The 144,179-nt window shown below is 38.5% G+C and overlaps 5 protein-coding genes, 1 long non-coding RNA gene and 1 pseudogene across 6 annotated transcripts; 4 read left to right on the top strand and 3 right to left on the bottom strand.

Moving 5' to 3' along the window:
• Nucleotides 1–27,820: 27,820 nt before the first annotated feature.
• Nucleotides 27,821–30,306, top strand: LOC145127383 (uncharacterized). The gene is made up of 2 exons (XM_079062596.1): nt 27,821–27,921; nt 29,682–30,306. Exons 1-2 carry the CDS (start codon nt 27,821–27,823, stop codon nt 30,304–30,306), a joined length of 726 nt encoding a protein of 241 aa, XP_078918722.1.
• A 1,530-nt stretch (nt 30,307–31,836) lies between these two features.
• Nucleotides 31,837–34,601, top strand: LOC145126602 (nudix hydrolase 2-like). Its single transcript, XM_079061936.1, has 9 exons — nt 31,837–32,468; nt 32,595–32,725; nt 32,914–33,236; nt 33,321–33,386; nt 33,478–33,615; nt 33,706–33,783; nt 33,869–33,919; nt 34,005–34,039; nt 34,119–34,601. Exons 1-9 carry the CDS (start codon nt 32,410–32,412, stop codon nt 34,408–34,410), a joined length of 1,173 nt encoding a protein of 390 aa, XP_078918062.1. The 5' UTR covers nt 31,837–32,409; the 3' UTR covers nt 34,411–34,601.
• A 10,849-nt stretch (nt 34,602–45,450) lies between these two features.
• Nucleotides 45,451–47,128, top strand: LOC145125223 (nudix hydrolase 2-like). Its single transcript, XM_079060716.1, has 5 exons — nt 45,451–45,669; nt 46,296–46,361; nt 46,505–46,642; nt 46,762–46,839; nt 47,006–47,128. The coding sequence occupies exons 1-5, from the start codon at nt 45,505–45,507 to the stop codon at nt 47,078–47,080; spliced, it is 522 nt and encodes a 173-aa protein (XP_078916842.1). The 5' UTR covers nt 45,451–45,504; the 3' UTR covers nt 47,081–47,128.
• A 5,064-nt stretch (nt 47,129–52,192) lies between these two features.
• LOC145125224 (uncharacterized) lies at nt 52,193–52,752 on the top strand. The gene is made up of 2 exons (XR_013715875.1): nt 52,193–52,257; nt 52,357–52,752. It is a non-coding gene; the product is annotated as an uncharacterized LOC145125224 (long non-coding RNA).
• Nucleotides 52,753–62,497: 9,745 nt separating this feature from the next.
• Nucleotides 62,498–64,024, bottom strand: LOC145125304 (fasciclin-like arabinogalactan protein 2 pseudogene; annotated as a pseudogene).
• A 10,043-nt stretch (nt 64,025–74,067) lies between these two features.
• On the bottom strand, nt 74,068–75,263 carry LOC145124656 (nuclear transcription factor Y subunit B-3-like). Its single transcript, XM_079060073.1, has one exon. The coding sequence runs from the start codon at nt 74,905–74,907 to the stop codon at nt 74,263–74,265; it is 645 nt and encodes a 214-aa protein (XP_078916199.1). The 5' UTR covers nt 74,908–75,263; the 3' UTR covers nt 74,068–74,262.
• Nucleotides 75,264–87,429: 12,166 nt separating this feature from the next.
• Nucleotides 87,430–88,155, bottom strand: LOC145124991 (uncharacterized). Its single transcript, XM_079060475.1, has 3 exons — nt 87,922–88,155; nt 87,749–87,818; nt 87,430–87,672 (listed from the first exon to the last, which is right to left on the bottom strand). The coding sequence occupies exons 1-3, from the start codon at nt 88,076–88,078 to the stop codon at nt 87,528–87,530; spliced, it is 372 nt and encodes a 123-aa protein (XP_078916601.1). The 5' UTR covers nt 88,079–88,155; the 3' UTR covers nt 87,430–87,527.
• Between the last annotated feature and the right edge of the window lie 56,024 nt (nt 88,156–144,179).

The following is a 144,179-nucleotide window of genomic DNA, read 5'->3' on the forward strand; positions in this document are numbered from 1 at the left end:
CCAGTTGGGAAGTAGCAGGTGGTGATGGAACTTGACTATGTAGCGGCGGCCGAAGATGGTCAAAGAGAGGGTGGCGGCTGATAAAGGCGGCTAGGGTTAGGGTTCCAGAATGGGTGACGGGTTTATATACCCGGTCCCCTTAGCTACTTTCCATAATACCATCTTTAGTCCCTCCATTCCCTTCTTCTTTCAAATACAATCCATTATTTACCCTTTCAACCCTGGCTCTGGAAACCCTTTACATTTTAAGTCCCATATTTTATTAAGTGGCCGCTCCCTCTACAATTGTTTTCAAATGAGGTCCATAAGTAACGCTTTAGCCCCTGATTTCATAAATCCTTATAAACGGGGTCCAGAACTTACATTTTTAACCCCCGACTTCTAAAATTGTGACAATTAGCTCTTGGAGACCATCCTTTTACATCTAATCATTTATTTTAGGGCTACTATTCGTTCATTAATTAATTTATTTATTAAATAAATAAACGGGGTGTTACAAGAGGAGTCTAACATGCAACATCCTATACATCATTACACATAAAACATTACAACAATAATGGCATAGCAGTCAATCATCAAAAGGGGCACATGCATCCTAGATAACTAGGTTCATCCCAATCCATCTAAGATATGAGATACTCCTAACAATGTACTTTTAAAACCACAAAGTTGACTCACCTTTGCCAAAGACGTGACCAACTCACACTTCAAGTCTTGTATTGGTTGAAGTGTCACCCTTGCCCCTATTACATTTCAAATAGCAAGGTTATTGGGGTTCTACAATACCAAAGATGACAAATTTATAACCCAAACACAAAAATCAACTAGTAAGCAAAATTCCTAGTTTTGGACCCAAAACAGCCACCTGTTTAGAGCTGTTTTAGCACACTTGAAACCTGTATAAATTCCGTTTTTATTTCATATTCCTGAATTTCAGACTTTTAGCTTTTCAGAATGTACTTTTTAAGGTCCAAACAATTTTTCTACAATTTTATATGATATTTACAAAACTGCCTATCAATGCAGCTAAATTCTGACTAGCTGGTGAAAAAGACGATTTTCACCTAAGTTAGAGGAAACAAAAGGTCCTGGAAAATTTCATGGATAAACTAGACTCAAAATTCAAACTTTTAGAGTTTACGGATAATTAATTCGACTCCTGGTGATTTTTATATATTTTTTCCAAAACAGGGACAGATTGGTAATTTTTGCTAAATTTTCCAGCTTTGGATTTTAAGGGCTTTTTAACCACTTAACACATTAAGCCATCACTAAGGACACCCATAAAGGTAAAAATTACCTCTTAACAGAAGTAACATGTCAAACAATAAAAATATCAATCCCACTCACAACCCACTCATCAAGGTACATAACATTTGGTTGAAAGCAAAATTAAGTTGCACAAATAGGAACTTGGATTTCTTCCACCACCAACTCTCATGTGAAGACTTTGAAGGATTGTTTTGAGGCTTATGGGGTGACTCAAAACATGATTTAATCACAGCAAAATATCTATTTGATTCATGGTGGAAGTTAACATAAGTTTTAGGAATCAACAACAAAGATTGAGACTCCAAACTTTGATCAAAATATAAACTTTGAACAATAAAGTTATTGAAGGTGTTCATAAGAGATTTTGACAGCAATTAAGCCTTCATAAACACCCAATGAAAGGGGGTGTGAATACCTTCCTTGTCATAACACGTTTTAAAGTCGTAAGGGCAGCATATCTCATAAGAACTCTGCAGTTAAGTGTGCTCGGGCGAGAGCAATCCAGGGATGGGTGACCCCCTGGGAAGTTTTCGCGCCAGGAGCCCAAAGCGAACAATATTATGATATGTGCCAGAGGGGATGGTACAAATGGTATCAGAGTTGGGGTACGGGTCGATGTGTTCGACGGGGACGTCGAACCCTATAATGGGGGGTGAAGGCGGGCAGGGTAGTTGCACCGGATCCCACATCGGTTGGGAAGGAGAACGAAACATTTCCTTATAAGGGGTGTGGATACCTTCCTTGTCACAACACGTTTTAAAGCCGCGAGGGCAACATATCCCATAAGAACTCTGCAGTTAAGCGTGCCCGTGCGAGAGCAATCCATGGATGGGTGACCCCTGGGAAGTTTTCGCGCCGGGAGCTCAAAGCGGACAATATTGTGATATGTGTGAGAGATGGATGTTACAGTGTCCAAACTGAAAAAGACTATTATACCTTTTTTTATTTTTAAGATTTTTTAAAATATTTAATAAACATTAAAAGAAAATCACATAGTTATAGATTTATATAAAATATATCAAGTTTTTATAAGAGTTATATCAACACCTAATAATAAAAGGTTAACAAAAATTCAATGGTGGCATTTCCGATATGTAAAACAAAAAAGAAAAAAAAAAGTGCCTTGAAAATAACTTCCACCATAACACACGCTTTGGCAAGCGCCACACATAACATTGCCGCCATGTAGGTTTTCATGATGACACAACCATGCATCGTGCCTTGGCGTACCTTTTAAAATCATGGTTAAAAGTAACACTAAATCAAAAATTATATTTAATTTCATTAATATGCAAGTCGTATGTAAAAGAAATGCGTTGAATAATGTGATTATAATAAATGTTTATCTTATCATATTATATATATATATATATATATATATATATATATATATATATATATATATTAAGAATTATTATTTCATAGTTAACTAACGTCGATGACATAATATTTTCAATGACTTATTTATTAAAATTTGAACTACATAATGTTAACTTGAGTAACATAGGGTCATGCGCCTAATTTATTATATAAACCATGTGTTTCACAAATATAAAAAAAAGGTAAATATATTATTATTCATAGTATTGGAAGTGAGTTTGAAATAATAAAGGCAGTACCATAACTCAATTAATCAACAAATACAAGAACACCTAACAGAGTTGGCAACCAAATGTTACACAAAAATGGCAAAAAGGAAACAAATACTTTTTCGTTGAATAAGACTTTCTACTAACAATTAAATCATGCATCCATGACAATTGATTTATTTAGTATACACTAGACAGCACTTTCGAACATTGTTAGGTATCATTACTATTGTCCTTTTATTTCTTTGATCTATTAGAGTAAAAATTACCAAACACATGAGTGCATGAGTTTCTCGTTGGCATTTATAATTTTAGAAAACGTGACGTTTTTTTGTCATTTTAAAAGCAAATTACATTTCTTATACAACATATAACTTGAAAACAGTCAAATTAAGTTTGATCAACAAGTTATTTTATTTTATTTCTTATTATAACCGGTTAACAATCTTACCAAAAGACTAATCAATAATAAAATATGAGAAATTAAAAATTCTCCTACATTTTATTCATAATATCCTCCTACCCACATTAAATGTTGACAAGTGGACTAAAATATTATAAATTTCATTAAATGTGTTATTAAATATGACACGTGTCAACATTTGATATGGTAGGAAGATAAATAGGAATAAAATGTAAGAGAATATTTAATTTCTCATAAAATATTTCTGTTAAACCATGTACAAGGTCTAAATTTGTATTTTATTTTTTTAGTATTAAAATTAAGAATTCTTATATTAGAGGGTTATTCATAACATAATTCATGTTTGTTGTAAGACCATTAATTATAAATATGGTCTCAAATTTAAATTGATAATCACATTATTTTGTTCTAAGAAAGTTGTCATTTACCTTTCACGCATGCCATAAATACGTTTGATGATACATCCAAAGTTGATGGTTACGACTCACATGGCGATCTCATGCGACATAGAATTAAAGCTTGTTTGGGAGCCAATTCTTTTTACTACCTAACATGTTCAAGAACATGTTTGTTTCACACTCTTGTTATATGAGTTTTGATGAGACAACTTATATAATTCATTATTTATTATACATTGTAAAAGATACATACATATACATATATACGTACACATACACACACAAAACCAACATAACCAAATTAGGGGAGGAACGAAAACTAAATAACTTTTTTCACACATACGATGTATGCACACATAATTTAAAAGAATCGTTCCATTAGAAAAAATATGAATTTTCTCATGTAAACATATGCACAACCAAAATTTCATAGCTTTTTTTTTTAATCCATACATATTATTACAAACATGAGTTCCATAGCATATATCAAATACCAAAAAACTAGATGAAAAATCTTTCATTTCTATCACAAAGAGCGGTAAGTATATACCTAAATTGTTGGATCACCCAACTTTACCGTATTTCAGCTTAGAGATGTATTTAGTGTTGGATCTTGGTGACAATTATAAACGACAAAAGTAAAATGAAAATAATAATAAGTTGTTCATCAAGATTGAGCCTAGGAAAACTAAGTTATCTTTTTCGCATCATGTCACAAAACAAATAGAAAAAAAAGCAAGCATGTTGTTATTTAGCGTGGAAAAAAGAACCTAACTTGTCTTTTTCACGTCAGGTGACAAAAAACACATTAATTTGAGATTTCAGTATACCGGAATACCCACCGCCAAAGAATATATAATGCTAGATGAACATTGGGTTGCAACAATATGTCCCAACTTAAATAGCTATCGTACATTTATGTATATACATAAATACATAATACATCTATAAACATAAGTTCCGATATGAATTCTTGAGGTCTGGACCACCAAAAGTTACTTAGGCCTTACACGGTTGCTCAGGCTCTTTGCCCATCCTTATGGGATGGGTCTGAAGGAAATGCTTCACCACTGAAGCCTAAGACTAAATGGTATGGGCAACGCCCACATCCGTTTTCGTGATGTGGCAAGCCCAAAACGCCGTGGTCACGGCTAAACACCCCCTCCCCCTATTTCGTTTTCGTTCGTTACCAGTCATTTCGTTGCCCTCCGTTGCCCACATAACGATTGATAACGCTGATGAACGATCATTTTTTTGACCGTTGGCGAACGGTCAATATCTAAAAAAAATTGACTTTTTTATTTTATTTTAAATATATATACACATACAAACATAATTTTAACCACACAATCTTCTTTCATCTTCATACTACTTTTAACTTTAAAAAAAACCACTTTTTCCTTTCAACCAAATATGGAGCAAAACCCGAACACCCCGTCTCAAAACACAAAAACATCCATCCCGATGGGATTCGCACAATACAGAAGTTATATGAACATACTCAACTCAAACCCACCCTAATGCAATTTCCTACATCCCCTTACATGCAGCAAAACCCAAATCTTCAACAAAACCTTTTCAGTGCTTTCACTTCCATGCAACAAACAACCACACAACCACCACCCACACAACCACCACCAGAAAAATGTTCCTAAAACACAAGCGGGAGGCAATCAGAAAGGAAGAGGGAAAGGAAAAGGTAAAAGGAAAGGGAAGACAGTCGCGAATACAAAAGAAGATCCTCCACTATGGTGGACACCGGAGGAGGAGTACGCGTTGGCGGTGACGTTGTGTGGGACTTCAAAGAGTTCAACCATCGGAAATGATATGCAAAGATGGTGGGATGTCAAGTCCACCAAGCAAATTACACCATTTGTTTGCAAATAAAACGTAATATAATGGTAAAAAGGGGTATCAATCCTCGGGAAAATGGTTGTATTCAATCACCAATGCAATCCAATAGAATTAGTGTAAATAAACTAACTAACTACAATTAAAATAGAAGGGGGTGTTGTGATTGCTTGAAAACTAAAAGACTCGAATAACTAAAAAGCTTGCAATTAAGCAAGATGGTGAGATGCTCAACTATTGGAGAGAATTGGTTAACCAAGGCAATTCAACACAATGAACATTTGTGTGTTTATTATTAGGATTCAATATGAAGCTTATCATTCATCCCAAATTGGTTATATGTCACACCCCCAAACCGAAATGGCGGAAACGTCCGGGGGCGGAGGACGTCATGTACAGTATCACAACAATTGAATAATAGTAATCAAAGCAACAACAACCATTGTATTAATAGTATAGTGTTTACATTACATTTGAATCATACACGATTGACTCCAAAAGTAAATACAAGTAAAGACTCGAAGCTACTATGCTCCATATTCCTGAATCTGGGCGTGTACCTGTCTACTAATGTCCTGAGAATACAAGTAGGTTTTGAAAGAGTATCAGCATAAAGCTGGTGAGTTCATAAGCGTTTAGTTTTGGAAAAACCGTTCTTTGATTCTTTTGAAAAGTGCGTTATCTTTCTCCAGAAAACCTTATATTTTCTGAGGTAATGAATGTATAAACCTTAAGTAAAAATGATTCTTATCAGTTCCTCCTGCGAGTACTTAGTGTATACAAATCATATACAATCCAGATCGAACAAGCAATCGATTTTGTGGGTCTGCCCCAAGTCCACAACCAAACAAGGAACAGGAAGTAAGGCGGAAGCCACACATTCCACTGATTGTCGGATCCTCTTGTACATAATCCTGAAGTATTCACTAGATACTTACAAAGCTAACTGTATTGATTCTTTGATATCTATTGAAAGTGTTCCTCAAGAAAATCCATTATTTTCTTATGAAAAGTATGATTAAACCCATTCCTTCTATGACTTCTTAGTTCATACTAGTTACGCATAAACCAATATCGAATAGACAATCAATTGTGTGGATCTGCCCTAAACCCTCAACTAAACAAGGAACAGGGAATGAGGCGGAAACCACACATTTCACAGTCTATCGGGTATTCTTCATACGTAACCCGGATGCATAAACTAAGGAGTCATGGAATTAATGTGAATATTCGTTAGTTGGATAATAAATCATCTGTTTATAAAATACTGATGTTTATTCTGGAAAATCCTATATTTTCCCTAAGTGTAAGTTATTGAATTATCCGTTCTAAATCGAGAAGTAAAAGTATCTACCATACTTATATTGTTTAAGCATTGTTCTTTTTGAAAACCCTGGCTACCTCTAGTAATGTATATTAGTCTTATTACATAAATAAAACTAGTTGAAAACATAGAGTCCTATATCCTGAAAGTGTTGTTAATACCCTCCTGTGATCACTTAGTACATACGAGTTATAGAAATCTAGATCGAACAAACAGTCGATTGGGTGATTCCGCCCTAAGCCCACAACCAAACAGGGAGTAGGAAATGAGGCGGAGTTCACACATCCCACTGCAAGTCGGATGTTAATTTCATATTACCGTAGTGTATATACTAAGTTATCACTTAGTTATTAACCCCGATGACTGATTTTTAAGTACATTATTATGTGGACGAGTCGTTGTTTAATAGTCAGGGTGCGGGATTGTCACTCCCGTATAGATCTATACACAAACTCACGCTCTCCCTCCAGGAGGCTCTGATTACAAGGCGTCTTGCACTGTAGTTCTCTCAACGAATCCACGAATAATACTATGAAAACTCTTTTTGTTATTAACCTGAATCCTTATAAAATAATATCTTTTATTTCATAATTCATAAGTTCATTTTCTTAGTTTTGAAAACTGCTTTTGCAAGGTTTGTATTCTAACACGTTTTGTAAAACTGATTTCTACATTCGATGTATATTAATGATGGAAATATATTAAACAAAATAATATTTTGAACACAAGATTACTTGTGCTTTTACTTGTATTCCCCCCTGAAAACATTAAAAACTCGGAAAATATAGGGGTATGAACTCACCTTATATATTTGATTCGATTGAAAGTTCGCGTAAGGATGGGGAGTTCCATGAATGAATTCCCGAGACACAACGAGTCCTAAATGACATATAATAGCATATATAGGCATGTAATTAGTGTTTTGGACAACTAACATGCAAGGAAACACCCTTGGGACTAGGAAACACTTGAAACTAAGTGTTACAATCACATTTGATTGACTAAGAGGGGTTTACGGCCATACAGGAGAGTGTACGGCCAGGGTGTACGGTCAAGTGAGTGTGTACGGTCATGAGTGTACGACCAATGAGTGTATGGCCGTACACCCATAGAAGGAACACGCAAAATAGGTAATTTGATCCATGGGGAAGCTAGTGGGTCTAATGTTCAACAAGAATATGACTAGGTTCTCACTTTGGAGGCCCTTTTGGGGTGTTTTGAGGTGTGTACGGCCATACAAGGGTGTACGGCCGTACACTCCTTTTGTTCCAGCTAAAAGGTCGATTCTAAGGTGTTAAACAAGATTTCTTAACGTGTACTAAGCATAGGGAAAGGATACTTACGTTTTGGAGGCTCAAATGAGGGTTCACGGCCGATGATAGTTGAGAGAGAATGGGAGTGATCTCGGTTGGGAGGAGGAGAAAATGAGAAGAAATGAGCACTAAATATATATATATATATATATATATATATATATATATATATATATATATATATATATATATAGAGAGAGAGAGAGAGAGAGAGAGAGAGGGTGGTGTATGGCCGTGGACCCTGTGCCTCACATGATTCAAATTTGGCCAATCATCTTCATGCTTTAAAATATGGATTGTCCAAGCCCAAAATAAGAATCCATGACCCATCTTCACAAGTCCACTTCATCCAAATCTTCAACTTTTTAAGCCCAAATCTCCGTTGATGGATCCGTAAAGCCCAATAATGCATCGAAAAGCCCAACAAGCCCAACTGCAGTCAAACCGCAACCGCAACGAGCTCCAAAACCCTGCAAAATATCTCATGCAAAATAGAAAGTACCCAACACGATCCACGATAAAGAAAATAAATAATATACAATGCAATACTAATAAAAAGAGCTAAAAATACTAAAATAAACTAATAAAAATAAGGAAATAAAATAATCTATAAGAAGAATTGGGTTTTGGGAAGTCGTGCTCGGCAAATTCCATGCGCTTATGAAGAAACAACCATATCACAATATTGATATGCTTAGTAGCAAGTGGACTCCGATCAGTCGTCATTGCACCAAGTTTAATGGGATTTTCATGAGACTAGAATCGCAAAAGCAAAGTGGTGCAAATGATTTTTATGTGTACAAAGCTGCGCGGGAACAATATCAAGTCGAAATGGGGCACACTTTCGAGTTTCAAAAAATATGGGAGATTGTCAGGCAAGATCCAAAATGGATTAAGGCGGTAACATCGTCAGAGGCACAATCAAAGAGGTCTCGTAATTCTAGTTCGTTTGACGTTTCCGAAGCACAAACTAACATCAACCTCAATGTCGACATGGATGACATCACCGACGACATCGAAGAGATATCCCCCACCACGCCGATCGATCGGACGCGACAAAGCGAAACGCGCTCAACGTCATGCAGACGAAACTGATAGAATGGCACAAGAGTTGGCGGAAATGAAAGCAAAGTTTCAACTGTAACATCCCAAAATTTAAGACCAAAAATTTTGTTTTAATTAAGTTATTATAAAACCAACAGTATAAGAAAACATCCATGATAACATATCACGTCAAAACCAGTATGTCAATAATCAAAACATGTCATCATAAAACAATATCATAGTATAATCCCAAAGATCTAATGTGCGAAAAACATAGTGTAATGCGCTGCGATCGAGCCAACTCCTTTTTTTTGAAAATGAAGTACCTGAAACCAAAACTGAAAACCGTAAGCACGAAGCTTAGTGAGTTCCCCCATCTTACCACATACCATACAAATCACGTACTGTCAGGCATATCTGGATGCCCGGCCTACCCTTTCAGGCATATCTAGGTGCCCGACCTACCTTGTCAAGCATATATGGGTGCTCGACCTACCCTGCTGAGCATACCGGGGTGCTCAACCTACCCCACTGTCAGGCATACCGGGGTGCTCGACCTACCCTATGTCAGGCATATCTGGGTGCCCGACCTACCCTCCGGTGTATCTCAACCGGTTATGGGGACTATTTCACCCGCTACCACTACCACATAATAACATAACATAACATAAACATATTGTCAGGCATACCGGGGTGCCTAACCTACCCCTTTGGTCCTTTCGACATGATACGGAGACTATTCCCCTACTACCACTATCACATAACATCATACCATACTAGTACATAAAACATAACAGATAGCGGCATACCAGACAATTATCACAAAGCAATTATCTAACAAACAACTCCTACTAGTGGGACGACATTGTGGCCTTAGACTCACTTCTACTGGAAGGTAAATCATCTCGCACTGCTGAAGTCCCGTAGACAAAACTCTAGCTGCTGGATGACAGGTTCTCGAACTGTCAATCATCAAAATAACACCCAATCAGTAATTGGGTTCCAATACATATCCATAAGTCCATGCTTGGGGTAAAAGACTACTTTACCCCCATCTTAGCTTGATTCAAACTCAAGGCCCTATCCAAAGGCCCAAAAGTCCAACTATGAATCAAAGCCAAACATATGGCCCGATTTTCCAAATTGGGCCCAAAACTTTGCTTGGTCTTACACTAAGGCCTAAACATTTATTCTAGTCCAAACATTTAGCATTCTAATGGCCCAATATCTCATAATCATAAAGGCCCAATTATGGCCCATCTATGGCCCAATTTTCCAAATTGGGCCCAAACCCTCACATGGGCCTTACCCAAAAGCCCATCCATAAATTCTTAGTCCATATTATTGTTCTAGGATGGCCCATCAATAGCCCAATCACCAAATCCCGATAGAAAGGCCCAACTCAAAGCCCAAGTGAAATTAGGGTTTTCACATAAAATGATGATTAGGGTTAAGTGTGACATCCCCATTTTCTTGGCCAGAAAAGACTGATTTCGTTTATGCTTTTTAAATTAAAATCAGAGTAATCTTTCAAAAGGTGTTGCAGAATTTGTCCCCAAAAAAAAATATGATAAAAATTTATCAAAGCATTTCTTAAAGAAATGTATTTTCATTGTATTATAAAACCTTGGGATGTCATGTTCCAATACATATCAAAAGCATAAACAGTACAGTATAGGCCTTACAACATTTATTTATATTTACTGGCCTATAATCCAAAATCCCTCGTCATCGTCCAACTATGCTCTTGTTCCACTACCTGTAATATAGAAAACTGAGTGGGTCAGGCTTGGGAGCCTGGTGAGTATATAGGGTTTTCAACCCACAATAAATAATTTATTAATTTTCATCAACTAACAATAAATTTATTAATTTCATCAACCAACAATAACCCTGATTACCCGTTCCCGTTATCCTCACTTTACGTCCCTAAACATCTATACAATGGACCTATCCTAAGGATTTTCATCGGGGTGACAACACTGCTTTTCCTCATCAATTTATGTCAAATAAGCACGAAGTACATCGTCACCATGGTTTATACAACAGACACTAAGTCCATAGCTGCCAGGGTTTATACAACATGTGCTAAGTCCATAACTCTCATTTATCGACAACATTATTCATGGGAATCCACCTGCAATGCATGTCAATGGGTTTTTAGAGTACATCTGATGAACATATAGTTCACAGCACCTACAGGTTGCGAGCCTGCTAGTGTTCCACAGACCGTCTAGAATAGTCCATGGTTGTCATCCATACTCTGCTGAATGACGGGGGCCGACGTTTGGGTAAAGGCTTTTCTCACTTTTCACCTCTCACCCTCATCTCATGATCTATATCACTTTTCTTCTCATCATTCAACTCATTTTTTCATCACACACCAACTATTTCATCTACCCATGTTTTACTCAACATATTTGTAGATATAAAATACATATACAGTTTAAAACCTGTACAAAATATTTATTCAACATCCATCTCAAATAAACAAACAACATATATACACATAACACGCATTTTATATAAAATACTTCATATCTATGTGTAAGATGAAAGTGACTATACACTCACATGATTTAACGATAATCAGGCAGCACTTCATTTCTTAAAACGATCGTTTCCGATGAAATAGGGAGCTTTAATGAAAACCGGGCCTTGCGAGGGTTGAGCTTCAAACCGAAAAGATAAATTTCTCGGGGTCTTTGGGCACTTCGGGACGTTCTTCGGGTGTTAGGTAGGTTCCCGAGGTTTCGAGGGGTTAAAAGGGGCTTAAAATAAAGTTTAGTGTGTAAAAGTGTGTAAAAATCCAACCAAAACCGGGAGATCTCGCACCTCCCTTTATATAGGGGAGGCTTCGGACCGAGGAGAGAAGGAGAAGAAACACGCGTCGCATGCGAGGGAGGGGGCAGGTGGCGAGTCCGAGACCGAGACATGGGTGCGACACGCGGCGCTTCGCGATTGGACCTCCGCTTCGGATGCGAGGAGGGTGTGACGCACGTTGGATGACTCACCGGTACCGGACACGGGGCAAGTTTGCGTGCGAGATGACGTGGCCGAACCCTAGCCATGCGAAATTTCTCAGTTCTCGTGATTTCTCGAATTTTGTGTCCCAAACTTCAAAAATCCATAACTTTCGCATACGAGCTCCATTTTCGACGTTCTTTATATGCACACGTAGGTGAAATTATGCTCTACAAATTTCGTTTAGACTCCGTCGGCTAATTTTGACTTTGTTTGTATTATTATATTTTTAACAGGCCGGACAGGAAAAGTCCGTTAAAAATTCATAACTTCTTCATCTGACGTCCGTTTTTGTTTGTCTTTTTACCGTTGTACTACTATTGACGAGACCTTCGATTCTCGTTTAGGTTCTATCGGCTAAAAATCACTAAATTCAAGTTTTTAGCTGTCTACTGCTAAGCTGAAACTTAGAAAAATCATAGCTTCTTCATACGAAGTCAGATTTGGGCATTCTTTTTATGCACGCTCTCGGTTTAACGAACACTACAACTTTCGTTTAGATTGCTAAGGCTAAAAAGCATTTTATCGTAAATTCACTTTTTACGTCACACAGCGTCATGTCGGTTCTGTCGCGAAACTTCGAGAGGTCATAACTTATTCGTTATAACTCGGATTTCGATATTCTTTATATCTCCGGAATCCTTATTTCAACCACTACAACTTTCTTTATAGATATCAGGTTTGTCTAACATTTATTTTCGACGCTTATTTTTATCCTTAATTCATTAAATTATAATAATTAAGCATAAAACACATAATAATGAATAATACATCTTATTATTTCAAAACAAGTTACAAAGGTTGGCCTAGACTATTACATAATCATTAGTGCCCAGCCTAGAAACACGGGCGTTACAATTCTCTCCCTCTTAGGATGATTCCGTCCCCGGAATCATACATTAGCAAACAAATGTGGATAGCGACTCATCATGTCATTCTCCGTTTCCCAGGTGAGAATTGGCCCATTCGTATGTTTCCATCGTACAAGAACTAAATCGACCATCTTGCGTCGTAACTTCTTAGTCTTACGGTCAACGATTGCTTCTGGTTCTTCGATTAACCTCTTGCTTTCATCCAACCTTAATTCAGAAATTAGAATTATATCGGGAACATCTCCTGTGAACTTCCTCAAAATAACACATATGGAAAGTGTTATGCATATCATCTAGTTCTTCTGGTAATTCTAACTTGTAAGCTTGGTTCCCAATCCTCTAAAGAACTTTAAACGGTCCAATAAACCTTGGACTCAACTTTCCCCTTTTACCAAATCTTATAAGTCCCTTCCATGACGAGATTTTAAGTAAAACCGAATCTCCAACTTCGAATGTTATCGGTTGTCTTTTCTTGTCAGCATAGCTCTTTTAACGATCCTGAGCTGCTAACATCTTTTCCCTAATCACTTTCAACTTTTTAGCAGTTTGATGAACTATCTCGGGTCCCATAAACTGCTTTTCCCCAGCTTCAAGCCAACATGACGGCGTTCGACACTTTTGTCCATACGAAGCTTGATAAGGTGTCGTCTTGATGCTCGAGTGAAAACTATTATTGTAGGAAATTTCTACTAGAGATAAATGTTCATCCCAGTTACCTTGGAATTCCAGGGTACATGCTCGTAGCATATCCTCCAATATTTGAATCGTTCGTTCATTCTAACCATCAGTTTGTGGATGGTAGGCTGTACTTAGACACAATTTCGTACCCAATTCCTCTTGTAGACTTCTCCAAAACCTCGACGTGAAACGACTATCACGATCTGATACAATCGTTAAAGGAACACCGTGAACTTTCACTATCTCTTTCGTACCCAATTCCTCATGTCGTGATTGCTTTTCGTTCTGGGCAGTTTAGTCACAAAATCCATGGTGATGTCTTCCTATTTACCCACGGGTATAGGTAAAGGTTCTAAACTCCCATACGGTTTCTGATGTTGTGCCTTAACCCTCGCACATATCACACATTCGGCCACATACTTTGCAACATCGAGCTTAATCGTCGGCCACAAGTAGTAGGGTTTCAGATCCCTATACATTTTCGTGCTGCCGGGATGAATCGAGTATATGGTCTTGTGAGCTTCCTCCATCAGAAGATTTATTATTCCTCTGGGTTAGAACACAAACCAACCCAGCTCCAGATGCGTCACTATAGACTACGAAGTCTTCAACTCCGTTTTCGGAAACACTAACAAGGCATGGCTTGTATAATGACTTCATACGTTATCTCTTCATCCTAGGTAATAGTCGTAACTATTATGTTTCCTTCGAATGAGTATCTACTTTTGGAATTCTTGTATGCAGGCGGTATTCGATCTTACACCCGCTCCCTATCCCATGTTGAACTTTCAACTGTGACCTTCAAGTCACAATATCGATCTTTATTGGAGACTCCTACAAACTTAAGATAAGTTCTTTCCTTTGATTACCATAGTAGACTGATGGGTCATGTTCTAATGACCTCTTATCGTATTATGTACTGCTTAGACTCAAGTCCTTTAGAGTCGAGTTTCTGAACATAATATATCTTCCTTCATTTTCCAATGTGATTACATTCTAACATGTAGTACTTCTAGCTACAAGCCTTTTACTTTAATAATGACCGGAATACTTCAATCTTCTCGTTTGAGTGAGATACTACATCGGACTTGGTTCTATGAACCACATGACTAACTCATCTTGGTCGGACTCGATTCGATATAACCTCTTGGGTCGGAATAACAATCGTCTTTCTCAGTCATTACCGAAACAATGGTAACGACAGACTAGAACAAAACGGAATCAACTACTAGCTCCTTGGTAACCTCGTGACTTTCCCTGATCCAAGTGTGAGTCCTGTGCTTCCGGTAGTATAGGCCTCTACTACCATTCACACCTACTCATACTCGTCCCAAGTATTGTCTCGCAGTTCTCCAAGTCACCATACATGGATTTCACATAGTCATTCAATACATCTGATAACAAAACCAGGGTTTATATTATTTCTTGAAACGATTACACAGAGGTTCAAGTTTACCCTATACTATGCCTCTAATAGGCTACACCACATATTAGTATTTACATTGCTACTTCATAAATTGATCTTCGGGTATCAAGTCTTTACTTCTAATTCCTAGCGTTGTTATTTGCTTCGTTTAGGATCATATGGATTGCCCTTGGCCTTGGTGGTGAATCTGGCTTTGCTGCCTCGCTTTTCTTTGGGCAGTCTCTGGCAATATGTCCTTCTTCCTTACATCCGTAACACACCCTCTTGGGAAACGTACACTCATCGGTATAATGCCCAGTCTCTCCACACTTGAAACAATTCACCTTTCTTCCAGAGTGTTTATTTTTGCACTTCCCGCACCATTTTTCTTTACATCCTCTTTTACCAGACTTTGAGAACATGTTGCTCTTGTTGGACCTCGAAGACCCCTCAAATTTCCTCTTCTTGCCTAAAATATGGTAGACACTCATCTCACGATCATCGCCTAGCATTCTAAGTTTAAGTCTTGAAATCCTACTAATTCCTAGTTCGCTTAAACTAATGCTCTGATACCAACTGTGACATCCCCATTTTCTCGGACAGAAAATACCGATTTCGTTTATGCTTTTTAAATTAAAATCAGAGTAATCTTTCAAAAGGTGTTGCGGAATTTGTCCCCAAAACAAAATATGATAAAAATTTATCAAAGCATTTCTTAAAGAAATGTATTTTCATTGTATTATAAAACCTTGGGATGTCATGTTCCGATACAGATCAAAAGCATAAACAGTACAATATAGGCCTTACAACATTCATTTATATCTACTGGCCTATAATCCAAAATCCCTCGTCATCGTCCAACTATGCTCTTGTTCCACTACCTGCAATATAGAAAACTGAGTGGGTCAGGCTTGGGAGCCTGGTGAGTATATAGGGTTTTCAACCCACAATAAATAATTTATTAATTTTTATCAACTAACAATAAATTTATTAATTTCATCAACCAACAATAACCCTGATTACCCGTTCCCGTTATCCTCACTTTACGTCCCTAAACATCTATACAATGGACCTAGCCTAAGGATTTTCATCGGGGTGACAACACTACTTTTCCTCATCAATTTATGTCAAATAAGCACGAAGTACATCGTCACCATGGTTTATACAACAGACACTAAGTCCATAGCTGCCAGGGTTTATACAACATGTGCTAAGTCCATAGCTCTCATTTATCGACAACATTATTCATGGGAATCCACCTGCAATGCATGTCAATGGGTTTTTAGAGTACATTTGATGAACATATAGTTCACAGCACCTACAGGTTGTGAGCCTGCTAGTGTTCCACAGACCGTCTAGAATAGTCCATGGTTGTCATCCATACTCTGCTGAATGACGGGGGCCAACGTTTGGGTAAAGGCTTTTCTCACTTTTCACCTCTCACCCTCATCTCATGATCTATATCACTTTTCTTCTCATCATTCAACTCATTTTTTCATCACACACCAACTATTTCATCTACCCATGTTTTACTCAACATATTTGTAGATATAAAATACATATACAGTTTAAAACCTGTACAAAACATTTATTCAACATCCATCTCAAATAAACAAACAACATATATACACATAACACGTATTTTATATAAAATACTTCATATCTATGTGTAAGATGAAAGTGACTATACACTCACATGATTTAACGATAATCGGGCAGCACTTCGTTTCTTAAAACGACCGTTTTCGGTGAAACCGGGAGCTTTAATGAAAATCGGGCCTTGCGAGGGTTGAGATTCAAACCGAAAAGATAAATTTCTCGGGGTCTTCGGGCACTTCGGGACGTTCTTCGGGTGTTAGGTAGGTTCCCGAGGCTTGGAGGGGTTAAAAGGGGCTTAAAATAAAGTTTAGTGTGTAAAAGTGTGTAAAAATCCAACCTAAACCGGGAGATCTCGCACCTCCCTTTATATAGGGGAGGCTTCGGACCGAGGAGAGAAGGAGAAGACACACGCGTCACATGCGGGGGGGGGGGGGGGGGGAGGTGGCGAGTCCGAGACCGAGACACGGGTGCGACACGCGGCGCTTCGCGATTGGACCTCTGCTTCAGATGCGAGGAGGGTGTGACGCGCGTTGGATGACTCACCGGTATCGGACACGGGGCAGGCTCGCGTGCGAGGTGACGTGGCCAAACCTTGGTTGTGACATCCCCATTTTCACGGCCAGAAAAGACCGATTTTGTTTATGCTTTATAAAAATCAGAGTACTTCTTTTAATAAAAATCTTGCGGAATTTGTTCACAGAAAAACATGATAAATACGTTATCAAAGCATTTCCGAAGAAATGTATTTTTATTCATTTTAAAAGATTTGGGATGTCATCGTTAATACAGAAACATAAGCATAAACAGAACTTACATTCATTTACACTAGTGATCTACATCTCTTTTAAATCTCTCAGTGTAATGTAACTTCATATCGACACCTGTGATACAAATAAACTGAATGGGTCAGGTTTGGAAACCTGGTGAGTACATAGGGTTTTCAACCCACAATAATATAATTATTATGTTTAAACATCAAACAATCAACCCAATTACTCATCCCCATTATCTTCTTTACTCTTAAGGATCTACCCTAAGAATCAATTATTCCTCGTTCATTCATTCCTAAGGATCATCCTAAGGAATCGGCACGAAGTCCATCGTTGTCAATGACACATCTGTCAAGCACAGCTGCTAGTTCTATCACTTAGGCGCAGCTGCCAGAATTGTGACATTCTATGTGAGGCGCAGCTACCAGTATTGTCCTTCGAGCACAGCTGCTAGGGTTATCTCGTTTATTGACAGTATCGTTTTTGAGAGTCCGCTCGCAATACATGTAAATGGGTTTTTAGAGTACACCGGTGAACACATCGTTCACAACACCTACAGGTTGCGAGCCTGCCAGTGTTCTACTGGACTGTCTAGAATAGTCTGTGGTTGTCATCCATACTCTGCTAGATGACGGGGCCATCATTTGGGAAAGGCTTCTCACATCGTCCACCTCTCACACTCACCTCGTGGTCTATAACACCTCTCAACTCATCATCCAACTCATATTCCATCTACCCATGTTTTACCCAACATATTCTCGTAGATATATATATATATATATATATATATATATATATATATATATATATATATATATATATATATATATATATATATATATACAGTTTAAATAATTTAAAACATGTATAAAATCGTTCATCCAGCATAGATAGCAAGTATACAGATAATATGCACACATAGCACGTAATTTATTTAAAATACTTCATATCTATGTGTAAGATGAAAGTAACTATGCACTCACTTGAAAAGGTGGTGATTCCGAACTCAGACAGCGCTTCGCTTCTTAAAAATAATTTCCTTCGACGAAACCTAGTATTATTACCACTAGAGTTTAGTCTATTATTCGCCGAGACTAATTAATAGTGTAGCTATTATTACTGTTATATAAGCGTTAAACAATACTTATATAACCCATAATAATAGCCCAAGTACTTATTATAAGTTCCTAATAACGCTACTATAATTAAATAAACGATATATTAAAAATAGCGTAGGCGTAGCTCACTTACAGCGGGTTTTATAGAAAACCGGGCTTTGCTTGGAGCAGTGTTCCCGAGCCGAAAAGCTCTTCTTCTCGGAGCCGTCGAGCACTCTGGGGCTTCCGCCTCGTGCTAGGGAGGTTCCCTAGGCTTTTCGGGGGGTTTCGGGGCTAGAGAGAGGTTCTAGAGAGAGACTAAAGAGAAGAAAGAATGAGAAATGTGTGAAGAAAATGAGGGTGAGAGAGGTTCTATTTATAGGGTGAAAAATGGCTGAACTTGGTGCCACATGTCACCATCTAGTAGCAAGACTTGGGGAGAAAGCAATGGCCAAGATTGTGCCACATCACCCATTTTCGCACAACACACTTCCGACTTCTAAAATCCGTAACTTTCACATACGACCTCCGTTTTTGATGTTCTTTATATCCACGCGTAGGTAAAAATAAGATCTACAACTTTCATTTTGACTCTGTCGGCTAATTCTCGACCAATCTTAAATTTAACAGTACGAGGAGATTATACTGTTAAATGTCCGCGTAAAATTCATAATTTCTACATACGGACTCCGTTTTCGTCTGTCTTTTTTACCGTTGAGTTCCTATTAATGATATCTTCAATTCTCCTTTAGGTCGCGTAGGCCAAAAACCGCTCGATCTAAAATTCGAGTTTCGGGTCGTCCACTGCTATGACAAATCTTAGAAAATTCATAACTTCCTCATATGAAGTCAGATTTGGGCGTACTTTTTTTGTATGTTCTCGGTTTAACGTTTTCTACGACTTTCGTTTAGATCGCTAAGGCTAAAAGTCGCTCTATCGTAAATTCACTATTTACGTCTCCCGGTGCCATGCCGGTTCTGCCGTAAAACTTCGACGGGTCATAACTTCTTCGTTATAACTCGGATTTCGGCGTTCTTTATATGTATGGAAACCTTGAGACGTATTCTACAACTTGGTTAAGAATATTTATTCTAAATAATCTTTTGTCGAAAAGTCGTTTTCGACCCCTATTATCTCTAAATTGACTTGCCCGGATCTACGGGCGTTACATTGGCCATGCGAAATTTCTCGGTTCTCGTGATTTCTCGAATTTTGTGTCCCGAACTTCAAAAATCCATAACTTTCGCATACGAGCTCCGTTTTCGACGTTCTTTATATGCACACGTAGGTGAAATTATGCTCTACAGCTTTCCTTTAGACTCCGTCGGCTAATTTTGACTTTATTTTTATTATTATATTTTTAACAGGCCGGGACAGGAAAAGCTTGTTAAAAATTCATAACTTCTTCATCCGACGTCCGTTTTTGTCTGTCTTTTTACCGTTGTACTACTGTTGACGAGACCTTCGATTCTCGTTTAGGTTCTATCGGCTAAAAATCACTCGATCTAAAATTCGAGTTTTTAGGTGTCTACTGTTAAGCTGAAACTTAGAAAAATCACAACTTTCTCATACGAAGTCAGATTTGGGCATTCTTTTTATGCACGCTCTCGGTTTAACGAACACTACAACTTTCGTTTTGATTGCTAAGGCTAAAAAGCATTTTGTCATAAATTCACTTTTTACGTCACACATCGTCATGCCGGTTCTGTCGCGAAACTTCGACAGGTCATAACTTCTTCGTTATAACTCGGATTTCGGTATTCTTTATATCTCCGGAATCCTTATTTCAACCACTACAACTTTCTTCATAGATATCAGGTTTGTCCAACATTTATTTTCGACGCTTATTTTTATCCTTAATTCATTAAATTATAATAATTAAGCATAAAACACATAATAATCAATAATACATCTTATTATTTCAAAACAAGTTACAAAGGTTGGCCTAGACTATTACATCATCATTAGTGCCTAGCCTAGAAACACGGGCGTTACATTAAGTGTTTCTTACTTAAACCATTAAGGACTTAATCCATTAAGTCCATCAATCTACTAGATAAATCATATGGTGTGATCGGATGTAATTCACAATTCCATTCCAATGGCCCAAAATGCGGGTCCCGATAAGTCCAAACCAATAATTCCAAAATTAGGGTTTTCTAAACCCTAATTAGGGTTTTCAACCCAATCACAACCCAATTAGGCCCAATAGCTAAGTCTTTGGATCAGTTAGGGTTTCATTAGGCCCACTAGGGTTTCATAAGTCGGACACTACAAACTACCACCTCGGGTAGTGGTGGTCAACGGCGGCTCACGGCGGCGGCCACCACCTCATGGTGGTGGTTATGGTTCTAGTCCATTTTTGTCCAAGCATCCCAAACAAAATCTAAACACAAACAAAGCACACTGCCACCCAACACGGCGGCTGGTGGCGGCAGCCACCACCTTACGGTGGTGGTTAAGAGTTTTCTTTTGATTATACTAGCACCGATTATAATTTACAACACAAATCCCAAAAACACACACACATACTAATATAAAAACACACACACACACAGCAAACCTTGTGGTGGCCGGCGATGGCACATGGTGGCAGCCACCACCTCACGGTGGTGGTGGTGGCTGTTCTCGGTTTTCTGGCCAAAGTAATACATACAACATAATAAATCAACACACACACCTAAGCACATGGTAAAACACGCACACGACCACCTTCCACGGTGGCTGGTGGCGACGGAAGGTGGCAGCACACAGCGGCCACCATGGCTGGCGGCCATGGTGGTTCTTTTCCTCGATCTCCGGCCATCAACAATCGCACAATACATCTCGGGTCCATCAACACACATATCCAAACACAACACGAGACCACGGCTCCCCAACTATCGACTAGGTGGCTGGAACAAATTGAAACGGCGACCAAAGGCCAGTTCCGGTGGCAACAACGGCACACATGAAGTCGAACACCTCGAGAAGGACGGAAATACGAGATGAGGTTGGTCTAACCGAGAGATTCTGGTCGTTCGCGACCTGCTCTTCTTCGTTCACAGCTCACACTTCGGTCTTGGCGGGGTTTCTCCGGCCATTCACGACATTACAGGCGGCATCAGGTGGCGGAACGACGACCTTCGTCGACGAGGCAGCAGGCGGAAACGGTGGCTGTCGGACTCGGTGATGCAAATGGAGACTGAGGAGGGCTCCTATGGTGGTGGCGGCGACCGAAGGTGAAGAAGGAGGGTGGCGGCCGGTGGTGGGAGGCATAAGGGTGGAAGTGGCGGCTGTAACATGGTCCCTAGGGTTAGGGTTTGCATTGTTTAAATACCCGGTGCCCTATCAAACTTCATTCCATAATGGCTGGAATGGTCCAACTCCATAAAAATCCTTTCCAACCAAGGCCCATAATTTGCTCTTCATACCCCTGCTCCCACAATTCTTTTCATATCAAATCCAACAGTTACCAAACAGCCCCTCCTTTACAAATTATTCTCTAATGAAGTCCATATGTTACCATTCAGCCCCTTAGCTTCCAAAATGTCTTCAAATTAAGTCCCAATAATTTACCAAGTAGTCCCTGCCTTCACAATTATTTACAAACCAATTCGGAACTTACACTTTTAGCCCCCAACTTCTAAATTATGACAGTTATTCCCTCGAAACAAACACCTTGCTATATAATTATTGATTTTAGGGCTACTATTCATTCATTATCTTGTCTATTTATTTATTTAATAAACGGGGTGTTACAACTCTCCCTCACTTAAATTAGATTTCGTCCTCGAAATCATTCCTTACCATCCCTTATACGCCAGACAACTTGAACGATATCGCCACAATCCCGAGCATAACCTAGCCTTTCCAAGGCAATCTAAATCATCCCTCGCAGGGTTCTAAAACCCAAAAATAAACGAGTCCCTTGCCACATGATCACATCTACTCAGTCTGAAACCTGCAGTCTCGAAGTGGTCTGACTCCCTGACAGACCGCTCATATTGAATCATTTTTGTTGAACCCAATCCACTTATCCTGTGAATGCTACGGCTACACCCGCAGACTTACAATACTCTCCATACTATCTGACTGCTAGTGAATGCTACAACTACCCCCTGCAGTCTTACAACACTTTCCACACTATATGACCGCTTGTGAATGGTACGGCTACCCTCGTAGTCTTACAACACTGTCCATACCGGGTTGAACAGGCACTCGACGTAACACTCAACTAAAATCGAATTCTAATTGGACCTCTAACCTGGTTACCTAAACATGTTATCCGATGCCAAGGAAAAACGTGAACCAATTGTTGGAACGTTTTTCTAAACTCCCAACTCACCCAATCCTCAATCAAGACGGCCACTCGGCTACCTTCCGTCCTGACGAGGATGCGAAACTCATCCTAGTTTCACACCTATTACTGCTCCTAAGTACCTGGTCAATTCTCCCCCATTTAGATTCGACTAAGTCTTCACGACACGTGAGAATTGAAGGATTCCTAATCCTTCTTGCTTTCTAATAATCCACTGATGACAACATATGCTTACCAATGCTAGCGATCACTTACCAGTTAAACCCTAAGATCGCCCATCCTCCGAAATCTTGAAGAGTACTCTTCAAATCGGGTCCAGTCTGACACCTCAATCCACCTCCCATGTTGACAACTGGAGGCCTTAATCTTCACTATGGATGACGAATCCTCGTTCCCACTTCCAATCTTGCAGCACAACTGAACTCTACCGATCACAACCCATGCGAAAATACAATGCCCCAATACCCATGCATCTAACACTTACAACTGACTCCACTATCTTCATGCTACCAGTCCTTTCCTAGCAACGGTAGTGCCTTGAACTCCAAAGTTCTTCCATAGACAATTATCGACCATACCTGAACAATGATAGAACAACTGAACTCTGAATTCACTGGAGAACTATCGTTCTAACCCTGGCCGATTATCATCTAAATAATACTCTTTCACAGATCCCGACAAAGATCTGGAATGATAACGGTACACGCGGAACCCACTCCGCAAGATGCGTCCCTCTGTGGGTTCATCAAGGACTTTTTGGCATGTAGAATGGCATATAACAATCCTTGATAACCCAGACAGTAGCAGAGAACCGACCCAAGATCTGGCTTATCCAAACTCACTCACAATTCCAAAGCGATACAAATTCTCGACATCCACATAGTGGCAGTAGAAGATGACATACACACAACATCTGGAGGAATCCTGATCACCTTCTCCAGAGATACTTGGTGTAAAGCTCCCTTCCAATCCCGATGACAAGAGATAACTATAGGATCCTCCTTCCGGAAGGATTCTAAGGATTCACAGGCTTTGGGCTTCAGATGAGCCCCTAACTGCCTCACGACAAATCTGGCCTGAAAGACCCCGAGACGACTACCGCGAGCTCCCAAAGTCCCTTCCTTGGCTGAACGAAAGACCTCCAAGGTCCATTCCCAAAACTTTACGAGTAATCTACGATGAGATGAACTTCTACGATCGCACATCAACTGGCCCAGGACCTGCTCCTGAGCCGGAACCAGAATCTGAGTCCCCTTATTGAGTGATCAACACTATACCAAACTGACATGCAAGATATCCGAATATACCCAAGAATCCTTATCCTATAGGCTTCCTGGATGCTCCAAGACTCTCCCCGATTCGAGTATGGATCCTGTGCTTTCAGTAGTACGGGCCCAATACTACCTTCCATACCTATCCATACTTTCCTCAAGAATCATCCCAAATCCTCCAAGTCACCTTCTCAAACTGATACCCCGAATGCTCGCTAACAGCGCAACCAGATCCACTAAAACATTTCCTAGGCTTTCCTAGGTTCTCGACCTCACCTAGCCCTCAACTGCTGAAAGACTCCTACCAACGTCAACTAACTACCTCATGGATATAGTCACATGCAACAAAGACCAGATAATCCTTCGAGTAAAGGACTCAATCCTAGAACGGTTAGACTCAAACAAGAGCTGCGCAATATGGCCAAGTCCTTCACTCTGAGATTATCCCACTTGTGCCCCACGTGGCTTTGCATATCCACTTAGTAGTTAATTCACATCGCCAAGAGCCCCACAGAGCACAAATCAAGCAACATTTAGACAATGGGGAAACCCTAACCAGCATATCATTATTCATACCATTCTATACTCTAATCAAGAATCTGTACTAGCATGTAATTCAAAGGCTCATACAATCAGGCATAACCTAAACAGGCCATCCTATCACTGATTGATCAGTGCTAGCATGCAGATCTACAAGCACATACAATAGGCATATAAGGCATCCTTCCTAGATCCTTAGCCCTAATCTAGCATGCGGTTCTCATAAACATATCATATCATAACATAACATGTATGAGTATCTTGGGGAAAACTTACTTGAGCTCAGCTGATTGCACACATCACACACCTTGTTCTTTTTCAAAGTTCCTTTTTCTCTTTTCAAATTCTTTTCAAAATTCTTTTTATAAAAATGATTTTTCTTTTGACAATTTTCATACCAAGTCCTCAGTTTGAGTCCAGACACACTCGATAGTGTGCCCGAATCCCTCAAACCAAGACTCTGATACCAACTTGTAACATCCCAAAATTTAAGACCAAAAATTTCGTTTTAATTAAGTTATTTATAAAACTAACAGTATAAGAAAACATCCATGATAACATATCATGTCAAAACCAGTATGTCAATAATCAAAGCATGTCATTATAAAACAATATCAAAGTATAATCCCAAAGATATCATGTGCGGAAAAGATAGTGTGATACGCTGCGATCGAGCCGACTCTTTTCCTTTGAAAACGAAGTACCTGAAACCAAAACTGAAAACCGTAAGCACGAAGCTTAGTGAGTTCCCCCATCATACCACATACCATACAAATCACGTACTGCCAGACATATCTGGGTGCCCGACCTACCCTGTCAGGCATATCTGGGTGCCCGACCTACCTTGTCAAGCATATCTGGGTGCTCGACCTACCCTGCTGAGCATACCGGGGTGCTCAACCTACCCCACTGTCAGGCATACCGGGGTGCCTGACCTACCCCATGTCTGGCATATTTGGGTGCCCGACTTACCCTCCGGTGTATCTCAACCGGTTACGGGGACTATTTCACCCGCTACCACTACCACATAATAACATAACATAACATAAACATACTGTGAGGCATACCGGGGTGCCCGACCTACCCCTTTGGTCCTTTCGACCTGATACGTGGACTATTCCCCCTACTACCACTATCACATATCATCATACCATACTAGTACATAAAACATAATAGATAGCGGCATACCAGACAATTATCACAAAGACAATTATCTAACAAACAGCTCCAACTAGTGGGCCGACATTGTGGCCTTAGACCCACTTCTACTAGAAGGTAACTCACCTCACACTGCTGAAGTCTCGTAGACAAAACTCTAGCTACTGGATGACAGGTTCTCGAATTGTCAATCATCAAAATAACACCCAATTAGTAATTGGGTTCCAATACATATCCATAAGTCCATGCTTGGGGTAAAAGACTACTTTACCCCCATCTTAGCTTGATTCAAACTCAAGGCCCAATCCAAAGGCCCAAAAGTCCAACTATGAATCAAAGCCCAACATATGGCCAAATTTTCCAAATTGGGCCCAAACCTTTGCTTGGTCTTATTCTAAGGCCCAACCATTTATTCTAGTCCAAACATTTAGCATTCTAATGGCCCAATATCTCATAATCATAAAGGCCCAATTATGGCCCATCTATGGTCCATATTTCCAAATTGGGCCCAAACCCTCACATGGGTCTTACCCAAAAGCCAATCCATAAATTCTTAGTCCATATTATTGTTCTTGGATGGCCCATCAATAGCCCAATCACCAAAGCTCGATAGAACGGCCCAACTCAAAGCCCAAGTGAAATTAGGGTTTTCACATAAAATGACGATTAGGGTCAAGTGTTTCTTACTTAACCCATTAAGGACTTAATCCATTAAGTCCATCAATCTACTAGATAAATCATATGGTGTGATCAGGTGTAATTCACAATTCCATTCCAAAGGCCCAAAATGCGGGTCCCGATAAGTCCAAACCAATAATTCCAAAATTAGGGTTTTCTAAACCCTAATTAGGGTTTTCAACCCAGTCACAACCCAATTAGGCCCAATAGCTAAGTCTTTGGATCAGTTAGGGTTTCATTAGGCCCTTTTAGGGTTTCATTAGGCCCACTAGGGTTTCATAAGTCGGGCACCACCTACTACCACCTCAGGCAGTGGTGGTCAGCGGCGGCAACCACCACCTCATGGTGGTGGTTATGGTTCTAGTCTATTTTTGTCCAAGCATCCCAAACAAAATCTAAACACAAACAAAGCACACCGCCACCCAACACGACTGCTGATGGCGGCAGGAGGCGGGAGCCACCACCTCACGGTGGTGGTTAAGAGTTTTCTTTTGATTATACTAGCATCGATTACAATTTACAACAAAAATCCCAAAAACACACACACTAATATAAACACACACACACACACAACCACCCTTGTGGTGGCCGGTGGTGGCACATGGTGGCAGCCACCACCTCACGGTCGTGGTGGTGGCTGTTCTCTGTTTTCCGGCCAAAGTAATACATACAACATAATACATCAACACACACCTAAACACATGGTAAAAGACGCACACGGCCACCTTCCACGGTGGCTGGTGGCGACGGAAGGTGGCAGCAGACGGCGACCACCATGGCTGGCGGCCATGGTGGTTCTTTTCCTCAATCTCCGGCCAGCAATACTCGCACAAGACATCTTGGGTCCATCAACACACATATCCAAACAAAACACGAGACCACAGCTCCCCAACTATCGACTAGGCAGCTGGAACAAATTGAAACGACGACCAAAGGCCATATCCGGCGGCAGCAGCGGCACACATGACGTCGAACACCTCGAGAAGGACGGAAATGCGAGATGAGGTTGGTCTAACCGAGAGATTCTGGTCGTTCGCGGCCTGCTCTTCTTCGTTCACAGCTTACACTTTGGTCTCAATGGGATTTCTCCGGCCATTCACGACATTACAGGCGGCATCAGGTGGTGGAACGACGACCTTCGTCGACGAGGCAACAGGCGGAAATGGTGGCTGTCGGACTCAGTGATGCAAACGGCGGCTGAGGAGGGCTCCTATGGTGGTGGCGGCGACCGGAGGTGAAGAAGGAGGGTGGCGGTCGGTGGTGGGAGGCATAAGGGTGGAGGTGGCGGCTGTAACATGGTCCCTAGGGTTAGGGTTTGCATTGTTTAAATACCTGGTGCCCTATCAAACTTCATTCCATAATGGCAGGAATGGTCCCTCTCCATAAAAATCCTTTCTAACCAAGGCCCATAATTTACTCTTCATACCTCTGCTCCCACAATTCTTTTCATATCAAATCCAACAGTTACCAAACAGCCCCTCCTTTACAAATTATTCTTAAATGAAGTCCATATGTTACCATTCAGCCCCTTAGCTTCCAAAATGTCTTCAAATTAAGTCCCAATAATTTACCAAGTAGTCCCTGCATTCACAATTATTTACAAACCAATTCGGAACTTACACTTTTAGCCCCCAATTTCTAAATTATGACAGTTATTCCCTCGAAACCAACACATTGCTATATAATTATTGATTTTAGTGCTACTATTCATTCATTATCTTGTCTATTTATTTATTTAATAAATGGGGTGTTACATAGACCAACACAATCTGATCGCCCAACAAAAAGTTGATGTGAAACGTGAGCACTTGGAGAAATAAATTGAAAAAAAGCAATCAAAAATAAATAAATTGAAAAAAGAAAAAAAACCCAAAAATAATAACAATAAATAAATGATGACATGGAAAGTTAAAGATGTTATAACTAGTTGTCAATTTTCTCCATTTGATGACATGAAAAGTTAATTAAAATGCATGTTTGGTGTTATAACACCATTTTAACATGACATATGAGGTAATACTTATTGGATGTGATAACTGCCCACGTCTAAAGCCGGTTAAAGTGAAGGTACTATCTAGAGTTTCATAAGGCCATCTGGTATACATAACACGGAGGGATTCGTGGTTGAGGTGGACCACGACCACGACCGTGCATACCATCCCGACCGGTCGTGGTCGAACGTGGTCGTTATGTTTCGTGTTCCCGACGACGAAATGAAACGGTCAATGAAAATGTTTTCATTTCTTTTGACCGTTCAACGGTCATTTTTTAAGTTTTATTTATTTATTTATTCAAAAACTCAATACCTATATAAATCTAATAAAACCATCACATTTCATCACATTTTACTCTCATTCTATAAACCAAAAAACACATGGAGGATTTGAAATTGTTAAATTTTTTTGACTCGGATGATGACGGGGAATTCATCTCGACCTTCTTCAATTTTGTGCAACACATTCACAATGAAGAAAGTTCGAATGTTGCTCGTACAAGGGCGGAATCGTGATCGCTAAGTTGCACACGACTTATTGGTACGTGATTACTTCGCCGATAATTGTCTTTACAATGATGACGCATTCGAACGTCGTTTCCGTCTAAATAAGGCTATATTTTTACGTATTAGTAATGCTTTAGAAGCCCGTTATGATTTTTTCAAACAAAAACTCATCGCTATAGGAAAAATGGGTTTTAGTAGTATACAAAAGTGTGCGGCTGCGCTTAGGTATTTGGGATACAGTATAACATTTGATGCATCTGATGAATACTTCAAAGTATCCGAGAGGGCCGCAATTGATTGTGTAAATTGGTTTTGCGCATGTGTGTATGAGGTTTTTCATCAAGAATATTTGCGTAAACTAACTCCACGTGATATTGAGAGATTATATTCGCCTCATGAAGAGAGGCATGGATTTCTGGATATGCTTGACAGTCTAGATTGTACGCATGTGGCTTTGGAAAAATGTCCAAATGCATGGCGTGGTCAATTCACTCGAGGAGATATATGCGAACCAAGTATAATCCTAGAAGCTGTCGCATCTCAGGATTTATGAATATGACATTCTTTTTTTAGAGTCGCGGGGTCTAACAACGACATTAACGTTCTTGGTCAGTCTCTACTTTTTAACGATCTTTGGATCGGCAAAGCATCTGATATGACGTTCACGGTAAACGGGCATTCGTACATATACGGTTACTACCTATGTGATGGGATATACCCGGATTATTCTACACTTATGAAGGCATATTCGGCTCCTCGAAGTGAAAAGGCAAAGTTGTTCACAAAGAGACAAGAATCAGCGAGGAAGGATATCGAGAGGGCATTTGGAGTCCTCAAACAGACGTGGCATGTAGTGAAATACGCTACACGACTTTGGGATAATGATATAATTAAACAAATGGTCCTAGCATGTATTATAATGCATAATATGATCATTGAAGATCAAGGTCGAGCGATTTGCACGTATGATCCAGACGACGTCGTCATTCCGCTTGAAGAGTTCGTGCCCGGAACGAATGAATTTTTATCACGAGTTGTTAAAATTCATAATAGCGAAACGTGTTTCAATCTTCGAAAAGATGTCGTGGATTATTTGTACAAAGTAAATATGAACGAAGAATATATAAATCACTTTAGGGGGTGTTTGGATAGGAAAAAAAGAGGGTGCTTATTGTTTATTCCCACAACAATAAGCTAAGTTTAAGTGTTTGAATAAAATCCTTAAAAATCAGCTTATTGTGTTAGAAAATAAGCTGATTTTAATAAGCATCTTCCCCATTGGTTATTGCTTATTCCCATCACAAATAAACTAAAACTAAGAGAAAATTACAAAAATGGTCCCTGTGGTTTGCCAAAAGTAACAAAGTTAGTCCCTATTAATTTTTTTTGATGTAAATGGCCCCTGTGGTTTGCAAAACTTGCACAAATGGCCCTTTTTTGTCTTAAAATGATAAGAATTATAAAAACTAAGGGGATGAGGATTCGAACTTGAGACCTCCTTCCCCCTCCTTATTTAGCCAAAGCTCTAACCAACTAGGCTGGAGCCGAACTTGTTATATAATTCCGAAAATGAATTAATATTATATAAAAGCGTAAATAATTAATAATAAAAAAAATAATTAGAAAAAAAATTAATAAAACAAAATATATTTTCAGCGTATTGTAAAAAAATATTTTTTACAAAAAATTTACTTGTTTTTTTTACGTATTTGTTTTACATAAAATATTTTTTTTAATGTATTTAAAAAAATACGTTTTCGTATACTATGCTATTACATTGCTATGATCCTAAAAACATATTTTTACGTTTTCATATAAAAATACGTTTTTTTCCTTTCACATAGAAAAAAAAGTTTTTTTACGTATAAAATATGTTTTTTTATATATTTAAAAAATACATTTTTGTATAAAATGTTTTTACGTAAAAACATTAAGAACGTGATAACATAACGTAAAAATATGTTTTTAGATCAAATCAAAACAACTTATATTTTTTACGTAAAGCAAACTAAAGACGTTTTTTTTACGTATGGGTGATTGGTCCCTCACCCATATAACGTTTTTTTTTACTTAAAAACGTTAACGTGATAACAATTTATATGAAAACGCATTTTTACGTTTTCTTTATGTAAAACATATAAGTCGTTTTGATTTGATCTTAAAACATATTTTTACGTTATGTTATCACGTTCTTAATGTTTTTACGTAAAAACATTTTATACGAAATTGTATTTTTTAAATATACAAAAAACATATTTTATATGTAAAAATAACTTTTTTTTCTATGTGAAAGAAAAAAAACATATTTTTATATGAAAACGTAAAAATATGTTTTAGGATCATAACAATGTAATAACATAGTAAACGAAAACGTATTTTTTTAAATATATTAAAAGAATATTTTATGTAAAACAAATACGTAAAAAAACAAGTAAATTTTTTGTAAAACATATTTTTTTACAATACGCTAAAAATATATTTTGTTTTATTAATTTTTATTTAAATATATATTTTATTATTATTAATTATTTACGCTTTTATATAATATTAATTAATTTTCGGAAATATATAACAAGTTTGGCTCTAGTCTAGTTGGTTAGAGCTTTGACTGAATAAGAAGGGTGAAGGAGGTCCCAAGTTCAAATTCTCCTCCCCTCATTTTCTATTTGACAACAATTCTTCTCTAGTATGTATACAAGTTTATCCTTCATCTTTTCTGAAGTTTTGATAGAAGGATTCCTCTACTAATGTAAGACAATCAACTCCATTCGTTAGAATAGCTTCCATCGAGTCTCTGCACCTATCCTTTTTTATTTTCGCTTTCTAAACCTTTGTTTGTTTTCGGAAAACATGATTTGGCTCAGGATTGCCCATTTTTATTAATTCCAGGGTTTCTCTGAATTTGAAAGTTATCGCTTAGTAAGTTTCCATACCAAGGCTCAATCCAATTAAGTCCTTAGCGTCTATACAAGGACCATTTTTATAATTTTGTCTAAAACTAACAAGCAACAAGCTAATAAGCTGATAACACCCTTAGTGAATCACTTCCTCCCTCTCCCACCGCCATCTCATGAATTTACAGAGATGGAAACTGAAAGCAAATAGGAAGAGGATATTTTATTGTTTAGGATTGTCGTTCAATTTGGTTCGATTTTGGGCTTTTACACAAATCAGTGAAAGAGACAAATAAAATGGAGAAGAGAGATGTCAAAAGAAGTCAACAGCATGAACGACTTATGTAATTTAGTCTTATTTTAGTGGCGTATAGGGAAGAACTTCAACTAACACCAACTCGTGGACGATGGAACACGTCAAGAACCAGAACAACACTTTTCATAGCAATTTACTTTTGAAAAACCTGTAAGTTAAACACCCACTTAACGTATAATTCGGTTTTTTCAAATATATATGAATTTCCCGCGATTATGATTGACGATCGATGATCGATGCTCATGACGTCTGAGTTTCTTCTTCCGTTTTTTACAGTTATATTCATTATCGTCGTCGTCCCCAAATGACTAGGTCAAGAATGCACTCCAACCGTTTGTTCAAAGTTCTGAAAGAGCCAACGCGTTTGACTGGTAGATTGGAACAGAGTGATATTTCTTCTACCTCGGGTGCTTGTTATATCCATATAATATTCAGACGTTCTTTCTTCCCTTATTCTGATACCTTTTTTTATCATTTTCAAAAATTATTCAACTAGACTCAGCCATTGTTTAAGAATCATTCATATCTTCAAAGGCTATAAATTGTTTGATCATTTGAGTAATGAATCGATTCACTTTCAGAAAAATATATACAGGTAGTAATCCTAGTATCATTGGTGCTCGAAGAAAGATCTCAGAATCATCAATACATACAGCAAACTGCAACTCTATCTACAGAAAACTTATTTCAGGCTTAAGGGATAAAGCCATAAGTACATTCCAATCTAGATCTGCAACAAGCATGGAGGTAAACTTTGAAGATTTGTCAAAGGTTCAAAGAAATGAAGTTGACCACATTCATATGCTAAATGCGACTTATGATAATTATGATGGAGTCATTGTGGACATTAAGGAGAATATGGATGAAGATATCTTTACCACTCTACTTCAAACATCAATATCCCAATGGAGGCAACAGGTAATTAATTTAATTACTTTTCATTTTAATTTCTTTCCCTATGTTTCAATTAAAAGGAAGTCTTTAATTTATATAAACTTGCAGGGTAAAAAGGGAGTTTGGCTTAAACTGTCTCTTGAACTTGTGAGTCTTGTTAAGCCTGCAGTGAAGGTAAATATAACTATGATACATGATTGATTACCTTAGAAAAACAATAAAATTTTTAAAAAAATGACTTTTTTTTATTTTTTATTTTGTTTAGGAAGGATTTTGGTATCATCATGCTGAACCAACATACTTGATGCTTGTGTATTGGATTCCTAAAACAAATCATACTCTTCCATCTAACGCTTCTCATCGTGTTGGTGTTGCTGCTTTTGTGGTCAACTCAAAAGGGGAGGTTGACTTTCTACATTCATCACCTCCATATTTTTATATTAATTTTTTTTTTATCTGAACTTAATTAAGCTTGTGTATTTTGTGTTTTTAGATTCTTGTAGTGCAAGAGAAAAGTGGAGTGTTTAAAGGCACAGGGGTATGGAAATTACCAACTGGTAGTGTTGAGGAGGTGCGCATTTTATATATTTATTTTCATAATTAAAGACTTTTCTACGCTTTCATAATATAATTAATTAAATATTTTGTATTCACAGGGTGAAGATATATGTACAGCTGCAAGCAGGGAAGTGAAAGAAGAAGCTGGAGTATGTATTCTAGACTATGACTTTTTAAAAAATCAATTATAAAATAAGTCGATTTTTAATCTAATTTTTTTTTTAATATCTCCAGATTGATACAGAATTTGTGGAAGTTCTAGCATTCAGGTTAGAATTACACTAAAATTCCAAAACTTGAAATCTTTGAATGTAAACTGATCACATTTGCATGAATAATTAATTACAGGCAAAGCCACATGTCATTCTTTAGCAAATCGGATCTAATGTTTGTGTGTATGCTAAAACCAACATCTTTTGAGATCGAAAAGCAAGAGTCAGAGATTGAAGCAGCTAAGTGGATGCCTATTGAAGAATACGCCAATCAGCCCTTTGTAAAGAATCGCAAATCATTTGAGTATATTGCTAAGATATGCATAGAAAAGAAAGATAACAAATATGTCGGCTTCAATGCATTATCTACAGCAACTGCTACATCTCTCAAAAACAGCTATTTGTATTCTCATCATCAGGAGGAGTAGTTATCTGATTCACATATTCAAGAACCCAAAACTGGAAAAACAGAAAATGATCATGAAATTAAGACTCACATTGAATGTTAAATTGAATATATATGTATCTTGTGCATTACTCCAAGTATGCAAAATTTGTTGAAATTTTTTAGTAATGTTAATATTTTAATCATTCTTTTATAATAAAATTAATTTTATTATTAGTAAGTGTCAAATAGGAAACTAGTGTAATCGCATGATGTAATTATTTACTTTTAACCTTGTAGACGATTTTCTCATAATCGATGATCATTAGGATTGTGAATTTGGTTTTTATTAATAATGTCATTCATAATTGTTAGTGTATCCCTCGATACAATACCATCCAACAAAATTGTTATATATGTTGGATTATCACGATCTCTTCATAAAGATTTTCTTGGAGAGACAATCTTTGATTCCACATATATCTTACATGGTATCAGAGCTCACGTCCCGTACCCCGTGTTTCAGCACATCCTTGTCTATCATCATCAAGCCTCCAACTCTGAGAGTGTCAATATATCTCACATTGTTATGATACTGTCCAATAAATGTCTATATATGTTGGATATTTCCTTCTCTTCATAAGACTTTTTCGAAAAGACAATCTTGGACTCTACATATATCTTAATGTAACATTTATGTTGATGATATTTGATTTTATCAATCCCTTGATTATCAGGATATTAGTTGCACTCAGGATATTTAAGCTATGATCATATTAATAATTTGGTAAGCGATTATATTAAACAACATGGTATCATAACTTTAGCTAGGTTGAACTTGTGATGCGGACAAAAACCCTTTGTCGCGGACCACCACCTCCAACGACCTTCTCTAGTCATTGCCAAAATATTGGGATATTAGTTGTTGATGATGATATTTGATTATATCAATCCTTTGAATATTGGGATAGTAGTTGTATCAATCTCTTGATTATCATGATATTAGTTGTATTCAGGCTATTTAAGTCATAATCATATTAGTAAAATGGCAAGCAATTATATTAAATAACATAATCGTTTGTAAGATATATGTCAACCAAGGATTTGATGCAAAGATATGTTAATTCCGACAACAATGGGAATTTTGATGAAATGAGCATTTTTTTTCAAAAACTATTGACATTACTTGTAAAATGGGTTGTGGGGTTTCTTTCTTTAACGAGTAGAAATATACAGAGATACCTAGATGAAATTGACAACACTTAAAATAAAAATAATTAATAAAACTAAATAATAAAATAACAAAAAAAGTGTAACGTCCCAAAAATATGATCCAAAAATTTCATTTTTAAAATAAAACAGTATTCCAAAAACATTATCCATACAACCCAAATGAAAATAAGTGTATCAAACATCATATCTATCAGAGTAATATCTCAAAAGCAGAAACCATGTGGTATGTGCTCTGCAATCATCCCGAACTCTTCCATTTGAAAACCGAAGTACCTGAAACGTAAACTGAAAATTGTAAGTGAAACATCCTAAAAATACTAGCCAAAAATTTCATTTTCAAAATCATTTAGCAAACATAAATATCATCGCCATAGTATAAAATCATGGAACATGTATCTCATAATCTCATAAAAACTGTTATCATATCACAATCTCATAATAAATATCAGAGTAAACTCCCAGGCTAAGAAAAACTATGGTGTGTGTCATGCCATCATCCCGAGCTCTTTCCCTTGCTAGCTGAAGTACCTGAAACCAAAACTGAAACTGTAAGCACGAAGCTTAGTGAGCTCCCCCCCCCCAAACTACCACATACCATACAATAACACATATAACGAATACTGGGCCTTGCCCACTGCATCGGGCCCCGCCCGACATCAGACCGAAGTCCGGCATAAATTGGTCCCCGCCCACTGCATCGGGGCCTCGCCCGGCATCGGACCGAAGTCCGGAATAACTTGGGCCCCGCCCACTGCATCGGGCCCCCCGGAATCAGACCAAAGTCCGGAATAAACTGAACATAACATAGCATGAACATAAAGCATGATCACATAAACTGCATCGGGCTTGCCCGGTATCGGACCGAAGTCCGGAACATATAACACATATCACAGACATGCATGAATCACGAAGACATCAAGCATACATACTACTTCTCGGGACCACCCCGGCATCGGACCGATGTCCGGAACTACTATCATCTAAACGGGCCGACATTGTGGCCGTAGACCCGTTCCTACCGGAAGGAAACTCACCTCGTAAAGTTGACTGCTGGAGTGCTGGGCGGGAAATGTCTGACTGCTGCTCCGATAACTCTCCGACTACAATTCCCATAAAGACACTTAGTCAAACACTGATTACTAATCTTAGGGTAAAGTGACTATTTTACCCCTGGCCAAAGTCAACATCCTGGTCAAAGTCAACTTCCAGTTAACCTGACTCGCCGAGTTGGTCCACCAACTCGCCGAGTCCCTATCCTTTCTTCTATTCCTCAACCCGACTCTACTCGTCGAGTTTAGCAAAGACTCGACGAGTTCTCCTTCTATAATAACATCGAGTCATCCTTCATCTGACTCGCCGAGTTGTATGAACAACTCGTCGAGTTCTCCTTCATCATATGAACACGTTGTGACAACCCAAAAATTCTTGTCTTGTATAGTCCAACCATTCAACTCAACTGAGTTTCAGACTCATTTCTAATGAGTTCTAGCCTTGATAAAGGTCATTCTAAGGAGTTTTAAGCCTAGTACACTTAAGGAATGAGTGTTAGAATGTACCTGCTAGAGACACTGTGCAACATTCAAGCCTTAACACCACTAAAATGGAGTTCACGGCCAAAGAACATGAGTTTAACGGCCATAAAGTCATGGCTGGCCGTAAACTCCCCTATAGGTCACCATTCCTTCACTTTTCCTTCATTATTTCACTTACACCTCAAGAACACTCCCATTATCTCTCAAGTATCATCGAGTTCTTCATCTTAGATCTTCAAAACGTAAGTGTTTCTTCCATCTATTTGTTGATACATCTCCTTAACATGTATCATTCTTTGATTCCATCCATGGATTTCATCTTTTGAGTCTAGATCTTCAAGATCCTCAAGAACACCAAGAACACTTAGGTGTTTTGGGCCGAAAACACCCTCCTTTGCCTTCATATCGTAAGTATTACTCCCCTATACTTAATATCTAGTTAAGACTCATGCTTAGCACCTTGGAATCAAGCTTTCCCAAGAACATGAGGTGTTTACGGCCAAGACCATCTTCCTTGGCCGTAAACCCTAGTGTGAAGTGCAAATGGACCTTAATCTCTTCCTAAGGCTTGGACATAAATCTAGAACCCTTCCTCAATGCTTTAAGACCCAAATTAATACCATTTGGTGAGTTTACGGCCATAAGGTTTATGGTGTGGCCGTAAACAGCTCAACACCCTCCATTAAGTTGGTTGTTCTCATCCTTGTGTAGAGAAATGGTCCCTCAAGTTTCCCTAGCCTTCAAACACCCTCTTATGCATGTTTGACCATGAGTTTACGGCCGTAAACTCCATGGCCGTAAACTCCATGGCCGTAAACACATGGTCGTGAACACAAATCCTTGGCCTTAAACACCCTTTAGGTTAATCACATGTGATTCAACACTTCATTCCAAGTGTTTCCTAGTCCCGGAAGGTGTTTCCTTTCATATAGTTGCTTATAAACACTATATTCATGTCAATATATGTCATTTAGGACTTGTTGTGTCTCGGGACTTCATTCGTGGAACTTCTCATCCTTACGCGCATATTCGTTTGAATCACCCACATAAGGTGAGTTCATACCCCATAATCAATATTTTAAACTGTTTTTAATGCTTTTAAGGGGGGGGGGGAATACAAGTTGAACACAATGATAATTGTGTAATTGTTTGTTATAAACATTTTCAAAAGATTACTTATGTCATTTATAAGTTGTCAAAACATTTCAAAAACTCTTTTCAAGTTATGTTACTTTATAGTTTAACAAAACTCCGTTTTTAAAGTACCAGCATAACTTAGTAGCAAAATGAGTCTTTTCAATAACAGTACAAGTAAAACACTAGTAAACTATAAGGGGTATAGTTTAGGGGTTCAGTTCATACTATAACTAGAAGATACTAAGATTCTAGATACTAGAGAATACTAAGATACTATAACGAGAAGATACTAAGATACTATAACGAGAAGATACTAAGATACTATAACGAGAACATACTAAGATGCTATAACTGAACGAACATAATAAAGGTGTTGCAGCATGGGACAACTACAGGGTCTAATTATACCAATGAATCACTAACTCATTGTTCTAAACAAAAGGTGATAGTTATATTGGGTATACATGATCACATAACTTTAATGTGAATTACACGGCTTGCAATTGTTTGCTGAGGTTGCGTTTGGTTCCCAGAATCTCTTGACAGGGAGAGCGTTTAGTACAGGTACTATTCCTCACATTATGACCTTAATAAAACAAACATGTTTTAAAGGTAATTAGTACTACATAATGTCAATTCAAAAGACAACTGTGTACTTATAAATTCCCATTACTTTCAGTAAGTGACAGTTCCACTTGACAGCTAATACAAACTATTTTCAGGTCAAGATAGTTATAAACTAGGGAAAACTTACATTTTACAAACGACACACAGAACAGTCGGGTCTAGTACATTCAGTAGAAAGGGACCTATAATGCTAACTTTATGATTCCTTAGTGTATGCATTCAGGGATATATATTAATCGGGTCCAACAGGTAGTAAGATGTGTGCCTTCCGCTTCATTTCCTGTTCCTTGTTTGGTTGTGGGCTTAGAGCAGATACACCCAGCCTACTATCTATCCGAGCTTAGCTATATATATATATATATATATATATATATATATATATATATATATATATATATATATATATATATTCCGTATACACCAAGTAATCATAAGGGGTACCATGTATGGGTCAGGTCATAGGACACTAATTCAATGCACCGTTTTCTAGTACAAAACATACTTTTCAAATGAAGAATTTTTGGAATACAAAACTAGAAACTTAACCAGTAAAGGGTTTAATCCATTTTATTAAACCAGTAAAACTTAAAGGACCTTAGGTGGTTAATTCTATAATGCCTTAGTTTATACACCAGAGTTATATATAATTAATATACGATAGGTAGTTGGATGTGTGCCTTCCGCCTCATTCCATGTTCCTTGTTTGGTTGTGGGCTTAGGGCAGATTCGCATAATTAACTATCTGTTCGATATTAGATTATATATAGCTAGTATAAACTAAGTGATTATAGAAGGAACTACTGTGGTTATCATTTTATTATAAGAAATAAGGGTTTTCTTAATGGATATTTTCATCAAATATAAAGGAACTATTATAGTTAACTCCGTGAGTACCGAGTGAATACGCAGGGGTTATATACAACGATGATCTAACAAACAATGGGATGTGTGTCTTCCGCCTCATTTCCTGTTCCTTGTTTGGTTGTGGACTTAGGGTAGACACACAACCGATTGTTTGTTTACTCTGGGTTTTATATAATTTGTATCCATTTAATACTCATGGAAAGGACTGTAGAGTCATTTTTACTTATCTTTCATCAAAGCAGGAAATATAGGATTTTCTGGAGGAACAGGCAAAATTTTCTAAAACATAACTTACTACAACTTACTACAACTTTCTACAAACTTTCTTAATACTTACTACATCACTAAAATCTTATGAACTCACCAGCTTAAATGCTGATCTACGCTTTCAAAATAACTTGTATTCTCAGGAGACCAGTAGACAGGTACGCGCTCTGGGATTCAGAAGATAGAGCAGTTCATCTTCATGTCTTTTTGTTATTTGTTATGTATTCTATATTATGTGAATCACATACTTTGTAAACACTTTCTTTCTAATGAAATTGTTGTTTATTACTTCGCTTACTATGATGCATGACTTGTGATACTAAACATGACGTCCTCCGCCCCCGAACGTTTCCGCCGTTCCGGTTTTGGGGTGTGACACACGTCCAGTCTACGACTCGCCGAGTTGTATGGACAACTCGTCGAGTCTGTTCTTGCGGGTAAGGAGATTGACTTGGACTCGCCAAGTGTGTTCTTACACTCGTCGAGTCTCGTGATTCCTAGATTGTGGCTATATCTTAATACATCGACTCACTCCTCTCAACTTGTCCGAACCTTGTTAACACTCGACTTGGGTTCCTTTGAAGCACAACAGAAAAGGGGACTCAAACTCTCGACTCGCTGAGTCCCAAGAACGACTCGCCGAGTCGATATTGTCCATGCCTTATATCTCGATTTCTGTCATACCCCCAAACCGGAACGGCGGAAACGTTCGGGGGTGGAGGACATCATGCGTAGTATCACAACAATTGTATCATAGCAAGCATAGTAAACACAACCAGACATTGAATACATATATGAAAAAGGTTTACATTGTTTAATACATAGTTTTCATATCAAAGGTAAAAATAGAAAGACGTGACTCTAACTCCCCGACCTCTGCAAATCCCTGAAAGTACCTGCCTACTAATTCCCTGAGAATACAAGCAGTTTTGAAGAATATCAGCATAAAGCTGGTGAGTTCATAAGCATTTAGTTTTGATGAAAAAGAGTTCTTTGAATCTTTTGAAAAGTGTTCCTCAAGAAAATCCCATATTTTCTTATGAAAAGCATAGTTGAAAACCCATTCCTTCCATGACTTCCAGATATGTACAATCCAAGGAGTCGTGGAAGGAGTATGAATATCCATTGATTACATGTTGAACAATCCTGTTTGGAATAGCCGGGTTATCCCGGAAAAATCCTATATTTTCCCTAAAGGTTGATGATTGATTTTCCGTTCTAAACCGAGGTGTGCAAGTATCTACCATACTCGAAAAGCAGTTTTCTTTTAAAAGCTCTGGTTACACCCAGAGAGGTATATTATCCTTATTACATAAATAAAACTAAATAAAAGAAAACCGGGATGAACTAATTCCTGAAGGTATTATTAATACCCTCCAGTAATCTATCGGTTATTACTTTGAGGTTAGTTCATTTGATTCATTATTACAAAAGTAAATTCCTGTTATCTAGGTTTTGAGTTTCATGACCATAACTGACTGGATAAGGCATGTACTGGAGCCGGTATCCTCAATGACTTTGTCACCCGTGGACCTGCCGGTCCGACTGTAGCTAGCAGCGGGGTGCGGGATTGTCAGTCCCATATAGATCTATACACAACAACCACGCTCTCCCTACAAGAGACTCTGATCACAAGTGCTAGTCCTACACTCTGTTTCTTGTGGTGAGTGTTACCAAGGACGTGTCTCAAACTTAGACTAACAAACTTACAAGTGATAATACTGAAAATCCTTTTTATGATAATCATGAATCCTTTATAAAATGATACATTTTACTATAAGATTCAAAAGATTATTGCCTTAGTTCTAAAAACTGTTTCTACGTGTTGATTTCTTAATCGGTTGGCAAAACTGTTTTCCTTGTTAAAAACATACTGAAAATATAATTATATTAAACAAAATAACATATTTTGAGCACAAGTTTCCTCATGCTTTTGCTTGTATTCTCCCCCTGAAAACGTTAAAAACACGGAAAAATGTAGGGGTATGAACTCACCTCGGGCAAGTGGTTTGAATGAAGGATCGATACGGAAATGCGGGACGTTCAAGTGAAGCCTTGAACACGATTTGATCCTAATTAACATGCAATGATACATAAGGGAGTCAAATGAAGGTATTTCACCACAAAATGTGATGGATAACCACTCTAGGGACTTGGAACTACTTGCACTAAGTGTTAGGACCTTAAAGGGTTGCATGAGGGGAGTGTATGGCCACCTTTAAGGTGTGCGCGGCCAAGTGTGTGTGCGGCCGTACAGTCATGATGGAAGGTGTTCTTGGGGTGTTTCAAGGTCCATACTTGCAATCCATGAAGTATCCTAGGTCTATACTCAATTATAGTGCAAGTTAGGGGTCCTAGAAGTGTGTTTGTGGCCCTAGGATGGGTGTGTGGTCGCACACTAGGGTATGTGCGGCCGTACACTGGTGTGTGCGGTCGTACACCCCACAAGATGATGTCCAAAATGCCATTTTCAAGGTGCAAGAAGGCTAAGGGCATGTCTATCTCGAATATGGGAGTCACACTCTCACTTTGGAGGGTGTTTTAAGAGTGTACGGCCACCCTTATGAAGGTGTGCGGCCGTACTCCTTCATATGATGAAGAACATGGTGAAACTTTGATGAATCAAGGCTTAGATGGAGTGGTCCTTCTAGTACAACAAGCTAAGGGATAGATTACTCACGTTTTTGCAGCCTTGGAGGGTTTGTGGTTGAAGAAGCTTGAGAGAAATGGTGTTGTGTGCTGCCAAGGTGTTAAAGGAATGAAAAGAAAGGGGCCTACCTTTATATAGGGTGGGTGTGCTGTCTAGGAGGGAGTGTGCTGCCAGGAGGTGTGTGTGCGGCCGCACACCCATGTGTACGGCCGTACACTCCCTCTAAAGGTGTGTATGGCCTTGTTTTGACAGTATACGACTTGTTGACTCACTCCTAACCTCAACCTTGGTTGTACTCAAGCTTAGAATCACTTAAACGAACCCCTCAAACAGTGCAAGAAGTCAACAAAACCAGTTTCACTTAGGTTGGATTGACTAAGTGTGCGAGATAAAAGTTCCGGGTTGTCACAATTTATGACGTACAACACTCATCCAAAAGGTAGATTTGGGCTTCTAAGACCGATCTTGCACGTAAAGTTATGAACTTTACATGTATGCATGGGAGTATATGCTTAAAGGACCCAAAAATGAGGTCTAAAGGGGTGCATGGTCTATCATGGCCATAAAGCTTGCATCCTCATGCCATGTACTCGATTCCAGAACCTAGATCTGAAGGTGAATCGACTTGGGACGACCAGGTCTTAAGGATTAAGCTTGTTGGACCCAAAACTCCATAAAAATGACAAAAAGAAGATCTATAGAACTATAAGTCAAGTGCTAAGCTTGATTACCAGAAAGTGTAGCAAAAGAGGGCTAGCTTCTGGATCTACTTCTTCTCCTTTGAATCTTCTCTCTTTCCTTCTTCTCTACCACTTCAGAAAGCACAAAAATCACTCAAAATAGGATGGAATCACTCAAACTCACCAATGGAGGGTTAGGGTTTCGATGGGGAACGTTCTAGAGGTGCTGGAGGCTGGGATGGGGGCTATAAGACGTTTAAATATGGTACAAACCCTTAGAATTAGGGTTTCATCCAGACTGGCGGACTCGCCGAGTCGGGAATAACAGACTCGTCGAGTCGCCACGCTAAATCCACGTGCAGACCCGCTGCTACTCGACGAGTTAGGGCTACTGACTCGTCGAGTAGCTTCTAAAACAAGAAGTATAATAATAAAAAAATGCGTACCAGGAACGGGGCGTTACAGTAAGCACAAAACTTAGTGAGTTCCCCAAGATACCACATACCATACAAACATAAATCAAATATTAGGCCCCCGCCCTCCATCGGGCCTTGCCAGGTATCGAGTCCTACTCGGCATCGGGCCCCGCCCGACATCGAGCCCCGCTCGGCTTCGGGCCCGCCCGACATCAAGCCCCGCTCGGATTACAGATCTGTCAATCACCAGTCTCCGCCTAACATTGGGCCCCGCCCGATACACACATAATCATATAATCATATAATCATATAAACATATAACCTTACTAGCACATGCAATAATCACAAAGACTATAACATACCATACAGTCATCGAGCCCCGCTCGGCATCAAGCATCGCCCGGTAAACATAAAAACAGATACCAATGACTAGCATACAATATACTAATCAGGCCCTGCCTGGCATCGGGCCTTGCCCGGGAAGCATACCATCACACAACACATGCAAGAGTCATGCAAGCATCTAGCATCCCAACATATAAACCATGGGCCGACATTAGTGCCTTTGACTCGCTAAACCCAATGAGGAAACTCACCTCGCACTGCCGAATCACACAGATAATCCCTGGCTGCTGGCTGACAGATCCCCGAGCTATCAATATCAAATAACATTCAATTAATAATTGGATTCTCATTCAAACCATTAGACCATTACTAGGGTAAATGACCAATTTACCCCGTACCTAGTTTGGGCCAGGACTTAAGCCCAAACCTAATAATCCAAAAAAGGCCCAAAATATCCTATGGTCAACCTTGATCAAACTTCTGGTCAAAGTCAAAGTCAACAGTCCATGTTGACCAAACATGTCGTGTTGCCCCTTGGCCACGCCGTGTTTCACCATCATCTAAACAGTCGGGAAAACCCTAGCCAACACGCCGTGTTGACTTGCAAACATGTCATGTTTGCCCGGGTTTTAACAACTTAATGCATTAAGTTGTTTTCTCCGATTCCAAAAGCTCTAAAGCTCAGATCTAGCCCATAATGTGGTCCAGAAGGATAAAGTTTCAAACTTTATCCATTGGGACTACCCAATCCTAATAAGATGATTTATTCCCAACAATTATTCCTCAAGATTCTGGGTGTTACAAAAAGAATTATGACTATATATGTTGGTAATTTTATATGCATTTAACGATTATTTTCTAGTGTTAGCTAGCCAGAAAAAGCATTAATGCAAGAAAATGAAAACACGAGGACTATCTGTGTCACATTTTTTAAAATTATGCTTAACACGAATTTTCAGTATATCACATGGACTATGGCCATACATTTTTTTGGGAACGCAATTGTATTTATTTATTTATTTTGACTCTATCGTGGGTTTATACTTTATATATAATATTTAGGCCGACTTTCTTTGTTTTCTGATACAATTTCTTAATTATTTCCTTAATTTTTTATTTAGTTGTTGTGAAAGACTTTTGTTCGATCATTTAATTAGTTTTCTACGTAATTATTTGTGGTCAATGAGTACATGCATAGATTCATTTTCATAATAGTATTTAATTAGTTTTCTACGTAAGTCTAACATCTTACTTTGGTGGTTAGAAGGTACAAGTTAATTAATATCTCTCGGTATTAATTTGATGCTTATAAGCTCAATGAATATATTATATTTCAGGCTCGAGAGATAAAGCTATTATTGCATTCCAAACTAGAGAGCTACAACAATGGAAAAATCATCAAAGGTTCTAGCAAAGGAAGATGATTTTGTTGATATGCTAAATGCATCTTATGATGATTATGAAGGAGTTACTGTGGATGTTAAAGAGGATATGGATGAAAATGTCTTCGCCACTCTACTTCAAACATCAATATCCCAATGGAGGCAGAAGGTAATTATTACTTTTACAGATTGTTACTTTGGCTTGTAAATGTTGGAATAGTCTTAATCAGTAATAGGCAATTGTCCAACATAGGAAGATAGATAGAAATAACAAGTGTTTACCAATACAGTTTGTGCGGGTTTTTTTTGTGCGGGAAAAATGATTAATTGGCACCATGTTCATGAAATGTTTCAACTTGTGATCAGGGGTTTTTTTGCTCTATAAGGTTCATACTTTTGAATGATCATTCTTTTTCTATCTATTTTCTCCAATAACCAATTGCTTAATACTTTTTTCATGAAAAAAGTATTAAGCAATTGGTTATTGGAGAAAATAGATAGAAAAAGAATGATCATTCAAAAGTATGAACCTTATAGTGCAAAAAAAAATATACTTTTTTCATGAGAAAAGATTGTAGGATCAATATTGCCTATTTTTAATTTGTATTTTAAGGAGGTTTATGGGAGTGTTATTTCACATCCTCGATTTTCTGTGTAATCTTTCCTTTTTCCTACCGTTGTTCCAACAATAAACCTTAAGAAATGCTCTTACACCACAGCTCCTAATTGGCTTGTGAGTTAATTAATTCTCTATATGCAATGAACACTTGGATTTTTATCATATATATTTTGCAGGGAAAGAAGGGAGTTTGGCTTAAACTGTCTCTTGAGTTTGCGAGTCTTGTTAAGCCTGCAGTGAAGGTACGTAAATAAAGAAACTATGATTCATAATCAACATTAGTGGGCAAGAGTTTTAAAGAGTAAATTCGAAAAAAGAAACAAAAAACAGGAAACATCGAATGTGTTTGTTTGTCTGATGGTGATGTTAATTTTAACTTGTCTAGCAAGGATTTTGGTATCATCATGCTGAACCAACATACTTGATGCTGGTGTATTGGATTCCTGAAACTAATCATACTCTCCCATCAAATGCTTCTCATCGAGTCGGTGTTGCTGCTTTTGTGGTCAACTCTGAAGGGGAGGTTGCCTTTCTACATTCATCATCTCTATCTTTTCTCTTTAATTATATATCGCAAATAAAAACATGCAAACAACTACATATATTTTTTAATCAGAACTTTTTGTGTATTTCCTGTTTTAGATTCTTGTAGTGCAACAGAAAAGTGGAGTGTTCAAAGGCACAGGGGTCTGGAAATTACCAACTGGTAGTGTTGAGGAGGTTTGCATCTTACTTTTACTAATTAATTAAAGACTTTGCTATATATGATTTACTAATACGATTGATCATATATATATATATATATATATATATATATATATATATATATATATATATATATATATATATATATATATATATATATATATATATATTCCGTTCTCAGGGTGAAGATATTTGTACAGCTGCGATCAGGGAAGTGAAAGAAGAGACTGGAGTATCTAGTATGACAATTGTATAAACACAGACAAATATATCAAAATATCTCTTTGATTGATTTGGAAATATAACTCAAAACCAAACTTGTTTACACTGTGTTTGTGTTGTACTGCATATTCATAACTCGATATATGCTATATATATATATATATATATATATATATATATATATATATATATATATATATGCTAGAGTAAGCTTTATAATATAAAATAGAAAAAGATACCCAACATCTTGATGGTATTCCTTTTGCTTTTCTTGGAAATATGGTGAGTGGAAGACAAGGAGGGAATTAAGGAATTGAGATTCCAACAATCACCCCCGAATCTCTAAGTCCTTCTAGAGATTCCCGATCACCGCCAATCTTTAAGTCCTTCTAAAGATGTCTTCAATCCCGATCAAGTCCCGCATTGTCTTGAACTTGGTTCGAGCCAATGGTTTTGTGAGAATGTCTGCCTTTTGTTCTTCACCTGGAATGTACTTCACCTCCACTTGTTCCTTTTCAACACACTTACGAATGAAGTGAAACCTCGTGTGAATGTGTTTGCTTCTTCCGTGAAAAACAGGATTCTTCGTGAGTTCGATAGCTGACTTGTTATCAACTCTTATGACCACCTTCTCTTGTGCTTTGTTCATGATTTCGCCTAGCAAATCTTGAAGCCATATTGCTTGACATGCAGCCGCAGTTGTAGCCATGAACTCCGCCTCGCAAGATGATAAAGCAACAGTATCTTGCTTTTGAGAACACCATGTTATTGGAGACAACCCATAGTAGAAAATATGACCAGTTGTGCTTCTTCCGTCATCTGGATCAACATTATGACTACTATCACTGTAACCAATTATTCGATTTTGTCCCATCCTCTCGTACTTGATTCCGTATCCCGTTGTTCCTCGTAAATACCTTAGGATGTGTTTGATTGCAACACCATGTGATTCTCTTGGATCTTGCATGTATCGACTAACAACTCCAACCGCATATGCCATATCGGGTCTTGTCTGCAAGAGATATCTAAGGCATCCTACCAACCTTCGGTATTGTGTCGGGTCGATTTCGGGTTCATCTTCGGCCTTCGACATTTTGGTTCCTGGATCCATGGGAATGTGGGTAGGATTGCAATCATGTAAACCGGCTTCCTTCAGAATGCGTTGTGCAAACGCTTCTTGGTTTATTGTAATCCCCGATTCATCCTGTTTGACTTCAATGCCCAGGTAGTAAGTTAATCTTCCAAGATCAGACATCTCGAAGTTCTTGGACATTTCAAATTTGAACCTTTTGATCATGCTCAAATTTGTACCTGTGACAAACAAATCATCAACATAGATTGCTAAAATTAGCAAGTTGGATCCTTCGTTCTTCCGGTACACCGATGGTTCTTTCATGCACTTGTGAAATTTCATTCCTTTCAAAATCCCATCAAGTTTTGTATTCCATGCTCTCGGTGCTTGTCTAAGACCATATAGTGCTTTTGAAAGCCGGTACACCTTGTGCTCGTCGCCTTTCCTTATGTAGCCTTCCGGTTGATACACATAGACGGTTTCTCTCAACTCTCCATGTAAGAAAGCCGTCTTGACATCCAAGTGGTGAAGCTCCCATCCATTGGTAGCGGCTAAGGCAATGAGAAACCGTATGGTTTCGATGCGAGCTACCGGAGCAAATACTTCTTGAAAGTCAATACCAGGTTGTTGTACGTACCCTTTAGCAACCAATCTTGCCTTGTGTTTGTTTATGGTGCCATCTGCATTTTTCTTCAGCTTGAACACCCATTTGAGTCCAATGGGCTTCACCCCCATAGGCTTGTTTACGAGAGACCAAGTATTGTTCTTGTTGATCGAATTGATCTCTGTATTCATGGCTTTGACCCACTCTGGTTCTTTCTTTGCCTCTTCAACCGATACCGGCTCGTCATTGGTTGCTAGGAGAAGTTCTTCAATGTCATCAACATAAAGTACATAATCTCGTAATCAAATTGGAAGCACCTTTGGTCTTGTGGGCCTTTGGTTTTGAACATTGTTTACGTTGTTGTTGACCGGACTTGGTTGCTCATTTTCTTGTACCTCCACTCCGTCTTCAATCTCGTGATCCGATTCGTTTGGTTCGTTGTTTACATCGTTTCCTTGGTTGTTGTTTGCCTCATCTTCCGGTAAATCCCATGGTACTATGAATGATCCTGGTTCTTCATTGTCAGGTGTAGCTTCGTTAACCCAATTCCATCCTTTGGTTTCATTAAAAATAACGTCTTGACTTACGATTATTTTTTGTGTAACCAGGTTAAATAACCGATAGGCTTTTGTACCCGGTTCAGAACCAAGATGAACCAATGGTCTTGATCTTGCATCCAATTTTTTCACGTTTACCGGTTCAACTTTTGCATACGCTAAACACCCAAAGATGCGTACGTTCTCCAAATTAGGTTTTCTTTTATACAACTTCTCGTACGGAGTTGTATCACCAAGTACTCTTGTGTAAACACGGTTGATCAGGTTTGTGGAATGTTTTACCGCTTCTCCCCATAGGTAGTTTGGAACATGCATTGCCTTCATGATACTTCGTGTCATGTCCATAAGTGTTCTGTTTCTTCGTTCCACAATAACGTTTTGTTGTGGTGAATATGGGGCGGTAAGATGGCGTTTGATTCCATTTATATCACAAAAGGAATTAAACTCGAGCGAAGTAAATTCACCTCCTCGATCACTTCGAAACACCTTTAAAGACTTTCCGAGCTCATTCTCCGCCAAAGCTTTAAATTTTTTGAAGTGTAAAAACGCCTCATTTTTCTCTTTTAAGAGAAAAATCCACATATACCGTGAAAAATCGTCAATTAGTGTGAAAATGTATCGATTTTGACCCTTCGTTGACGGTGTTATCGGACCACATAAATCACCGTGAACTAGCTCCAATGGTCGTGTTGCTTTGTACGTCGTCATTAATGGAAATGACTTTCTTGTTTGCTAGCCCACCAAGCAAGATTCACACAATTGATTCTCACTGTCAAAATAGGGTAACCCTTTGACTAGACCTTTCTTGGACATCTTTTTCATTGACTCGAAATTGATGTGTCCAAGTCTTGCATGCCAGCGCCACGTGTCTTCACTTAGTCTTGAATGAAGGCAAATAGGTACTCCAATGGACAACTGTATTTTATAAAGGCGGTTTGGAGTTCTTTGTACCTTCATTAATAAGCAGTTGTCGGCATCATGCATTGTCAAATAGTTGTCTTTCATCCGAATATCGCACCCGGCTTCGGTTGCTTGTCCGAGACTGAAAATATTATTTTTCAAATCCGGAATGAAATAAATCTCCGTTATCAATCGTTGTTGCCCCGATTTTCCTTGGAAAACAATTGAGCATTTCCCTTTTATTTCGACACACGAATTATCACCGAATTTGACCTTTCCGGTTATTCCTTCGTCGAGTTCGGAGAAAAATGAACGATTTCCCGTCATGTGATTACTTGCCCCGTTGTCCAAATACCACACATCGTTTTCTTGTGAGTTGTATCGAGACGGTATCACCTTCTCTTCGTTCAAAAACACGGACTCGTGTAGAAATACTGTTTCATCGGCATCGTCGTGTTCAGTAAAATTACTTTCTTGGAATTTTTGGGTTCGGTCCGGACATTTTGATGCGTAATGGCCCGACTTGTCACATCTGTAGCATATAATCTTCGACAGATCTTTTTTCGGGTTTCGGTTTGAGTCCGAATTGGAATTGGGCCGGTTATTGGGCTGTTTGGGCTTATTATTGGGTTGGGTTGATTTTGACCCAGATCCATTTGAAGACCCGGCTCCACCGGATCCACCTGACCCGGTTCGATTAAAACCCCCCGAACCCCCTTTTCTTCCCTTATTCGACTCCTTCTTCCCTCCCGACGATCCCCCTGAACCAGAACCACCTCCACCGCTCCAGCCACCACCGTGGTTTGAACCTTCACCACTTCGAGTGAACATAACCCTCTGCTCGTTTCCGCCATCATCTTCTCTTGTCCTTTCTTCGTACGCCTTTAGTCGACCTACAACATCCTCAAATCTGATCGTCTTCAGATCGAGTACCTGCTCCAACGAGGCGACGATCTGAATAAACTTCGATCGTGGCAGTGTTTTCAAGAACTTCTTGACGAGTTTAGACTCGTCTATCGTTTCTCCGAGGGCCGCTGATTTGGAGGCGATACCGGACAACTTTCCGGCGTAGGAATCTATCGATTCAGACTCTGTCATCTTGAGCCGATCAAAATCCGTCATTAAGGTTTGTAGCCTTGCTTCTTTCACTCTTTCAGCCCCCACGTTTCTTGATTTAATTGCATCCCAGAGTTTCTTTGCTGATTCTTGTTCACCGATTTGCATTATCAGGTTTTCTGGCAAGGATTGATATAGCAGTCCCATGGCTAAGCAATCTTTTTCTTCATTTTGGTCGGTTCCTGGATCGATCACGATCCACGCCTTGTGGATTCGAAGCACAACCTTCATTCTCATCGCCCATACAGTGTAATTTGTGGGTGTGAGCATCGGACATGTGACATTGGATGAACCGATCAACTTCTCCCTCACCTGAGGAGTAGCACCTCCAGTATCATCGACATCTGACATCTTCTTTTACTGGTGTCCTTCTTGATCACCAGGTATGAATTCAAAGCCCCTGTTCTTGAGCTCTGATACCAATTCTAGTATGACAATTGTATAGTATAGCAATTGTATAAACAATTCTAGTATAGCAATTGTATAAACACAGACAAATATATCAAAATATCTCTTTGATTGATTTGGAAATATAACTCAAAACCAAACTTGTTTACACTGTGTTTGTGTTGTACTGCATATTCATAACTCGATATATGCTATATATATATATATATATATATATATATATATATATATATATATATATATATGTATGTTAGAGTAAGCTTTATAATATAAGATAGAAAAAGATACCCAACATCTTGATGGTATTCCTTTTGCTTTTCCTGGAAATATGGTGAGTGGAAGACAAGGAGGAAATTAAGGAATTGAGATTCCAACAGAGTACGTATTCGATCTCGACTGTGTGACTTTTTAATTATGAAATTGAAGTGTATTATTCAATATTAACATAACGAAACCCATTTCCAATTTTCTATAAGTTGTTTTTTTCATCTAAAATCTGTTTTTTCTTAATCTCTCCAGATCGATACAGAATTTGTGGAAGTCCTCGCATTCAGGTTAGAAATGCCAAAAAACTCTAAAGACTTGAAATCTTTAAACTTATACTATATGTATATTCGTACGTAAGCTGACATATATGTGCATATGCACTACAGGCAAAGCCACATGTCGTTTTTTAGCAAGTCGGATCTAATGTTTGTGTGTATGCTAAAACCAATATCATTTGAGATCGAAAAGCAAGATTCAGAGATTGAAGCAGCTAAGTGGATGCCTGTTGAAGAATACGCCAACCAGCCCTTTGTAAAGAAGCGCAAATCCTTCGAGTATATTGCTAAGATATGCATAGAACGGAAAGATAACAAATATGTCGGCTTCACTGCATTATCTACAGCAAAGGCTACATCTGCCACGAGCAGCTATTTGTATTCTCATCATCATGAGGAGTAATTATCTGATTCCCATATTCAAGAATCCTAAAATAAAACCACCATATGGTTGTAGTATGTGGATTCTACTTAATTTGTATTTTAAAGATATCTACTCAACTATTATATTATTTGTATCTCTTTAGCTATTTGATATATCAATAATATTGAACATCGTCTATCTACAAATTGTCGGTCTATTATCACTACTAGAAAAATTAAAAATACCTACGAAATTTTCCTACGGAAATATTCCGTCGGAAAATACCGACGGAATACCTACGGAATTCCGACAGAAAACGATGCCCTAAATTACTGACAATATTGTGACGGAATACCTACAGAATACCGACGGAAGACAAATCCGACGGAAATCCGTCGGTAAATACCGACGGAATAGCTACGGCACTGACAAAAAGACTAATTTGTTTAATTTCCGTCACAAATCCGTCGCTAAATAGTAATTTATTAATTTTTTACTACTATTATTATTATTTATTATTATTATTATTATTATTATTATTATTTCCGTTATTTTTATTATTATGTCCTACGGATTACCTACAGATTTTTTTTATTTTCGACATTTCAGGCACCGGACGTTGTTTTTTTGGCTTCGTTTTTTTCACGCCTCTATTATACATGATTATCTATAGTTTTCCCAACTCATACCTGATACCTAGATGTTTATAGTAGCGTACTCATTTTGATCGGTTACACATTTCACACTTTAAAATTACAATCACATTAACATATGTACGTATACATACATACACATACACATTGACATATACATTCATATATGCCCATAGAAACATAAATTTATATATACCCGTAGAAACATACATTCACTCATACATTCTTAGACACACATTCACACATACACATAGATTCATATACACACGTATACATACATACACATATATTCATACATAAACACATTGACCAGCCTTTATGAATGTATGTGTCTATGGTTTTATGTGAATGTTTGTGTAATTGTGTATGTGTATGTATGTATATGTACATATGTGTGTATGTGTGAATGTATATGAAAGGAGTAACTGTGCGAAAGGAGTAACGGATCTAAAGGTGCACGTGGTTATACACACATATTTATTAGGTATAATTTGGTGATAATATAGATAATCATGTATAATACAGGTGCGAAAAAAACAAAGCGAAAAAAACAACGTCCGGTACCCGAAATGTCGAAAATAAAAAAATTCCGTAGGTAATCCGTAGGAAATTACCGACGGAATAGCGACGGACAGCCCCTTCCGTAGGTAATCCGTAAGAAATTACCTACGGATTACCTACGGAAGAGGCTGTCCGTCGCTATTCCGTCGGTAATTTCCTACGGATTACCTACGGATTTTTATTTATTTTCGACATTTCGGGTACTGGACGTTGTTTTTTTCGCTTCGTTTTTTTCGTATCTCTATTGTAAATGATTATCTATAGTTTTCCCAACTTATACCTGATACCTAGATGTTTATAGTGGCGCACTCATTTTGATCGGTTACTCCTTTCACACTTTAAAATTACAATCACATTAACATATGTACATATACATACATACATATACACATTGACACATACATTCATATATGCCCATAGAAACATACATTCATATATACCCATAGAAACATACATTCACACATACATTCTTACTCCTCTTTCCCCATTTCCCGATTTTTTCCCTCCGTTCAGTGGCGCATCTTCCGGCGTTTCTCCCGACGCATCTTCCGGCGTGTCTCCCGAAGCATCTTTCGGTGTATCTCCGTGCGCATCTCTCCGTTTGGTGGAACCCTCTTTGCTCGATTTCATATACACACACATAGAGAGATACAATGCCAGTTCAAGCTACCTTCTGGATGGAGCAAGAAAAGGTATGTGCAGGCACAGTAGTTCAAGACTTCAAGGTGGACAGGTAAGGGTAGGTAGTAAAGGCTTAGCATAGGCAGGGGATAGGCATTCAAATCACTATCTTAAAATACCGTATTGGGTGCATACTGTCTGAATCACCATGACCATGACCATGACCATGACCATCACCATCACCATCACCATCACCATCACCATCACCATCACCATCATTATCACCACCATCACAACCATCACCATCACACCATCATCATCATCACCACCATCACCATCACCATCAACATCACCATCACCATCACCATCACCATCACCATCACCATCAACATCACCATCACCATCACCATCACCATCACCATCATCACCACCACCACCACCATCACCACCACCATCACCATCACCATCACCATCATCATCACCACCATCACCATCAACATCATCATCACCACCTCCACCACCACCACCATCACCATCACCATCACACTATCAATAGTCATCGTCATCGTCATCATCATCATCATCATCCTCATCATCCTCATCGTCATCATTTATGCATCAGTTTGTTGTTGTTTATGTTTTGTTTTAAGTTTAATCAGGATTACACTTAAATAGGGGAGGTTTGTTGGTGATTTTATATCATCAATATTATTTAAGTGTAATATGATTAAAATTGTTGACCAAAAGTGATCTTGTTCAATATTGAACAAGTTAGGATGGTGTAGGAGTGCACACTTGTTCAAGTTTTTCAAGATTCAAAGTACATTGTTATCTAGGGGAGAAGCCCCTAAACGAACGGGGGTCCAGGGGCAGCGCCCCTGGGAGAGGGGCGGCAGTCCCTGGCGGGGTTAATTAGCTACGAAGTTTTTTAATTTCGATTTTTCGGCGACCAAAGGTCGTTTTTCTTCGTTTTTTTTCACACCTTTATTAACTGTTCGTATCTTAAATATGTAAGAAAATTTATCCAAAAAAAAAATTAAGACTCGAATAATGAATAATAATAATAATAATAATAATAATAATAATAATAATAATAATAATTATTATAATAATAATAGAAATAATAATAATAATAATAACCATAGAAATAATAATAATAATAATAATAATAATAACAACAACAATAATAATATTATTAATAATAAAAACAGAATTGTAAGTGGTCAAAAACTATTGTAGACGAAAAAGGTATGGATGTGGCATTCCTGGCCGGTTGGTAGTCCCCTTGGTTGTATCCATGATAGACGCGAGTTCGAGTCCCACCACCACCTTTTTTTTTGGCATTTTCGATTTTAGGGTTTCACAAAATTGAAACTTTTGTCCGCCTCCATTTAGCGGGATCCATCGACGAAATTTTTTTTCTCCCGCTTCTCTCTATCTCCCTCCCTGATTCGTTTTCCCTCTTCTCTCTCACTGTTTCCTACTCGCACCTCCCCCTTACACCCCCTCTCGTCTTCGTTCTTTTTAGCTCCGGTCGTCTTCTTGTCGTCGCCGTCATCGGCTTGCCATCGCCATCTTCTGCTTGCCATCGCCATTGTCATCATTGTTTCAAGTAAGCTTTTTTTTGGTTTAATTCCAATTAGGTTTTCGTTTTGGGTTAGGATTGGTTTTGATTTAGACTTTGTTTTGATTTAGGGTGTGTTTTGATTTTGGGTTCAGTTCGATGCCTTCTTCAAACTGTTGATGCCTTTTCAAACTCCTCTGCTCCATCTGTTATCGAGGCGACCAATGTTATTACTCCATGGCTCAATTGCCCTCCTCTCTCTCTTTGCACCTTTGCTCGATTTCTTCCCTAAAAAGGTAAAACCCTAGTTTTTTTTTCTTTTCTTTTCTGAAATTACTTCATGTATACAATTTAGATGTTTAATTAATTGATAATTCTGATTTGTTTTGTTGAATGTGAGGTTTTAAATTATATTTTAGGTCGAATTTGAGATTTTAGGTTAAATTTTGGTTGAAAATGTTAGATTTGTGGTAAAGTTCAACAGTAATGTTTGGGATTTCCTAATTCAATAGGATCTGAAAGCTGGTGATCCAGGTAATCACAGTTTTGCAATCTTCCATACGGGTAAGGAGGTCAATATGACTTTTGAGTTTATTGAGAATCAAATCAATCAATTTTGAGTAAATATTCAACTTTTTTTTATGAGTTTCAGTGATTATCCTACTGTGGCTTCTACATGAGAATGAAGTTTTTGATCTTGTGTATGACAGGTCCGCCAACAGTAATTTTTAGAATTGAACTAGGTTTAGCAGTTGGAAATCAACTTGGTTTGGTAAGAGATGATTCTATATTATATATTTAATTATTTATCTTTTGTTTTTAATGGATATTTGCTTACTTGACCTAGTTGCATAAATGTTTGAGTTTGTAGATCTGTGTATATAACCTCAATTCCAGTTCAAAAGATACAATCCTACAACATTGTCACAACAATAAAACAAGAAGGTACGTTTTGTGTTAGGTATATGTTTTTTAATATGTTTCTTTATTTTAGTAATGTTTAAATTGTTTTCAGTTTACAAACAAGCTGAAAATGGTGAGCCCAAGTGTAGTGTGTGTTTCCACTTTCTTGATTCCCCTGTTGAAACACTTCAATATATGGACCATGGAGCTAAGCTAGCTGTTTTGGAACAATTGAATTTGTAAACATTTGGTATTGTTTGTTATGTTAATTAGTATTTACTTTTGTAAGATATTTTGAACAATAGAATGGAATGTGTCAAAGTTGGTATTAGGGACGTTTTTTGGTGTATTGTTAGACACATTTAGTATATTATTAGATAATGTTCATTAGTAATGCATTTGTATTTGATACTTTTTAAGGTATTAGATGATGTTTATTAGTTTTGTTGTAATGTTATTAGTTTTGTGGTTGAGTTTAAATATTATTATAAGTTTAATCTAATGAGTTTTGTCAATATATTGGAGAGAAAAAACTAGAATTTTTGTTATTTTATGCTTTTTTTTAAAAAAAAAAAAAAGAGATTTAGTGACGGAATACCTACGGAAAATCCGTTGGTAATATGAGCCGTCGGAAATCCGTAGGTGATAAAGTGAATGTCAATTAAAGTGGGTCCCGTCGGTAACCTGTAGGTAATCCGTCATTATAGTGTTCAGTAGGTATTCCGTAGGTAAATTACTGACGGAAAAATGTTGTCGGTATTCCGTAGGTATTCCGTCGCAAATCCGTCGGTAATATTTACCCACGAGCGTTTATGCTACGGCCCGTTTTCCGTCGCAATTCCGTAGGTAACACCTTATACCTACGGATTTTTCAGTAGGTATTATCAGATTTTCTAGTAGTGTATATAATGCCATGTTGTAATTTCCCTATTATTTGCTGATGTCTGTAGTTTTGTCGTGTGTTAATTGATTATCATGCATGTATATGATATATCCTCATTTGGGTTGCCACATTGCTTGCTAGGTGGCGAAATGCTGCGGTCATATGGAATGTTGACGTGTAAGTGACCGAATTATATGCAGGAGACATGTAATAAATACTCTTGCATGGCTGTATATTATTTACTCCACTTCTTTTATTCTTATCATTTTTAAGGTGATTTGAAGAGAAAATAAGATGTCGTCTTCAAGGCCGTTTATGTTCCTTCTAGTTTGTTCTTGCTGGTGGTTAGTTTCGAACTGCAACTCGATCTCTAAAAAACCTCAAGATGGTTATGGTGATGCTGTGTCACCACCGGCTGCATGTGAAAATTGCAGTCTTTGTCAATATTCATGCACCCCTCAAACCCGACCTCCACCACCACAACTTCCCGGAGGAAGTGAAATATATACTGCTCCGCCACCACCACCACCACAGATGCCCGGAGGAAGTGATATATATGCTGCTCCACCACCTCCTGCACATCATGTAGGTGTCAATTGTCCGCCAGTGGCTCCTGTTATATGCTGCCAAAACTCACCTCCCATGCCTTATACTTATCCTAATAATGGCAACTATTCAGAAAGCTCTCACTTTTCAAGTTCCCCATGTTCTCTTATGCTGCAGTTGCTGCTTCTCTCTGTCTTTCTTTTTTAGAAACTTAATTTCTTGTTTCATTAATTTCTTTGGAAGAACGCAATGTGGCAATTTAGTTTTACATGTATTTTGGGGACTTGTTGCAACCCTTTTATTACTTTTTTTTTTTTTGGTTTTTCTAGATATAACGGATATTGAGTTCTTCACTTATAGGGGAAATGTAAAAAAATAGTTATGTACTCCTAATACTTTGAACTATATAAAATTTAATAGTTTGGTCTTTTATCAATCTATTTTTCATTCAATTTTTTTCATACATTTTATTAAATTATAAAGTTCAATAAAAAATATTAAAAAAAATGATTAAACTAACTTTTTTTTTATTTAATTTTAACAAAAATAACCTATATCTTTGTATTTGTTCAACTAGCCCACTAGCCCACAATGTATCGTTCCCGACCTGAAGAAAACGGGTCAAATCCAATCCATTTGTACGGTCCCCTACTATATATAAATGGGACCACTTCATGCCGGAAAGGCGTTCCAAAAAGTTCTGAAACAAAAAGAACTTAAGCTTCTAAGTTTATTCTAAAGAAAGTCGTGGATTCTACGAACCATATTAGTTCGAAATGTTTTGTCGAAATCTGATGAAAGCCTTTGAAATACAACTAATTGTTCCAGAACATTTTGGCTATGAAGGGATGGATTACATTTTTTTTCCGTATTTTTGTTGTTATATTAATTAATAGGGTCCCGACTATCAGTAGCTTAAACAACCTTAGAAAATCACTTCGAAATGCCACAACGTGTTCGGAATGCCAAAATTTATCTAAAATGCAAAGAACTTTCCGAGATGGTAATGTTTTACTCATTGTTGTTTGTAATACACTATTGGATTATTATTATTTTTAATCATTATTATTTTTAAATATAGTAATTTGCATTCACTACTATCCATTGATAAAATTTCATAGTGTTTTGTGTCCATCTAAACTATTTAGTTCATTATCCATTATTAGAATTTTAAATCCTGGTCTTATTTGGGTGTAATTGATTTTGGTCATAAATTGAGGGTTTTAGTCCCTAATGGTTCTAGATCTAAAATTCATGAATCATGAGGTGTTAGGAAGTTGTTCTTATGTTACTCTTGAGGTTTAATCATCATCTTTGAGGTCTTGTTGATAATCCATGCTTGAAATGACGTTTATTGAGTTTTTGGTGATGTTAAACTTCTTTGGAGTTCATGTAAAGATCAGAACTCAATGTTAATGAAGGATTGAATTCTAACTTTCCATGAATTCATGGTTTCGTATGTCTTAAGCCTCTATATTGGTATTAATTCATTTAGCTTCAATCCATCTTTTACGGCTGGTGATTTTGGGACAAATTGAGATGTAACACCTTCTTTTTCAGGTATAAGTTATGTGCTTTGCAATATTTTTGTTTTGTGATTTTCCCGTCACTACAGCGTAGTAGGCTTGTACCACGGTATGGTGGTCATTTGATTACCATGACATGGTAAGAACCTCGCCACAGCGTGGTGGCAGCTAGGGCTCAAAATCCTAGATCTCAGGCCTTGGGCATATTTAAAGGATGTGATGGCTAAGGTTCAACCTTCCTTACCCTCCCAAGTTAAGAAAGCAAACATTAATCCCTTGTTTTCATTCTTGAGGTTATTTTGGTGCTTTTGGTGATCTTTGAAGGAAGAATGAGAGAATTTGAGTGCAAGGAACCTTTTGGTAAGTTCAAGGGTTATTTTTTAATTGCTTCTGGACCATTGTAAGACTTCATATATATATATATATATATATATATATATATATATATATATATATATATATATATATATATATATATCAAGGAGTCTCATACTCTACAAGTTTCCTGGTTTCATCGCAGTTCTCCTTGACTCGAGTACGGATCCTCTGCTTTCAGTAGTATGGGCCTATACTGCCTTCCACATCTATCCGTACTTTCCTCAAGGATCGTTTTGAATCCTCCAAGTCACTCCTTATCCATACAAATAATCCTTCTCAAGACAAGGCTCCCAACACTAAATCTCTTCCTAGGTTTTCCTAGGGCAATCACCACACCACTCTTCGCCTTCAGTTTCAGAAGGAACTCCTTCCAGCACTCTCTAACTTGCTCACGAATACAATTACATATCACCGATACTAGATAATTCTTCGAATGAAAGGTCTCACACTACAACGGTTGGACTCAAACAAGAGCTGCGCAATAGAGTTAAAACCTAACCTTCTAAATTTATTTAGTTTCTGTAATATGTAACTTAGCATATTCGCTTACTAGTTAGCTGAAGTTAGTGAGAACTCCTAAAAAGGACAAAGCAAGCAACATTCGAGCATTGAGTAATTGGAATCAAGCTTAACCTAATCAGGCCATCCTATCACTAACTGATCAGTACTAGAATGCAAGTCTACAAGCTCATACAGTAGGCATATAAAGGCATCTCTCCTAACATTCTATCATGCAAATCCTGAGCAAATCCTTAGCCCTAACTAGCATGCGATTCACAAATTCATAAATCAAAGCATATCATAAACATGTATAGATATTTTGGGAAAACTTTCTTGAGTTCGGTCAATTACATTCACCACACCCTTTTCTTTTGTTAGAAACCCTTTCTATAAAACATTTCTTTTTGAAAAAATTCTACCAAACCCTCAGTTTGAGTTCAGACATACCTGAGAGTACGTCCGAGTCCCTCAAACTAAGGCTCTGATACCAACTTGTAACGTCCCAAAATTAAGACCAAAAATTTTCGTTTTTAAATTAATAAAACTATTATCCAAAACATCATCATAAAACCATGGTGGAACATCAACTACATCATAAAACATCATAGTAATCATAAAATGCGGAACGAGGTGGTGTGTGCACTGAAATCATCCTGGGTCATTCCCCTTCGAACCAGAAGTACCTGAAAACATAAACTGAAAACCGTAAGCACAAAGCATAATGAGTTCCCCAAAATACCACATACCATACATAATAAACATATAATGCGGCACACCCGACATTGAGCCCTGCTTGGTATACATATCTGTCAGTCATCGGGCCCTGCCTGGTATACACATAAACATATAACAAAACTGAAGCGTTGTACTCACTTGATGTTTTAATATCCATCAAATTGTTAGGAATATTGAATCATAAACTAAAATTGAAAGTAGGTGTTCCGATAATGTTGATAATATGTGTACTGGAAGCATAAATAATCTCTCGAAATAATGTTGGATCGAGCTCGAACGTTCATACTCAAGAGCCGTTTTAGCTTCATCTAACAAACATATGCCATTCAAATTTGCCTGCAAACAATTCCCCTTGGTGTTGTGTTTTGCAATGATAATCAATAAAAGCCAAAGCCAATCATTTTCTATAGTTGGGTTATTCTTGTGAATACTCGTTTTCATCTACAAAAAGTTGTATGTCACTTTGTCTAGAATAATAAACAAAGAGAGCATAAATGTGTAATCATGGATGAAAAAGAGAACCTAACAGACATATCGACTTATATTGTCTACAAGAAAGTATTTCAAGATTTATAATCGACTTATATTGTCTACAAGAAAGTATTTCAAGATTTATAAATATCACATTGGTTATCAAGATTAGGTTGATGATGTTTGAGTATATTTCATGATCACCAAATACAGTAGATAGGCTGTGTTCTTAGATGTTTGTATTTGATATATGTAATATAAATTTTTTTCTTATGATGTTCATATATTTATGAGTAGTAATTTCTTGATTTTAATCTATATGTATGTGGTATATGTATATATTTATGTGGTTGAACTATTTCATAAATTGATATCTTCAATTCGGTATTCATACCTATAACCAAGTTAGATTGTAAAATTCAATATTATTTCATCTCCTATTAAAGTGATTTCAAACTGAAATAGGCTTTTATTAAAAAAAAAAAAAAAAAAAAAAAAAAAAAAAAAAACACACACACACGAAGGAATGTAACCTGCGAGCACAACTAAAATACAACAATGTGTCTCGTTTTATTTTAATCAAATCAATCAAGCACTCAAAACAATTACAAAACCGAGGAAAAAAAAACGTCTATATTACAAAATAAAAAATGGAAAAGAAAAAAAACTTTAAAATAATATACAATAAAAAGGAGGTTGTGCTCTTCTATGCGTCAACTTCGTGGGACCTATATTACCGCGCCGTCACTCCATCGCATTAACAAAAAAAAACCTCATCAAACAAAAACGAGTGCGAGACACAACACCGTAAACGCCGACGCCACCAGCCTCCCACCGGAACTAGCCGTCTGATCCGCCGCATCACCGCCACCATAATCATCTGAAGAGTCTGGCCCCGGGGCATCCGCATTATCACCCTTCTTCGCCGCCTTCTTTTTCTTCTTCGCCGCCTTCGGTGCCGCTGCAGGTTCATCAGCCTCCGCCGTCCCCTTAAACAACTCCCTCGGCAACAAAACTTTATCAATCTTGTAAAGCGCCACCGGTTCGTCGTCGATTACCGTCCCTGTAATCACCGCCGTTACCACTTTTGTCTTCAACTTCACATCGTCGCCGACGTTTTGTACAGTGAAGTCGTATTTCTTCTTCGCCCCTTCCGTCGCTAACGTGTTCATCAACCCATTACTTGATCTCAGCATTCCCATGGAATTATAGATCGGAACACCATGGTAAAGCAACAAAGACGTCTTCTCTTCCGCCGTTAAGTTCTTGTATTTTGGCGCGAATGCCGTAATAGCGTCGTCACTGGGACAGAACACCGTTACTCCGCCGTCAACAGTGCTTAAAAACGTTCCGATAGCTCCCGAAGTCGATAACAGATTGTAAAACGCTTTACATCCGTCTTTTTGTAACAACGAAGTTAAGTTCAGATCCGGCGCCGATGTCGGTGCCTCAGCTTCCGGCGACTGTAGAATTTCACTAATTTGAATGACAGATATGTTGTAAGGCATTTCTAAGATGGATTTTACGTAAAGAACAGTTTGCGTGGGATTGTCTTCGGGAGTGAAGTGAACTTTACCACCTTTAACGTCGGTGATATGTACGTATCCGGTGGTGCCAGGGGCTTCACCGGTGGCTTGGTACATGGTGGCGGTGGAGGTGGAGCCTTTGGTGATTTGGTGGAGCTTTTTGGAGCCGAAGTAGTCGGCAAAGACATGAAGGGAAAGAACATTTTTTATAGTGACAAGTGACAGGCCTTTGGCAATCAAGGCAGCCATGGCGGCATTGTCGACGGCGCAGACGGTGATAGTCTGGCGGCGGTTGATTTCTCCGGCAAGGTGAGTGAGTGTGAGATAGTGATTGAAGGTTGAGAATTCTGGGCTTTTGTCAAGAATATGAGTGATGTTGTGGGCGTCGGTAGTGGTGGAGAGAGAAATGAGTAAAAGGACCGCGAGAGTAACCGCCGAAAACGTCTGCATTTCGCCGGAGATGCGGCGATGAGTGGCTGTTCTGGGTGGTGAAGGAGGTAAAGAAGAGCTGTGACTTGTGAGTTGTGAGTGGCCTAGTTGGAATTCTGTCTATATATAACCATCAATTTAGCTTTAATCATTTAAATAATGATGTCGATCAGTTATGGTTTTACCATATGAATTATTATTAGGATTGTATATATTTTTATAAACGAAAGTTTTGTTGTTTTAAAGTATATTTAAGAAAATATAAACTTAAAGATAATAATAAAAAACGATAACCACCGGAAATTATTATTGAATATTGAACTCAATAATTGCAATTAAACAAATAATCGATCAAGGTCACATTTTCCATATCAGCCCCCAGCATTTGTTTTTATCATATATGGTCCCTTTCTCAGTTTCTCTCTTCATTTTTTGTTTTCTACAAATTACACAATCACCTCCTCCTATTCGTGTACATACTCAAGTAACCCTCTTTATTTTACCTATTAATGATTCTTAACTATTTATTATAGAACAACTTTTAGTAACATACTCTCAAATCTCAATCAATCTAACTTTAGAAAACCTAAAATCAATATGTAGTAATGTCAGTGGTATAGTCTCTCTTTATCAATCTATACTTTAGAAACATACTTCTCTCAATCAATATTTAGAAACATACTTTTAGTAACATACTGATGTAATCAATGAAAACAAACTAAGATAGAACGAACATTAATTATTTTATTTTCAGTTCTAAAGGGAACCAAAAAAAACGATTTTTTTTGTTATGTCCTTGAATCAGTTTGTTCCAATTCAAAACAAACATAACCAATTTTTATTTTTGAAGTTTGAGATAATGTTGATTAAAATCTATAGTTTTATAGTTAAAATGAATTTGCATACGCTTATTCGAGATTGAACTAGTTCTAAATCAAAGTTGGACCAACTTTGGTTATTTCAGTTGTTAGTTTCATTATGTAATTTATTTACTTTTTTTTTGGTTTTGGTTTTGGTTTTGGTTTTGGTTTGGTTCGATCCAATTCCATGCCGTGAAACACCCCTAAAATCCTATATATATATTTTTTTCAATTGTACATCGTTTGGATCTTTTCAATCCCAATTAAAGCAAGTTAATTTGGCCAAAAGATCAATGAGTAACAACATTGGAAAAAATTGCATGTTCTTTTTATGACTGGAGGCGTAAACTTGTTGAAGATATTAGTGGAGAGGGTAGTATTGAAAATATATGGATTACGGGTGGAGTGTCGGTGAGTATCTAAGAAGATGCCAAAGACAGCCACAGAAAGGCAAATTAGAGGCATGTTTTCCAACTAAAATAATTATTTGTAAATTGGATCTTGAAAGTTGAAACCAATATGTGTTATTTAATCGTTTTATTATTTGTACCAGCATATTTAACTTTTTAGGGATCAAATGGATGTTTATAGGATTTTTACTTATTTATGTAATGAAACTGAAATTTAATTTATTTTGTGTAATTAAGTTTTAACTAGTTATCGTTTTTTTTTTTCTCAAATAATAAAATCAAGTCGATATATTGTCGATTCAAATGTGCATAAAACTAATATTTCTTTTAGTAATAAGTTGAAATCCAATTACATAAATCGTGATAAAAAAATAAATAACTTTATTACAGATCTGATGGAACATTATAAATTTTATAACAAGTAATATCAAGATAATGGCTAGTGTATTTTGATGGGTTAAATAAATTGAAAGCCCAAATTACCTTAAATAAGAGCTTGCTTCAAAAAAGATAAATCGGTGGTTATCACTTACAAGAATAGGTATTTTTAAGGTTTAATTGATAAAATAAAAAATAATACAAAGTTTTATATTATTATTGTCTTCCTTGTATTTTTTTAAGAGAGTGTTGGCAATTTATTTAAAAGGAAAAGAAGTTATAAATAATTTGTATTTATTGGTATTTTGGTTTGAGAGGAAAAGAGAAAAAAATAGGAAATATAGTTATTTTAAAAAATGAATTAAAAGAAAAAAAATTGTTTAATAATAGGAATTGACAAAGTCAAAATCCAATAGCTTCTTGTGTGTTCTCTCTGGGCGCCGAGCATAAGGAAAACTTCCGGAAATAAAAACGGGTTTATGTGTGTGTGATCTTAGAACAAAAAGCAAATATAGATAGAATGAGGAAGAGGATGGGAGACCATCGTGGTTATGTGTATGATTCAGGCATTGAGCTAATATCGTCTTAAGTAATTCGGATTCTTGACGACGTGATTACTTGAAGCTAAGGAGTGAGATAGAACCACATTATTGCTACAATAAAATGTACCAATAGTTTCCGTCTCTATGACCCCTATTTTTTCAACATTTTTAGTGTTTCAACTTAACATGACACGACACATTTGTTATGTTTAAAGCGTACCCCGCTAACCCGATACAAAAGTAAACAAGTTGACATGTCACACCAAGACTAAGGTGAAACTCTCTCAACTTGTTTAATGTTTCAACTTTACATGAAACCGAAACTACAAAATACATTTGTGAAATCCAACTAGAGGGTATGGCTAAAAAGATATTTCATCAAATTTTGAGTAAACTACATGAATGGTCCATGCGGATTGAGTAGTCAACGTGTGTGGTTTCTAATTTTTTTTAAAGCGCACCATCAATGTGGTTTAGTTTTGTTTCGGATTTGATCCTTACCGGAAACAAAATGACTATTTTACATTTAATGATATATTTTTATTTTGATAATTCTTTTTTATTATATAAGATATTATAATAAAGTAAGTTATTAATATATTGTTTGAAATGGGACTCATCTCACCTTAGTAGTCTTCCTTCCCAAATGAATGAAGACAATGCACTTCCCAACACCAACTCCGGTCACCATCTCTAGCTATAGATCCAATACCACATAATCTACCACAAACTCAACACAAAGTTGCCTAATGTTCAACCATAAATCTAAAACACATCTTAAAATCGAACCTACACCTTAAATCCGAAACCAAAATCCAATATGAAACTCAAATCCAAAACCATATCAAACCTGAAGTTCAAATCCAAAACCAAAATATGTGATGTAAAGGTTTGGTTGTGGTTGCATCACGTGGGGGAACGACGAAGGTGTTCTTCAATTCAAACCCACGCCTTACCCCATAATGAATGCTTTTATATCGTGAAGAACCTACTAAAATATTGCCTCATCTACTCTTGCCAGGAAAAGAGGTGAAGGAGGAGGAATAAGGAGGCGACACTCCAGTTGTTTTCGGCGACAAACCAAGGGTTTTTGCCGACAGTCTCATGGTGATGAGCTAAGGATGATGGTTCGACAAAATATTAATTAAACAAAGCAACAAAAGTTATCCGTCTATTTAACTTAAAATTATCACTTTTGTCTAAAAAGTTTTGGATTATCACCATTGGTCCAAATTAGAAATTTTATTGCTATTTTAGTCTAATTTTTTTTTGAACGTCTTTAAATGAGGATTATGCCCTTACTTTTATGTTTTTCCCTTTTCTTTTCATTTATGTATTTATAAGAAATTCAAAAATAAAAATCTCACCCATCTACCCTTTCTATCATTCCACACCTACCACATATTTAACTTCTCTATATCTCCTCTCAACACCACCACATCAAGCTGCTGGAAAAATTATAATGTTATCGTTGCTACCACCACCACATGTTAAGAAATTAAACACCACCACCTGTTGGAGGCAAAAAAATCCTAGCGTCATCGTTATTTGTAACCCTAGTGTCACATTCACCAGCATTGGTGAATCAAGCTACAAATCTGAACTCCAATGATGAACGATCTGATGACTTCGCCTTCATTGTCGAACTTCCCCTTTATCTCTCTCATTCCCCAAAGATCCTACCACCACCACATGTTAAGAAATTAAACACCACCACCTGTTGGAGGCAACAAAATCCTAGCGTCATCGTTATTTGTAACCCTAGTGTCACATTCACCAGCATTGGTGAATCAAGCTACAAATCTGAACTCCAATGATGAACGATCTGATGACTTCGCCTTCATTGTCGAACTTCCCCTTTATCTCTCTCATTCCCCAAAGATCCTAGTGTCACCACTCTTAACCTCAACGCCACCACTACCATCTGGAAACCCTAACACTAGCATCGTCGATCTTGTACCCCATTGTTATTGAACTTGATCTCCAAATGAATAGTTGATCTGCAAACTTAAAATAAGAGGAATTCTTTAGGTTTTTCGAGCTACATCACCGATTACCGTCGTTGTTGAAGCTTGGTTGGATGAACAGATCTGGACAGCGACTCCGACGAATACAACGAAGAAGACGAAATGAGACAACAAAAATATGTAGAATATTACGCCACCACAAGTCAGCACCACCGTCGTTTCTTGGAAAACCTCGGATCTGAAAACCATCGTTTTGGTGGTGAAGACAAACAAACCCTCTATTTTTCGGCGAAGACAAAAACAAACCCTCTATGGGTTTTCCGACAACAACGACGTTCCAAAAAGAGACCGACGAGATGGGTTTCCGGATCAAAACTCCGACTAAATCAGAAAGAGATGTTTTAACACCTGGTAGGCGATGTCGGAGAAGGAGACAATGGACAGAAAGAGAGACGAAGTAGAGGAAGACTGGCGGTTTTGGCGGTGGTTTTCGGCTGGTAGCGGTGGTTTCGAGCAGGTGGTGATGGTTTTCGGTGACATAATAAAGTGAGAGAGATGGATAATATGTATGTTAAAGATATGGTGGGTGGGTGTGGTAGTACGGGTGAGTTTTGTTTTTATTTTTATTTTTTATATTTTTTAATCGGAAAATTAAAAAAAAAAGTAAGAAGAAAAGAAAATCATATTAATCGGGACAAATCTATCATTATAAAAAGTTTTAAAATTTAATGGATCAAAACTGCAATAAAATAAAATTTTTGGATCAATCGAAAATATTTTGGGCCAAAATAACAATTTTCAATAAACCACGTAAACTATTTTCGCACTTTAGTATTAATTATTACTGAATAATAAATAGAATTAAAAAAAAAAGATAAAGGAATAAATACTAATCAAAACGAAAGAGGCATTGTCAATTTAAATGACCAACACTACACCAAACCACCTAGAAGATTCATGTAAAAAAAATTACATTCTGCAAACTGAATGTGATACCTAAATTCCATGATAAGACTGTTCCATTTTTTTTGTCGTTTTGTGGTTATCCTATAAAACGATGAAATGTAAAACAATTGTGATCTAAGTAGGTTAAAAAGGAGTAACAAAAACTCGAGTTCAAATCGTAAAATTGCAATCTACTTGTTATTTATTTATTTTTTTTCGAAAGAGAAATCTACTTATTATTTCGACGAGTCATGAAGGCCTGAATGGCTCGACATTTTTTTTTAATGTTAAAGCTTGAATAATTCAGTATTCTCTCAAAACTATATTAGATTATTAAACTCAAATAGCTCAACTATAGAACTATATAAGTAAGAATTAAGCTAAATAAAGAACAAGTTTTATTCAAATTTAAAACATTTAAATAACGTTTAAATCCATTAACTATTTCTTACACCAATTAAAGACATATTTAACATACTACTAATATCTTTTAAGTCAACTTTGACCAGTAAGTTACTATCCCGCTGCGTAGGGGGTCGAAATAATGTAACTACGAAAATATAAGAATTAAACGTGTAAATATATAAAACTCATGTGGCGAAAGTGTGAAAACAAAGAAATGTAGGGATGAAACACGACGATATAATGTGGGGGAGTAATATGCAAATTTTCTATTAGGTACAAAGTAGTCTTTTATTTTTTCTAACACACATAATGTTTCTATAAAAAAAAAGTAAATGTCACTGTAGCCCAACCAACTATGAGGTTTTGTTTTAAAAGGTTCCTCATCTTTTTTTCTTACATTATAGGTGTATAAACTTCACTTTTAAATTTTAAAAGGTCACTATTTTTGAAATCCTTGACTTACTACCGGCTAACAGTCTAGTCAGCACAAGTTAGAAGCATAGTCAGCACAGATTAAAATCCATGCCATTAAATCACAAATCCACCTCATCAAGTAAGATGCCACACCCCCTTCATCAGTTAAGATGTCGCTCTTTTCCTCCGGTTAAATTGTTGCTCTATAAGTGCAGTTCCAGAAGTGCAAGAGCCAAAGCCTCCTTGGTTGCCCCCTTACTCGCTCGCTAGTACGTTGACAATCATCGATGATCACCTAGTCAGCGCCGATGAAAAGCCCTAATTCACAACCATTTTCTGCCATTGACCACCACATAAGGCCTTACCATCAGTCTCCAATGTCATCACACACACACACACACACACACTCTCTCTCTCTCTCGATCTCTCATCATCTCTACCACCTCTCTTGTTCGTGAATGTGAAATGAACACAACGATCTGTCATGGATAATCCCAAAATAAATCAAACTTTTCGCAACCACCTGTGTATCCTATGTGTAGGCCCCAAAAGAAATTGGAAATCGAAATACATGGGTTTAGGTGGTCTCTTCCTCTTCGAGTCAAGAATAGGGGTATTTCTTGTTGTTGTGTGTGTCTCTCACCCCCTTCTTCAATTGATGGTAAGGAATTAAGAACACAGACATCTGGAACAAAAACAATTATAGGTTTGGGCAAAACGATTCCAGATGGTTTCCAAGCAAGATTATCAACGAACAAAAACAAAAACAAGTGAAATATGCACTTGTATTGATCTTCGATGTAGGTTAACTATTTTTCCCCTTCCACGAACAAGCACCAAGTCGATGTGGGTTTTGATTTTCAATTTTAGTTGGTGACACTACAATTTTGTTCATCTTCCTCCCAACTCCCACAACAATTACATGTAGCTCAAACTCATGCCTTCCAACTTGTAGAACCATGAAACTCGAAATGAAGAAGAGATTCAAACCAAGGAAATCAAATGAAGAAAAAACCGAATAAACATCCTTGTTGGGCTGTTGTGCAGCTTCACCGACTTGTATATACATGGAAATCGAAATGAAAAAGAGATTCTATGTAACGCCCCGATTCTCGAATATCAATTTATGGTGATAAATTCTCATGAATTCAAGGTCTACTCGACGAGTTGGTTGCCTGACTCGTCGAGTAGCAGCGGGTTAGGCCGCACACTTAAGTGACCTACTCGCCGAGTCCAAGAAGGGACTCGACGAGTAGGAGCTGGAGGATGAAACCCTAAATTTCGGGGTTTTGCACCCTATTTAAAGGATCATTTGCCCCTTAGCCTCCCTTTGCAGCCTCTAGAGAGTTCAGCAAAACCCTAATACGTGTGTGTGTGTGTGATCCATTTGTGTGTTTCAACCCTTGGAAGAAGATTCTTAGAGAAAGGAACTTGAAGATCAAGTAGCTAGCAACAATGAGCTTGTGTGGACCTAAAATCTACCTCAGATAGCACCATTTGAAGGTATCAAGTCGTTACCTTGACCTTCTTTCCTTCTAGATCTCTTTTGGGTTGAAGATTAGGGATTTTCATCATGATATGAAGCTATTCTTGGGTAAGAGCTAAGATCTGAAGTTAAAACTTCAGATCTGAACTCTCCTTGGTCTTTAGGTCCATAAAGCTTACAACTCTAGCAAGTATGAACCCTTCCTTTTGAGTTAAACTCCATTTCAAGTTTAGATTTGGCATTATGAGTCATTAGAGCCTTGCATGCACGTAAAGTTTGCAACTTTACGTGATAAACATGCATTGGGAAGCTGGACCTACAATCTGGAGCCTTAGCATGACTTAAAATCGTCTGTATGAATAAAGGACTGAAGAGACTCGGCGAGTTGTATGAACGACTCGGCGAGTCGGCGAGGGTTTTCCCAACCTTTGGACACGTATGAACGCGGCGAGTTATAAAGGAAAAACTCGGCGAGTTGGCCAAGGAGTTACGGCCACTGACACTAGGAACTCGACGAGTCACACGAGTGACTCGGCGGGTTGGCAAGTTATGCAAGGAACTCGACGAGTTAAGGTCAACATTGATTGTTGACCTTGACAGTTGACTTTGGCTTTGACCAAGGGTTGACCAGTTGACTCCTGAGGGTATTTTGATAAATTTGATATTTATAGCAAAGGACATTGGTGAATATAGGTGTTGGAGTTGGAGCTACATTTTGAGGAGTTTGACACCACCTTCCAAGCTACTTACGAGGTGAGTTATCCTCACTATATCAACAGGGTGTACGACACCAAGGCCGACCCTTTATCGGATTTGTATCCGGGTAATTGCTTGATATGTTTATTGATCTGTTAGATCTACATCCTGGTAGTTAGGATGGTATTATGCTAGCGACCTGGTTTAGGTCGGTATCCTGGATGTTACGTTAGTGACCGGTTAGGTCAGTATCCTGGTTATAGGATGGTTGCTATGTTAGTGATCTGTTAGATCGGTATGATTATATGTTATATACATGTTAGCGTATGATATTTATGTTCACATGATTGTTTGATTGGAATGGGGGTTGGGTTGAGGCGGGTCCTGCTTTGTGCTGTAGGCCAACATACCCAGGGCAGACCGGATAGACTGCAGGCTCACGAGGACACATAGTCAGGCTGAAGGCCCGGCGAGCGGTCCGGATAGGTTGAAGTCCCCGAGAGGGCGGACCAGACGTGCCGAGGTTCGGAGTGGACTAGATAGACTGAAGGCCCGGTGCGGGCGGTCCAATTAGACTATAGACTCAGAGAGGGGACCAGGTGGACTGAAGGCCCGATACGGGCGGATCAGTCACACTGTAGACTCGAGATGCATGGCTGTTCTGTGTTTGTTATATGATATGTTATGGTTGTATGAAGTTGGTATTTTGGGGGTAACTCACTAAGCTTTCGGGCTTACAGTTTTAGTTTATTGTTTCAGGTTCAGCGGATGGCCGCGGGAAGGCGAATGCGTGACCGTACACTTCCTCGATTTATGATTATGATTTCTGGGAACTCTGATGTTTAAACTATTTTAAAAATAAACTGTAATAACTGAATGATTTTATATGATTTAAAAAGTTTTAAATTTGCTCAAATTTTATGGGTGTTACATTCTAACCAAAGATACCTAGCAGAGAGTGAAACCTGATCTGAATAAGGTGAAATCTTGGAGAGACGAACAATTCATGTGAAGGTCTATGACTGAGAATAGGGAGGGTGGGTGTTCGTGAAGATGAACATAAGTTTGTGGTGGGTGAGGACACGAGTGACATGATGAGATGTATTTTAATTTAATGTTTCTTTTTAGTGAAAAAAGCTTAAACATGAAGGAAAACGACAATTACAAGTCAAAGTCCCTTTTTAGTAGGTAAAAATTGACTTTATGCCTCTAAACTACAAAAAAATAATATTAGAGACCTTTTGAAACAAAACCCGATAGTTAGTTGGGTTACAGTAACATTTACCCAAAAAAAATACACAAACACATTTTCTTCTGTAAATTACAAAAACAATTTTTGTAATTTATTTTTTTATATATGGTCAGAACTGCCAACGTATAAAATCTTAAATATATCACATGATGTTTTCTGTAAATTACAAAATCATAAATGCTAAACGAACAAATATCCAAAAAATTTATGACAAAATATAAAATCTAATAATATGTTCGACTCATTTCTAATTAATATATTTTCTAATAATATATGGTATGATCAGTGTTTTAAAAACCGGTTCGAACCGGCCGGTTGAACCGGAGGTGAGGATGGTTCGATTTGGACCGGTTTTATGACGATTTTCTGACCGGATTGAACCGGCCAATTTTGGTAAAAAACCAGTTCAAGCGGTTGAATTGAGGAATGGACCGGATTCAACCGGACAGTCTTGAATTTTTGTGTTTGTTTTGGGCTTCTTTGTTTGATTTTGGATTATATAATGATTGTTTTTATATGTTGCATTTTATTTACATCTGTAATACTAAAAAAACGACAAGTTTTGTAATTAATGTATGCGGGATAATTAAAAACATATAAAAATATAGAACCAGTTTGACCATCCAGTTGAACCGGTTAAACCGGAAAACGTCACCCGACCGGTTCAATTAAAAAACCGGTTTTTAAAACATTGGGTATAATATAATATTCATTTTAGAAAGAAAAAAATGTTAACAAGGTGTCTAAACAGGAATTTCTAACCAAAAAGTCGTGAGTTCAATCTCATACAAATATTAACATGGCCGTTCAAAAATAAAATAATACTTTTACATGAAAAATAATTACACATTTCATTAACAATTATTTATTTACAAAGTAAAACAAAATAAGATTGTTGAATTATATTTGAAAATTCCACATGTTAATGAGACTGATTAAAAATATATTAGAAAAGACTAGAAAAAAAAAAGTTGATTTTTTAAAAATATTTCAGCGAACACCTACCTAGGCTTCGTAGTGGAAGCTCCACCACCTCCACCACCGATGCTGCCCGATCTGCCCAAACTGCCCTTTGGACTCCCTACCCCCATACCCATTTGATGATGATAAGAACCCGAATTGTACATCTGGTGGTGGTGGCGACCCATCATCATGTTGTTCTGCATCCCTCCATACATCCCTCCACCGCCGTCATTATACCCACCCGAATTTACACCGCCACCACTCCCTCCACCGCCAGCAGCCGCATCACCACCACCTCCAGATGACCCATCCTTCTCGCCTTGTCTTCCCAACGTCGTCTTCTCCCCTTCTATCTCCCTGTACTTTGCCAAATACACCTTCAGAGGCTCCACGTACTCTTCAAACCCTAACGTCGTCATCGCCCACAGCAAGTCGTCGCCGTTGATTGTCTTCCTCTTCTCTCTTTGGCACTTGTCGGATGCTTCCCCGGTGATGAAACTGATGAACTCCGATACGCACTCCTGCACCGTTTCCTTTGCATCCTTCGAGATCTTCGCGTTTGCCGGTAACGCTTTCTTCATGATCCGGCTCACGTTTGCAATCGGCAGGAACCTGTCCTGCTCCCTCGCCGATAACTCGCCGCCGGCGTTGTGACCTCCTGATTCGTTATCCGAATCCGCCATAGGGTTGATTATCTAATCTTTTCAAAGGATAATTCGGATTATTTGGCGCGAAGCTCAAGTAATCCTCCGGCTGTGATGAGTACGCCGGAGCTCCGGGAAGCCTGGGGCCTGTAAGAAGCGTTTAGTTGTAAGAAAAAGTACGACGGTCGTCGGATCGAGGTAGTAATAACGCATCGACAGTTACACGTGGTGGAATGAGAGCTGTTTGTTTCATGATAAGAAAAATGTGACGTGGGACGTTTATCTACTGTTGGATGGGGAGGTGGGGTATAAAAATGGACGGCTGGATGATGTTGTGGCTCTTTGCTCGTATGAAATCGCAGGGAATCTTGAAGGAACTGCATAAATAGTCCCTTGAGTAATCCCACGTTTGTATAAACTTCCCCTTTGGGAATTTATTGTACTTTTGGTCATAAATATTACAATTTTCATCCCATGCCATCCGATCAACTAAACTTGGTCCTACCAACGAAAAAGCCTAGAAAGAAGAATAAGATATTTATCTGGAATTGCTGATAGTAATGAACCACTAATCCACTATGACTTTTTTTAAAAAAATTACAAATTTAACCAAATATACTAATTACTTTGTGAAAAATAGCCAAAAAAACCAAAATTGTATTTTTAGCCATTAAAATCGCACTAAAATCGCAGATGGATATAATTCATCTGTGATTTCGTCATTCCATCTGCGAAAGTATAAGTGGCTAAAGCACACACGTGCTTTAGCCACTTGTACGTTCGCAGGTGGTTTTTTTTTCCTATTGTATATATAACCCCTTTCCAGCCTAAAATCGCAGATGGACTATGTCCATCTGCGATTTCCTCTCTATTCACCTACGATTTTGTGTGTTATTTTATTATTATTATTATTATTATTATTATTATTTTGACTACGAAATTGATAGGGTTTAACTACGGAACAACCTTATTATATATAAAATTTTTCAAAAAATTATCATTTTTGTTGTTATTTCTTTGGAAAATTTGTTTAAAACCTCTCTAAAAAAATGAATGAATATTTGGTTTGCGTTGTAACTGGCGGGAGGTGGAAAGAGAAAGTTTCTCTAAACAAGATAGTGAAAAAAAAACATTTTATACAAAATAGCTACGAAATCACAGATGGAATGTACAAATTCACAGATGGACTGTTCCATTTGCGAACGTACAAGTGCCTAAAGCACAGATGTGCTTTAGGCACTTGTACGTTCGCAGATAGAAATGCGAAATCACAGATTGACTTAGTCCATCTGCGATTTTAAGGGCTAGTTTTGTAATTTTGGGTTTTTTTTTGCTATTTTCCACAAAGTAATTAATGTATTTGGCTAAATTTACAATTTTTTTAAACAATTAATATTTTATTAAAAAAATAGTTAGAAATTAGCAGAAAATATAAATATTAAAAAATAGTTAGAAATTAGCAAAAAATATAAGAATAAAAAAAATTAGAGTAGGCTGATGTATTCATCATGTATAGGTATTTTCTTTCTTTTGCTATATCTGTTAGAAAGCAAAAATAAAACAATTGATATATAATTTTATCAAAATCGACCATTAAAATTACGACATGTAAGACCTTTCTTTTCTCCCCCATTGAGTTTTGTATAATCCCACCTAACACAACCACTTCTTCTTTGCCAAAGAGAACACGGGAAAATGAAGATTCCATCATCGAGCTTTGAAAATGGAGATTCCATTATCAAACTGTCTAACGTTATATAAAATTCATGAATAGATATCTTGCAAACAAGTGATATGGGGATTCTATAGTCCCATCATAAATGGAGCATAAGAGTGAACCAACCTCCACTTACCTCTCATCAACCTATCAAGACCAATGTGTCATCATAAAACAGTTTTTATGAGGATCAAATTATTTCAACAAGTGTTTGAACTCTAATGAGACTTTAATTTCACATAAATTTTGAGTTCTTTCTTTAAGAGCAAACTTCCTTCTCTTTTCCACACAAAAAAAAACATTCATAATGAAAAGGTTTTACAGGTTAGTGATCCAAACTTTCATTTTTGAAAAAAAAAAATGTCCTTCTAACTTTCTATTTTTCAGTTAACCAAATATAACATTGTATTTAAAACTTCTAAGTCCTTAAAATTCCATTTCAAACCTAAAGTTAATATCCTTACAAAATAAATCCAAAATCTAGTTCAAAATGGTTAGTCAAGATCAAATACATTAACTCCAAATCTTGAAAAGTCAAATCCTATTTTTAAAATACATTTTCTTAAATGTTAACATTTTAAATAACATTTTTAACTAAATAAAAAATTATCTTATCTATAAAAATTTAAACTTAGAAGTTAAAACTTTAATTCCACTTTACTAATGTTACAACTAGATCTATTTAGACTCCCTAGTAATCTACCAAAAAACGACTCTAATTTTTCTTGACCAATCAAAAATTTATATATATGTTTTCTTGGATCAGGCACATGGATGGGCGGTGCATCAATAACACGTATTGTGTGATAATATAAATAAAGACTTGTGTTAGTTGACTCAAATGTCGTGTATTCAACAAACATGTCATGGGTTTGACATTAATTTCAACATCTTCTTTGTGTCGAGACATTGTTGATAAACATGTGTAAATCCCTTGTGTGATGTGAAAACGCCTTTTACATGTGGTGAATGGTTATTTGTGTATTGATAGTGTTACTCGGATGGTGGAATTTGTAATGGTTTCATCCTTTAAACATCCAATAAATTTGGAATTCCTTTAATTATAATAGTTCAATACATATCGATTGAAGGCAAACGAGCAACAAGCTGCACCGCTAGCCCTTTCTAGATGGCAAAACCAATTCTTTTGAAAACAACATTTGTGGATCTATGTAACGCCCGCATATCCGGGCTAGTCAATTTAGAGACGATGAGCATCAAAAATGAGTTTTTGATGGAAGATTATTTAGAAGGATTAATCTTAACTAAGTTGTAGTATATGTTACAAGGGTTCCGTACATATAAAGAATGTCAAAATCCGAGTTATAACGAAGAAGTTATGGCCCGTCGAAGTTTTACGGCAAAACCGGCACGACACCGAGAGACGTAAATAGTGATTTTACGATAGAAGACTTTTTAGCCTTAGCAATCTAAACAAAAGTCGTAGTATACGTTAAACCGAGAGTGTACATAAAAAGAACGCCCAAATCTGACTTCGTATGAGGAAGTTATAATTTTTCTAAGATTTTGCATAGCAGTGCACAGCCCGGAATTCGAAATTTAGATCGAGCGGTTTTTGGCCAACGCGACCTAAATGAGAATTGAAGATCTCATTAATAGGAACTCAACGACAAAAAGACAGACGAAAACGGAGTCCGTATGTAAAAGTTTTGAATTTTACGCGGACATTTAACAGTGTAATCACCTCCTACTGTTAAATTTAAGATCGGTCGAGAACTAGCCGACGGAGTAAAAAGGAAAGTTGTAGATTTTATTTTTACCTACGCGCGGATATTAATAACGTCAAATACGGAGCTCGTATGCGAAAGTTATGGACGAAGCTTAGCCTCTACTCTTCGAGCGCGATAAATTCGATACAGTTTTGTAAATCTGAGATAGAATGAGAATTAGCTGACGGCGTCTAAATGAAAGTTGTAGCACTCGTAAATACCAACGCGTGGATATAAAGAACGTCAAAAGTGGAGTTCGTATGAACGGGTTACAAATTATAATAGCATATTTACGTATTAAAATAAAGTATAAATCATATATACGTACACATATATATACAAATGTATATATCATTAGAAAGGTATCGACGATGCTGTTATTATAAGACTAGTGTTGAGTACTTTCGACATTAGTTTAGTACACATATCCTTAAATCTATTTAAAATAATATTATGAAGGGGTGTTTAGTCGTTTATATAACTATAAGGTCATAAAGTAATTATGGAGGGTAGTTTTTGTAAATTCAATTAGTATAAATAAGAGGCTTGGGCTCTCATATTTCTTGCACCATTCTCTTGATTCAAGAGTCTTTCTCTTCTTATCCCCCGAGCATTTCGGTCCCTCGTGATTCGACTTCTCTTTCTATAGTTTTAGTATAGTAAGGTGAGCGCTGAAGCGCTGCACGAATCTTTCTTAGAAAGATTCAGCGACGAAGTTCTGCCCCTGCAGAGCCCGACTCCTAGCTAAAACCTCATTGTAAGTAAGTTATGCTTACCCTATTTTAATATAACTTATATTTAAAATTAGTATTGTTATTATGAACTTATAATAAATATTTGAGCTATTATTATGATTTATATAAGTGTCGTTATAATATCTTTTTAACTACTCGCGGTACGGGGAATCTGGTTTAAAGGGCCACATAGGGTTGTTGGATTTCAGAAGTGCTATATGCCAAAATGGTCCTGCCCTCCGGTGTTTTATGTCTGGCCCCTGTCTGTACATAGTGGTTGGAAAGTATTGTTTAAACGTTTATATAATAATAATAATAAAGACTAATAATTAGTCACGGTAAATATTAGACTAAAATCTAGTGGTAATAATACTAGGTTTCGTCGAAGGAAATTATTTTAAAGTAAACGAAGCGATGTCCGAGTACCGAGTCACCACCTTATCAAGTGAGTGCATAGTTACTTTCATCTTACACATAGATATGAAGTATTTTATATAAACTACGTGCTATGTGTGCATATTATATGTATACTTGCTATCTATGCTGGATGAACGATTTTATACAAGTTTTATATGATTTAAACTGTATATGTATTTATATCTACATAATATGCTGGGTAAAACATAGGTAGTTGAAATATGAGTTGGATGATGAGTTGAGAGGTGATATAGACCATGAGTTAAGGGTGAGAGGTGGACGATGTGAGAAGCCTTGTTCCCAAATGTTGGCCCTGTCATCTAGCAGAGTATGGATGACAACCACGGACTATTCTAGACAGTCCAGTGGAACACTAGCAGGCTCGCAACTTGTAGGTGTTGTGAACGATGTGTTCACCCGGTGTACTCTAAACCCTGACGATCATGCAGACTTGGTGCCTAAACCTTGGCGATCATGCAGACTTGGTGCCAAAACCATGGCGACTATGCGGACTTAGTGCCTGTTGTATAAACCCTGGCGACTATGCAGACTTAGTGCCTAAACCTTGGCGACTATGAGGATTTAGTGCCTGTTGTATAAACCTGGTGACTATGCAGACTTAGTGCCTAAACCCCGGTGACGATGGACTTCGTGCCGATTCCTTAGGATGATCCTTAGGAATGAATGAACGAGGAATAGTTGATTCTTAGGGTAGATCCTTAAGAGTAAAGAAGATAATGGGGATGAGTAATTGGGTTGATTGTTTGATGTTTAAACATAATAATTATATTATTGTTGGTTGAAAACCCTATGTACTCACCAGGTTTCCCAACCTGACCCACTCAAGCTTATTTGTATCACAGGTGTCGATATGAAGTTACATTACACTGAGAGATTAAAGAGGTCTAGATCACTAGTGTAAATGAATGTAAGTTCTGTTTATGCTTATGTTTCTGTATTGACAATGACATCCCAAATGTTTTAAAATGAATAAAAAATACATTTCTTCGGAAATGCTTTGATAACGTATTTATCATGTTTTACTGGGAACAAATTTCGCAACATTTTTATTAAAAGAAGTACTCTGATTTTTATAAAGCATAAACAAAATTGGTATTTTCTGGCCGTGAAAATGGGGATGTCACAGTTGGTATCAGAGCATTAGTTTACGCGAACTAGGAATAAGGATTTATTTCTAGACTTAAACTTAGAATGCTAAGCGATGATCGTGAGGAGTGTGTCTAATATATTTTAGGAAGTACACCTGAATAGACATAAGCACTAGCTTAATTAGGGAAAATGCCTAAAATGCTTTTATGTGCTAAATGATTTGTGATGCTTTATAATGCTATCATTTGATCGGATCTATGGTCTGTTGCCGACCGGATCTGGAAACTTTATGTGTTCAGATTTCTAAACGTTTAATTACAATATTAGAACTGGCATGTAATTTTTCGAATTAATAAGGAGGAATACGCGTCTAAACCTTCCTCTATCTATATTCTCGTCTCGATACACCAAACGACGGCTTTGGTGTGCAGAACATCATGGTGAAGACTCATAGTGAATTGAATAAATGGAGGAAATGAGAAGGCTTACAATAGTGAATGATACCTATCAGAAGATATCGTAAGAGTGGTATCTTGCTTTTAGAATACGTCTCATAAAATAACGTTACGTATAGAGGAGTATGGTACGTACGAATGTACATATTTGATTGGCGGGATGATAGAACGATTGGTGTAATTCCTAAAGTTGTCCTATCGTCTGGTGTTTCCATCACCAACCGAGTTGAAGCAGAATTGTTGTTGAAGATATGCATGGAAGAAGTCCTAGTAGAGTCTAGGGAAAATTATATGATTGTTTGGACACATTTGTATGTGTTAAAATTGTTTTTGTGATAATGACTTGGAGAACTGCGAGACAATACTTGGGACGAGTATGAGTAGGTGTGAAAGGTAGTAGAGGCCTATACTATCGGAAGCACAGGACTCACGCTTGGATCAGGGAAAGTCACAAGGTTACCAAGGAGCTAGTAATTGATTTCGTTTTATTCAAGTATGTCGTTACCATCGTTTCGGTAATGATTAAGAAGATGATTGTTATTCCGACCCTAGTGGTCATATGAAATTGAGTCCGACTATGCTAAGTATGTTATGTGGTTCAGAGAATCAAGTTCGATGTAGCATCTCACTTAAGACGGAAGATTGAAATAAAAAGCGATCAGTAGAGGTATCGCGAAAAGTTGCTTGTAGCTAGAAATACTACCTTTTAAGATGAGATTAGAACATGATCGAAAGTATAGTCTGTTCTGGAAGACTCTAAGAGACCTGAGTCTAAGCGTTGCAACATACGATGATAGGTCATTAGAATATGACACATCGTTCCGTTATAGTAATAAAAAAAACTTATCTTAAGTTCGTATCCATTGAGGATCGAGATTGTGACTTGAAGGTCATAATTTGGAGTCTAACGTGAGATAGGGAGCAAGTGCAAGATCAAGCACCGCCTGCAGTCGAAAAGTCCAACAATTAGATACTCATTCGAAGGAACATAGAAGTTACGATTATTACCTAGGATAAAGATATAACGTACGGAGTCATTATACAACCCTGTTTCGTTGATGATTCCGGGACGTAATCATCCTAAGGGGGAGATAATTGTAACGCCCGCATATCCGGGCTAGTCAATTTAGAGACGATGAGCATCAAAAATGAGTTATTGATGGAAGATTATTTAGAAGGATTAATCTTAACCAAGTTGTAGTATATGTTACAAGGGTTCCGTACATATAAAGAATGCCAAAATCCGAGTTATAACGAAGAAGTTATGGCACGTCGAAGTTTTACGGCAAAACCAGCACGACACCGGGAGACGTAAATAGTGAATTTACGATAGAAGACTTTTTAGCCTTAGCAATCTAAACAAAAGTCGTAGTATACGTTAAACCGAGAGTGTACATAAAAAGAACGCCCAAATCTAACTTCGTATGAGGAAGTTATAATTTTTCTAAGATTTTGCATAGCAGTGCACAGCCCAGAATTCGAAATTTAGATCGAGCGGTTTTTGGCCAACGCGACCTAAATGAGAATTGAAGATCTCATTAATAGGAACTCAACGACAAAAAGACAGACGAAAACGGAGTCCGTATGTAAAATTTTTGAATTTTACGCGGACATTTAACAGTGTAATCACCTCCTACTGTTAAATTTAAGATCGGTCGAAAACTAGCCGACGGAGTAAAAAGGAAAGTTGTAGATTTTATTTTTACCTACGCGTGGATATTAATAACGTCAAATACGGAGCTCGTATGCGAAAGTTATGGATGAAGCTTAGCCTCTACTCTTCGAGCGCGATAAATTCGATACAGTTTTGTAAATCTGAGATAGAATGAGAATTAGCTGACGGCGTCTAAATGAAAGTTGTAGCACTCGTAAATACCAACGCGTGGATATAAAGAACGTCAAAAGTAGAGTTCGTATGAACGGGTTACAAATTATAATAGCATATTTACGTATTAAAATAAAGTATAAATCATATATACGTACACATATATATATACAAATGTATATATCATTAGAAAGGTATCGACGATGCTGTTATTATAAGACTAGTGTTGAGTACTTTCGACATTAGTTTAGTACACATATCCTTAAATCTATTTAAAATAATATTATGAAGGGGTGTTTAGTCGTTTATATAACTATAAGGTCATAAAGTAATTATGGAGGGTAGTTTTTGTAAATTCAATTACTATAAATAAGAGGCTTGGGCTCTCATATTTCTTGCACCATTCTCTTGATTCAAGAGTCTTTCTCTTCTTATCCCCCGAGCATTTCGGTCCCTCGTGATTCGACTTCTCTTTTTATAGTTTTAGTATAGTAAGGTGAGCGCTGAAGCGCTGCACGAATCTTTCTTAGAAAGATTCAGCGACGAAGTTCTGCCCCTGCAGAACCCGACTCCTAGCTAAAACCCCATTGTAAGTAAGTTATGCTTACCCTATTTTAATATAACTTATATTTAAAATTAGTATTGTTATTATGAACTTATAATAAATATTTGAGCTATTATTATGACTTATATAAGTGTCGTTATAATATCTTTTTAACTACTCGCGGTACGGGGAATCTGGTTTAAAGGGCCGCATAGGGTTGTTGGATTTCAGAAGTGCTATATGCCAAAATGGTCATGCCCTCCGGTGTTTTATGTCTGGCCCCTGTCTGTACATAGTGGTTGGAAAGTATTGTTTAAACGTTTATATAATAATAATAATAATAAAGACTAATAATTAGTCACGATAAATATTAGACTAAAATCTAGTGGTAATAATACTAGGTTTCGTCGAAGGAAATTATTTTAAAGTAAACGAAGCGATGTCCGAGTACCGAGTCACCACCTTATCAAGTGAGTGCATAGTTACTTTCATCTTACACATAGATATGAAGTATTTTATATAAACTACGTGCTATGTGTGCATATTATATGTATACTTGCTATCTATGCTGGATGAACGATTTTATACAAGTTTTATATGATTTAAACTGTATATGTATTTATATCTACATAATATGCTGGGTAAAACATAGGTAGTTGAAATATGAGTTGGATGATGAGTTGAGAGGTGATATAGACCATGAGTTAAGGGTGAGAGGTGGACGATGTGAGAAGCCTTGTTCCCAAATGTTGGCCCTGTCATCTAGCAGAGTATGAATGACAACCACGGACTATTCTAGACAGTCCAGCGGAACACTAGCAGGCTCGCAACCTGTAGGTGTTGTGAACGATGTGTTCACCCGGTGTACTCTAAACCCTGACGACCATGCAGACTTGGTGCCTAAACCTTGACGATCATGCCGACTTGGTGCCAAAACCATGGCGACTATGCGGACTTAGTGCCTGTTGTATAAACCCTGGCGACTATGCAGACTTAGTGCCTAAACCCTGGCGACTATGCGGATTTAGTGTCTGTTGTATAAATCCTGGCGACTATGCAGACTTAGTGCCTAAACCCCGGTGATGATGGACTTCGTGCCGATTCCTTAGGATGATCCTTAGGAATGAATGAACGAGGAATAGTTGATTCTTAGGGTAGATCCTTAAGAGTAAAGAAGATAATGGGGATGAGTAATTGGGTTGATTGTTTGATGTTTAAACATAATAATTATATTATTGTTGGTTGAAAACCCTATGTACTCACCAGGTTTCCCAACCTGACCCACTCAAGCTTATTTGTATCACAGGTGTTGATATGAAGTTACATTACACTGAGAGATTAAAGAGGTCTAGATCACTAGTGTAAATGAATGTAAGTTCTGTTTATGCTTATGTTTCTGTATTGACAATGTCATCCCAAATGTTTTAAAATGAATAAAAAATACATTTCTTCGGAAATGCTTTGATAACGTATTTATCATGTTTTACTGGGAACAAATTTCGCAACATTTTTATTAAAAGAAGTACTTTGATTTTTATAAAGCATAAACAAAACCGATCTTTTCTGGCCCTGAAAATGGGGATGTCATAATCTAGGAGATATGACATTAGAATGCATGACCCGTTGGACTCTATTGATGAGCTTCACCGCTTCTGGTGCGAGAAAACCAAATGTATCGAATGCAAAAGGTACAAACACATGTTGATTTTCTATACATGCATTCTCGTGCTTTACCACTTTGCACGCAGCGACTTTCAAAGCGGCATGACCTGCTGTGAAACCCCCACTCCCCAAACCAACGAGAGGAGAGACCCCAGTAAGATCCACGCACGCATGCTTACCAAAATGTCAACCGATCTAAGTGTGGATCTTCCATCTTGCGGGTCCGTCAAAAAGTTCACTGACCCTTCTTTCTTCACAGAAATACCAGCACGCCGACAAGCATCAAAGAGAACATCCCGAACCACATTATGTCTGTACTTGAAACCAGGGATCTCTCTACAATGAACTGCGTGTTCTCCAAAGGTATCCAAACATGCCTTGCGGCAAACTGGGCATATCTCGTTAATTGGGAATAGGGGAATCATGAGGCGGTAACGAAGGATAGTTCGGTACGCCACAGGAGACATATGCTGGCCAAAACCATCAATAGGGATAGTTAGCAGAAAATCCTGAGCATGAGGTGTCCGCAGACACTCAAAGACTGCTTTCTGTCTGACAGTCATGTCGAAGTCGACTTCCATATCTTGGACGATTTTGCTAAAAAGGGCACACACCAAAGCTTTTTGGGATTTAGGGGGGGCGGTGTCCTTATTAGTGAAACCGCTACAGTCAAATCCCAGAATAGTATCGCGAAGACGAATCATAGCACATAGGTAATCCGAGTCCATACCAAATACACCAATGTCACGTAAGATGTGGTCTTGTAATGCCCAAGATTGGGCCCTCGAGGCTACAAATGCGTAGGAGGAAACCTCGTATACCGAGTACACACCCAAACCACCGAAACGAATAGGTAAGGAAGTCAGGCCCCACTAAATGTCTCCAAAGAAGAGACCTCCACATACCACCATATCCTCGATAGACCTGTGCAATCCTTTCAAGGATTCACCACTTTGTATGGTAATCCTTTATGCTGGTGGGCTATGGCTTTATTTCTTTGTGAGGACAAATAAGCTTCCCAAATCTTATAATAACTTTAGAATTATGCTCAAAGATCTCACTCGTTTGAACAATCTAGACTATCTACTATAATAAATAAAAATCATTTTTGTCACATGTTACATTCTCATTCAATTTGCCACATGTCATTTTGTGGTTATTTTAAATTAATTTTTATTCCACATGTTATTTTATGGTTTTTTCCATTTTATTAAATTTAATATAGTATTTAAATATAATAATAAATGCATATCAATTTCCTTAATAAACTTTCCTTCTAATCTTAAAATTCCTAAATTAAAGCCTCATTAGTTTTCTTTGTTTATTTATCTAAATTATTTGTTTAAATTTAAAAAAGAAAAAAACATTTTAATTTTAATAATTCAATATTTTTCTCACTTTTCTTATTAATTCAAACTTCTCAAATGTTTAGAATTTCGTATTAAAACTTTCTTTTAAATAAATTCACATAATATGTTAGATTTCGCACATAATATCTACTCTAATAAATGAAAATTCATTTTGTCACATGCCAATCTCTCATAAGTTTTGACACTTATCATTTTGTGGTATTTTTGAAATCTACTCTAATAAATGAAAATTCATTTTGTCACATGTTAATCTCTCATAAGTTTTGACATTTGTCATTTTGTGATATTTTTGAAATAAATAATATTCACATGTCAATTTCTAGGTTTTTTTTAATTTTTAAAATTAAAAAGTCACATAGCTATATAAGTAAAGTTTTAAACGTAATAAATATGATCTTAAATTGCAATAATTATGTTTTTTCCTTCTTTATTTTAAAATTTAATTAATACTTAATATTTATATTTTGATATTTATTTTTTTTAATTAATTAACATGGGTCTGACACCAAGTTTACTAATATACTAAGCTAATGAGCTCATCTCGGACTTGACATTAGACAAAAATGCCAAAGCGAGCAATAAATGGGTAGTAGCATTAAAAAGGACTAAAATGAAACAAAAAAATAAGTTTAAGGACCTCCTATGGACAAAACGAATTTCCGACTAAAATGGGATTTTGGTGCAATAGTTCCTTTCGCAGTGTTTTGAGGTGAAACCAAACAATAGCTAGTGAAAAAGGCCATAGCGAAACCATATATATATATATATATATATATATATATATATATATATATATATATATATATATATATATATATATATATATATATATATATATATATATATTTGAAGGACATCATATGGACAAAAAATAAATCGGTGCACTCGCGGTTGTTTACAATGATGTATTGACATATACATATTCATTTAATTTTAAATGTAAGACCTTTAACTTATCAATTATCACAATGAAATTTCAACTATTTGAACAAGTTAATCGTGTAAATTTAGAGCCTCTTTTTTCATACAAAATTTAAACTTATAATTCAAGAAAGGTATCAATCACATTTAGAATTTAAACAAAGACTGGTTTGATCATCGGATGGGCACCTTGATCCAACCATTAAGAAACCCAATAGCCAAGATGACAAATGGAGTCGACATGCCGAATATGATAATGTATGGTAGAGGCGTCATCATCGGATTCTCCCCGTCCCTTTCCCCTGCTGTTTGCCAATACCTGCGCATTGCAAATTACACACCATAAGTAAATGCAATTTTGCTCTCTCTAAAAGGTCAAGAATCGAATTGCTTACTGTTCTGGTTCTTGTTCTTTAGTAATGAACTTCTTCTTTCCGTCTTTACTGACTTCCGCATCTTCTCCTCCTGCAAAATTACGAAAAACCCATCTGTAGAACAGCAAAAAGATCCAAAAGAAGATCGAATTTGAAGAAAATACTGTAACTTGATGATGAAAAAGGGTAGAAACCTAATTTTGCATGAAGTTTGAAGCGACGATTTGAGTTTGCTCTTGGAGGACAGAGGGATCGAAATGAAGAGGGTTTTGGTGGGATATTAAGTTTGGTAGCTAGTGAAGTTGCAGAATAAGAAGAAGAGGAAGTGGAAATGGCGATATTGGCAGCCATGGTTTCTGGGGTTTCAAAAGGGAAGGTGTGTCTCTTGGTATATCTATTGAGTTTTGGATATGGAAGTAGTGGCAGTAAAGCCTTGGCATCTTCTTTCCCTTTTGGCCTTTTCATATAGTTAATATTTCTATAATCATATTTAGATTTTTTTACTCATAATTAAGAAAATAACCCATAGATGAAAGGTAGACAACATTTCACAAATGTTCATTATGGTTGTCATTTTTTCTCTAAAATAATTGTTATGATTTTTTTATTTTATTATATAGATGGTCCTTAGGCTGCCCGGAGTGGAGGCCAAAAGGACGCGTTGGAGCTGACGTGTCAGCCCCCTTCACGCGTGAACACCGCCCCACCTTCCGGTGGGTTGTTTGTGGCGTGGAGCTGTAGACGGAAGAAGACGCGAGAATTGATTGGGTGATATGATTTTTTGACCGTTGAATGATTTTGACCGTTTGTAAAAAAAAATTAATTAATTAATTAATTACAATCCTTTCTCTATATATATCAACCTTTTTTTTCTCATTTCAAACACACCACACACTTTGAACACAAACATATACACTCACCAAAAAAAAATATACTTTCCTCCATGGATCCAAACCAAAATAACTCATCCACCCCAAACACTCCAAATGACCCGTCAGCGAATATTGGCTATATGCAATTGTTTTCATCCCCCGTTCAACAACAACCTCTATTCACCAATCTTTCATACCACCCACACTACTACCAACAACAACAACCACCACAATTCGTTCAACCACAATTTCAAGCCTTTCAACCCAAAACTTTCCAACGTCCACAAACTTCACAACCATCTCAAGTTCCGTTATCTCAATCTTCACCCGTAAACCTCAACGATGACGACGACGACGAACGGGTTGAAGAAACCCAACCAAGTCGTAGAAGGCAAAAAAAAAGCAAAAGATCCAAGGAAAAAGTAAAACACCCAATGGACCGAGGAGGAGGAGGCAACTTTAGCTAAAACTTGGATTTTCATATCACAATACGGGGATGTCGGCAGCACGCAATCGGGTCAAAGCTTTTGGAATCGTGTTTTAGACCACTTCCACGCATTATTAGGAAGGCAAACGAGCGGGACATACGACTCGGTCAATGCTAAATGGCGTGACCTTAGAGCGGCTTGCTCCAAATTTAACGGCGTATTTGACAATCTAAAAAATATGCATCGGATTGGTAGCAACGATTTCAACATTTTGTCAACGACGTTGCACCAATACAAAATTACAAACAATGGTAAACCTTTTGGCAACCAAAAAAGCATGGGAAGTTTGTTGCAATGGCCCAAAATGGGTTCTTTATCCTGAAATGGCGCATTCGGGATTTACCACCGGTTCCAACAAAATGCCAAGAACGTCCGAGTTGGACATTGGTGTTAACCTCGACCTCAATGATGAGTTCGACGCCACCGAAGGGGAGGGTCCACCGGACGTCCATCTTCGTCGACCACCGGGAAGGGACAAAGCGAGAAAAGGGGCTTTGTCTATCGGAAAATCAACCAACGAGGACGTACTAGCGGAGAAAATCGACAAAACTCTAAATTTTTTAGAAAAAAATTTTGATTCAACGGAGGAACAGCGTCGGCGACAATTGGCACTCACCAATCTTTAAATCATAAACACGGTGCCGCAACCAAATCTCGACCCGGAAAATTTAATGGTGTTTTTGAAAATTCAACAAGAAGTTCTCGACCAATATCGCAACTAGATTCGATGTTTTTTTTAGTAATTTAGGTTTAATTTTCTAAAGTTATTTTTATGTTTTTTTAGTATTTTAGTTTTAATTTTCTATGTGTTTTTATGTTTTTTTAGTAATGTAGGTTTAATTTCTTATGTTTTAAATTATGTAACGTGATTTTAATTAATATAAAATATTTTATTATGTTTTAAATTATGTTTTTATCTAATTTAGTCATTAAAAATAAAAAAAATAAAAAAAGATAATTGTGGAGTGGTGACCATTTCCTAAGTTTAGTGAGTTGGTGGTGAAGGTGATGTGGCGCAGAGGTGACACCACTTTTCCGGTGGGTTGGTGGTGACCACTCCCCACAACCTTATAGATCAAACCTTACACATCGGTGGACGGTAGTCCTTTTAGTATTAACTTTGTACCATTAGTGGTCCTTTCGATTAACTCTGTTTAAATTTCCGGTTAAAGCTATTTGAACATACCAATATACCCTTAATGATTTTTTTTTTATAAAAGACAAAATTTCACAAAGGGTCGGTAGGCCCTCTTTCTCTCTCTCTCTCACACACACACACACACATACACACACCATAAGATCATATTAACATTTATGACAATATAATGAGTGATCGATTGTAACGCCCGCAAGATAGGGCTAGATGATTAAATGATAATAACATAATTATTCTTCACGGCGAAAAATAGCTGTTTTCAATAGAAGATTATTTAGGGAAAATAATCTAAATAAAAGTCGTAGTATTCGTAAAAGTGAACTTGAGCAAATAGGGAACATCCAAATCTGACTTCAAAAGAGGAATTTATGATTTTTCAAAAGTTTCAGCATAGTTGTGTTAGCATAGAAACCGAAATTCAAATCGGTCGATTACTAGGAAAAACAATATAAACAAGAGTTGGAGATCTTGTCAATACCAGTCCATCGATATAACGACAGTCGAGAACAAATGTCATTTGGAAAAGTTATGATTTTTACACGGACTTTAACAGTCTAAGCCCATTAAAAATAGAACTTTAAAAATAAAGTGAAATTAGCTGACAGAGTCTAAACGAAAGTTGTAGATCTCATCGATAGCTACATGTGGATATAAAAAACGTCGAAAACAGAGTTCGTATTGAAGAAGATACGATTTTCTGAAGTTTTCTAAGAAGCATCACGCGCAAGTAGGTTGCACAAAGTGCGCTTTCTAGAAGGTGGGTGTGGACCACCATATTTGCGACAAGTGGAAGAAAAATGGGGGGAACAACGTCTCAGAGGTACGTGACACGCATAGTCTGGGCGCGGAATGCAGGTCCGATTTTGGCCTTATAAATAGCCAGCCACCCTCATTTGTTTTCCACACTTCCCATTCTTCTCTCTCTCTCTCTCTCTCTCTCTCTCTCTCTCTCTTACAAGTTTCCTTCGGTTTTGGCATATATTACCTTAGTTTTAGTCTTCTCCGGAGCCCTGTGATCCTAGAAGTAGTAGTAGCTATCAAGTAGAAGCTCTGCCAGTGCAATTTCCAGACTTCTGTCAGAAAAATCTCTGTAAGTTAAGCTACACTCTAGACTTTTCAGTGTGACTTATATTTATAGTCATAAGTCGTTATTATGAACCTATAAATCAGATTTATTAGTGATTCCAAGTCATTATACCGATTGATCTACATACGAGAGTGATGTCTAGGTTGGATTTAGTGAGGTGTTTAAAGTGAGATTTCCAAACAGTATACTCTATATACCAAACGGACCCTACCTCTGATATGATCCTACCTAGTTATTCCTAGTTGATAGATCTTGATGTAGACCTTGGGATTAATGAGGAATCGAGACTATTATGTAAATAATTGCCAGGATTATGAAACTAGGCTTAGACTTAGTGTTATAGATTTAGGTATTTGAAAAGTGTGAAGGCGAAACACTTCCCTAACTTTGAGTCACGTACTCCTGCCAAGTGAGTGCGTAGTTACTTTCGGCTTACATATTGATATGAAGTATTCTTAAATGCTATACGTGCTTATATCTTTGTTCTTGACATGTGTATTATATACGTTAAAGTGATATGATTTTACTTTATCATAATTAAATTGCATTAGGGTAGTAAGGGTTTTAGGGAATAAAATAACAGTGAGAGGCCACACATTGTCTATCTGTATTACTGGGAATAGTCATCTAACATAGTACAGATGACGACCACTAACTTCTAGGTAGTCCGGTGGAACACCGGTTGGGGGTGTTAATGATCATATTTTTCAGGGAAAAGAAAAGATGTTCATTAGGGTACTCTACCCCCCCCCCCCCAATCAGGGTTGCCTTATTGATATGTATTGCTACGGAACCCCCATAGTAATATTGTCTACTCATTGAGATCCTTTAGGATAGGTCAAACAAGATCATCACCTTAGGATCGGGGAGTGAGAATAACGGGAATGAGTAATTGGGTTAATTGTGTAAAATAAAATATACAACTATATTATTGTGGTTGAAAACCCTATGTGCTCACCAGGTTTCGCAACATGACCCACTCAGTTTCTCTATATCACAGGTAATGGTTTGAATGTACATTATGCTAAGGGATTCAAAGAGTTTTAGGCCATTAGTATAATTATTGTAAAGTTTATAAAGTTTATGCTTATGTTTTATATCAGTTATGACATCCCAAAATTTTATTAATAAAATATTTCTTCAAAAATCTTTTTATGGGACAAATTCTGCAACTCAATAAATACTTTGTCCTCAAATAAGCATAAATAAAAATGTCTTTTTCAGACCGTAAAAAAATAAGAATGTCACAGTTGGTATCATAACATTAGTTTAAGCGAACCTAGAATATTAGGGAATTTCTAGACTTAAACTTAGAATTCTAAGCAATGATCGGGAGGTGTGTGTCTATTATATTCTAGGTAGTTTACCTAAATTAACACAAGCACTAGCTTACTTTAGGATAAGATGCATAATTTGCTTTTATTTGCTAATTAATTTATAGAATAGAATGCCTTAGGTTGCCTATCAAAATTGCTATTATTAGGTTTAAGGTCTGTTACCGACCTAGAATTTGGAATATTTATGTGTTCATGTTTCTAAACATTATTAGAACTGACATATAAATTTTCGGAGTGATAAGGAGAATTATATGTTAATAAAATCTTCCCAATCTAAATTCTCGTCTCGGTATGCTAAATTCCTGCCTGGGTATATAGAACTTCATGAAGATCACAAGGATCAGTAGAGTCGTCAATAACGAAGGAGGTCCAACACTTCAAAATGTCGGAGCAGCTATTGATCAAATCCCAAAGAATGATGTAACATCCCAAAAATAAGACCAAAAATTTTCATTTTTAAATTAATAAAATGATAATTCAAAACATCATCATAAAACCAAGATGGATCAAAGTGTATTAATACATCATAAAATATCAGAGTAAATCACAAATTGCGGAATAAGGTGGTGTGTGCTCTGCAATCATCCCAGACTCTTCCCTTTCGAACCAGAAGTACCTGAAACATAAACTGAAAATCGTAAATTAATAAAATGATAATTCAAAACATCATCATAAAACCAAGATGGATCAAATTGTATCAATACATCATAAAATATAAGAGTAAATCACAAATTGCGGAATAAGGTGGTGTGTGCTCTGCAATCATCCCATGCTCTTCCCTTTCGAACCAGAAGTACCTGAAACATAAACTGAAAACCGTAAATACAAAGCTTAGTGAGTTCCCCAAAATATCACATATCATACATAATAAACACATAATGGGCCCCACCCATCTTCAGGCCCTGCCTGGCATCGAGCCCCGCTCGGTATATAAATATGTCAGTCATCAGGTTCCGTCTGGCATCGGGCCCCGCCAGGATCCTGTACAAAGGTCAGTGCTGTGGTGGCCGTTTGGGAGGCCAAGATCTGTCTTGCTGAGGATCTTGAAAATGCAGGATCTTGGGACGTGGTTGGTTGGCGCGAGGCATTGGCTAAATTAACTGGCAAGCCTGCCACCTCCACTTAGGATCCTGTACTGTGGCTGACCGGGGGGGGGGGGGGGGGGGAGAAGAAGGCCGATGATGGTCAGGCTAAGGTCTAGGCCTTTTTAGGTGATTAGGGTAGCATAATCTTTTGACGCATGACTCTTGTAAGGTTGTGGGCCTTTTTGTTTTGAATATAATGGTTGATCTTTCTTTCGTCTTTCCACGTTTCTGATGGATTTTGAGCACTATAACATCTCTATGGTGCACATACAACCCTAATGCTTTGGATCTAAGTTTTCTCTAGTTATACATGCAATTTTCATTTTTCCAAAGCATGAAGCCTAACTAGCATACAACATTGATATTTGAAACATAAAACGAGTTAGATGATTACCTTTTTGTTGTAGCTTGTAGAACTTGGCCTTACAAGAGCTTAGCACCTCAAATGTGATGCATCAAATAAGTCACAAAACACCAAGAACAAATGGAGGATTATGAGAGAGATTTTAGGAGGCACCAAAATAGTCTATACTCTTCTTATAATACTTGTGTGTCGGTTTTAGGGGCTTAGGGGTTACATATATAGTGTAGAATTCCAAGGGTCACTTGTAAACCCTAATCCATTTACTTAGGCTTTTGATCCAATAATTCATTTGGACTAACACCTCATGGACTCTCACATAAGCTTAGTCCATCACTAATCAATCATGGATCATTAGCCCAAACTATATGTATAACTGATTTACATAATCAGCCCATGTTAATTTAATCAGTCTCTTTTGATCACTAAATGAATTCCAAATTAATTCTTGATCAATACCAATTAAATAATATGATTTCTCAATTAATATATTATTCTTATAATATATTAATAAATCACAAATAACCTCTTTCTCAAATATCCTTCCTATCAAATTGCTCCGGTGAATGCAACCCAAATGGACCATGCTACTATCGGGTTAAGTACATACCGATTATAGTTATGGGCTTAGACACCTAATCCAACAGTCTCCCACTTGGATAAGTCTAATAACTATAACTGCAAGTACGACTTCAAAAACCGACTAACAATCGTAGCTCTCAAAAGCCGCTGTCAACTCTGATTAATAACACGTCCTTTAGATAAGAGATCATATATTCCTCCATTCTTCAAGATATCGTATGGACTGAGACATGGATTATAGTCATTCTAGCTGTCCATGTGTTGTTTCCCGACTTCTGATTTATGACGACTGACAACAAACTACAATTGAACACATCAACTTAGTCCAGGCTTGACCAAGCGCTTAGGGTGTCATCACTAAATCATCGAGGGGCCCATAGATATCGCTTTTATCCCTCTTAGGGTAAAAGAAACGGATAAACTTCGACTCATATTCTTGCTCAATTTACTCATCAAATCAAACACAACAATACGTTTTATAACACCAAGTTACTGGTACGTTTACGTATCATCAATGTGCAACCGACTTGTAAACTACAACTCATATGTCTCCGTTTCAAGAATATAAGATATTATAGTCTTACAATCACTCGTGATAAAATCCATGAAGTGATTCAAATGAGCGTGGGTTTAATCCAATACTCAAATCTTATTACATGAGTACTCATGAACACTATAACAAACTTGTGCTATGTCTAAACACTTAGACAATCTACTGTAACACCCATAAAAATCATGCCAAATTTGAACTTTTAAAAACATTTCCAAAACCATTAAATCATTACAAACTTGTTTTCAAAATATAATATATCAGAGTTTTCTCAGAAACATCAACAAAACATGAGGAGTTGTACGATCACCCCTTCGCCTTGCCGCGATCCCCTGATGTACCTAAAACAATAAACTGAAACTGTAAGCCCGAAAGCTTAGTGAGTTCCCCAAAATACCGATACACTGCACATAACACATATACATATAACAGCATGTACTGGGTCCACAAATTTACAGTCTGGAATACCCCTGGGCCCACAGTGGGAGTCTGGATTGCCTTCCGGGCCCACAGCTCACATCTGGATTGCCACCGAGCCCACAGTACGAGTGTCCATTAGCTCGTATCTAGAATGCTCCCGAGCCCGCAGTACGAGTCTGGCATGCCCCACCTGGCCCTCAGCTCGTCTCTGGAACTCTCCCGGGTTTGACGGTTACCGCACGGAGCAGTATCACCTCAACCCATCCCACATAATATGTCAACATATATCATAACTAATTCGCATACAGATAATCACATAACAACACAGGTAGTCCTACCGATCTACCTAACTGGCATAGAAACTAGGATATCATATCATATCCACTGCTAGGATATCATATCCAATGGGCCGACCTTGGTGCCTTAGACCCCTTAGTATAGTGAGGATAACTCACCTTGCAAGTAGTGCTGAAGTACTCTAAATCTCTGACTGCTGTCTCACCGGAAATCCCAAACTATTACACAATAAATACTAAGTTAATACCCAAAATAACTTTCTTGACTAAATGTCCACACCATTCATTAAGTCCATTTTCTTAATTGGGCCAAGGCCCAATTACCCAGTCCTTGACTTGAAAGTCCATATATAAAGCCCATTATTGGCCCAATTTACTAAATTGGGCCCAACCTCCTAATTGGGCCTAACCCCATGATCCACTATCACTACCTGGCCCAAAATATCTTACTTACAAAGTCCAGCAAAGTCCCAATTCCATTTAGTCCATAAATAGCCTAAAATCCAAAGCCCATTCGTCAAAGGCCCAACAGAGGACGTACGCGGGGCGTACTCCTCTGGTACGCGGGGCGTACTTGTCTAGATGTTGACCACCATCAGGGTGGTTGACCCAGTACATTGGGCGTACTGGATTTACGCTGGGCGTACTGGATTTACGTTGGGCGTACTCGACAGTTTGCCAAAACCTTATTAAGTGCTTAATGGCTTAAGCACTTAAGCCCAAACTTCAGATCCAGAGACCTAACATACCTAGGATCCATAAAGTCCTGAACTTTATCACTTTGGACGTCCATAAAGTTCTTAATTCTTGGTCTTAATCCATTAAGACCTTATTTTTCCATGCAGGGGACACATACAACTAATGGGACCTCATTTTTAACACTCAAGGTCCCTTCAAGAGTCTAGAAGGACAACCCTTTTCGTCTAAATCACATCATGCACCACTTTATGGCTTCTGGGACAAGAATTGCTTCTATTAAATTAAAATGGTGAGATCTATGCATATATGCATAAAGTTTGGAACTTTATACCTTCTGGAGCTTCTTGGGCACAAGGTAACTTCAGATCTACAAGCTTGATCTCTTTCTCCAACTCTTTGATGTAATAACTTCCTCTTAAAGTACTCAAGAACACACTCAATAAGCTTAAACACACAAAGGAAGGGATAGGGTTTGGGGAAGACGAGTATAATCTGTGGAGGCTGAGGTAAGGGAGGTTTTGGTGCCCATAATGTTGCTTATATAGGCCCCAAACCCTAAATATTAGGGTTTCACCCTGACATTAGTACGCCCAGCGTACACAAGTGTACGCCCAACATACTAAGGCGAACCTTAGTACGCTTAGCGTACTCTTATGTACGCGCACCGTACTCCCTCTTGGCCCAAGTTTGCAAACTTGGCCCTTAAACTTATCTTGGCTCTTCAATTCCAACCACAAGGACTATAAATGACAAGGTAATGATAGAAGAGGGTTCGGGAATACCTGCCAGATCTTGGGATGTTACAATTCTCCCCCACTTGACTTAGACTTCATCCTCGAAGTCTGCTGCGGCAAATAGATTCGGGTAAAGCTCTCGCATCTCGGACTCGGGCTCCCACGTCCACTCGGATCCCATCCGATGCTCCCACTGTACCTTCACCAAAGGTATCTCCTTGTTCCTTAGAACCTTCATCTTCCTTTCCAGTATGGCCACAGGCCTCTCCACGTAATTCAGGCGCTCATCAACCTGAATATCATCCAACGACACCACTGCCTCTTGATCCATAATGCACTTTCGTAATTGTGAAACGTGGAAAGTGATGTTGATCCGACTGAGCTTCTCCGGTAGCTCTAGCCTGTATGCCACCTTGCCAACCCTGGCAATGATCCTGAATGGACCAATGTAACGGGTACCCAATTCCCCCCTCTTCCTGAAGCGGATCACACCCTTCCAGGGTGAGACCTTCAGGAGTACCATAACACCCACCTGGAACTCTAACTGAGATCGGCGTCTGTCGGCGTAACTCTTCTGCCGACTCTGAGCGGTCTGCAGTCGCTGCCTAATCTGCTGAATCTCCTTGGTAGTCTGCAAGACTACCTCCGTACATCCCATCACCCTGTGTCCGACCTCACCCCAACAAACCGAGGTGCGACATCTCCGCCCATACAACAGCTCAAAAGGCGGGGCGCCAATGCTGGAATGATAGCTGTTGTTGAAGGCGAACTCTGCAAGGGGTAGGTGGGAATCCCAGCTCCCACTGAAGTCAATGACACACGCCCTCAACATATCTTCGAATGTCTGAATGGTCTGCTCACTCTGACCGTCGGTCTGCGGATGAAATGCTGTGCTAAAGTGCAGCCGCGTGCCCAGTTCCTCGTGGAACTTCTGCCAGAAACGGGATGTAGATCTAACATCCCGGTCGGAAACAATGGAGACGGGAATCCCGTGGCGAGCGACGATCTCGCGGACATACACGTCTGCCAACGTCTCGGCTGATGAACTCTCCCGTATAGCCAAGAAATGAGCGCTCTTGGTCAATCGATCCACGATGACCCATATAGCGTCAAACCCCTTCACCGTCCTCGGCAGCTTGGTAATGAAATCCATCGTGATCTGTTCCCATTTCCACATGGGAATCTCCAGGGGCTGCAGCTTGCCACGCGGCCTCTGATGCTCGGCCTTGACCATCCTACAGGTCAAGCACCTCTCGACGTACCAAGTGATTTCTCGCTTCATGCACGACCACCAGTAACTCAAACTCAAGTCCCAATACATCTTGGTGGCCCCCGGGTGAATAGAGAAGTGAGACTTATGAGCCTCCTCCATCACTGTCTTTCTGACCCCACCAGACATCAGAACCCATACCTGACCATATCGGGTCGATAATCCCTGGCTATCCTGCACAAACCGGGTTTTCTCACCCCTAATCCTCTCCAGTTTCTAGTTCTCTGGTCGCATACCCTCAACCTGAGCATCCCTAATCAAACTCACAAGCGAAAAATCCGCCGCTATCCTCATAGATACTGCTGGGGTGGAAGACTCAGCTGACTTGCGGCTCAGAGCGTCCGCCACCACATTCGCTTTACCGGGGTGGTAAAGGATCTCGCAATCGTAGTCCTTGACTACATCCAGCCACCTGCGCTGCCTCATGTTTAGGTTCGGCTGATCCATGATGTGTCTCGGGCTCTTGTGATCCTTGTATATGGTATAACGGATCCCATAGAGGTAATGTCTCCATATCTTGGGAGCGAACACCACCGCTCCCAGCTCTAAATCATGTGTAGGATATCTCGTCTCATGCGGCTTCAGATGTCGTGATGCGTAGGCTATCACCCGTCCTCTCTGCATGAGGACCGCCCCTAAACCTGTAATGGATGCATCACAGAACACCATAAAATCCTCAACTCCCTCCGGGAGTGTCAAAACTGGAGCCTCGCATAAACGCTGACGGAGGGTCTCAGACGCCCTCTGCTGCTCAGGGCCCCACCAAAAATCTACCCCTTCCTCATCAGACGAGTGAGGGGTACTGCAATCTTAGAGAAATCCCGTATAAATCTCCGGTAGTACCCTGCTAATCCCATAAAACTCCTGATGTCTGAAGAAGATCTCGACACCTCCCACTGCATGACTGTCTCGATCTTAGCCGGGTCAACCAAAATCCCCTCCTGGTTAATGAGAAGTCCGAGGAACTGGACCTCTCATAACCAAAAATCACACTTCGAGAACTTGACATACAGCCGTTCTCGCCTCAAAACTCCCAACAACTCCCTGAGGTGCTCCTCGTGCTGCTCTCGGGTCTTGGAATACACCAAGATATCATCAATAAACACTATGACCGAGCGATCAAGCATCGGTCTGTAGACCCGATTCATCAGGTCAATGAATATTGTTGGCGCGTTGGTGAGCCCAAACGACATCACCATAAACTCGTAATGTACATAACGAGTACAGAACGCGGTCTTCTCCACGTCCTCCTCCCTGAACCGGACATGGTGATATCCCGACCTAAAATCTATCTTGGATAACTAAGATGCACCCTGTAACTGATCAAAGAGATCATCTATCCTAGGGAGTGGATAACGGTTCTTCACCGTTAACTTGTTCAACTCCCTATAATCAATGCAAATCCGGTGCGAAGCGTCCTTCTTCCTAACGAAGAGGATCGGTGCTCCCTATGGAGAACTGCTCGGTCGAATGAACTGCTTGCCCATCAGTTCCTGCAGCTGTGATGACAGCTCCTGCATCTCGGGTGGCGCCAGCGGTACGGCGCCTTGGCGATAGGGGCCGTACCCGGCACCAGGTCGATCCGAAACTCGACCTGCCTCTCCGGAGGTATCCCTGGTAACTCCTCCGGGAACACGTTAGCAAACTCTCTAACCACTAGAACCTCTGAAACTAGAGTCCGCGTATCCACCACATACGCTAGATAACCCGCACACCCGTGCTGAAATACTGCCGAGCCCTGGCAGCTGAACAAAACCTTGATCCCACTCTGGTGCCTTCGCCATATATAATCAGTTCTCCCCCACTTGGGGTTCAAACCACTACCCGCTGACCCTCGCAATCAATCATGGCACCGAATCGACTGAGCCAGTCCATCCCCACAATCACGCACACATCCCTCATGGGAATCAGAATCAAGTCTATCGGGAAAGATACCCCGAAGATCTCCATCTCACATCCTCGATAGACCGAAGAAGCAGAAACCCCGTGTTCGTTGGCGATAGAGACTCGCAGCGGACTCGCCCCCGAGTCAAATAAAACTAGTGCAGGAAAGGATTTCACTAAAAACATACCTAAACACAGGTATAGACAGATAAGCATAAAACAAATAAGATCAGTAAGATAAGGGTTAGAAACATACCAGCAACCACATCTGGTGCTGCCCTGGCCTCCTATGCGGTGAGCTGAAAGGTGCGTCCCTGAGCCTTCGGGGGCTCTGCTCTCCTGACCTACCGTCCGTAATCCTCAATGTAGCTGGAGCGGGAGCCTGTGCCGGATTAGCGACAAGCAACGGACAGTTGGCCTTCATGTGGCCAACCTGATCACAGTGATAACATAACCTCATACTCGGAACCGTGGCGGGTTGGCGAAAATCCTTCGCATAATGCCCCTCCTTGCCACACCTGTGGCACCCACTACCAGCTTGACAAACCCCAGAATGGCCCTTGCCGCACTTTCCACAAGTGCGGCTCTGCTGACTCCCAACCCTAGAATCAGCAGTCTTAGACCACTTTGGCGCCGGCTGTGACTGTGTCGGGGCCTGTCGCTGCTCCCTCAACTGCAGCTCAATCTCCAACTCACGCCGCCTAGCGGCCTCCTATAAATCCAGGAGAGTATCACATCGATGTGTGGCAACAAGCTGACGAATGTCAGTCTTGACCATGCTAAGATAATGTGTCATCTGAACCTGCTCAGAAGCAAACTCCTGGCAGAACATCGCCCTTTCTGTGAACATACGGGTGATCTTCGTCACTGACTCCCCATCCTGTCTCAAACTCAAAAACTCCTGAGCCAAACGTTCCTGCTCGACCCGTGGAATGTAACGGGCGTGGAACATATCCCTGAACTGCTCCCAAGTAACAGAAGCTCTCTGATCATCAGTGTACGACCTTGTCGTCAATATCCACCAGTCCTTGGCCCCGAGCCTCAACAGGTTCAGGGCACATCTGACCTTCTGGTCAGTAGGACACAAGCAAGTAAAGAAACACCCCTCCACATCAGAAATCCACCTCATGACTTTGATGGGGTCATGAGTCCCATCAAAAGTAGGGGGCTTCGTGTTATCGAAGTCCCTGTATTGGAAAGCCCGACTGGCTCCTCCTCCTCCTCCTGTCGCTATTACAGCTGATGCAGCTGCAGCGGCAGCCGTCTCTGCAAGGGCTGCGTAACGCTCATCAAAATACTCGACCATGGCGGTCTTGATAGACCCAAACATCTCTGGTAGTTGTGCCCGGAACATAGCGGCAACCTCATCATGCATGATCTCTCGAATCCTGGCATCTAGCTCCTCTGTCCCCATCTACACCATAGTCTCGGGTGTTGTTGGCCTCTCCTGGCCTCCGTCTCCTGATCCTGATCCTGACCCGGATCCAATCACAACACGTCTCATAACCACCATTCTGAAAACATACCAAGAAAATATCAGATAATCCGCATAATAACAGGAGACCCACACCCAGTAAAACCCTAGGGGTTGTGACTTCCTTGCTACGCGTATGGGTCCTGTGCTTTCAGTAGTATGGGCCCATACTACCTTCCACACCTACCCATATTTGTCCCAAGTTTCATCACAACACTCTAATTGTATACATAATATGACAAATGCTCAATCCTCTCCCTAGAGGAATGCTAAATATCTCATAACTGGCCTCCCGGCCTCACACGACCCACCCATCCATGAAACTTCCACCAACCCTACAGCACTAGTGTATGCTAGTCATACATAACGTTGGACCCTATAGAATTTCGAATACCTGATCCTACCCTAAGCCCTTCATCAGACAAGAACAGGAAATAAGGCCAAACCAAACATTCTCAGGCTATAAGATCTTAATTATGTACGACCGAGACACAAACACTAAGCAACTGCAGTAATGATGTCAATTTCATATAGAGAAAACCCTAGGCTAGCAGACATCATGTAATCAGGAAATTCTATCATGCGATTCCTGAAGATCCCTAGCCTAATACTAGCATGCTGTTCTAACATATCACAATATCAAATAACTTGTATGGTATTTTGGGATCTACTTACTGGCTCCAACTGATCGTACACCCTGCATCCTCCTTTGATATTTTGAAAACCTTTTTGAAAATTATTTTGAAAATCTTTTCCTTGGTTTGAGACTGGATTCACACAAGTGTTCCTCCAATTCACTCAAACCAAGACTCTAATACCAACTTGTAACACCCATAAAAATCATGCCAAATTTGAACTTTTAAAAACATTTCAAAAACCATTAAATCATTACAAACTTGTTTTCAAAATATAATATATTAGAGTTTTCCCAGAAACATAAACAAAACATGAGGAGCTGTACGATCACGCCTTATCCTTGTCGCGATCCCCAGATGTACCTGAAACAATAAACTAAAACTGTAACCCCGAAAGCTTACTGAGTTCCCCAAAATACCGATACACTGCACATAACACATATACAAATAGCAGCATGTACTGGGTCCATAAATTTACAGTCTGGAATACCCCTGGGCCCACAGTGTGAGTCTGGATTGCCTTCTGGGCCTACAACTCACATCTGGATTGCCACGGAGCCCACAGTATGAGTCTCCCTTAGCTCGTATCTGGAATGCTCCCGAGCCCGCAGTACGAGTCTGGCATGCCCCACCTGGCCCTCAGCTCGTCTCTGGAATGCTCCCGGATTTGACGATTACCGCACGGAGCAGTATCACCTCAACCCATCCCATATAATATGTCAACATATATCATAACTAATTCGCATACAGATAATCACATAACAACACAGGTAGTCATGCCGATCTACCTAACTGGCATAGAAACTAGGATATCATATCATATCCACTGCTAGGATATCATATCCAATGGGCCGGCCTTGGTGCCTTAGACCCCTTAGTATAGTGAGGATAACTCACCTTGCAAGTAGTGCTGAAGTACTCTAAATCTCTGACTGCTGTCTCACCGGAAATCCCAAACTATTACACAATAAATACTAAGTTAATACCTAAAATAACTTTCTTGACTAAATGTCCACACCATTCATTAAGTCCATTTTCTTAATTGGGCCAAGGCCCAATTACCCAGTCCTTGACTTGAAAGTCCATATATAAAGCCCATTATTGGCCCAATTTACTAAATTGGGCCCAACCTCCTAATTGGGCCTAACCCCATGATCCACTATCACTACCTGGCCCAAAATATCTTATTTACAAAGTCCAGCAAAGTCCCAATTCCATTTACTCTATAAATAGCCCAAAATCCGAAGCCCATTCATCAAAGGCCCAACAGAGGACGTACGATGGGCGTACTGGATTTACGCTGGGCGTACTCGACAGTTTGCCAAAACCTTATTAAGTGCTTAATGGCTTAAGCACTTAAGCCCAAACTTCAGATCCAGAGACCTATCATGCCTAGGATCCATAAAGTCGTGAACTTTATCACTTTGGACGTCCATAAAGTTCTTAATGCTTGGTCTTAATCCATTAAGACCTTATTTTTCCATGCATGGGACACATACAGCTAATGGGACCTCAATTTTATCACTCAAGGTCCCTTCAAGAGTCTAGAAGGACAACCCTTTTCGTCCAAATCACATCATGCACCACTTTATGGCTTTTGGGACAAGAAATGCTTCTATTAAAGTAAAATGGTGAGATCTATGCATATATGCATAAAGTTTGGAACTTTATACCTTTTGGATCTTCTTGCGCACAAGCTAACTTCAGATTTACAAGCTTGATCTCTTTCTCCAACTCTTTGATGCAATAACTTCCTCTTAAAGCACTCAAGAACACACTCAATAAGCTTAAACACACAAAGGAAGGGCTAGGGTTTGGGGAAGACGAGTATAATCTGTGGAGGCTGAGGTAAGGGAGGTTTTGGTTCCCATAATGTTGCTTATATAGGCCCCAAACCGTAAATATTATGGTTTCACCCTGACATTAGTGCGCCCAGCGTACATAAGTGTACGCCCAGTGTACTAAAGCGGACCTTAGTACGCTTAGCGTACTCTTATGTACGCACAACGTACTCCCTCTTGGCCCAAGTTTGCAAACTTGGCCCTTAAACTTATCTTGGCTCTTCAATTCCAACCCCCAAGGACTATAAATGACAAGGTAATGATAGAAGAGGGTTCAGGAATACCTGCCAAATCTCAGGATGTTACATCTACAGTCGGATTCATGACAGTCTGTCCTCATTACTTACTTCCAAAGTATGATCGACTGTGGATGTTTGAATAACCTAGTTATTCGAGAAGTAAAACATGCGAAGTGAAACACAAGAATAATTTAATCCACATTATTCATTGTATAATCGTTTCAACTAATCAACTTAATACTTGAATTAAAACAATAGTTATCCCATGCTCTAAGCATGCACACTATGTTTATCAATTTTCCTTCCTTTGTGAAATAGATCGATTGAACACATTTCTGATGATGCTTATTACACAATTCCTAAACCTTATTATAAGTGTAAGAATACCAAATTCATGTCACTACTAGAATATTTTAAAGTCTAAACTCTCATGCAATAATCCTTTCGTAATGTCAAGGTACCAAAGTCACAGAAACTTGGAAATGATATTAAAAAGCATTCCAATGGAGATTGGTTACAAAAAAATTCCATGGAAATGAAGTCCCATATTCAAAGTACATTCCTTTGAACATCCTTCTTGCATTAAGGTTTCTAACTTTACACATAGATTCTTACTATCCAACTCCCATTATGGAAACATTTCCATATTTTCCATATGACTATCCATTCTAAATAGAATCCTATATATTCAGAATTATATCAATATGGTCCATACATTACTATACTTCCAACTGCCCACAAGCAACCAATCCTCAGCGGATCTTAGATCGTCCTTGATAGTTGTTTAACAACTTTAATCAAATAAAATTCTGGTCCTTTTTCCCTCTTAACGCGCTAGGCATTTGGAAAAATCAAAACATGCGAATATTACAGCATATGCAATCAATCCTATATCCGAAGCATATGGGATACGATTCATAATGTCTTACATAAAGACATGATACTTGACCGGTCTCTTGCTATAATGTTCCAATATAGAATTTCCAATGTTGAAACATTTCAACCTGACATTCATATATGCTCATGACTAATTCTTGATTAATACTTCAATCTGCACTTTTAGATTCGAAATAAAGTATAAGTATCCTCTCCCTTACTATAGCGAAACAACTTTTCAAACTTTGCAACTTTGCAATTTAAAACTTTGATTGCTATAAACAACATTGTTGACTCGCAATACTTAGTATAGCAATTATGCTCCCACTTGCATAATAATTACATACTTATTAGCATAACACTTATGCTCCCACTAGCTTTGACATGTATTTAGAAATCAGCTGGACTTCTAGAAATCAATACTTATTGACTTTTTTTACCGAAGTTCAGATTTCTGATACAAGATGCTTCAATAAGACTTTATCTAGGCTTCTCAGACTCATATACCTTTCCTTAGATAGCTCATATGTGTGTCTAAACTATTTCAGAACTTACAACAATAAGTCCTGAATGTTTAAATTATTTGCCATTTCTCACAATTCGAACTATGAAGAGGGATGCCGTAATCATAATCGAATTTGAGAATGCAATTAACACAACTGCTATCTCTTTAAATCTACTTAGTGAAATTGTTTCCTCACAATCCTTTTATGAAGTGGAGAGAGACCTTATGTCACTTAGATTTTATGGTGTATGTGTTCTTATTCAGACTCATGTGGAATGAATTTGTTCAATCTTGATTTCCTGCCACTTGGCAGCACAAGGACCTACAATGTCTTCCAAGTTGTTGAGCAATTCACCATTACAGATCAATGAACTTTCATAGATCAAGGTGCTTTGCCTTATGCAAACAATTGAGAACTCATAGAACTCACATGCATAGTTGACTTTAACTGGAATGGGCACAGAAACAAGAATACGTCGGTTACGAACCTCAAGTCGTGCGCTACCGATTAATAATAATTTTACTCTTTATTAGTTCTTGAAACTTTTCAAGATCTTTAAGACTCCCATTGACCTCTTGACATATAAGATTCTCTTCTCAAGAAACATTTCTTGACAAACAAATATTCAAGAGTTAGTGTGGATTCTTATCAGGAATGACACTTCATATAATTGGTCTCAGTTGGTCTTTGTCTTATCCAATACATCACAACTACCAATTACAAATGTGCAAGAACAAGAAACATTTCTACTCCACATTGTATGAGGTTTTATAAACCTGCTTAAGATATGTCACTCAAGTCCCAATCTTGGAGTATGACTCTAAGAATCGATTTTGGAACGAAGTATGTGTTGGGTTTTATGTACTCTAACATTCCTATGGTGCACATACAACCCTAATGATTTGGATCTAAGTTTTCTCTAATTATACATACAACATTGGTTTCCAAAGGATGAAGCCTAAACTAGCATACAAAACTTTAACATATGAATCATAAACAAGTTAGAAAGTTACCTCTTGATGTAGCTAGTAAGATTTTGGCCTTGAGAGAACTTAGCTGTAACATCCCAACTGTCAAGTATCATTAATTTTCCATTTAGATTTCATGTTTAAGGTCTACTCGACGAGTTGACGCTATGACTCGTCGAGTAGCAGCGGGCCAGGACACGTCAATTAATGACTGACTCGTCGAGTCGGCGTGGGGGACTCGACGAGTAGGAGCTAGCAGTGGAAACCCTAAGTTTCAGGGTTTTTGCACCCTATATATTGGACCATTAGCGCCTCCCACTGTCCTCTACCACCCCTTGAGAGCCAGAAACCCTAATTTCCATGAGTGTGAGCTTGGAGAGTGTTTTGGAACTTTGAGAAGTCATTTTTGTGAAGGAAACTTGTAGATCAAGAGGCTAGCATCAAGGATTTCGTGTGGATCCAGAGTCTACTTCAGTTTGGGCACACCTTGGAGGTAATAAGCTGTTACCTTGACCTCTTTTCTTCTAGAATCATTAATATACGAAAATTAGGGCTTTCTTTAGTTATTCATGAAGGGATTTTTGGTATGGGAACTAGCTCTGAAGTTGAAACTTCAGATCTGAACCTCTTTTGAGTCCCAAGTCCATAAAGTTTCCAGCTCTTGCAAGGATGAGACTCTCCTAAGGTGTAAAGCTTCATTAGAATCTTAGAATGGTCATTTAGAGCCTTTAGGGCCTTGCATGCGTGTAAAGTTTGCAACTTTACGTAATAAACATGCCTTAGAAGCTTGGATCTGTAATCTGGAACCTTGGCATGGCTTAAAAAGTGTCTGCATGGATGAAGGTCTGCAAGGACTCGTCGAGTTGATGAACAAACTCGGAAAGTCCGTTGAAGATTGCCTTGAACTCAGCAAGTCGACTAGGGTTTCTCCCAATTCTTGGACACGTATGAACTCGGCGAGTTAAAGGGGAACTTGACGAGCCAATCAAGGATTTCACGACTTCTCGAGTTCAGGAAGGACTCGACGAGTCGGTGAACTACACTCGACGAGTCGAGTCAACATGGACGGTTGAATTTGACTGTGGACTTTGACTTTGACCAAGAGTTGACCAGTTAACTTCTGAGGGTATTTTGGTAATTTGGAAACTTATGAAAAAGGGTTTTATGGCAGCTATAGGAGGGGGAGTTCGTGTGGGTGATCCGGGAGTTATCCTCACTATACTAAGGGGTCTAAGTCACTAAGTCCGGCCCATTTGATATGTTATCTTGACCTGTGTTAGATGCTGAGTATGACTTAGTGTTACATGCTAGTGGATATGCCTGTTAGGTAGGTCTGTAGGACTACCGGTGATGTTATATGATTATTGCATGCTCGATTCTTATGATTTATGTGTTTGTTATATGGGATGGGTTGAGGTTGTACTGCTTCGTGCGGTAGCCAACAAACCCTAGGAGCATTCCAGTTACGGGCTAAGGGAGACTCGTACTGTGGGCTCGGGAGTATTCCAGTTATGGGCTCAGGGAGACTCGTACTATGGGCTCGTGGGTATTACAGTCTGTAGGGCTGTGGACCCGTTATGTGCTGTTTTATTCAGTTTATTATGAGATGATTGTGTAGACTGTATGTGTATCGGTATTTTGGGGGTAACTCGCTAAGCTTTCGGGCTTACAGTTTCAGTTTATTGTTTCAGGTACATCAGGGGATCTCGGCAAGGCGAAGGCATGATCGTACAGCTCCTCACTTTATGTTTATGTTTTTGGGATATACTCTGATAAATAATATTTTGAAAACAAAGTTGTAATGTTTGACGAATTTGATGTGTTTTTAAAAGTTTAAATTTGCTTGAAGTTTTCGGGTGTTACAAGTTGGTATCAGAGCCTTGGTTTGAGTGAATTGGAGGAACATTCGTGTGAATCCAGTCTCAAATCAAGGAAAGGTTTTCAAATAATTTCTAAAATGGTTTTCAAAATAAATAAAGAAGGATGCAGGGTGTACGATCAGCCGGAGCCAGTAAGTAGACCCCAAAATACCATACAGTTATTTGATTATGTATTATGTTAGAACAGCATGCTAGTACTAGGCTAAGGATCTTCAGGAAATGCATGATAGAATTGCCTGATTACATGATGCCTGCTAGCCTAGGGTTTCTTTTATATGAGATTGACATCATTACTGCAGCTGCTTAGTGTATGAATTACGGTTATACATAATTAAGATCTTATAGCCTGAGAATGTTTGATTTGGCCTTATGTTCTGTTCTTGTTTGATTGGGAGCTTAGGGTAGGATTGGATAATCAAAAGTCTATAGGGTCCAGCGTTATGTATGACTAGCATGCACTAGTGCTTTAGGGTTGGTGGAAGTTTCATGGATGGAAGCGTGGTGTGAGACCAATAGGTCAGCTATGAGATATTTAGCATTCCTCTAGGAGTGAGGACTGAGCGCTCACCATGTTATGTATTCAGTTAGGGCAATGTGGTGATACTTGAGGCAAATATGGGTAGGTGTGGAAGGTAGTATTGGGCCTGTACTACTGAAAGCACAGGACCAATACGCGTAGCAAGGAAGTCACAATACCTAGGGTTTGGGTTGGGAGTTGGTTCCCTGATATTATGTGGTTATCTGATTGTTTTAATGGTGTGTTTCAGTATGGCGATCACGAGACGTTTCACTGGATCCGGGTCAGGATCAGGGGCAGGAGATGCGAGCCAGGAGGGGCAACCAGCATCAGAGCCTGTGGTGCAGATGGGTACAGATGAGTTGGACGCCAGGATCCGAGAGATTCTGCATGATGAGGTTGCTGCTCTGTTCCGGGCTCAACTACCGGAGATGTTTGGGTCTATTAAGACCGCCATGGTCGAGTACTTCGACGAGCGATACGCAGCCCTAGCAGAGACGGCTGCCGCTGCAGTCACTACGGCAGTAACAGCGGCAGGAGGAGGAGGAGCCAGCCGGGCTTTCCAGTACAGGGACTTCGACAACACGAAGCCCCCTGCTTTTGATGGGACTCAGGATCCCATCAAGGCCATGAGGTGGATTTCTGACGTGGAGGGGTGCTTCTTCACTTGCTCATGTCCTACTGACCAGAGGGTCAGGTGTGCCCTGAACCTGGTGAGGCTTGGGGCCAAGGACTGGTGGAGATTGACTACAGGATCTTACTCTGATGAGCAGAGAGCTGCGGTTACGTGGGAGCAGTTCCGGGACATGTTCCGTGCTCGATAAATTCCGCGGGTCGAGTGGGAACGATTGGCACAAGAGTTTCTGAGTTTGAGACAGGATGGGGAGTCGGTGACGGAGATCACCCGTATGTTCACTGAGCGGGCGATGTTCTGCCCAGAGTTTGCTTCCGAGCAGTCTCAGATGACCCGTTATCTGAGTATGCTCAAGAATGATATCCGACAGTTTGTATCTACCCATCGATGTGATACTCTTCTGGAGTTGCAGGAGGCCGCCAGACGGCAGGAGTTAGAGATTGAGCTGCAGCTGAGGGAGCAGCGGTCGGCCGTGGCACAGTCGCAGCCGGCGCCGAAGCGGTCTAAGACCGCTGATTTGAGGTCTGGGAGTCAGCAGAGCCGCTCTTGTGGTAAGTGCGGCAGGGTTCATTCCGGGATTTTTCGAGCCAGTAGTGGGTGCCACAGGTGTGGCAAGGAGGGGAACTATGCGAAGGGTTGTCGCCAGGCCACTCCGATTCCGAGTATGAAGTTATGTTACCATTGTGATCAGGTTGGCCATTTGAAGGCCAACTGGCCGCTACTCGCCGCCAATCCAGCGCAGGCTCCAGCGCCGGCTACATTGAGGATTACAGATGGGAGACAGGGTAGGGCGGAGCCCCCGAGGGCTCAGGGACGTGCTTTTCAGCTGACGGCCGAGGAGGCCAGGACAGCACCAGATGTGGTTGCTGGTATGTTTCTATCCCTGGTCTTGATTATTATGTCTGTATTATGCTTATCTGTCATATCTGTGGTTAGGTACATTTTTAGTGAACTCTCTTCCTGCTTTGGATTTGTTTGACTCGGGGGCGAGTTGGTCCTTTGTATCTCGGGTTTTTAGTAGGGAGTTCAGCGTGACAGCGGGTGAGCTTGAGTGCCCGTTGCGGGTTTCTATTGCTAATGAGCACGGGGTCACAGCTTCGTCGGTTCATCGAGGCTGTGTACTAGAGATCTTCGGGGTGCCTTTTCCGATAGATTTGATTCCGATTCCTATGGGAGATGTTTGTGTGATTGTGGGAATGGATTGGCTTAGTCGGTTTGGAGCCATGATAGATTGCGAGGGCCAGCGGGTGGTGGTTAGAACCCCAAGTAGGGGAGAACTAGTTATTTACAGCGAGGGCACCAGAGTTGGATCAGGGTTTTTTTTCGGCTGCCAGGGCTCGACAGTACATTCAGCATGGGTGTGCAGGTTACTTAGCGTATGTGGTGGATACGCGGTTTAGGGATCAGACTTCGGTTTCAGAGGTTCCAGTGGTTCGGGAGTTTGTCGATGTATTCCCGGAGGAGTTACCCGGAGTGCCTCCTGAGAGGCAGGTCAAGTTCAAGATCGAGTTAATGCCAGGTTCGGCCCCTATCGCTAAGGCGCCGTACCGATTGGCACCGCCAGAGATGTAGGAATTGTCATCCCAGTTACAGGAGCTACTGGGCAAGCAGTTCATTCGCCCGAGCAGTTCTCCATGAGGAGCAACGATTCTTTTCGTCAAAAAGAAGGATGGGTCGCACCGGATGTGCATTGACTACCGGGAGTTGAACAAGTTAACGGTGAAAACCGTTATCCACTTCCGAGGGTAGATGACCTCTTCGATCAGTTACAGGGTGCTTCTTGGTTTTCCAAGATCGATTTGAGATCAGGGTATCATCAGGTCAGTGTGAGGGAGAAAGATGTGGAGAAGACCACATTCCGGACTCGTTATGGACATTACGAGTTCGTGGTGATGCCGTTTGGACTCACCAACGCGCCAGCAGTGTTTATAGATCTGATGAATCGGGTCTGCAGAACGATGCTCGAGCGTTCGGTTATTGTGTTCATAGATGATATCTTGGTTTATTCCAAGACCCGAGAGCAGCACGCGGAGCATCTTCGGGAGTTATTGGGTGTATTGAGACGAGAACGGTTGTATGCCAAGTTCTCGAAGTGTGAGTTTTGGTTACGAGAGGTCCAGTTCCTGGGGCATCTTATTAACCAGGAGGGGATATTGGTCGATCCGGCCAAGATCGAGGCGGTTATGCAGTGGGAGGTTCCCAAGTCTCCTTCGGACATCAGGAGTTTCATGGGGCTGACAGGGTATTACCGGAGGTTTATCCAGGATTTTTCGAAGATTGCAACACCCCTCACTCGTCTGACGAGGAAAGGGGTGGTTTTCCGATGGGGCCCCGAGCAGTAGGGGCATTTGAAACTCTTCGGCAGCAGTTGTGTGAGGCTCCAGTTTTGACCCTCCCAGATGGAGTGGAGGATTTTGTGGTATTTTGCGATGCATCCATCACAGGATTAGGGGCGGTCCTCATGCAGAGAGGACGAGTGATAGCTTACGCATCTTGGCAGTTGAATCCACATGAGACAAGGTACCCTACACATGACTTGGAGTTGGGGGCAGTGGTCTTCGCCCTCAAGATTTGGAGACATTACCTGTATGGGGTCCGTTGTACCATATACACGGATCACAAGATCCTGAGACATATCATGGACCAGCCCAATTTAAATATGAGGCAGCGTAGGTGGTTGGATGTAGTCAAGGACTACGACTGCGAGATCCTTTACCATCCGGGTAAAGCGAACGTGGTGGCGGACGCTTTGGGCCGCAAGTCAGCTGGGTATTTTACTCCAGCCATATGTATGAGGATATCCGTGGATTCACCACTGGTAGATTTGATCAGGGATGCTCAGGTTGAGGGTATGCGACAGGAGAACTGGAAACTGGAGAGGATCAAGGGTGAAAACACCCGATTTATGCGAGATAGCCGGGGATTATTGACCAGATGTGGTCGGGTATGGGTTCCGATGTCTGGTGGGGTCAGACAGACAGTCATGGAGGAGGCTCATAAGTCTCACTTCTATATTCACCTGAGGGCCACCAAGATGTACCGGGATTTGAGTTTGGGCTACTGGTGGCCGTGCATGAAGCGAGAGATCGCTTGGTACGTTGAGAGGTGCTTGACCTGTAGGATGGTCAAGACCGAGCATCAGAGGCCGCATGGCAAGCTGCATCTCCTGGAGATTCCCATGTGGATATGGGAACAGATCACGATGGACTTTATTACCAAGCTGCCGAGAACGGCGAAGGGGTTTGATGCCATTTGGGTCATCGTGGATCGATTGACCAAGAGTGCCCATTTCTTGGCGATTCGGGAGAGTTCGTCGGCCGAGAAGTTGGCCGACATGTACGTTCGCGAGATCGTGTCTCGCCATGGGGTTCCCGTCTCCATTGTCTCCGATCGGGATGTCAGGTTTACATCCCATTTCTGGCAGAAGTTTCACGAGGAGCTTGGCACGCAGTTGCACTTCAGCACAGCATTCCATCCCCTAACTGATGGTCAGAGCGAGCGGACCATTCAGACCCTCGAGGATATGTTGAGGGCGTGATCTGCTTCAGGAAGAGGGGAAAATTAGGTCCCCGATATATTGGACCATTCAGGATCATTGCCAGGGTTGGCAAGGTGGCTTACATGCTAGAGCTACCGGAGGAGCTTAGTCGGATCCACAACACTTTCCACGTCTCGCAGTTGCGAAAGTGTATTGTGGACACAGAGGCAGTAGTGTCACTGGAGGACATTCAGGTCGATGAGTGCCTGAATTATATTGAGAAGCCGATTGTTGTTTTGGAAAGGAAAGTGAAAGTCCTGCGCAACAAGGAGGTTCCGTTGGTGAAGATACAATGGGAGCATCGGAGGGGATTCGAGTGGACATGGGAGTCGGAGGCTGAGATGCGGGAGCATTACCCGGAGCTATTCGTTGTAGCAGACATCGAGGACGAAGTCTAAGTTAAGTGGGGGAGAATTGTAACATCCCAACCGTCAGGTATCATTAATTTTCCATTTAGATTTCATGTTTAAGGTCTACTCGACGAGTTGACGCTATGACTCGTCGAGTAGCAGCGGGCCAGGACACGTCAATTAATGAGTGACTCGTCGAGTCGGCGTGGGGGACTCGACGAGTAGGAGCTGACAGTGGAAACCCTAAGTTTCAGAGTTTTTGCACCCTATATATTGGACCATTAGCGCCTCCCACTGTCCTCTACCACCCCTTGAGAGCCAGAAACCCTAATTTTCGTGAGTGTGAGCTTGGAGAGTGTTTTGGAGCTTTGAGAAGTGATTTTTGTGAAGGAAACTAGTAGATCAAGAGGCTAGCATCAAGGATTTCGTGTGGATCCAGAGTCTACTTCAGTTTGGGCATACCTTGGAGGTAATAAGTTGTTACCTTGACCTCTTTTCTTCTAGAATCATTAATATACGAAAATTAGGGCTTTCTTTAGTTATTCATGAAGGGATTTTGGTATGGGAACTAGCTCTAAAGTTGAAACTTCAGATCTGAACCTCTTTTGAGTCCTAAGTCCATAAAGTTTCCAGCTCTTGCAAGGATGAGACTCTCCTAAGGTGTAAAGCTTCATTAGAAGCTTAGAATGGTCATTTAGAGCCTTTAGGGCCATGCATGCGTGTAAAGTTTGCAACTTTACGTAATAAACATGCCTTAGAAGCTCGGATCTGTAATCTGGAACCTTGGCATGGCTTCAAAAGTGTCTGCATGGATGAAGTTCTGCAAGGAATCGTCGAGTTGAAGAACAAACTCGGCTAGTCCGTTGAAGATTGCCTTGAACTCGGCGAGCCGTTCGAAGACTCGGCGAGTCGGCTAGGGTTTCTCCCAATTCTTGGACACATATGAACTCGGCGAGTTAAAGGGGAACTCGACGAGCCAATCAAGGATTTCACGACTTCTCGAGTTCAGGAAGGACTCGACGAGTCGGTGAACTACACTCGACGAGTCGGGTCAACATGGACTGTTGACTTTGACTGTGGACTTTGACTTTGACCAAGAGTTGACCAGTTGACTTCTGAGGGTATTTTGGTAATTTGGAAACTTATGAAAAAGGGTTTTATGGTAGCTATAGGAGGGGGAGTTCGCGTGGGTGATCTGGGAGTCGAGCTTTCTAGTTTCAGACGACAGTTGCGAGGTGAGTTATCCTCACTATACTAAGGGGTCTAAGGCACCAAGGACGGCCCATTTGATATGTTATCTTGAGCTGTGTTAGATGCTGAGTATGACGTAGTGTTACATGCTAGTGGATATGCCTATTAGGTAGGTCTGTAGGACTACCAGTGATATTATATGATTATTGCATGCTCGATTCTTATGATTTATGTGTTTGTTATATGGGATGGGTTGAGGTTGTACTGCTTCGTGCGGTAGCCAACAAACCCTAGGAGCATTCCAGTTACGGGCTAAGGGAGAGTCGTACTGTGGGCTCGGGAGCCATCCAGTTACGGGCTGAGGGAGACTCGTACTGTGGGTTCGTGGGTATTACAATCTGTAGGGCTGTGGACCCGTTATGTGTTGTTCTGTTCAATTTATTATGATATGATTGTGTGGACTGTATGTGTATCAGTATTTTGGGGGTAACTCACTAAGCTTTCGGGCTTACAGCTTCAGTTTATTATTTCAGGTACATCAGGGGATCGCGACAAGGCGAAGGCATGATCGTACAACTCCTCACTTTATGTTTATGTTTCTGGGATATACTCTGATAAATAAAATTTTGAAAACAAAGTTGTAATGTTTGACGAATTTGATGTGTTTTTAAAAGTTTAAATTTTCTTGAAATTTTCGGGTGTTACATTAGCACCCCAAGTGTTGTGCCTCAAACAAGTCACAAACACCAAATAAACAACAATATGGATATGAGAGAGGCTAAGGAGACTCTAAAACCAATTTCCCTTCTTGGAATGCAAGTAGTGGTCAATTTTAGGGCTTAACACAACATATATATATATATATATATATATATATATATGTGTGTGTGTGTGTGTGTGTGTGTTTGTGTGTGTAGAATATCAAAGGTCATGTGTAACCCTAATCCATACACATTAGCCCATGATCCATCCATTTGACTTGGATAAATACTTCATGAATTAACCTATAAGCCCATCACAAATCAAACCATGGTTCATTAGCCCAACTCATATGTATCAATTTAATTAGTCTCTTTTGATCACTAAATTAATTCTTGATCAATACTAATTAAATAATATGATTCCTCAATTAATATATTATACTTATAATATATTAATAAATCATAAATAACCTCTTATTCAAATATCCATCTATCAAATTGTTCTGGTGAAGGCAACCCGAAATGGACCATGCTACTATCGGGTCAAGTACATATCAATTATAGTTATGGGCTTTGACACTTAATCCAACAGAATGACTCACCTTAATTGATTTAACCATTTCAACAATTCATGATTCCTCTTCTTAGCCACACAAATGTACTAAGGTGTACTTAGAGGATCAATCGTGATATGGTTTCATAATCATTAAGATGATCATAAAACACGATACTCAAGTATTCGTCTTTCCTTTCAGTCTGGAGAAACTTCTATCTTTCTGACTAATTGATTCTTCTTATTCGTTCTGCTATACATTGGAACTTTTCAAGGTATTAGAATTACACTTAATCTTGTAAGCATAACCATATTTACTGAACCATTAGTAAATCATGACGAATGGCCTTTATCATTCTTTGTGGTGGATCTGACCACTGCACATCAATGTGTACTAGATCCTCTCATCTTTCACTTGACTTACATTCATATATAAACAAGGAATTAGTCTTAATTTCCCAAAAATGAAGATTCTCATTCATCACACAATACAAGTCGCATGATTCCAAGTTTCTATCTAATTGAAACTTGAGTGATGAGAATCCTTCCTTATTTGGTAAATTATGACATTTACATAAGAATCAAATTCATTTCCAATATTGCTAATAATATATGAACACCAATTTTCACCAATGCCATTGCAAGGATAATATAAAATAAGAAAAAATCAAGATTTTTCTTTATTTATAAAAATACGGAAAACTTGTCCTTACAATGAAAATACATATGAAAACTATGTTTCTAAATATTCCTAAGAAATCTATTATAACTCCTAAGCAGCAACTCAAAAATCTGATCATCGAACCATCTGATCGAAATCCATTTCTTCACGACCAAACTAAACTCACTCTTCCTTTAAGCTTCCTTTCCTTTCTTCGATCCTACAATACATCAAAATGCCATCTTATCACATCATGTATTAAGAATCTACAAATAGTAACTTAATAGAGTTAGATAGTGGATTTACCTGAAGTAGAGTCATGCAGTTTGAATTTACCATCCTTACGATCTCTCAGGTAGATATGGCACCTTCGCATCCAATGCCCCTTCTCTTGGCAATAGAAACAAACAGACTCTTTCAGAATGGTACATGTAACTATCTCAGATTCAGCCTTTCTCTTTACCATTTGGTCAAACAGTTTGACCTTGGCCAACCCCTTTCAATTGGGAAGAGAAAACTTTTCTGGACTTCCAATGTTGCCATTGTCAATGTCCAAGGAAGTTTGGGAGATTTATCTTTCAGACAAATTTACTTCACCAGTGCACCAAATCATTGTTGATTCAGCAGCAATTAGTAAATATGTTAGATCAATAAGGGTCACGTCATGTTCTGTCATATAGTAGTCTATAACAAACTGACTATATGACTCGGGGAGTGACTAAAGAACCAAGTCAACGGCCAACTTCCTCAGGAAAACGACACCCAACATTCCCAGCCTATCAATATGCAATTTCATCTCTAAGACGTGAGCACATACAGACCTTCCATCTTGTTTTTTGCTTGCCAATAGGGCTTGAGTGACCTTGAACTTTTCAAGTCGACGAACACGTGGGCCAGGGAGAATAATTGGAGGAGGTGGAGGAAGAGAAGTTCCACCAAAGCGCGAAGAAGGGATTGATCTTTCACCTCGATCGTCATGTGGAATATCATCTTCGAATGGAAAGCCTTTTCCAAAAGGATAAGGAAGACCATAGTTGTCAGAACTAGACATCTAAAAGTGAGAAATTCAAGTTAGTTGATTTAGTCCTTAATATAACACCCAAATAAAATATCAAGGCTGGGACCCGACACAATAATTTACAATTCGGAAGAGGGATGTCGTAATCCAATTGCAAATTATTTGTCGGTAGGTAAATGACGATTTACCAATTCCACCACGAAAACGAAATTTTAAACGAATTAGGTTTTTAAATGAAACTCTTAGTTCTTTTGAGATTCATTGAACTTTTCAATGGCATGTTTAATCTCGATTATGCCCTTCAAGTTTGTGTCTGGGATACCGATGATCACAAACAAGGTGTGAATAACCATGAAAATTAGCTTGGTACTCTCGAAGTCATTTATCACCTACTCAATGTGTCGGTTAACCACACACGTTCCATTGATCTATGACAAACTACGAGCTACCCATTTCCATCCTACATTAGTCCCATATTAGTGTGCTGGTTAACCACACACGCTCCACTAACGACCAACAAGGTACAATGTGCAATTTCATGGATTAGCACCAAATTCACATTTTTCCTAAGTAACTAAGATTGGGAATTTATAAAACATTTAGTTACTTGGTATTTCATTATACTTATAATGGAAGTTTGTGTCCTATCTTACCCGTTCGGCTAACGACCCTTCACTAGTCAAGGAAGCGGTGGGTGAGAGTGGACACCCATTAAATTGCCATTTTATAGGCAATTTCCTTATACCCCCTTATAGACCAGCTTCGTGAATGAGGCCTACTAATGGTAAGACTGACTTTTTACTTATACATATATAATATATTAGACTTTTAATTTTATATAGTATAAGGGTGTATTTTACACATTTAAAATACTTGGTGGTTTAATCTATTAATAAATTAGACTTTTAATTTAATTAAATTTAAACCATATGATTATGGATTTATTAATTTTCTCTTTTAATTAAACATTTAATTAATTTAATAAAATCCATAAATGTGTAATTTGAACTATTCAAAACATCAAGGTTGTAAATATGAAAAAAAATTCAAAATTAAAACTATTTAATTAATTTTTTAAGTTACGAAACCAAGAGTTGCAGCTTTTGATACCTTTTCAATTACTAGGGTTCTGGAATTTAATGTTTCATAAGTGAGACTTTTCAAATTCCAAAACTTGAGGGCAAGTTTTGAAACTCTTCAAAACCTTTTGAATTTTAGAATTTTCGTGTTTCATAAATGAGACCTTCTAAATTCCAAAACTTGAGGACAAGTTTTGAAACTCTTCAAAACCTTTTGGATTCCAAAACTTGATGACAATTTTTGTAACTCTTCAAGACCTTTTGAATTCCAAAACTTGATGAGAAGTTCTGTAACTCTTCAAAGCCATAATTTTAAACAAGTAAAATAATCACATATTTTTATCATTTACCAATTTGATCTAATTCGACTCATATAGCAAGATAATTTCAAATCAAATAATACAAATAATTAGCTTATCATATCAACTAGCAATTATCTTAAAATTTTGACAATTATCTTTTAATTTGGATGAAGATAATCATTACCTTATCATAAAAAACGATTTTTTAGTAGTCAAAACAGTTTGTGGTAATGATTCTAATCCAAAAGTTGGCCAAAAAACTGAAAATCTGCCCACTGAACAGTCACCACGTCGTAGTAACTATAACCACATCGTGGTCATCAGGCAGATTCTAATACAACATTGATATTTGAAACATAAAACGAGTTAGATGATTACCTCCTTTTTGTAGCTTGTAGAACTTGGCCTTACAAGAGCTTAGCACCTCAAATGTGATGACTCAAATAAGTCACAAAACACCAAGAACAAATGGAGGTTTATGATAGAGATTTTAGGAGGCACCAAAATCGTCTATACTCTTCTTAGAATACTTGTGTGTCGGATTTAGGGGCTTAGGGGTTACATATATAGTGTAGAATTCCAAGGGTCACTTGTAAACCCTAATCCATTTACTTAGGCTTTTGATCCAATAATTCATTTGGACTAACACCTCATGGACTCTCACATAATCTTAGTCCATCACTAATCAATCATGGATCATTAGCCCAAACTATATGTATCCCTGATTTACATAATCAGCCCCTGTTAATTTAATCAGTCTCTTTTGATCACTAAATTAATTCCAAATTAATTCTTGATCAATACCAATTAAATAATATGATTTTTCAATTAATATATTATTATTATAATATATTAATAAATCACAAATAACCTATTTCTCAAATATCATTCCTATCAAATTGCTCCGGTGAATGCAACCCATATGGACCATGCTACTATTGGGTCAAGTACATACCAATTATAGTTATGGGCTTAGACACCTAATCCAACAGTTTCATGCATAATACAATACTAAGGTCTTTGCATAGTTAGGATCCTAAATCAAATGAATAATTCTTAAGACAAAATGGTCTGATAAGGAAAAATAACAATAGCTGACTTTGTTAAGTAATCTAAAAGTTTCTTTTAGAAGTTTAATGATTAACTTGCAACTCTTAAGAGTTTTTAATATGCTTTTAAAACTTCTTTAAAGATATCAAAACAATGGATGACTCCGAAGTGACGAAAGTTCACAAGTCAGCGATTGGTTTAGGATCCTAGAAAGTTTAAGATCCTTAATTTCACTTAAAACTTTAAAGTTAAGGAAAGATGGAACCTGATTGTCTTCGAGTTTCTCTTTAAGCTCCATGAGTCTTTGAATTTTAGAATTTAATGAGGATAAATTCCAACTTAGGAGAGAACTTTAGTTCACTGTTGAGAATGAGATTCCTCACCAACGAATGTCGATGAAGATCCTTAAGGGCAAGGATCCTTACTGTCAGAGATCCTTAAAAATAAGGATCTTAAATCTCATATGGGAAATTTCCCCTTAGGATAATCTGTTTAGATTATAGACTTTGACAAAACAGATAAGATGCTAATGTTATATTATGGGGAGGATCCCAACATGTGATACAATTCGTGGGAGAGATCCTTAATCATGAAAATGTTACAATTTGATTGTATTCTCTGGGGGAAATTCCCAACGTGTGATAACATGAAGATCTTATGTAATTTCTGGTGTAAGATCCCAATCTTTGATAACATGAAAATGTTATAAACCTTAAGTAATCAATGGGGTAGGATCTCTATTTCTGGATAACATGAAAATGTTATAAACCTTAAGTAATCACTGGGGTAGGATCCCTATTTCTGGATAACATGAAAATGTTATAAACCTTAAGTAATCACTGGGGTAGGATCCCGATTTCTGGATAACATGAAAATGTTATAAACCCTAAGGATCTCAACTTGTGTTCAAAGATAAGAGGGTTTCCAAGCCACTGAATCGTGAAATGATCCCCTTACCCGTATCCCACAGTTAGATATCATGCGTCCAGGCGAGGTGTGTCAAGCTTAGTTCGTGTGAAAGAGGTGATTAGCTCTTTAAACCTTAGAGATGATTAAGTAACCTTAAGCGTGGGAGAGATGATCAGTCTCTAGCTTGTGTACATGATAGTTTAGAGATTACATCGTTAAATATAATGGAATTTACCAAGTATTGAGATCATCATGTGTCAAGATCCTTGTGTTTCAGGGTGTTCAAACTTGAGGATCCTGATGTTCCAGGATCTTCGCTTGTGAGGATCCTGATGCTTCAGGATATTCAATCTTGAGGATCCTTAACCGTACGTCGTTCTGCATAGCAAACATTAGCTAGGGGTGGGCGTTAGTCTAGCTATCTCCCCTCCGATGCTTAAGTTAATAACGTATTCGAGGAGAAAATAAGTGATAAAAATTTCAAGGTAAAGAACGTGTGTACCTTGGTTTTGTTGCGGATCATTAGACCCTACTTATGTGTAGTATGCTTTGAGGTGTATAGCGTTCCAGGATCTTGGCAGAAGCTATCCTTCGATTTTCGCTAGCCAATACACTCATTTTCCTGCATCATCATCTATAAGATATGGTCCTTCCCATTTAGGAGCCAGTTTTCCTGCACTGGGATCCTTGGTGTTTTAGAATATTTTCCTTAATACCAAGTCTCCTATTTGAAACCTTTTGACTCTTATGTTCGTATTGTAGGCTTTGGTTATCCTTTGCTGATGAGCAGCAATGCGTATTTTGGCAAGATCCCTAAGCTCGTCAATAGTGTCAAGATCCTGTGCTAGGATCTTGTTGTTATTCTCTTGGTCTTGCAACAAGTATCTTGTCGTCGGGATCACTACTTCAGTAGGGATTAATGCTTCTGTCCCAAACACCAAAGAATAGGGGGTCTGACCTGTGGCCACTTTCGAAGTGGTCCTATCTGCCCATAAAACGAAAGGAAGCTCTTTCGCCCATCTTCCTTTCCTTTTGTCCAACATTTTCTTTAAATTGTTTACCAAGATTTTGTTGCTAGATTCCGCTTGACCATTAGCTTGGGGATGGACAGGAGTAGACATTATCATTTTGATTCCCCAGCTTGTGTAAAAGTCTCTTGTCCTTTTGCTTATAAATTGGGATCCGTTGTCACATATGATTTCAGCGACGATCCCGAACCTAGTCAAGATATCACGTTTAATGAATGATACTACCTCTTTGTCTCTTACCTGAACGAAAGCTTCAGCTTCGGTCCATTTGGAGAAGTAATCGGTCATCACTAACATGAAGACTTTTCCTCCTGGGGCCACTGGTAATTTCCCTACTATATCCATTCCCCATTTCATGAATGGACATGGGAAGATAATATGATGTAGAGGTTCTGCCGGTTGATGCAGGATGTTGTTGTGTCTGTGGCAAGCATCACACTTTTGAGCATATAGAAATGAGTCTTTCTTCATGGTTGGCCAGTAGTATCATGTTCTTAGTATTTTGGAGCATAAGGAGCTGCCCCTGGTGTGATTGCCACAATCTCATTTGTGTATATCCTTTAAGACTTCAGCAGCTTCAGGATCTTCCAAGCATCTAAGGTATGGACCTACCATAGATTTTTTGTAAAGTTTACCTTGGATTAACACGAATCTCGAGACTCTTGTCCTGAATGCTCTTTCACTTTTTTCTTCTGTCGGGATTGCATCATTTTGGAGATACTCCACAATGGGTTGGGTCCATGATTGCGGACTTCTTCGAGGATCCTGTCCGTCAGGATCTCTTTGAGGAAGGATTCTAGAGTCAGGGTCTTCAATAACTGCCACTCTTGTCGGATGTGTAGGATCTTCTGATTTGTCAGAGAGGGTTTCTATGGTTGGAGTTATTATATGGGTTATAGGAATCTTCGTTTCTGGTGGGATCCTAAGGGAGGATCCTAAATTGGCTAATGCATCTGCTTCTGTGTTTTCTTCTCTGGTGTAACGCCCCGATTTTTCTCGATACGTTTAGTTATTTTAATTCAATTATTCTTGTAACCTTGGGTTAATTTATTTAACCAATGTCTGATTTTCTTATGTTATTGGACTCTTTTGATCATCTTGTAAACTCCTTTTATTGAAGTCCATAGGCTATGGGCCTATTCTATCCCACATCGCCAAACATATGTAAACTCAACCATTTTTGTCTATTATATAAGCTTGTTATCCTCATACTTCATTTGATATCTACTTTGAATCCCACATCGATTCAAGTATCAAAATATACTTCAACTTCATGTTTATATAACAAGACTTGAGGTTATCTAAAGATTCGATTAAGGTTTGGGTTTAGAAAACCGAAATTGAATCGGGGAAGCCCAAGTACCCCGGAAAAAGTTTTTGGGTTACCTTAAAAATAAAATTGGGATACCCATTTACTTTGATCCTGGCTCCGCCACTGCCCTCACGCCATCCTTCTCTCTCTCTTTGGGATCAAGAGCAGCCAAGGGGCTGTTGTTTGGAGCTTAATTCTTGTTCATTTCCACCCTTGATTCGTATTGGTATGAACCTCCTTATCCTTTCTTACAACTTGATTCATAACCTTGTTCTAGTTTTATGATTTCATCTTCACCTCTTCTCCTTCTTATTTTATTTGTAGTTGTATGTTATACATCATCTCAAGATCCTATCTTCACCCCATATATGGTGGATGATGGATCTAGGGGATTACATGTGGCAAAAGATCATGGAAACCCTAAAAGGGAGAATGATGATTTTATGTGCTTATGTTTATTTTCATGTTGATTATTATTACATCCTTGAGGCTAAATGAAATCCTAATGATCCCTAACCCTTTTTAGTACCACCATTATCATGGGGACTGAATTGGGATGATGAACACATCTTAAAATGTGTTTCAAAAGGAGAAGGATGGATAAGCCAAAAAGGAATCACGGGTGGCTACGATTCTGTTTTCCATCAGATCTGTAGTCATTTTGTAAAAATCATATCTGGAGCTCTAGAACTCAAACGGACCCCAAACCAGTTCCAAAAGTTCACACATTGAGTTGGCTAACTTTCTTAAGAAGGCCAACCTCACTGATAAGGGCTTTATCTATGTGAAAGAATGGCATCTTTGCTGTTAGGTCTGATCCGGGTCTGTTCTGATATGTCATTTTGTTTTCATCATTTCTAAGGCTTGGAAAAGGATCCAGAGTGATTCCAAGTTTCTATATGTTCCTTATATTATGAATTTAAGATCTGGAGAATATGGGGTGTTATTTCCAATTATAAATTGGTTAGAATTGATCCACACTCCAGGTCAGTGGGCAGTCACCAGCTTTTGCTAGTGCTGTGATTGTCCACAATGTGAATTTTATATCTGGAGTTTGAGAGATACTTTTCATTCAATTCCAACTCTGAGACTTTCACTTGTATGTCCTTTACTTCTCTTAATTTTCTTTTGGACGAATTCTACTCACAAGTTGGGTAGAATTGGCCAACATCACTTGACTGTATTGTTGGAGACAGAAGTGATACACCATTTTGTAAAATTCATATTTAATTCATCTTTTGGAGTTAGAATGAGTTCTTTATAGTTATGGAATCCTGAGCAATCATAGTTTCCTATAAAATTTAGTTAAAGCTATGTTTCTATTTTAGATTTTGGAGTAAATCCGTTTTGAACAGCAGGTCTGTTTTAGAGACCTTGCTGTGATTACTCTTTTCTCAACTCATAGCTTCATTACTTCTCGTTTCTAACCTTTAGTCCTTCTTAGGCGAGGTTTTGAAGTTTGCTCAAGCTTGGTAGCATTATTTGATTGTTAGCCATCCTTAATACTCACTCAAGGTGAGTTCTCTCACACCGTTGTATTGATGATTGTGTTTGCTAGTTAGCTCGTGTGTGATTATTTGAATTTATTATAAAAGCATGCTATATAAGTATTGTTTTAATTCGTACATGTGCACTGTATGTAACTAATTATGGATATGGGGACACCACCAAAGGATACGGATTTACCGGTGCGGTGGGTAGGTAAGATCACCAACGTAATACTCTTCGTGAGGTGCGGTGATTAGGGCCAAATGATACGGGATCTTCCCGGTGCGGTTCAAACCTACAAGTCCTTCTCGTAATATAGACATTGATTCGTTCTTTGTCTTTATCGTTATAATTGGAAAATGGATTAGGGCTAGTAAATATGAATGTTGGTACAATGTCTGTGTTTGAATTCACTAAGCTTTGTGCTTACGTTTTTCCCTTATAACTTTTCAGGTGTTAAGATTAAAGAGGCTAAGGCTTGACATGGAGCATCGGGACATCGCTACTAGTTATTTTGTTGGGACCTTATTATTATTATTACTTCCGCACTTATTTTATATGGTTATTAAGCTGATGGATTATGTTATGACTATTTCAGTTGTTTTAATTTAATTTAAGATGGGTTTTAAAAGTTTAAAATTGTTGCAAAAAAAAAAAAAAAAAAAAAAAAAAAAAAATTTGGGTGTCACAAGTTGGTATCAGAGCCACAGTTTGAGGGAACTAGGCATTCTTGTGGATGTTCTAGACTCAAATTTGAGGCTCTATAAGAGTTTATTTTCTTTTTAAATATTTTTCAAACCTTCTGAAGACTAGTAGTGGAAGATGTCGCGGTGTGCCAGTCAGCCAGCCAAGTAAGCCTTATTTCTTATGTTAAATGTTTATGTTAAATTGTTGACTATGAATTGGATTCTATTAGTCTTAAAATGTTAGATTACACACTTATTTAGTGTTAACATGTGAGAGATTTGTAAAATTAACGGCTAGAGCGAACTGGAAATTTTGAAACTAGACGCAAATGCGAAATTGGAACTTGTGTGGAAGGTAGTAGAAGGGCCCCTACTATTTGAAACATCGGTGCCGGTTTCGGGTCGGGGCAAGGTTGAAAAATTTTCGGCAAGCTGAGTGTTTTGTCTTCCTAGAAATATCTAGGCTGAATTGTTTCTAAGATTTTCCTTCTTCTGTGGATACCAATGGCTCCGCCTGCTCGACTTAATCAGCTCCAAATGGAGCAAGTTAGGGATATTGTCGTTGAGGAATTCAATAACGCTTTCAACGAACTAATCCCGGGTGTGACCAATGACATAATCAACCAAGTCGGTACTCTTCTGGATGAGCGCCTCGCAGCTATTCCCGGGGGAGCGTTACCGGCTCCGCCCGTTCGGGATTCGACATACTACTTCGAGAAGTTCAGCAAGTGTAGCCCTCCTCTTTGGAACGGTGAATCCGACCCAGTTGCTGCTAAGCACTGGGTGTCAGATGGTGAGGGCGCCTTCATGACTGTTGGGTGTCCGGACCAGTATAAAGTTGTGATCGCCATGAATCAGCTGCAGAAAAGGGGAAAGACATGGTGGAACACCATCACCGCTCTATTAAGCGAAGAAGAAGTGAGGACCATGTCTTGGGCCCAATTTGTGGAGAGGTTCGAGGCACAATATGTGCCTAAGGTGGAGCAGCAGTGGATGCAGCAAGAGTTCATGGCCTTACAGCAGACTACCGAGTCCGTTAGCGAACTGAACTCCAAGTTCTTGGAGATGCTATCTTTTTGCCCCTTGTTTGCTGGGAACGAGGCCTGGTTGGTCAGCCGGTACATGGCCATCCTACGTACCGAGATTCGGGAATTTGTTAGCATGCAGGAGTTCTCGACCTTATCCGCGATCATGAATGCAGCGAGGAGGAGGGAAATCGAGTTGCAGACCCAGTCCAAGAGGGAGGCCAATGACACCTCTTCCAAGACATCCAGAGATGCCCAGAAAAAGCGAAAGCAGGGTAGTAAGTCAAGGTATGAGTATAGGACGTCTTCAGGGCGAGAAAAATCCATTGATATGCTACAACTGCAAAAAGCCAGGGCATCATTGGAAGAATTGTAGGGATCCCCCTGCGAGTGCAGCACCTCATATTACTTCTGCTGTTCCCGTCTGCTATCACTGCAACGAGACGGGACACAAGAAGCCCGAATGCCCGAAGTTGAAGACTGGTAAAGGAGACGGGGGTACAAATCCTGCAATTGCATCGTCCTCTAAGGGACCCACTATGGTGACACGAGGTCGTGCTCACCAGATGACTGCGGAGGAGTCGGTGATTACAGCGACAGTGGCAGGCACTTATTTGCTAGATTCCGAGCTCGATGTTGTTATGTTTGATAGCAGTGCTACCCATCCTTTTGTATCTCGCATGTTTATTAATTGTTTGGGGCGTAGTATCGGAAAATTGGCTCACCCAATGGTTGTCGAAGTTGCCGACAACCGCACTATTTATGTCACCGATGTTTATCGGGGTTGCAATCTCGAGTTTTCTGGAGTTGAATTCCCCATTGATCTTATCCCTATTGCGATGCGAGAGCTCTGCGTTATCATAGGCATGGATTGGCTTGATGCGTGTGATGTGGAAATCCACTGTCGTAAGAAGCAAGTTCGTGTTCAAAACCCTAGAGGTGGAGAACTTATCATTCAGGGGGACATTCCCCGCGTGGCCATCGCTTCTTGCTCTTCTACTATAGCACTAGACGACGTTCCTATCGTTTCCGACTTTAGTGATGTCTTTCCGGAGGAACTCCCTGGTTTGCCACCTATTCGGCAAGTGGAGTTTCGCATTGATTTGGTGTTGGGTGCGACTCCGGTAGCTAAATCTCCTTACCGCTTGGCACCACCTGAGATGAAAGAGCTCCAAGATCAACTTTAGGAACTAAGTGATAAAGGGTTTATATGGCCAAGCTGCTCGCCATGGGGTGTTCCTATTCTCTTTGTGAAGAAGAAAGATGGATCCCAGCGAATGTGTATTGATTATAGGGAGCTAAACAAGTACACGATAAAGAATAGGTACCCGTTTCCACGTATTAACGATCTTTTCGATCAACTTCAGGGAGCGTCTTGGTTCTCCAAGATTGATTTACGTTGCGGTTACCATCAGATGCGGGTTCGTGAAGAAGACATTGAGAAAAAGCATTCTGTACTCGTTATGGGCATTTTGAGTTCGTGGTGATGCCTTTTGGGCTCACCAATGCACCCGCGGCGTTTATGGATCTCATGAACCGGGTGTGTAGCCCGATGCTTAACCGTTCGGTCATAGTGTTCATTGATGACATCTTGGTCTATTCTAAGACCAAAGAGGAGCATGAGCAACACCTTCGGGAGATTCTGGAAACTCTGGCAAGAGAAAGGCTTTATGCGAAATTCTCAAAATGTGAATTTTGGTTAGAAGAAGTTCAGTTCTTGGGGCATGTGGTAAACAAACACGGTATTAAGGTCGATCAAGCCAAGGTTGATGCGGTTAAACAATGGGAGATTCCAAAAACACCTTCTGAAATTCGCAGTTTCTTGGGTTTAGCCGGTTATTATCGTAGGTTCATTGAAAATTTCTCTAAAATCGCCTTGCCACTCACCCGATTGACCAAGAAATCAGTGAAATTCGTTTGGGGCCCGGAGCAACAATTTGCGTTTGATGAGCTGAGGAAGCGATTGTGTGATGCTCCGATTTTGGCCTTACCTGATAAGGTTGAGGATATGGTGGTTTACTGTGATGCATCGCTTCAGGGTCTTGGTGTTGTGTTAATGCAACGGGACAGGGTGATAGCCTATGCCTCCCGACAGCTGAAACCCCACGAACGAAACTACCCCACTCATGATTTGGAGCTTGGGGCTATTGTGTTCGCTCTTAAGATTTGGAGACACTATCTCTATGGAGTGAAGTGTATCATATACACTGACCATAAGAGTCTGAAATATTTGTTCGAGTAGCGGGATTTGAACATGAGGCAGATCCGATGGTTGGATGTGGTAAAAGATTATGATTGTGAAATTCACTACCACCCCGGTAAATCTAATGTTGTAGCTGATGCTCTCAGTCGTAAACAATTTGCCGAACCGATTCGATCTAAGTGTCTCCGGATGACGATGGTGTCGTCTTTGTTAGATATGATTCGTGGCGCCCGTTTGTTGGGGTGAGGTTTGGCAGAGGGTACTTGGGAGTACCGATATCGTGCTTCGGACTACAGAGAAAATCCACGTGATTCGGGATCATTTGGTTACAGCGAGAAGTCGTCAGAAAAGTTATGCCGACAAAAGATGCTCCGATCTTGAGTTCCAGGTGGGAGATTATGTGTTGCTCAAAGTCTCCCCCTGGAAAGGTGTGATTCGATTTCGAAAACGGGGAAAGCTCGGACCCCGACTCATTGGACCCTACAAGGTCATAGCCCGTGTGGGAAAGGTGGCTTACCGTTTAGAGCTGCCTGAAGAGCTTAGTCTAATTCATAATAAGTTTCACGTGTATCAGTTATGAAAATGCCTTGTTGATGAGACCACTGTGATACCACTGGAGGACATACAGGTTGACGAGCGTCTCAATTATGTTGAGAAACCAATCGCCATTTTAGAACGAAAGACGAAAGCTCTCCGCAACAAGACTATAAACCTGGTTAAGGTGCAGTGGCAACATAGGAAGGGTTCGGAATGGACTTGGGAACCGGAAGGCGAGATGAGGGCTCACTATCTGGATCTGTTTTTAGGTGTTGACTTCGAGGACGAAGTCCGTTCTTAGTGGGGGAGAGTTGTAACGCCCCGATTTTTCTCGATACGTTTAGTTATTTTAATTCAATTATTCTTGTAACCTTGGGTTAATTTATTTAACCAATGTCTGATTTTCTTATGTTATTGGACTCTTTTGATCATCTTGTAAACTCCTTTTATTGAAGTCCATAGGCTATGGGCCTATTCTATCCCACATCGCCAAACATATGTAAACTCAACCATTTTTGTCTATTATATAAGCTTGTTATCCTCATACTTCATTTGATATCTACTTTGAATCCCACATCGATTCAAGTATCAAAATATACTTCAACTTCATGTTTATATAACAAGACTTGAGGTTATCTAAAGATTCGATTAAGGTTTGGGTTTAGAAAACCGAAATTGAATCGGGGAAGCCCAAGTACCCCGGAAAAAGTTTTTGGGTTACCTTAAAAATAAAATTGGGATACCCATTTACTTTGATCCTGGCTCCGCCACTGCCCTCACGCCATCCTTCTCTCTCTCTTTGGGATCAAGAGCAGCCAAGGGGCTGTTGTTTGGAGCTTAATTCTTGTTCATTTCCACCCTTGATTCGTATTGGTATGAACCTCCTTATCCTTTCTTACAACTTGATTCATAACCTTGTTCTAGTTTTATGATTTCATCTTCACCTCTTCTCCTTCTTATTTTATTTGTAGTTGTATGTTATACATCATCTCAAGATCCTATCTTCACCCCATATATGGTGGATGATGGATCTAGGGGATTACATGTGGCAAAAGATCATGGAAACCCTAAAAGGGAGAATGATGATTTTATGTGCTTATGTTTATTTTCATGTTGATTATTATTACATCCTTGAGGCTAAATGAAATCCTAATGATCCCTAACCCTTTTTAGTACCACCATTATCATGGGGACTGAATTGGGATGATGAACACATCTTAAAATGTGTTTCAAAAGGAGAAGGATGGATAAGCCAAAAAGGAATCACGGGTGGCTACGATTCTGTTTTCCATCAGATCTGTAGTCATTTTGTAAAAATCATATCTGGAGCTCTAGAACTCAAACGGACCCCAAACCAGTTCCAAAAGTTCACACATTGAGTTGGCTAACTTTCTTAAGAAGGCCAACCTCACTGATAAGGGCTTTATCTATGTGAAAGAATGGCATCTTTGCTGTTAGGTCTGATCCGGGTCTGTTCTGATATGTCATTTTGTTTTCATCATTTCTAAGGCTTGGAAAAGGATCCAGAGTGATTCCAAGTTTCTATATGTTCCTTATATTATGAATTTAAGATCTGGAGAATATGGGGTGTTATTTCCAATTATAAATTGGTTAGAATTGATCCACACTCCAGGTCAGTGGGCAGTCACCAGCTTTTGCTAGTGCTGTGATTGTCCACAATGTGAATTTTATATCTGGAGTTTGAGAGATACTTTTCATTCAATTCCAACTCTGAGACTTTCACTTGTATGTCCTTTACTTCTCTTAATTTTCTTTTGGACGAATTCTACTCACAAGTTGGGTAGAATTGGCCAACATCACTTGACTGTATTGTTGGAGACAGAAGTGATACACCATTTTGTAAAATTCATATTTAATTCATCTTTTGGAGTTAGAATGAGTTCTTTATAGTTATGGAATCCTGAGCAATCATAGTTTCCTATAAAATTTAGTTAAAGCTATGTTTCTATTTTAGATTTTGGAGTAAATCCGTTTTGAACAGCAGGTCTGTTTTAGAGACCTTGCTGTGATTACTCTTTTCTCAACTCATAGCTTCATTACTTCTCGTTTCTAACCTTTAGTCCTTCTTAGGCGAGGTTTTGAAGTTTGCTCAAGCTTGGTAGCATTATTTGATTGTTAGCCATCCTTAATACTCACTCAAGGTGAGTTCTCTCACACCGTTGTATTGATGATTGTGTTTGCTAGTTAGCTCGTGTGTGATTATTTGAATTTATTATAAAAGCATGCTATATAAGTATTGTTTTAATTCGTACATGTGCACTGTATGTAACTAATTATGGATATGGGGACACCACCAAAGGATACGGATTTACCGGTGCGGTGGGTAGGTAAGATCACCAACGTAATACTCTTCGTGAGGTGCGGTGATTAGGGCCAAATGATACGGGATCTTCCCGGTGCGGTTCAAACCTACAAGTCCTTCTCGTAATATAGACATTGATTCGTTCTTTGTCTTTATCGTTATAATTGGAAAATGGATTAGGGCTAGTAAATATGAATGTTGGTACAATGTCTGTGTTTGAATTCACTAAGCTTTGTGCTTACGTTTTTCCCTTATAACTTTTCAGGTGTTAAGATTAAAGAGGCTAAGGCTTGACATGGAGCATCGGGACATCGCTACTAGTTATTTTGTTGGGACCTTATTATTATTATTACTTCCGCACTTATTTTATATGGTTATTAAGCTGATGGATTATGTTATGACTATTTCAGTTGTTTTAATTTAATTTAAGATGGGTTTTAAAAGTTTAAAATTGTTGCAAAAAAAAAAAAAAAAAAAAAAAAAAAAAAAAATTGGGTGTCACATCTGGGAACTTGGGTTAGGTTAAAGTTTTTGAATTCAGAGGCTAATTTTTTGAGGATCTCTAGATATAATGCTAATTTTCACCTTTCACTGCATAAGATCCATTGTAGTGATTGGTTAGTAATAAAGAATCAACAAATACCAGAAGATCCCTGATTTGAAGATCCTTAGCCAATTGTAGTCCCATGATGAGTGCTTCGTATACTGCTTCGTTGTTGGTAGTGTTAAATTCTATTAATGCATAAAGTGACCCTCTTAAACTTGACGATCCGCAGCCACTTCTTCTACCACAATCAGTTCTTTCAACCGCAATCGCATTCTGAAGATGTCTACCGCAGCTACCCCATCCGCAATGAAGATTTCAGTTACATTATATGACTTGTCTTATATGCATTACTTTATCCAGTGAACCTTGCATGGCCACGTTAAGTCAGAAGTTTATTACTTGTTTATTTCCAATGTAACTTTTTGAGTCTCTATAAATAGAGACTTCATCTTTATGTAACTTACACCTTTTGAACATCTTTGAATACACATCTCTTCATCTCTTATCTTCTATCTCTTACCTTCCGATTATCAATCTAAAAGATCTTTCTGAACTTACACTCCAAATATTAAGATCGTTCTCTTTTCTCATATAGTCTTCAAGACTTCTTTCACTTTAAACTGATCTCATATACTAACTTGTGTTTGAATGCAAACCTTGTTAAGAATTAGTTTGGTGTTTACTTGATATATAACTTGTTATCATTTTATATTTCCTTTACTTTTCGCACTTTACTTTTCCGCAACTAACTATCTAACAAATCTAACTTCTTATTATTGTTGAGCTTTAATGATCCCTTAAGATTAACTTATTCTACAACCTTATATTGTACTAACGTTTGTTCAAGTGTTTCTCAAAAGTTTTTCTCTCAACAGATTCACAACTAACTGCCTGGGGTATGATGTCCCCTTGTGGCGACTTTAGTTATGATCCATAGGCATGTTCCTTTCTGATTTGAAGCTCCATCTGTGAACTGATGGGTTTTGAGCAACCTAACAACCTTAAGGTGCACATACAACCCTAGATCCTTTGGAACCATGTTTTCTCTATTATACATGTAAAATTGATTTCCAAAGTATTGTCCTATCTAGAATGCAATTATAGGTTCTTATACAATAAAAACTAGATAGAAATACATACCTTTTCTTGTAGTTGATTGCTTGGAGCTTTAAGATCCTAGCACCAATAATGTGAATACATCAAGTGGAATCACAAATCACCACAACAACTTGAAAAACTTGAGAGAATATGATCACTCTTAGAAATCGGTTATCCTTTCTTATCTCACACACTAGTGCCGATTTCTAGAGCCCTGGACTTCTTTATATACTGTGGAGGATTAGGTTTACATCCATGTAAACCCTAATACCCATGACCTTTCACATACTTAGGATCCATGGGTCAAAAGCTCCATGGACTATCCATGGACTTCCATGCAAGCTTAGCCCATCCTAAATAATCAATTGGCCCATACTATTAGAGTCCATATTTAACTAGTCTCTTTTGATCATTAAATTAATTCCAAATTAATTCTTGATCAATACTAATTAAATAATATGATTTCATATTAATATATTATAACTTATAATATATTAATAAACCATAAACATACTCTTGTCAAAAACTATCCATACAAATTGTTCCGGTGAAGTGCAACCCAAGTAGACCATGCCGGGTCGGATCAAGTACATACCAAATATAGTTATGGACTTAGATACCTTATCCAACAATCTCCCACTTGGATAAGTCTTATAACTATAGTTGCAAGTATGACTTCAGGAATCGACCCACAATCGTAGCTCTTAAAACCTTGTCGAACCATGAAGTGCCATTTTAGATAAGTGATCACATAATCCTCTGTTCAAGATATCAGTCGGACAAATACATGGAACAACGTCGTACTTATTGTCCAGCAGTTTGTTTCCCGATTTCCGATTAGTTTGACATAGAACTCAATTGAACACATCAATTCAGTTCTGACCAGGCCCGACTCATAGGTCAAAACAAAATCATCGAGGGGGCCAAGATATCGCTTTTAATCCTCCAAGGACTAAAAGGAACAGATAAACTTCGACTCATATGCTTGTACTAACTACTTGTTGAATCATACACAAGAGCACGTTTTATAACATCAAGTTACTGATGCGTTTTCGTACAATCAATGTACAACCAACTCATAGTAAATAACTCATATCTCTAGGTTTGAAGACTTATATGATATTACCGTCTCACGATCACTCGAGATAAATTCCATGATGTGATGCAAGTGAGCGTGGGTTTAATCCAATACTCAGAACTTATGAGCACTCATGAATGTTGCAGCAACTTTTGCTATGTCTAAACACCTTAGGCATCTATAAGCCCAATTCATGACAGTCTTGATGCAATACCTACTTCCAAAGTATGATTGACTGTGTAGAGTTTGAATAAAGTAATTATTCTGGAAGTAAACATGCAAAGTTGAAACAATAGTAAACGATTGACACAAGATAGTAACTTTACTCATAAATAAATAACAACTTTTATTTAATCATCAAATGTCAATTATATTTTACAGTTTCAGAAATAACTATCTAATTATGAAAACTAATATCGTCCTTTAGCCCAATGCTCCTCGCATGCTGCAAATGCTTAACCCTAGTCAGTCCCTTCGTGAGAGGATCTGCTGGGTTATCTTCTGACGATACCCTCTTGGCCACGAGGAGTCCTTCTTCTATCTTGTGTCTTATGAAGTGATACTTTCTGTCAATGTGCTTGGATTTGCCATGATCTCTTGGTTCCTTGGCTAAGGCAACCACATTATTGCTGTCACAGAAAATCTCCATAGGCTCCTTTATAGCTGGTACAACTCCAAGGTCTCGGATGAAGTTCTTCAGCCATATCGCCTCCTTCACCGCTTCACTTGCTGCTATGTACTCTGATTCACATGTTGAATCAGCTACTGTCTCCTACTTGGAACTTTTCCAAGTAATCTCTCCTCCATTTAAGGTAAAGAACCAGCCCGACTGAGAGCGTAAATTATCTTTTTTGGTTTGAAAGCTGGCGTCGCTATACCCCACAACTCTCAAGTCATCACTCCCATCAAAGTTAAGAACCTAATCCTTAGTCCTTCACAGGTACTTGAGAACGTTCTTTACCGCAGTCCAGTGGGCTTTACAAGGGTTCCCATGATATCTGTTGACCATGCTCAAAGAAAAGGCCACATCAGAGCGAGTACAAGTCATAACATACATGATCGAGCCAACATCGGAAGCATATTGTAACAAACCGTTATTTCAAGCCTATGTAATAATGTAGGTCAATTTGTAGTTCTTTTTAAAATAATAAAGAGAAATTTTAGCATACTCTGTATATTTACATAATTGACCCTCAAAAATAAAGTATTAAACAATATCGATTGGGATGAACCAAGTGGTAGAGATTGTAACAAGGTTTCCAAAAATATAAAGAACACTAAAATCCGAGTTATAACAAAGAAGTTATGACCAATCGAAGATCCGCGACGAAACCGGCAAAACACTGTTCAGTGTAAAAACTGAATTTTCAATAAAAGGCTTTTTAGCCATAACAATCTAAGTTAAAGTTGTAGATTACGTTAAACCGAGAACTTTCATATAAAGAACATCAAAATCTGACTTCGTATGAGAAAGTTATGATTTTTCTAAGTTTCAGTATAGCAGTATACAACTAAAAACTTGAAATAAAGATCGAGTGATTTTTAGCCGACACAACCTAAACGAGAATTGAAGGTCTCATCAATAGTAGTACAACGGTAAAAAGACAGACAAAAACGGACGTCGGATGAAGAAATTATGAATTTTTAACGGATATCCTGTCCCGGTCTGTTAAAAATAATAATATTAAAAATAAAGTCAAAATTAGCCAACAAAGTCTAAACGAAAGTCGTAGAGTATAATTTTACCTACGCGTGCATATAAAGAATATCGAAAATGAAGCTCGTATGCGAAAGTTTAGAATTTCGCAAGTTTTGGGCACAAACATCGAGAAATGTTGAAAACCAGGAAAATTCGCATGGTGTACCTTCAGCCACGTCACCCTCGCATGCGAGGCTTCCCTGTGTTGGACCCGTGTCACCTTATGATTGGACCGAAGTTGTCCGTGTCGCCTTCTGATTGGACCGAAGCCGCGGTCCAGTAGCCAGCTGACACCCTCGCAGGAACACGCCCCTCGGACACGCGCTTTCTTCCGATTCGACCGAGGTCCGGTCCAATGGCCATTCGGCACACCGAGCTAGCTGTCCGAAGCGAGCCCTCCCCCTTGCCACTTGTCTGAACACGCGTTAGCCTCCCCTAGCTTCGGATCCGAGGCTTCGGCCTATATAAAGCATGCGAGACTCTCCGAATTTTTTACACTTTTCACCCCATTTTCCATTTCTTTTCACTCCTTTCACTTCCACAAACTTACATACAACCCCCAAAGCCCCGGTATCAAGTCTAAAACCCTAAGAATGCCTCGAAGCCCCGAGATTCCAGAGAAAAACTACTTTCTCCAGTCGAAACTCTGCTCGATTTAAGCCGGTTTTTCGTCAAATAAACTCCTTTCCAGGAAACGAAACGTTGTCCAAATCACCACCTATCAAGTGAGTTCATACCCCCGTATTTTCATAATTTCTACTGTTTTACGGGGGGAATACAAGTATAACACAAGAACTTTGTGTTATAAAATCATGATTTCAAATCATGATAAAACGACATTAAATCATCAAAAATACTCAAAACATTAAACTCTTTTATAAACTTATATTTTTCCCCAAAATTCATATTTATATATATATATATATATATATATATATATATATATATATATATATATATATATAAGATTTAAAAGGCTTATGACTAATAACTCATTCTGGGTCCTTTTCCTTGTTTGGATGTGGGGCTTATAGTACCGGTTATTTGTCTGAGTGTCGTTTAAATTTTACTTATATATAGAGTTGTGTATGTATATAAATATAAAAGTTATTTCATCAGTTCAAATACCTTTGTAACATGTTGAACAAGGGGTTACATGCAAAAATAGTTAAATACCGATTCAGAAAATACATATAAATAATAATAGGTATAATTTATGATACATAGAACAATAATTCATGATTCACGTATACTAGAATACACTGTTTTACAAGAAACAAGGGTTTTGATTCAAAACAAATCAAGGGTTTACACTTGTCAAATACATGTTCGGAATACTAATTCAAGAACATACTGTCAATCATTTATTTCAGAATGATTGGGTTTTCATGACTAATATACATGTAACGTTTATATGCTTTCAAATCAAATAATACAAATAATTAGCTTATCATATCAACTAGCAATTATCTTAAAATTTTGACAATTATCTTTTAATTTGGATGAAGATAATCATTACCTTATCATAAAAAACAATTTTTTAGTAGTCAAAACAGTTTGTGGTAATGATTCTAATCCAAAACTTGGCCAAAAAACTGAAAATCTGCCCACTGAACAGTCACCACGTCGTAGTAACTATAACCACATCGTGGTCATCAGGCAGATTCCCAAAAAAATGATTTCCTTGCTTTGAACAATTACCAATGCATCAATATAACAGAAAATACCCTAGGCTCTGATACCACTGATGGATTTTGAGCACTATAACATCCCTATGGTGCACATACAACCCTAATGCTTTGGATCTAAGTTTTTTCTAGTTATACATGCAATTTTCATTTTTCCAAAGCATGAAGCCTAACTAGCATACAACATTGATATTTGAAACATAAAACGAGTTAGATGATTACCTCTTTTTTGTAGCTTGTAGAACTTGGCCTTACAAGAGCTTAGCACCTCAAATGTGATGACTCAAATAAGTCACAAAACACCAAGAACAAATGGAGGATTATGATAGAGATTTTAGGAGGCACCAAAATCGTCTATACTCTTCTTAGAATACTTGTGTGTCGGATTTAGGGGCTTAGGGGTTACATATATAGTGTAGAATTCCAAGGGACACTTGTAAACCCTAATCCATTTACTTAGGCTTTTGGTCCAATAATTCATTTGGACTAACACCTCATGGACTCTCATATAAGCTTAGTCCATCACTAATCAATCATGGATCATTAGCCCAAACTATATGTATCACTGATTTACATAATCAGCCCCTGTTAATTTAATCAGTCTCTTTTGATCACTAAATTAATTTCAAATTAATTCTTGATCAATACCAATTAAATAATATAATTTTTCAATTAATATATTATTATTATTATATATTAATAAATCACAAATAACCTATTTCTCAAATATCCTTCCTATCAAATTGCTCCGGTGAATGCAACCCAAATGGACCATGCTACTATTGGGTCAAGTACATACCAATTATAGTTATGGGATTAGACACCTAATCCAACAGTTTCATGCATAACACAATACTAAGGTCTTTGCATAGTTAGGATCCTAAATCAAATGAATAATTCTTAAGACAAAATGGCCTGATAAGGAAAAATAACAATAGCTGACTTTGTTAAGTAATCTAAAAGTTTCTTTTAGAAGTTTAATGATTAACTTGTAACTCTTAAGAGTTTTTAATATGCTTTTAAAACTTCTTTAAAGATATCAAAACAGTGGATGACTCCGAAGTGATGAAAGTTCACAAGTCAACGATTGGTTTAGGATCCTAGAAAGTTTAAGATCCTTAATTTCACTTAAAACTTTAAAGTTAAGGAAAGATGGAACATGATTGTCTTCGAGTTTCTCTTTAAGCTCCATGAGTCTTTGAATTTTAGAATTTAATGAGGATAAATTCCAACTTAGGAGAGAACTTTAGTTCACTGTTGAGAATGAGATTCCTCACCAACGAATGTCGATGAAGATCCTTAAGGGCAAGGATCCTTACTGTCAGAGATCCTTAAAAATAAGGATCTTAAATCTCATATGGGAAATTTCCCCTTAGGATAATCTGTTTAGATTATAGACTTTGACAAAACAGATAACATGTTAATGTTATATTCTGGGGAGGATCCCAACCTGTGATACAATTCGTGGGAGAGATCCTTAATCACGAAAATGTTACAATTTGATTGTATTCTCTGGGGGAAATTCCCAACGTATGATAACATGAAGATCTTATGTAATTTATGGTGTAAGATCCCAATCTTTGATAACATGAAAATGTTATAAACCTTAAGTAATCAATGGGGGTAGGATCTCTATTTCTGGATAACATGAAAATGTTATAAACCTTAAGTAATCACTGGGGTAGGATCCCTATTTCTGGATAACATGAAAATGTTATAAACCTTAAGTAATCACTGGGGTAGGATCCCGATTTCTGGATAACATGAAAATGTTATAAACCCTAAGGATCTCAACTTGTGTTCAAAGATAAAAGGGTTTCCAAGCCACTGAATCGTGAAATGATCCCCTTACCCATATCCCACAGTTAGATATCACGCGTCCAGGCGAGGTGTGTAAAGCTTAGTTCGTGTGAAAGAGGTGATAACTCATTCTGGGTCCTTTTCCTTGTTTGGATGTGGGCTTATAGTACCGGTTATTTGTCTGAGTGTCGTTTAAATTTTACTTATATATAGAATTGTGTATGTATATAAATATAAAAGTTATTTCATCAGTTCAAATACCTTTGTAACATGTTGAGCAAGGGGTTACATGCAAAAATAGTTAAATACCGATTCAGAAAATACATATAAATAATAATAGGTATAATTTATGATACATAGAACAATAATTCATGATTCACGTATACTAGAATACACCGTTTTACAAGAAACAAGGGTTTTTATTCAAAACAAATCAAGGGTTTACACTTGTCAAATACATGTTCGGAATACTAATTCAAGAACATACTGTCAATCATTTATTTCAGAATGATTGGGTTTTCATGACTAATATACATGTAACGTTTATATGCTTTTTATGAGTCATTCAATTCAGGTTGTTTAATTCATTTAGACAACCAAGGTAAAGTCCTGATATTATAACCAGAGTCTCCAGTCAGGAGATCGAAACAAGTTGTGTGTAGATCTATATTGGGATTGACAACCCCGCACTCAGGCTGGTAGCTACAGTCAGGCATACACGCCAATGAGTGGCAATTGTTATCAACAGTATAAACGCCCACAAAGTGTTTGTTTCAGGCCATCATGTCTTAGTATGGTTATAATAACTCATTAAAAAGATATTAACAATACGTTAGTGTATAATCAACTAAACGTAAGCACACATTCAAAGTACCAGTTTACAGAATATAAACTACAATGGTACAATACAGTTTTCAATAACAGCTGGTGAAACCAGGAACACTCTCAGTTACAAGTCTTACATAAAGGAATACAAATACAAAACATTGATTTACAAATAGAACGGTTTTATGGGAATAAAACTACTTTTCATATACAACAGAAAATATAGGATTTTCTGGAACAACTTACATATGCAAGATACATAGACATCCTTTCAAACATAAACACTTATGCACTCACTCAACTTTATGTTGATACTCCCTTTTTAAATTACTTGTATTCTCAGGGAAACAATAAACAGGTACTCCCCGAGCTTCTTCTTTTGTATAACTATTTTGGTTTCAATATACAATGATTGAACACATGTAAATATTTATACTTTTTAAATATAATGGTTGTTTGTACTTTGATTACTATGATGCATGTGTTGTGATACTACAAATGAAGTCCTCCACCCCCGTACGTTTCCGCCGTCTGGTTTGGGGGTGTGACACATATGGTAATCGACTCATCTCAGCTATCTCAACCTCTGTACTCGGACTCTGAGTCTTACTCAGTTTGGCATTGCTCTGGATCGGTAAGTCTTCTTTCTTGGAATTCTGCATGTTGAACCTCTTCAACACCTTGTCCAAGTAAGTGTTCTAACTAAGTCCAATTAGTCTTTTACTCCTATCTCTGAATATCCTTATCCCTAGGATATAGGCATCTTCTCCAAGTTCCTTCATAGCGAAACACTTCCTAAGCCAGGACTTAACCTCCTGCAAGGTTGGGATGTCATTTCCTATGAGTAGTATGTCATCCACATAAAGTACCAAAAAGCTAACTATACTCCCACTAGCTCTGACATATACACAGGACTCGTCCTCGCTTCTCGAAAAACCAAACTCTTTGACTTTCTCATCAAAACAAAGATTCCAGCTGCGAGATGCTTGTTTCAATCCATAAATGGATTTCTCAAGCTTACACACTCTATCAGGGTACTTTGCATCGACAAAACCCTCTGGCTGACTCATGTAAACATCTTCAGCCAACTTTCCATTAAGGAAAGCGGTTTTGACATCCATTTGCCATATTTCATAATCATGAAATGCAGCAAGGGCTAGCATAACCCTAATAGACTTAATCTTCGCTACTGGCGAGAAGGTTTCATCATAATCAACTCTCGGAGTTTGAGTGAATCCCTTTGCGACCATTCGCGCCTTGTAAGTGTGTACCTTCCCATCCATGTCGGTCTTCTTCTTGAAGATTCATTTGCACCCGACTGTCTTATGACCTGGTACATTGTCAACCAAGTTGCAAACTTGATTGTCATACATGGATCGGATCTCGCTGTCCATAGCCTTTTTCCATTTAGTAGACTCGGGGCCTGCCATGGCTTCCCTATAGTTGTTAGGTTCATCCAGATTTACCAGTGTACTATCTCTGATAAATGTATCACCTTCCGCAGTAATATGGAAACCATAATATGATGGGTTTTGAGCATTCTAACACTTCCTAAGTGTACATGCAACCCTAATAACCTTGGATCTATGTTTGTCTAATAATCATGCAAAGTTGAATTCCAAGGTTATATTCCTATCTAGCATACATGGGGAACATTTTTAACTTGAATGAAAGATAGAATAACTTACCTTGTTGTTGATTATGATCCTTGAAACCTTGTGAGCCTAGCACCCCAAGTGTGATGCCTCAAATGCTTCACACAACACCAAATGCAAAGGAGTAAACTTTTAGAGAATCTTACACTTGCAAAATCGGCTCTAGCCCTCTTGTTTCTTAGTGTCACCGATTTTGGTGGAGAACATGTTGGTTATATAGTGTGTTACATCTAGGGTTACACCATGTAAACCCTAATGTGGCATGACTCTTCATTTCCATGACCCATGGGTTTGTAACTCCCATGGAGCCTCCATGGAGCATTCAATGGGTTTAACCCAACTTGATTATCCATGGAGCCTTTTAGCCCACTATACAAGTTATGGATGATTTACATGATCAACCCATATATTTAATTAGTCATCTTTTGATCACTTAATTAATCCTAGATTAATTCTTGATCAATACTAATTAAATAATACTATTAATATATTAGAACTTATAATATATTAATAAACCACAAGTGTTATTTCTCTCATTTAGTCTATCCAAATGCATGATGCCATGCAACCCAAATGGACCATGCCGGGTCGGGTCAAGTACATACCAGAAATAGTTATGGACTTAGACACCTTATCCAACAGTCTCCCACTTGGATAAGTCTAATAACTATATCTACAAGTATGACTTCAGGAACCGATCAGTAATCGTAGCTCTTTTCAAGGTTTCTCGGAACTGAGAAGATGATGATACGCCATTTCAGATAAGTGATCATATAATCCTCTGTTCTAGATATCAGCCGGACAAATACATGGAACAGTGTCTTACTTTGTGTCCAGCAGTTTGTTTCCCGATTTCCGATTTGTTTGACATAGAACTCAATTGAACACATCAACTTAGTTCTGACCGGGCCCGGTACATAGGTCAAAACAAAATCATCGAGGGGCCCAGATATCAGCTTCTAATCCAAGAAGGAACAGATAAACTTCGACTCATATGTTTGTTCTACTACTCATTGAATTATACACAAGAGCACGTTTTATAACATCGAGTTACCGATGCGTTTTCGTACAATCAATGCATAACCAACTCATAAGTAACAAATCATATATCTAGGTTTGAAGACTTATATGATATTACCGTCTCACGATCACTCGAGATAAATTCCATGAAGTGATTTCAGTGAGCGTGGGTTGAGTCCAGTGCTCAGAACTTATGAGCACTCATGAGTGTTGTAGCCATGTCCAACAACTTAGACCTCTGCAACCAATCATGACAGTCTTGATTCATACCTACTTCCGACATATGACCGACTGTGGAGGTTCGAATAATATGATATACCAAACATAATTATTCTGGAAGTCAAAACATGCAAAAGAAATATAGTAAACGATCGACAAGAGATAGCAACACTTTACTCATAAATAATTCACCTTTTATTCATCATCTAATGTCAATTACACTTTACAAATTTCAAGGTTATCTAACTACTAAATCTAATATCATCCTTCAGCCTTATGCTCCGAGCATGCTGGAGATGCTTAACCCGAGTCAGTCCTTTCGTGAGGGGATCTGCTGGATTCTCATCCGATGATACCCTCTTTGCTACAAGGAGTCCTTCTTCTATTCGATGTCTGATGAAATGGTATTTTCTGTCGATGTGTCTGGATCTCCCGTGATCCCTTGGTTCCTTGGCTAAGGCAACTGCACTTTCACTAT

The sequence above is a fragment of the Lactuca virosa genome, chromosome 7, assembly GCF_052849685.1.
Source record: "Lactuca virosa cultivar CGN04683 chromosome 7, Lactuca_virosa_CGN04683_v6, whole genome shotgun sequence".
NCBI lineage: Eukaryota > Viridiplantae > Streptophyta > Magnoliopsida > Asterales > Asteraceae > Lactuca > Lactuca virosa.

What these genes read in the sequence shown, in the direction of transcription:
- LOC145127383 (XM_079062596.1), top strand. Translation starts at nt 27,821, where the DNA reads ATGGTGGTGGCGGCGACCGGAGGTGAAGAAGGAGGGTGGCGGTCGGTG. An exon ending in ACATGGTCCCTAGGGTTAGG is followed by an intron (nt 27,922 to 29,681) that starts GTTTGCATTGTT and finishes TTCTTTTTTTAG; the next exon opens with AGTCGCGGGGTCTAACAACG.
- LOC145126602 (XM_079061936.1), top strand. Translation starts at nt 32,410, where the DNA reads ATGGAACACGTCAAGAACCAGAACAACACTTTTCATAGCAATTTACTT. An exon ending in TGGTCAACTCAAAAGGGGAG is followed by an intron (nt 33,616 to 33,705) that starts GTTGACTTTCTA and finishes TTGTGTTTTTAG; the next exon opens with ATTCTTGTAGTGCAAGAGAA. An exon ending in CAACTGGTAGTGTTGAGGAG is followed by an intron (nt 33,784 to 33,868) that starts GTGCGCATTTTA and finishes TTGTATTCACAG; the next exon opens with GGTGAAGATATATGTACAGC.
- LOC145125223 (XM_079060716.1), top strand. Translation starts at nt 45,505, where the DNA reads ATGGAAAAATCATCAAAGGTTCTAGCAAAGGAAGATGATTTTGTTGAT. An exon ending in TTGTTAAGCCTGCAGTGAAG is followed by an intron (nt 46,362 to 46,504) that starts GTACGTAAATAA and finishes TAACTTGTCTAG; the next exon opens with CAAGGATTTTGGTATCATCA. An exon ending in CAACTGGTAGTGTTGAGGAG is followed by an intron (nt 46,840 to 47,005) that starts GTTTGCATCTTA and finishes TTCCGTTCTCAG; the next exon opens with GGTGAAGATATTTGTACAGC.
- LOC145124656 (XM_079060073.1), bottom strand. Translation starts at nt 74,907, where the DNA reads ATGGCGGATTCGGATAACGAATCAGGAGGTCACAACGCCGGCGGCGAG.
- LOC145124991 (XM_079060475.1), bottom strand. Translation starts at nt 88,078, where the DNA reads ATGGCTGCCAATATCGCCATTTCCACTTCCTCTTCTTCTTATTCTGCA. An exon ending in CAAACTTCATGCAAAATTAG is followed by an intron (nt 87,819 to 87,921) that starts GTTTCTACCCTT and finishes GTAATTTTGCAG; the next exon opens with GAGGAGAAGATGCGGAAGTC. An exon ending in AAAGAACAAGAACCAGAACA is followed by an intron (nt 87,673 to 87,748) that starts GTAAGCAATTCG and finishes TGCAATGCGCAG; the next exon opens with GTATTGGCAAACAGCAGGGG.